Source organism: Muscardinus avellanarius (assembly GCF_963383645.1).
Source record: "Muscardinus avellanarius genome assembly, chromosome: 1".
In the NCBI taxonomy this organism is placed as follows: Eukaryota; Metazoa; Chordata; class Mammalia; order Rodentia; family Gliridae; genus Muscardinus; species Muscardinus avellanarius.
Window position 1 is genome coordinate 151,018,241 of NC_137786.1, and position 144,179 is coordinate 151,162,419.

The following is a 144,179-nucleotide window of genomic DNA, read 5'->3' on the forward strand; positions in this document are numbered from 1 at the left end:
GGAGGCTGAGGATCATAGGTTCGTGGACATCCTCAGCAATTTGTGAGGCTCTCTGTAATTATGTGAGATCCTGTTTCAAAATAAAGAATAAAATGGGCTTGGAGTGTAGCTCAGAGGCACAGTGCCCCTAAGTTGCATCCTAGGTACCACATAATAATAATAATAATAATAATAATAATAATAATAATAACAATTCCCTTCCCATTTATGTATGTCTTTTTTAAAGAATTACTAAGCTATAGGAACATACAAACTTAATAATTTATTGGGACCTATCTACTTAATAAACAGGACTGTTTATTAAGGGGCACCATGAAAAAAAAATCACTAAGACGCTGGAAACCAGAGATAACAGAGTTCTAGAATGTTCCTTCATGTTGACTTTTTTTTTTTTTTTTTTTTTGGTGGTGGTACTGGGGTTCCTGGAAGCCCTTCTACCTCCGGGCTACACTCCCAGACCTATTTTACACTTTTTTTATTTTTGGAAACAAAGTCTCTTAAGCCAGCGTGGCTGGCTCCGAACCAGAGTGATCCTCTTGTCTCCGCCTCCCAAGTGCGGGTTTACAAGCCTGCACCACCACGCCCGGGCCATGTTGACATTTTAAAGATGAGAATTTAGGCCCAAGGAAGTTAACTAACCCACCCAACTGATAAATAAGAAATTTAAATCTAGCTGTACCCAATGTCAAAGTCCATGCTCTTATAGCTACTCTATACTGCCTCCTGCAGGTCAGTCAACACAAAACAGGGTCAGACCTGGTCACTGTCTCAAAAGACTTATACCTGCAGCTCCATCTATCACAGGCACTACCTCAACCCTCCCAGCAGCATGTTGCTCAGACATATGATTTACTACCTACCAGAAATTCAGTCCTCTTTCTCCAAACACAGGTCTCTAAGGAAAAAGACTATCCCTCGTTCAAAATAACTCTGCTAGTTATGTTGGAAGACCATAACATTTCAGACCAGTCTCTGATGAGGATTTGATACGGGGTTAGGGGAAATTCAGTCAATAAAATGAATAAAATCGTTCTCAGGAAAGGAGAACTTGTAAAGTTTCATATTTACCAAGGGGAACTCTTCAGATTATACAGGTTCATATCTTGGAAAATCCTTAGCCAAGAACAGCCAATATAAGACACAATATTATTCTTACATCCAAGATGTATATTAAATATTAGATAAGTCTTTCTTATAATTTCTTTAAAACAAAAAAGCAGACAGAAGAAACTCTATTGAATCTATTATTAAATGCCAAGCCAAAACATGACAATGAAAATGTTGATACTAGCTTAATCATGATTTACATCAAGAGAAAAAAACAAAAATTGTCAAATGCAAATTATGAAAAAAAAACACCAGCTATTACATTTTTTTAAAAGTTAGAGTATTTTTCACATATAGCTTGATTCTACTAAGGCCTTCGCCTGGTTAAGTGCTTAGTTATTATGAGTGAGTTTAACTGAATTAATTTATTTGATACTAAGGCAAGTACTAGAGTAAATTTAAAAAATCTATGAGCTAAAGCAAAACTCTAAACTCTTCTTTCAAAAACAAAACACCATTGGTGGGTGAATTTTATAATATATAAGGTATATTTCAATAAAACTGCTTTATAAAACTATTAATATCTACTAGGCTTTCTTTTTTAATTTTTAATTGGTGCATTATATTCATACATCATATTGGGGTAAAAAACTTTTGTGTACATACATGTACACATCACTGATTTAACCCCTACCCAATTCCCACCCCATTCCCTCCCCGTCCCTCCTTCCCTTGCTTGGCTTAGTGATTGACTTCAATATGTTTAAGTACATTGTGTGCTTTAGAGATTTTCCTTCTTCCCCCCTCCTTTCTCCTCCTTTGCGTTGTCTTGTTTGCTCCTCTATAGGATTTCCTTTTTCATCTAGAGTTCCTCCTTATGACCCATTTCACCTTAGCTCTCACATATTAGGGAAAGCATCTGATTTCTTATTTTTTGTGACTAATCTCACTTAGCATAATGTCCTCCAGTTCCATCATTTCCCTGAAAATGATGTAATTAGAAATTCTATCTAATAGAAAATTAGTTTTGTTCACATTTTTCATTTCTCAAAAATATGTAATTAGTCAGATATGGTGGTGCAAACCTATAATCCCAGCATTTGGGAGGCTGAGACAGGGAGGTTCAAGGTCAGCTACAGCAGCTCAGTGAGACCCTAAATCAAAATCAATGATGATGATGATGGTGATATTAATAGTAATAAAACAAGAGCTGGGTTATAGCTAGGATGCAAAATAATAAAGAGCTGGGATGTAGCAAGGAGGCTCAATCCCCAGTACGTGTGTGTCTGTTTATTTGTATGTAAGTAACATATATATTTATAGGAGAGGAAAAATAATTTTCTTTCCAGCTTTCTTAGCTCTTAATTAGGACAGACCCCTATAACAAAAGACAGATTAACAATATAAAAATAAACAAGTTGAATAACAGTATACCTCATGTGTATATGAAAAACAACCAGGGAAAAATAAGTAAACCTCAGAGAGGTGGTTTTGAACTCAGACCTAAACTTTTAAGTAAAACAAAGAAAGGCGCTTGAGGAGTCACTGGGAAATGCCCAGGGAAAGCAGATTTAAAAGGGTAAGTTTTGTTAGGCAGATTTGTCAGTGCTTCCCCATTGATAAGAATCTCTAGTTATTTAAAGTCATTCTCTTCTTCCAGAGAGAGAAAGTGATCTTTACAAATAAAGATTTCTTCTTGGGAGGCTAAGAGGGGGATTGCAGGTTAATGGCTAGCCTCAGCAATTTAATAAGGCCCTCAGCAACCAAGTGAAACCCTGTTTCAAAATTTAAAAAAATAGACCAATGTGGTGGCATAAGCTTGTAATACTAATACTTGGAAGACCGAGACGGGAGGATCACAGATTGGCGTCCAGCCTCAGCAACTTAGTAAGGCCTCCTGCATCTTATTTAGACTCTGTTTCAAACCAAACAGTAAAAAGGTCTGGGGGTGTAGTTCAGAAGTAGAACCCCCCCTGGATTCAATCCCCGGTAACACACACACACACACACACACACACACACACACACACACACCACACACACACACCACACACACACACCACACACACACACACACACACACACACACACACACACTTCTTTTGTAGATGTTAATTATTCCTACGAAACATTACTCTGTTTTAGAGTTTTTCTTATGTCTGCAGTTTCCCTAAATAATCAGCTTGAGATAATCCTTAACACTAATAAGACCTATTGGTTGTGACATCTTCTGGTTCTCCTACAGTCACATATTGGGGCGATATTTCCTGAGCCCCATCATATTCAGATCCTTATTTGCCAAAAACATTAATAAAGCAAAAGAATTGAACAGGCAGTCTAAGTCAACCTGGCATCAGACTGGATTTAAAACCTGGCTCCACCACTTTCTACCACATTAGTTAGAACACTGATAGCTCCCCTCCCTTGCCTTTAAAGTCATGATGATGGTGATGATCGCTATTTTGCGAGTGTTTTTCACGTGTCAAAGGGATTATAATAAGTACACACGTATATCTCAACCAATCCTCATGATACTGAGCCAGGGCTTGCTGCCAGACACACATGGAAACCAGTACCATGGCACAGAGTTTTTATAAAAAGAAAAGCCATTGTTGCTGGCTGACCAGCAGGGAGGCCAGGAGCTGGAAAATAGACAAGAACTCAAATCTGCCTTCCCATATGTTGGCTGGGAGAGGTCCAGGCAGGGAGGGGAGAAGCTACTTGTTGACTGATGGAGAGAGGAGTTTCAAGGTTCTTTTATGCACATACAGTTGATCATCACATCTCTTTGCAGGTTGTATGTTTCTTTGGGAGGGAAGTTATCATGTTGGGGATGATTTTGAGGTGGTCATGTCAAAATATGTGGATTCCATTTGTGTGTCTTAAGGCTGATAAGGGTCTAGAGTTGTCTTTGAGATTCTTTGCCATCCTTTCTGGTAGAGAGGGGAGGGAGCTACCTTGACAACTATGTCACATTTTTTGGCACATAGTGGGAGGGCAGAGAGCTTTTCTCGGATCTCCTTCTTCTCAGTTGCCTTCAGCTCCAAATAATCCTCCTGCTAAAGTGGCATAATTTGGGTGGCATATCCTGCTGCCTTTCACCAGGTGACCTCACTAAGTGGGGACTAAAATGCTTGCCTGGCTGGCTGAAAACAATGGACTGCTATTGCACTTCAGCCTCACACAGGCAACTCTTAAAGACAATAGGGAGGAGTAATGCTCCCAGGTCACAGAACATCAAGAGCACTTGGTACTGATGTTGATGATAAGCAGCCACCACCTCACTCTGGAGAGAAAATGATCACTGGGAAGAATACACACAGATGCCTGAGTGATTACAAGTCACTTGACTGGTTTGTCATGATCGGGAAGGGGTATGAGCAAAATTATAAGATCAGAGGCCATTTCTGGGAAAGTAGCACCTGAATGAACAGATGCAAGTAAGTACAAAATGTGTAAATCTTTACTTCTCACATCAATGCCCAAAAGAGAAAATCTACTGAGGAGGAAGCTCTGGATACCTGTGTGGAAAGGACGATGCATTCAGTGGGACTCGGTCAACCTCTGTCCTCAGCCACCTCCTGAGCACAAGGGGCCCATGAACAACACAGCCATGGTAATGGGCATGGAGGCTATGCATGGCTGTCCACAGTCCATCTACCAGCTGCTGCTGCTGAAGGTCTGACTTTCCAACACTAAAGACTGAATCTAAGCCCTCAATGTGGTATTGTTTTAGTCCACTTTTCCACAGATGAGGTAAAGGTTATTTGGTTCATGGTTTCAGGGGGACGGTCCATAGTCAGCCTACTCCAAGGCAGACATTATGGTGGCTTGGTGAGGTGAAGGAAAGCTGAGCTCTACTCAGTGGAGGCAGGAAAGAGATGAGATAGAGATAGAGAGATAGAGAGATAGAGAGATAGAGAGAGAGAGAGAGAGAGAGAGAGAGAGAGAGAGAAAGACAACAAGGGACAGATATACTCTCCAAGGCCACATCCCCAGTGACCTACCTCCCCCAGCCATATCCTACTTGCCTGTTAGCACCCAATAAATACATTTAAATTATTAATTCATCAATAAATTTATTCACTGATGAAACTAGAGCCCTGATTCAATTATTTGGGACACGGTGAACTAGGGAAGACCCAGAAGTGCTAGAATCTAGATTCCTAGACTCAGGGATCAGGTTTTATCTGGGGTCAAATCCTGGATTCCATATTCAGTACCCCATACAACCTTGAGCAAGACACTAAAACCCTCTGTGGGCAATTCTAACAAAAGTGATCTACAGACTCATGCAGTCTCTATCAAAATCCTAAAGTCATTCATCACAGACTGAGAAAAATCAGTCCTAAATTTTGTATGGAGAAACAAAAGACGTAGAATAGCCAAAGCAATTCTCAGCAGTAAAAACCATGCAGAAGGCATCACAATTCCTGATATCAAGTTATACAACAGAGCTCTAGTAATAAAAACATAATGGTATCTGCACAAAAACAGACACATACACCAAAGGAACAGAACAGAAGATACAGAAACAAATCTATACACTTAGAGTCAATGATTTCCAACAAAAGTGCCAAATACATATGGTGAAGAAAAGATAACCTTTTAAACAAATGGTATTGGAAAAGCTGGTTTTCCATTTGTAGAAAAATGAAAATAAATCCCTACCTCTCACCCTGCATAAGAGTCAAGAGACCTGGAAATGAGATCAGAGATTCTGAAATTACTAGAGGAGGCCATAGGTACCTCCAATATATAGTCACAGGTAAAAACTTCCTCAATAAGACCCCCAAAGCTCAGGAAATTAAAAAAAGAATTAATTAATGGGATGGCATTAAACTGAAAAGATTCTGCTCATCAAAGTAAACCATCAAAAATCTAAAGAGAACGCCGGGCATGGTGGCACACACTTGTAATCCCCGCGCTTGGGAGGCAGAGACAGGAGGATCACACTGGTTCGGAGCCAGCCACGCTGGCTTAAGAGATCCTGTTTCCAAATTTTAAAAAAAGTTAAAAAATAGGTCTGGGAGTGTAGCCGATGGGAGTGTATCCCGGAGGTAGAAGGGCTTCCAGGAACCCCAGTACCACCAAAAAAAAAAAAAAATCTAAAGAGAAGGCCTACAGAATGGGAGAAGATCTTTGCAAGCTATTCCTCTGATAGAGGACTAATATCTTGAACATATAAAGTACTTAAAAGACTTAAGACAAAAAACAAATAACCCAATCAAGAAATGGGCAATTGAACTAAATAAATACTTCACAAAAGAATAAATACAAATGGCTAATAAATACATGAAAAAAAAAATGTTCAACAGCATTAGCAATTAAGGAGATGCAAATCAGAACTATACTGAGACTACCTAATTTCAATCAGAATGGTAATCATCAAGAAGTCAAGCAACAATAAATGCTGGTGAAGATGTGGGATAATGGGGATTTTTTTTATTTTGAAACAGGGTCTCATTAAGTTGCTGAGGGCTGAAGTTGCTGAGGCTGGCTGCAAACCTGTGATCCTCCTGTCTCAGCCTGGGATGTGGTATGTGCTGGGATTACAAGCACATACCACAATGCCCAGCTCAAATAAGAATTCTTATACACTTTTGGTGGGATTGCAAATCATTGCAGCCACTATAGAGATCAGTGTGGCTATTCCCCAGAAAATTGGGAATGGATCCACCATATGTTCCAACTATATCACTTTTGGGGATCTTTCTAAAGGAACTGAAATCAGAATATCATCATATATGCATATTCATGTTTATAGCCGCACAATTTATAATGGCCAGATTATTGAAGCAAAAACCTAGGTGTTCGTCAGAAAATGAATGGATCACAAAATTATGGAATATATACACAATGAAATCCTACTCATCAATAAAGAACAAAATTATGTCATTTGCAGAAAAATGGATGGACCTGGAGAACATTGTGTTAAGTGAGATTAGCCAGTCACAGAAAGTGAAGGGTCATATGTTTCCTCTCATATGTGGAAGCTAGGGAGTAATGGGGATATAAGAGGAACTTTAGATAATGAAGGAGAAACCTCAGTGGAGTGAGGGAGGGGATCCAGGAAAGATGAGGGTGGAGAGAAAAAGAATCAATGAGGAAATGTCACTTCCACTGACATTATGGACATGTGAGAATACCAATGTCAATCTCAACATCCTGTATGGGGAAGGGAAGAGTAGGGAGAGAGCCAGGGCGAAGCCCACCAAGTGCTATGTGCATGTATGTCAATATCACCACATACTACATATGACAAGAGACTCTACTGCACCAATAAAAGTGTAAAAAAACTGTGCCTCAGTTTCTTCATCTACAAAATGAAGTGAACAACAGTACACTACTTCATGATATTATAAAGATTAAATACACATAAAGCATTAGAATAGGGACTCTGAAAAAAAGTTAGCAATATTCCCAAATTATTAATTTGTTAATTCCATTATTGCCTTTCTACTTATCACTAAAGGAAACCTTTTTTATTAAAGATATACTACTAATTAAAATTCATAATTTGGCTGGGCATAGTAAAACATGCTTGTAATACCATTACTTGAGAGGCTGAGACAGGAAGATCACAAGTCCATGCCCAACCATAACAACTTTCAAGACCTTTGGCAAATTAGAAAGTCTTCAAAAATAAAAATAAAAAGGATGAACTGTCTGATTTTCCCTGTTTCAATCTCTGTGACTTCTTCCCCCATGGGTATGTTCTGTTGTTCATACTATATACCCAAGATTTTATTGGTAGACTTGTGTGTTCCTTGTTTAAAAAGTTAATAGATTCTATGATAAGGCGATTCCTTTGGCTCATTCTTATAATATCATATTGTAATATTTATCTTACTTCCTTGTATCTCAGAACACACTGGCGCCAATAGTTTCAACAGAGCTGCAACAAAACCATTTATATCTTCAATTACTCTTCTACATTTCTCTGATTTCTGTGCTAGGTTCATAGATGTGGAGGAAAAAGAATATTACAATGCATAAAAACATCCATCATGATAATGACAACTAATAATTAATAAGCATGATTATTGATTTATGAACATTATTAATTAATAATAAAACAATGATATAACAATCGATGCTCATTAGAATTTACTGACCTCTTACTATGCTCCAAAAACACTATGTCTTTATACATTCAATCTTCTTACTATAAGAAAAAAGTACTATCCCCATTTTATAGATTAGTAAGTCAAATTTCAGAAAGCTTAAACCTTTTGTCACTGTGCCACAGAAGAAAACTGACAAGGGTTTAATGACTCCCCTTTAACATGGTAACAAGATGAGTCAGGCTGATCAAATTTCAGAGCAGAAAATTACAAAGGAAATAAAGGAAAATCAAAAATAAAATGAAAAGCTATCATACATAAAATGAATCAATGGCCTAAATATAAGAATTAATACCCTAAAATTCTTAGAAGAAAACATAGAAATAAATCTTCATGGCCTTTACTTAAACAGATGACTTTTAGATATTACACCAAAGTAATACATTACATAAACAACCAAAGGAGGGAAAAATAGAATACCAACAAAATTAGAAACTATTGTGCATCAAAGAACATCAAAATAGCTAAAGGGCAACCTACAAAATGGGAGAAAATGTTTGCTTATTATGTATATGGCAAGTTTTTTTTGTTTTTGTTTTTGTTTTTTTGCGGGTCTGGGGATGGAGCCAAGGGGCATTTGACCTCCGACCTATACCCCCTGCCCTATTTTTTATTCTTTATTTTGAAACCGGGTCTCACTGCGTCGCAGAGGGCTTCACTAAGTAGCTGAGGCTGTCAGCAAACCACGATCCTCTGGTCTCAGCCTCCCGAATGCTGGGATTACAAGCGTGCGCCACCACACCTGGCTATGGAAAGGTTTAATATTCAGAGAATAGAGGAGTTCTAGAACTCTTACAAATCAAGAACTAAAAGACAAACAACCCAATGAAAAATATAAGCCAAGAATTTGAATAGACATAACTCCAAAGATATACAAATTATCAACAAACACATGAAAATATGTCATTAGTCATAAATCTTTAAGAAAAACAAATCGGCCAGGCGTGGTGGTGCACGCTTGTAATCCCAGCATTCGGGAGGATGAGACAGGAGGAATGCGGTTCCCGGACAGCCTCAGCTACTTAGTGAGGGAGGCCCTCTGTAATTCAGTGAGACCTGGTTTCAAAATAAAGAATAAAAAATAGGGCAGGGGGTGTAGCTCGGAGGTAGAATGCCCCTGGGTTCCATCCCCAGACCCGCAAAAAAAAGAAAAAAGAAAAACAAATCAAAATCACAATGAAATACTATTTTATGCCTTCTTGTATGTTCATCCATAATTATCATAATTTTAAAAAACAATTTAGCCAGGCGTGGTGGCACATGCTTGTAATCCCTGCACTTGGTATGCTGAGACAGGAGGATCACGCAGGTTCGAAGCCAGCCTTGCTGGTTTAAGAGACCGTTTCCAAATAAAAATATAAAATAGGTCTGGGAGTGTAGCCTGGAGGTAGAAGGGTTTCCAGGAACCCCAGTACCACCAAAAAAATTAGAAAATAATGAGGATTCAGAGAAATTTAAATCTTTGTACATTGCTGATAGGACTGTAAAATAGTAAGATTGTGTAGAAAACAGTTTGGTGGTTCCTTAAAAAGTACTCTTTGTTGCGAGGGGGAAGAGGAAGTGGAGGGGGGAAGAGGGCACCAAGCACAGTCTGAATGTATGCCATTTTTAATATGTTCCACATAAAAATAAAAAATAAATTTACAAAGTTAAACCTAGGATTTCCATATGACCTGACAAATTCTCTAAGCATATACCCAAAACAAATGGAACATAAATTCAAATATCTTCACATCAGTGATCAGTGTACAATTATTCTAAACAGCCCCAAACTGGAAACTACCCAAATGCCCATTGATGGGTGAATATACAAAATATGCTATATCCATACACTAAATACTATTTGGGCCTAAAAAATGAATGAAGTTCTAGCCAGGCACAGAGACACACGCCTATAATCCTGATCCTTGGGAGGCTGAGACAAGAAGATAGCAGGTTCAAGACCAGTAGTAATTTAGCAAGACCCTGTTTCAAAGTAAAAAATAAAATAAAATAAAATGGGACTGGGGATGCAACTCAGTGATAGATTACCACTGGGTTCAATTCCCACTTCCATGAATAAAAGAAGTTCTGCTACATGCTATTCTGATTAAGCATGTTCTAATACATGCTTAAAATATCATTCCAGGTAAAGTAACTCATACACAAGGAATATTTATTGTATAATTATACTTACATGAAGTACCTAGGATAGCCAAATTTATGGAGAGGGAAAGGAGACTATTTCTATAAATTCATTGTTAGGCAGCTCAAGTACTCTATAATTTGTTTATCCAACAAACATTTCTTGTACACCTGATATATACACTAAGAATAACAAGAAAGAGGTTCCTGAATAATTAAATTTTTAAGCTCCAGCATATTTGAGGTACCTCCCATGATGTATTCTAATTATATGCCATGGTGTTCACCCAAGCAATATAACACAATAAATAAGACAGACCTATTACAAAATAAATTGACTGATATAAAAAAGAACTGAACGAGGAGTCATGATGACTATTAACTAGCTGTGTGACCTTGGAAAAGTAAGTTACTCTGGCCTCAATCTTGGCCTGAATTTTATCTTTGGGGAAATAAAGTAGATTGCTTAGAATCTCTAGATGATACATCTTTAATTGCTATAGTTAGAATAAGTTTTATGTATATAAGAGTGGGGTGGAGGAAGACTTAGGTTCATTAATAGAATATTACCAGAGACTATATGTATACATGTGAATACATACAATGTCAACCTGGGTACTCTGTATTGGGAGGGAGGGAAATGGGGGTGGGGCACCAAGAGCATGAGCATGAATGTCATTGTCAATACGACTTACAATATGATGTGAGACTACAATGCACCAATGAAAGCACAAAAAAGAAGAAAAGATGTAAAAAAGATTTTCTAATTATGTAAAAAATATCAAATAAACTTTGGAGGCAAATAGCTGAAAGTAAACCAAAACTACACACCCAAAATAGCAATTGTTGACATTAAGTATTTTTTAAAAGCTTTGATTTTAAATGCAGCTTTAAAAATCATGATTATTTTGACGCTTCAATTATTAGCTAATAACTAAACATTTTACCCATTTTCCTAAAAATTATTTCTTCTGAATTACTTTTAGGATGCACAGTATGTTGTTTGTTAAATACCATATTTTAATTCATTTAAAATAAACTTTGTAAAAATTTAAAAAAACCTTTATGTGCTTCGAGGTCTTACCCAGCCTACCCTGTAACTGGATTGCAGTTGGAGTCAGAGTGATTGAGAGAAAAAGACTGGATGCAGTGATTTCCAAGTGGAAGGTCTAGCTTTAGAGAAACCTGGTTCTATAGAATGAGGAGCCAGATAAGTAGGGCAGATGAACAAGTCAAGCCCATCCTTGGAGATTTTTGTTTAGTGTTTTCTTCGTGTAATTCAAGAAAAGTTAGGGGTAGTGTTTGGCCATTAAGGAAAGAAATAACCTGCTTAAAAGGACATTAAAAATAAAAACTGTCACTGCAGGGCCAAGGTATCCAGAAGGGAAGGGGATGGAGCACAACTTCACAGCCCCCACACAGTGCTTCCATCTTTCACTGCAAACATCTCCCTCCTCCATGAAGAACTATGAGGTGTTAACCATGTCCTACATCCTGGATTGGGTGGCTGTTACAATATTTGCTTAATTGTGTTTATTATCTCTAACTTTTTGTATTTTCTCATTTCAATTTTTAGAAAAGTCTTTTTAAGATACATAATGCAGCCAGGGTATCACATGAACATATAACCATCATAACGAGATGAGGGTTTCACGGTGCACTTACGGCAGTACCTGGAGCACTGCTCAGCCACGTGTGGTGGCACACTCCTGTCATCCCAGTACTTGGGGGTTTGAGACAGGAGAATAACCGTTTCAAGTCCAGCCTCAGCAACTTAGTGAGACCATCAGCAACTTAGCAAGATCCTCAGTGACTTAGCAAAACCATTTCAAAATAAAAATTAAAAAATAAAGGTCTGAGCCAGGCGTGGTGGCGCACGCTTGTAATCCCAGCATTTGGGAGGCTGAACCAAGGAGGATCATGGTTCGCAGACAGCCTCAGCTACTTAGTGAGGCCCTCCGCAACTCAGTGAGGCCCTGTTTTAAAATAAAAAATAAAAAATAATTGGGCAGGGTGCGTAGCTCAGAGGTCGAATGCCCCTGGGTTCCATCCCCAGATCCGCAAATAAATAAATAAATAAATAAATAAATAAATAAATAAATAAATACATAAATCAATGTCTGGGGTATAGCTTATAGGTAACTCTGAGACTTACCCCTGGATTCAATCCCCAGTGCCAAAAAAAAAATACAGGACATAATACAATAATGTCCTGAATGATGTACCCCAAAATTTTTAAAATTAGAGGACTCATGTAATTATTTGATTCTGGCAAATAAAATGAGTTTTCTCATGGATTCTATTTATACAGGAGACAGAAAAAAAAATGCCCGTGAAAAATAAACATATTGTGTACTTCCTGCCAATAAAGACACAATACTTCCTCATTGTCATTAATGAAAAATAACACATACTTTCTAAAAAGAGAAAACATTCAAATGAGTCACCTATTCCCACATCCAGGCCTGTAGAGCTCTATAAATTTCTCTTGCCTCTAGCAGAAAACATCAAACCAACTGTAGGGCCGAGGACCATCGTCTCTGGATGGCAGCTATGCAGCTGGCCCTGCTGTGGGCCCTGTGGCTGCTGCCCGGCCACCTGGCCCTGCCGCTGCCCCAGGAGGCCGCAGGGGTGAGTGAGCCCCAGAGGGAACACGCGCAGGTAAGTCACAGTCCACTCACCTGTGCTCGATGATCTCACCAGCAGCCAGACTAGGATTGCAATGAATATTCTTATTATATTTCTGATTATAAAGGCAATGAATATTCTTATTGTAATATTTCTGATTATAAAGGCAGCATGTGTTTTTTTTTCTCAAGTAGGAATTCAGAACAGGTTTTCTAGCCTATCCAAACTGGGTTTGAATGTGCCGACTCCCTTTGTAGATGACCTAGGAGATGCCACTGAACTTTGTCGATCTTCAGTTTTTCAATTTGAAAATATATCAGCGGATGATTGATAAAATGCTATCAGCGGATGAGGGTGTTGCAGTGCACTTCAGGCAGTACCTGGAGCATTGCTCAGACTCAACAAGTTGAAGGTTTATTAACGCTTATTATAATCTGAAATTATTTTCATAAAGTGCATATAGTGTTGCCTCTTAAGATGAAGGTTACTTGTGATGGGGAGATATGAGGTCAGAAAGTGTGGCTAGAGCTTACAGCTTTGCCTCAAGCCAATGCAGATAGGCAGGGCATTAACTTTTGAACTTGTTTTCTCATGTGTGTAATGGAAATAATTATGCCTTTGTTTTATACCTCACAGGATTATGATAATACTAACTAGCACATCTGTAACAATTATAGATTATAAAGTCCCTCCGTGTGCACCATGACACTTAATCCTTTGCTCCATCCTGAGGAAAAGAAGAAACTAAAGTTAAGGTGATTCATACTCTTGTTAGTGGTAGAGACAAAGAGCAAGGACAAGTTTTTCTAGGTCAGAGATCATGAATCATGTTCTTTCTGATATACTACTTCATAAGCAGCCTAATAAGTATAAAAATCATTTGGCAAAATAATAGGATGATTACATCTAAGTATTGTTTCTCAATTTAAGCTTTAGTCATAAGAAAAATGGAATTTTACTTCACATGAACTTGGTCTTTTAAAAAGTTCCAATCATATACTAGACTGAACTATATGAAGCTACCATTATTAAACTGTATTTTTACCTCCAAACTGGCAATTTTATAGAAACTTTTATTCACCTAACATGTTATCCAGCAATCATCTTAACAAGTTATTACACATTTGTAAAAGCATTTAGTCCTTTTACTTAACTGCAGGTTGCCAAAATTAAGTGGTTAGCTATGTTTAATGGAAAACAGAGGGTCATCTCAAAAACAGAGACATTTCTTCCAGAGAGATCTTCGTAAAGTCCTGGAAGGGATAAGATAGGCCTTTCTCCTCCTCCTCCTCTTCCTCTTCTTCCTCCTCCTCCTCCTCCTCTTCCTTCTCCTATTCTCCTCATTCTCCTTCTTCTGTCTTCTTATTTTGTATTTTTGTGTTGTTGTTTTATACTGGAAATGGAACTCTGGGGCATTTTACTTCCAAACTATAGCCCATTTATCTATCTATCTATCTATCTATCTATCTATTCATTTTGAACTAGGCTCTCTCCAAGTTGCTAAGACTGGCCTCAAACCTGCAATCCTCCAGTCTCTGGCTCCCAAGTACTGAGATTACAGGCATACACCAGCATACTCACAGCTATTTGTTTTTAAATATTTTGCTATTGTCATGGATGAAAAATTAGTTATTTATTGTATTGAATGACATGCAACCATTGGTCACAGATAGAGAGGATATAAAATCATTACTGTTATTTAAGTAAAATTTAAACTCATTGAGACATTCTCAAACAAGGATACATCACCATCCACTCCAATATTGACTGTATATTAATGAGCCAGTGTTTAAATCACTTCAACAACTATATTATCATATACTATATAAGACTATATATTTTCTAATTAAATGGGTTTGGAATCAAAACACATGCTTATGCAGGTTATTTCACTCTTCTTAACTATGTTACTACATGGTTACTACATATAAAATAGACATGGCTGTGCCATACCTGCTTCAGAACATGGGTATAAGGTTTAATTGAAATAAATGTGTATCTGGCACTAGTACCTGTCATTCATTTATTTATTCACTTATTTATTTATAGTACTGAGGATTGAAGCTAGAGTCATTCTGCTTATATGGCCATCCTGTTGCTGTTGTTGTTGTTGTTGTTGTTGTTGTTGTTGTTGTTGTTGTTTGTTAATTTTGAAACAAGGTCTTACTAAGTTCCTGAGGCCTCGCTAAATTGCTGAGGCTGAGGCTGGCCTCTAACCTGAGACCCTTCTGTTTCAGCCTCCCAAATACTGAGATTACAGGTGTGTGCCACCCTCCCTGTCTAGTTCTTGGGAATATTTAAATGTTCTTGTGAACCAAATGCTGTGTGCATGTATGTCCATATCACTCCGAACTACTTTATGATGTGAAGGCATAAAGCTGCAATAAAAGTCTATTTTTAAAAAAGAAGAGACTTTAAGAAGTTCTTAGGAATCCACCTGCTCATGGAATAGATCTGGGGGACTTACTTTATCCTGCAACTTTATACAAGGGTTTTATTAGGGATTTGACAGTGGGAAAGGGGGCTTTTTATGGAAAGAGTGAAGAGAAGAAAAAGAGAAGCTGAAAGTCAGGAAACTCAGGCCCAGCTCTGCTACTAACTTGTAAACCCAAGATGTTATGAGCTTTGGTTTCTTTACATGGACAGTTAATTTAAATGAAATTAATAATCTCCTAAAATCCTTTCCCGGACGGGATCCTCAAGACCCTTTCACTTTTAGCTGTGACCAGGCCTCAGCAGGGTCTTAGATGGGCTGGTGGGCTTCAGCCCCCCACAGCCCGGAGAGCCAGGTCATGGTGTGCCTCTTGAGGGCAGGCTGGGATATTCTTCCTGATTGCTCTAAAAACAAGCCCAGGCTTTATAAAGTGTGTGGTATGCTTCTCCTCAAAACATTTAGTGGGATAAAAGAGAAACTGGAGGATATTTCCCAGTAGCTCACGAAACAGCATGCCAGTGCTTTTTCTAAATATTAAATCTTCTCATCAGTACATACTTATTTTACTCAGTGCCCATGTTATTATTATGTCTTCAAGTCCTTATCTGAATTGACAAGAACCAAAGGCAAAACGTGTGCAGATTTCTGAAATAAAATAAAAGCATAAACAAGAACTACAGACTGTTTTCTTTCTTTTCAATAGGACTATCTCCAGAGATTTTACTTTCAGGATTCAAAAGCAAAGAATGCCAACAGCATAGAAATTAAACTCAAGGAGATGCAAAAGTTCTTCAGCCTGCCCGTCACTGGAATACTAAACTCTCACATCCTGGAAATCATGCAGAAGCCCAGATGTGGAGTGCCAGATGTCGCAGACTCACTATTTCAAAAAAAGTGGACTTCCAACATTGTCACCTATAGGTTAGTCTAGCTCATGTTGACTAAATAAATAAAGCCCACGTCCTAAGAGGTCAAATACTGTTTTCTTGTTCGCCACCAGGGTCGTATCATATACTTTGGACTTAGCACCTGCCAAGGTGGAAGAAATAGTAGCAAAGGCTTTCGACACATGGAGTGAGCACATCCCAGTGCGCTTCAGGAGGATCACCAAAGGAATCGCCGATATCATGATTGGCTTTGTAAGAGGAGGTGAGGATGAGTTTTGCAGGCTCTGCCTGGGTGCTAGTTCATTTGTATCTCGTTTATATCAGTGTTCTCTTTTCATGATTTGACCCTTTCATAAAGCTCAACGTGGTGCCACACGCCTATAGTCCGGGAGACTGAGACAGGAGAATTTCAGGTTCGAGACCAGCTTCAGTAACTTAGAGAGATACTCAGCAACTTAGTGAGACCCTGTTTCAAATTTTAGAAAAGGGGCCCTGGGTTTGATCCCCAGCACCACATTCCAAAAAAATTTTTAAATTAAAACACCATTAAGAAGACATTATCACAAATTTTCTAGTTTGTAAAATTAGAGCCCACTTTTTTAGCAGGAATTGGCAAGTGATGACTCATGAACTAAATCCAGCCCAGTATGTGGTTTTGTAAATAAAGTTTTATTAAAACACTGCCATGTTCCTTTACTTACCTATTATCCTATGATCACTCTCAGACAGACTACCACGGTGACAGGGTCCATCAAATCCACAAAGCTTAAATTGCTTGTTATTTGACCCTTCATAGAAAAAAGTTACCAATCCCTGTTTTGTAGCATGCATTGTTACATTCATAATCATTTTGTAGTATAAATAACCTTTTGTAAATACACATGATACTTACATCACTTTAAAAATGGCAGACATGACATTAAATCAAAAGAAGCAGGGTTAGGGGCTCCATAAACATCCCCGTGAGCTGGAACAGCCTCTACAGCCTATAACTGGTGCCTTTCATGGAGCAAGAAAGCAGAAATGGAGACTTTCATATTAAAGGGTTTTCTGAGATATGGCACATATACAGCAAATTGTGCTTAATTGCTGGAGTTTTGTGGTGCAGACTTGGAGCGGAAAATGTTGCACATTTTGGTCTATTCCCATACTGAACTGCCTGAGCACTAAGAATTTAGTTGAAACTTGAGCTTAAGCCCACATATTAGCAACCCCAGCAAAAATATTATGGAAAGCACAAATAATAGTACTATAAATATTTAAAGGACTGTATGAACTAGATATACCCTGATACTAATCTGAAGGTAACTAGTTCTGCATTGCAAATAAAAGAACCATCAAATTTTATTTTAAGAGGCTTTGAACATGGTCTCCCAAGAGGATATCTACTATACTCACAAATAATAAACTAGATTTTGTGTGTTTGTAGAACTAGGTGTTGAACTCAGGATCATTCTATCTCTGAGCTACACCCCCAGCCCGATTTTTATTCTTTATGTTGAAATGGGGGTCTCATTAAGTTGTAGAGAGTCTCACTAAGTAGATGAGACTGGCTACGAACCTGCAATCCTTCTGTCTCGGCCTCCCAAGTATTAGGATTACAAGTGTGCGCCACCATGCCCAGCTATAAGCTAGATTTTTGAGAAAAGGTCTATGAATGGTCCACAGATTACTCATCCAGTACTGTCCTCTACACACTCTTCCATCACCATCTGGCCAAGTGAAGCAATCAGATCTAACAAATACTTATATGCAACCATAAGTTAGATATAACTGTGTCTCAAGCCCCAAGTCTGGCAGGTCTTCAATCCAAGATGGTTATCAGTAAAGGGCAGTGGTTCTGCACAGCTGGCTGAGGTACCAGTAATGTCAACTGCCTGGACTAGGTTGTTCTTTCCAGCCTCAATTATCATATAAACTGAAATGATGAGGTAACTAAAGAAAAATTCAGTCACTAAGGGAAGCTGCTCGATTTTCTTTCAGCTCACGGGGACGCCTACCCATTTGATGGCCCAGGATACATACTGGCTCATGCCTTTTTGCCTGGGCCAGGCCTAGGAGGAGATGTTCACTTCGACAATGATGAACAGTGGACCGATGGAAGCAGTTTAGGTACAGAACCCCGTGTCTGCTATTCCACACCCTTCCTAAAACCCCAAAATGAGGCTAATTTTTTTAACAATTTTTTTATTGAACATAAATAGTATATACATTTAAACTATATTTGGTGCCCTCTCCCCCCGCCCCCGTTTTCCCTTCCCCCCTCCCACCAATGGTTGTCTAGGTTAACCATGTCTTATTCATAATTTTACACATGTTCAGGTGTAGACCCAAATGAGGCTAATTTTAATGTGACAATTCGTTTATAATAATGATCAAGACCTAAGTGCCAACCACTATGCTATATGCTTTAAATGCCGTATCTCATTTAATATCCACTGGATGTTATGTATACAGAAGATGCAAACTTGGGCTATGGAGTCAAGCAGCATTCTATTTGCTGGGCCTCAGTCTTACTTGTCATGTGTCCTTGAGCAAGTTATTTTAACTTCTATGGGTCTCGGCTTCCTCATCGTGAAGGGGAAATATTAATAATTTCCACCTGGAGAATTGTTTGTATTAAATAAAATAATTAGTACACAGTGTTTAGCACAGTGTTCTGAATACACTAATAATTCAATAAGTTATATAATAATTCAATAAATTTTAGTGTTTCTCAAAAATTAGCATCTGAAATAGAGAATCCAGAAGAGCAGAGGCTATAACATTTAAGAATGAGATACAGTTCTGGGATTATTCACTACTGTTTAGAGAGAACAAACTCCATGACCCAACCCGCGATTTCATCACATGACACAGTAGAAGATTATGTATGCATCAGGGAAAAAATAGAGTGAAGTTCTGGCATGAATAATCTTAATCAGAGACTACTCTTTAACAAAATGGCTACTAGCTGGCACTGACACTGAAATTAACAATGTTTATCGTCCCTCAACTTAATGCAATACAGTGGAAGCTCTGGTAACTGCTCGAACTCACAGGCTCACACTTTCTCTCTTATTTGCAAAACCTTTCTATGAGTATGAAAGAAAGAATAAAATATTATGTGTATATATACAAAGTATAAAGGAGTCAAAACCAAGAGCAAAGGCCTTCGTTTCATGGAGAAACTACCTACCTTTCAGCCTTGGCTTTCTCAAAGATAACTTCCTCTCTCCTAACATACAAAGTTATAATCATTTATTGAATAGCCATTATTTTCTAGATACTTGCAAATTCTAATTGTCATAATAAACCTGTAGGGTAGAAATTATTATCTCCATTTGTTTATTTATTTAGTTAGCTAGTCAGTTAGTTAGTTATTGTGCTACTGAGGATTGAACCCAGGAAATTCTACCTCCAAGCTATACCCCCCAGCCCTATTTTATTTTATTTTTTCTTAATTTTGAAATAGTGTCTCATTAAGTTACTGAGAGCTTCTCTGAGTAGTTGAGGCTGACTTTGAACTTGTGATCCTTCTGTCTCAGCCTCCCAAGTGCTGGGATTATAAGTGTGTGCCACCACACCCAGCTTCTTATCTTTGTATAATAGATAATGAGCATCTACTAATTTGTCTAGCACTGTCCAGCTAGTTACGTAGTGGAGCCATGGTATCAACCCAAGCCTCAAGACTTTTAAAGACTTTCCTTTCCATTCTAGAATAGTGTTGCCTGAGTGACTATGTAAGAATCAAATAAGCAGGAAAAACTTTTGTTGTTGTTTTTATCAAAGCACTATCATTTTGATTCTCCTTGTTGTTATTATATATTGTAATTATGCCATAGGTATTTATGCAGTGGTTTTAGTAGTCGCTGAATGTCACCTCTTCGGTTGTAGGGATTGACTTCCTGTACGCTGCAACTCATGAACTTGGCCATTCTTTGGGTCTGCATCACTCCTCTGACCCTACTGCCATTATGTATCCCACCTATGAAAATAGGAAGAACGAAGATGCCAAACTCGCATGGGATGATATTAGAAGAATTCAGAGTTTATATGGTAACATTTATGGTTCCAAATGGGATTGAAAACTTTAAAATTTAAATTTAAAATTTAACCGGAGCCGGGCGTGGTGGCACACACTTGTAATCCCCGCGCCTGGGAGGCAGAGACTTGAGGATCGCGCAGGTTCGAAGCCACCCTTGCTGGCTTAAGAGACCCTGTTTCCAAATAAGAAAGTATAAAAATAGGTCTGGGAGTATAGCCCGGAAGCAGGAGGGTTTCCATGAACCCCAATACCACAAAAAATAAAAAAATAAAAATAAAATAAAATAATAAAATTTACCCAGGCTCGTTTATTTTATGGATATAAAGTGATACTCATTCTAGTTTTGTTTATAGTTTCTGGGTTTTTTTTTTTTTCTCTCTTTTTGTGGTGCTGGGAATGGAACCCAGGAGCATTCTGTTTCTGAGCGACACCCCCAGCTCTATTTTATTTCTTAGTTTAGGATCTCTAAGTTTCTGAGGACCTCATTAAGTTATAAGGCTGGGCTCCAACCTATGATCCTCCCATCTCGGCCTCCAGGATTACAGCTGTGTGCGGCCGTGCCTGGCTTCGTTTTACTTTGAAGCTTCGGTAATATGGTATCAAATGGTGAAATTATGAAAGCGTTATTAGCAAGCTGCTCTTCAAGCTGCTGCCCACCGCTCTACCTTTTTCTGTGGGGGGAGTGGGTGCTGGGAATCGAACTCAAGGGCTTTCTATCTCTAAGCTACACCTCAGCTCTTTTAGATTCTGTTTTGAAGCAAGGTCTTGCTAGGTTGCTTCGGCATTCTCTATCTTAGCCTCCCAAGTACTGGGATTTGAGGCGTTCTCCATTATGCCCAATGCCACTCCTCTGGCTTACTGTGTTTAAATACCTTAGAAATACTTTGGGGGAGTCTCCCCCTGGAGGAGTAGGCGGAGGGAGCATAAGAACGTCCTCCATGGATGCCCCTTGCCAAAGACTTGGCCCTAGGTGACCAACAATGACCCACATATACATGCAGGGAAAGGGATTAACAACAGACAGCAACTGCTAATGATGATTGCTGAGGCTGGCTTAAATCCCTGATCCTCTTACTCAGCCTCCCAAGTACTGGGATTACAGATGTGCATTACCACGCCCAGCTCCCGGTAAGCTTTTAAAGCAACTAAAGAATACAGAATTATGTGTGTTATTTGTTGTATTTGTTTGCTTGTTTGTTTAGTATTGGGGACTGAACCCACAGGTGTTCTACCTTCAAGCTATGCCCCAGCTTTTTTCATTTTTATCTTTTTTTATTTCAAAACAAAATCTTGCTGAGTTGCTGAAGTTCTCGCTGAGTTTTGTTTTGCTTTGTTTTGTTTGTTTTGTTTGGTGGTACTGGAGTTCCTGGAAGCCCTTCTACCTCAGGGCTACACTCCCAGACCTATTTTTACATTTTTATTTGGAAACAGGGTCTCCTAAGCCAGCGCGCGCAGCTGGCTTCGAACCTGCATGATCCTCCTGTCTCTGCCTCCCAAGCGCGGGGATTACAAGCGTGCGCCACCACGCCCGGCGTCGCTGAGTTTTTGAGGTTGGCTCGAACCTGTCCTCGCCTCTAAATACTGGTATTACAAGTATGTGCCACCATGCCTAGATCAGAATTAAATCTTTAAGTCAACAGATCTAATCAAAATTATCCACAAATATCAGGATGAATATTATACATATGGATATAAATTAGAATGATAAGAATATACTGTGGAAAGATCAGTAGAAGTCTTTGAATGATCAAAAGAGCAATGAAAGTACTTCATAGAACAGAGTGCCATAGGGGGAAGTTACTCCCCCTAATAAAAGGAGATTCCCCCCAGAGAAAAGTGGATACATGCTATCAGCTGAACTTCGAGTTTACTATAAATCATTGTGGCCCAAATTGCATTCCTAGAATGCCACTCTCACAAGACAATTTCAAAAGAAAAAAGAATGCCATGGAAAAATAATTCCAACAAACACTATCTCCTGTATTTCAAAGGCAGAAGATATTGAGGGATCCCAAACAAACATTGTTTAGAGCTGAGTGTGATGGGGCACACCTGTAATTCCAGTACTTGGGAGGCTGAAACAGGAAGATTACAAGTTCAAGACCAGCCTCAGCGACTTAAGAGACTCTCAGGAACCTAGCAAGACCCTATTTCAAAACAAAAAATAAAAAGGGCTGGAAGTGTAGCTTAGACATAATATGCCCCTGTGTTGAATCCCCAGTAAAACACACACACACACACACACACACACACACACACACATACACACACACAGCATTTAACTCAGCGTTTCCTAAACTAATCATCTTTTTTTGTTTAGTGGTACTGTGGATTGAATCCAGAGGCATTCTATACCCAAGCTACACCACCAGTCCTATTATATATATATATATATATATATATATATATATATATATATATATTTTTTTTTTTTTTTAATGTGGATCACATTGAAAATGGCATACAATCAGACTGCTTGGTGCCCCACCTCGCTTCTCCTTTTTCCCCCTCCCAACAATGAGTGACCAGGTTGACCATGCTACATTCATACTTTTACACGTATTCAAATGTGGCTCCTCCATTAATCAACCTCAGCCTTCTTCCTCTCCTACCCTTCCTTTCTGGCTTCACGGAGGTTTCCCCTCCATTATCTGGAGTCCCTCTGGTATCCCCAATGCTCCCTAGTTTGGGCTAATATATTTTTTATTTTTGAAACAGGGTCTTACTTTCTTTTGAAACTGTTTTCGATCTGTGATCCTCTTGTCTCAGCCTTCCAAGTACTGGGGTTACAAGCGTGCACCACCACACCCAGTTTAATAATCATCTTTATGGAATAACTATTGAGATCTCACAAAATAACACTTCAGAAAACACACTTTGTATGGTGCTATGTAACTAGACCCTAAAGATCGGACATAAAGAGTTGCTGTTGTTAGAAGAATTCATAAAAATTGACAGAAATACGATCTCTTCCTTATATAACCCTGCAAAACTCTTAGGATATTCTCTCCAGCATTCTATAGCTATTACAGAACTTTAAGAAATGCAAGGTTATTTTTAAAAGATCTTAGGCAGATTGATTAAATCTAGCAGAAGAAAACTGGGGTATTAAATTTTGAAGTATTAGACAAAATGTTACACCTACTGAAAGTGGAAAGAAGAAACTTCCAGGAACATGAAAGTAGGGTTTAATAATGCATGTTATAAATTTAGAGCCAGACATAGTGGTATACACATATAATCCCATTACTTAGAAGACTGAGATGGGAGGATTGCAGCTTCATGGCCTGCCTCAGCAATTTAGTAAGGCTGTCAGCAACTTAGTGAGACCCTGTTGCCAAATAAAAATTAAAACAGGTCTAGGGGTATAGCCTGAAGGTAAACGGCCCCTTGGTTCCATCCACAATTCCACAAAAATAAATAAATAAATAAATAAATAAATAAATAAATAATTTAGGAATTTTATTAAATGCAAAAAGTAATGTGACACTTGCCTAGTATGTGCAAAACCCTGGGTTCAACTCTCAGCAAGCACAAAAAATAAATTATTTTTAAAAAAGAAAAATATAGGTTCAAAAAATGTGATTAAGCTCATGTATGCAAGACTCCCCATGTTATTCTTCAGAATAACAGAAGTAGTAGCTAAAACACATTGAGTACTTAAGAGTTTACCGCACACTTTGCATGAATTACCTCACTTAATCCAACAGGTCAATAAGCATCGTTATTCCCATTCTATAGATTGGTAAACCAATGCTAAGAAAGGTTAAGTAATAAAATTTACTCAAGGTCACAGAGCCAGTCACATGGTAGACTCAGGATGCAAAGACAGCTGGTCCCCACACCCTGTACTCTCTACACGCTGCTTTCTTAGCATCTGGAGATTTTTCTTTAGGATTTTTGTCCCAGGCACAGAAAACTGAGCCAGATAAACAATAAATCATACATGATGTGACATTTCCTGTGTTTTTACAACCTTAGGATGGCTTTTACATATTTGAGACCATGTTGGAATGTTCTTATTTTCTTTTCTCGGCAGGAAAGAGAAGATACTCAAGAAGATAGCCACTCATTGTTGGGTCCTGTATCCGTAGTCCCCAGCTGGAGTTAACACTCTTCCTGTGCTCTATTTTGTGTGTACTTTACACTCCCTAGTAGGGCGGTTGGTGTTTGCACAACCCTCCCTCTGAGGACAAACCTCTTTGTGACATGACATTGTCTCACTTCTCTATACACGTTATATGCACAAATAAATACATTTTTATTACATGATGAAATTACTTATTCATGGGAAAATAAAAAACTAAGACAAAAAAAAAAAGTCCCACAACATTATGGTGGGGTCTTCGGGTACACCTCACCCTATCACCTGCACCTCTTTTTTCTTCATTAGTGTAGCCTGAAGTTATACTAACTTCCTTTGTACTTTTGGCCCAAGCTCTCACTGAGCCTTCTGTAAGTGAGGAGTCTTCCCATCAAATGTCTGTGAACTACCAGGATCTACAGTCTCAGGGTCACTTCCCCTCCAAGTTCCTGCCCCTGCATCTCTCCTGCCACAGACTCTCTGAGTTCTCTTTTCTCTGGCCTGTACCAAACCCAAACGTCAGCCTCATTGTCTTTCCTTTTTCTCCAAACTGGTTCTACTAGAGAGATTGTAGATGTCACTGAAGGTTCACATCGACAGAGAGATTTTACAAGGGACCCACAGAGAGGGCATCAGCCTCCAGGGTTTGGGGGAGAGAGTGTCTGATAGGCCAAGTTTGGGACCTGTCTTCCCCCCTCAGCCTGGACAGCTCGTGAACATTGTCCACAAAGGGTAAAGGCAGTTTCCTGTCCCCCAAAGTAAGGTGGAGAAATGCTGGACATGTAAAGACAATAGGTGGCCATGTCAGCTGCAAAGAAGATACCACTTCCTGCTACTGAAAGCAAGATACAACAGCTAAACAAACACAAATATGCTTAGGTCAATGACTATATTTGCTTACTGTGAACCTTATAGTCTGTTTTGTTATCTACAAAATGAAAAACTTGAATTCAATAACTTATTTCCTTTCTTTCTTCCTTCCTTTCTTTTTTTCTTTCTTCTTTTGGTAAAATTGGAGATTGAAGCCAGGAGCATTCTAACACTGAGCTACATCTCTACCCCCATTTTATGGGGTGTGTGTGTGTGTGTGTGTGTCTGTGTTTTACTGGGGATTGACCCAGAGCCATTTTACCTCTGAGCTATACCCCCAGCCCTATTTTATTCTTTATTTTGAAACGAGGCCTCACAAGTTGCCGAGGCTGTCTGTGAACCTGTGATCCTCCTGTCTCCGTTTCCCAAGTACTGAAATTACAAGTGTACACCACACTTGGCCCATTTTATGTTTTCTTTTGAGACAGGGCCTTCCTAGGTTCTGAGGCTGGCCTTGAACCTGGGATTCTTCTGTCTCAGCCTCCTAAGTACTAGGAATACAAGCATGCAACACTTACGCTCAACTGTGAATTTCTTTTATTCTAAAATCAAAACATATTCCTTTATGTTTTAAAAGGGTTTCTGAAATCCTGTTCATATGCACTTCATGTTTTGCCTGGATTAATGGATTTTCCTTTCACCTGATCTACTCTTGAGGGGCTTCCTAACAGCTGTGGTGGTAATTCTGAGTTTTGGAATATTGATCTGTTTTGGGTGGAAAAAAGTGAAAATTTAAAAAAATCAAAGTGAGCTGGGCAGGTGTTGCATGCCTGTAATTCCAGTATTTGGGAGGCTTAGACAGGAGGATTGCAGGTTCCATGCCAGCCTTAACAATTTAGTGAGGCCTTCGTCAATTTAGGAAGACCTTGTTTCAACAGAAAAAATAAAGAGGGGTGGAGATATATGAGCTTGAAAGTAGAATGTGTCTGAGTTTAATCTCCAGTATACCCCTTTCCAAGAAGAAGAAAGGAAGGAAAGAAAAAAAGAAAGAAAAATGTAATCATCTTTTTGGGATATGTGGTGCATAATTTATATTAATATAAAAGTGAATTTAATTTTTTGTTTTATAGAAAAAAACAAATAAGGAGAGTGGAGGGGGAGGAAGAAGAAAAGGAGAGGCTAAAATAGCAATGCCTTTACCAGTCACACGTCCCACTCTGGGGTAGAGATGCTTCACCCAGAGAGATACACTGAGCAACATACAATCCTGCACCCTATAGGCTCCCTGAAGTCAGCTGGGCCCTATCTTCCTCATAGCTTAGGTTTAGGCTTCTCTTCCAGATTTCACAGCTGACTTCATGGCCTTCCAGTACATTTCGTCTAAGGATTAAATTACCCAGAGTCCATTTAAATCTTATGTTTGCAAATCCCTGGCACAGTAGCTTGCCCGGCTGGCCTATGGTATTAATGCAAGTGGGAGCTCTGTGATGTCTTTCACCAATTAACTTCAAATTCAACAGTGATGTTAAGCTCTCAACAGAGAAGTAAAATTTTCTTATCTTGGTCAAAACAGCCTAAAACTACTTGGGAATAGAAAAAATTTTTTAACAAATAAGGACCCATGTTCTTCATTATTATTGCTATTATGTTATTATTATTGTGGTAAAATACATGACATGAGATTTATTTATGTTACTTATTTTTAAGTTTACAGTGTAATGTTGTTAAGTATATTCATTGTGGTGCAAGAGGAAAGATTCTTAGCCTTATCATGCTTGGCATTTGGACTGGGTAATTCCTTGCTGTGAGGCTGGCCTATGTGTGATAGTATGCTTAGCAGTCATCCCTAGCCTCTACCCACAGGACACCAGTAGATTATCCTTAGCTGTGGTCACAAATGTCCTCAACATTGTCATATGCTCCAAAGGGGGAAATAGCTGTCAGTTGAGAACCATTAAGCTAAAGAAAAAGACATTCTTATTTTCTTGAATTCTACTTAGTGCCCCTTCTATCTTTTTTCACCAAGGACCCTACCATTTTCTAATCCTGCATTCCATGGGAAATGAATGACAACCAGTTAAAGATTAAGGTGAAATTAGGTGTGGTGGCACATGCTTATAATCCCAGTACTTAAGAGGCTGAGGATGGAAGCATCCAAGCTTAATGCCAGCCTCAGCAAATTAGTGAGACCCTCAGCAATTTAGGGATATGCTGCTTCAAAATAAAAAGGAGGGTTGGGGTATAGCTCTGAGATAAAACATCCCTGGGTTCAATCCCCAACACTACAAAAATCAAGTCAAATATTATTATGACAGTGTTTTTAACACTATTTGAGGAAAAGATTGTCACATATTAAGGAATAAACTCACCTGTATGCCAAAGCCAAGATACGATGTATATGTAGAAATTCATAAGATTTGTTTGTATTGTATGAATGAGTTTTATTGATTTAAAAAAAAATAAATCAATAAACTCCAATTTAAGAAAGAAGTCTGAGCACATGACTTTGTCTATCCAATAAATGGAACATGATCAGCCTCAGCCTGGATGTGCAGAGGTGAAAGGGTAACTCAGTGCACAACTCCAAAGGTTCCGAAAGCCCAACAGGAAGTGTAATGAAGACCAGGTAAAAAACAAGATCAGAAGATCACCTGTGAGGGTGTACGTAACACTTGGCTTCATCTCCTCCTTCTAGAAAAATAGTAGAAAGCCGGGTAGTTATTTCCCAGAAAAATATCAAAGGGTTCTTTTCTAAGTGAATTGTAAAACATTTTGAGAGAGAATAGAACATTTAAAGTGGAATGTGTATACCTCTAAACAAAACATCCATGTTTTGGCTTTGAGGTTGGGGTAGGGAAGACTCCACCCATGATCTTCCTGAATTACATGTACCAGCAAACATCAGAGTTCTAGTCACACTAGAATTAACTCATTATTAAAATTAAGTGGAGCCAGACATAGTGACATATGCCTGTAATCCCAGTATTTGGGAGGCTAAGACAGGAGGACTACAGGTTCAGGAGCAGCCTCAACCACTTTGTGAGGTCCTTAGCAACTTAGACAGACCCTGTCTCCAAATAAAAGATAAAATAGGGCTTGGAGTATCGCTCAAAGGTAGAAGGTCACTGAATTCAATCCTCAGTATCACACACACACACACACACACACACACACACACACACGAGGAATCAAAGGCTGGGTCTTAGAGAAAACTTTGTAGGAACAATATAATTTTCTCCAGAAATAATGCAGAAGCCAAACATGGTGTCATATACCTGTAATCTCAGTACTTAGGAGACTAAGACAGGAAGATTGCAGGCTTGAGGACAGCCTCTGCAAGTAGTGGGACTCTCATCAAACTAGTGAGACTATGTTTCAAAATAAGAGTAAAGCTGGGATGTAGCTCAGAGATATATGATACCCCTAGGTACTAAAGCTCCAGTACCAGAAATAAATTTAAAAAATGGGAAGGTAGGGAAAGATACCCAGAATGAAATATCAAAAGACAAAAAATTAGAAAATAAGAAAGAAAAAAGAAAGATACATTCAGGAGGTCTAACATCAGTGACTTTGGATTATGTCAATTTGGCTAAGCTGTATCTTGTTTTCTGAAATTTCTTTCTCCATATTTCCCCCCAGTACTCCAGGTTTTTGTTCTTCTCCCCACCACCCTTAAGGGCCTCATGCATGCTAGGTAAGAGCTCAACCACCAAGCTACATCCCAAACCTTTTTATTTTTTATTTGGAGACAGAGTCTTGCTAAGTTGCGGAGGCTAGCCTGAAACTTGGGATCCTCCTACCTCAGGCTTCTGACTGGCTGGGATCGCAGGCTTGCTCTGCCCTGTCTTCTCTTGCTGTCCATGTTTCTGTTAGGGCTGGTCAGGAGAGAACCCTGCGTGGGATGTGTGGGACTCAGAAGGTGAAGGCAAAGTAAGAGCCAGGTTTGCTTCTCAAGGTCGATGTGTATCTTGTGTTATTGCACCTCCATTTTGCATATCTGAGCACAAAACACTGCAGGGGCCTCCAGCTTCAGCTCCTACAGGATCTCCTCTTTGAATTTTTCCAAATCCTTAGCCAGGTGCAAGCGTGCCTCCACAGCAAGAGGCTGTGAAAATATAGGAAGCTGGGAGGCAAAAGGGAAAGAGAGAACCGGGTGTGGTGGCGCATGCTTGTAATCCTAGCTTTCGAGACGCTAAGACTGAGGATCGTGGTTTGCAGACAGCCTCAGCTACTTAGTGAGGCCCTCCACAACTTAGTGAGATCCTGTTTCAAAATAAAGAGCAAAAAAATAGCACTGGGGGTGTAGCTCGGAGGTAGAATGCTTCAAGGTTCCATCCCCAGACCAATAACAACAACAACAACAACAACAACAACAGCAGCAGCAGCAGCAGCAGCAGAGCAGAAGCATTGAGATCTTCATATTACCAAGCAGGGCGTAAAGAGATGCTCCCAAAAACTGACCGAAGAAAGGGAGATTTAAATAGATCATTTAGAGTGGCCAAACCAGCAATGATACAACTCTGAACATTGAGAGAAAAAGGAAGAGCAGCAGAGGATAGTGTGAGTGACTAAATTCTTTTTTTTCCCATTTCATTTTTTATTTTTATTTATTTATTTTTTATTGGTGCAATGTATTCATACATCATAATGGTATAAAGAAAATATTTTTGTAGACATACATGCACACATTGCCCAGTTAGCCCCTACCCGATCCCCACCCCGTTCCCTCCCCATCCCTCCTTCCCATGCTTGACTTAGTGGTTGACATCTAGTTTTATAGCAATTTATCCAATATTAACGATGATAATCTCACAAAACAGTTTCATTTGTCTGATACCAAGCTTTTGATGACTAAAAGATAACAGTTCAATATTTCTTTTTGCTTTCTTTCTTAACAGAGAATATTTTTTCTTTTCTTTTTTTTTTTTTAGGTGAAGCTATCATACATTTATTTATTTATTTTTCAGAAAAAATTTATCCTGATATGGAATAAGGACTCTAGATACCCAAAACAATCTCGAAGAAGAACAAAGCTAGAAGATGTATATTTTCTGATTTCAAACCATATAAAGCTACAATAATTGAAACAGTGTAGTACTGTTCCAGAGGCAGATATATAAACCATTGGAGTTAAATAAAAGCCTAGAGATAAATTCTTCCATATATTGTCAAGTTATTTTTGACAAGGTTTCCACGAACATTTGGTGAAGGAAATAATAATCTTTTAACTAAATATTGTTGAAAAATAATAATTACATGAAAAATAATAAAATTGGACCCTTACCTAACACATATACAAATATTAACTCAAAATAGATAAAAGACCTAAGTATAAATCTTAATACTATAAATTTTTAGAAGAAAATCTGGGTCATAAAACCTCACAATATTTCTTGGATATGATTTCAATGGCACAGGCAAGAAAAGGGTAAATAAACTCCCTAAAAAATAAAAAAAATATTGTATATCCAAAGACAATGTAAACAGAATTAAAAGTTACTGATAGAATGGGATAAAATATTTCCAAATGCTATATCTGAAGGTATATTAATATTCCAAATAGAAATCCTAAAAATTAGCAACAATAAAAGCAAACAATACAATTTAGAGATAGGTAAAAGACTAACATAAATAATGAATCTCCACAGATAACCAATCTTAGTTGTCTGTTGGATGGAAAATCTTGTTTCTCTGGTTCTGGTGTATGTTACCTAATTCTTCTTTGTAGTTAATCTCTTTGAGTATTTTCTCTAGCGCTGGTTTTGAAGACATAAATTCCTTCAGTTTCTGTTTGTGGTGGAAGCTTTTTATTTCCCCATCTAATTTAATAGAAAGTTTTGCTGGGTAGGAAATTTTTGGCTGGAAGTTGTTTTCTTTCAGAGTTTGGAATATGTTACTCCAAGCCCTTCTGGCTCTCATGACTTGGTTTGGGAAGTCTGGAGTGATTCTAATTGGTTTGCCTCTGAATGTCACTTGGCCCTTTGTTTTTGTTGCCTTTAAGATTCTCTGCTTGGCTTCCACAGTGGTCATTTTGACAATTATGTGGCGTGGGGATCCTCTTCTCTGATCCTAACGGGAGTTCTGTAAGTTTCCTGGACCTGTGTATCGACCTCTTGCTCTATGTTTGGAAAATTTTCTGCTATTATTTCCTTGAAAAGATTGTTAATCCCTTTGGTTTCACCTTCTTTTCTCTCCTCTATTCCAATTATTCTTAGGTTAGCTCTCTTAAAATGGGCCCATATTTCTTCAATGTCAGATTCCTGCTGTCGGATTTTTTTTTCTAAATTAGAAACTATGCGTTCATTTTTTGAATGATCATCTTCTAGGAGTGAGATTCTATTCTCCATGTGGTCTAATCGGTTGTTTGTGCTTTGAATTGAGGCCTTTACTTCATTAATCGCATCCTTTATCTCTCTTTGGCTCTCTCTGAATTCTTTTCGAAACACCTCTATTATTTCTACAGTTATTTTCCTGAATTGATCTTCTATAAATCTCTGAATTTCTGTTTTATCAGGTTCTGATGTTGTGGGGTTGTGGGCATTCATTGCTCCATTGTTATTCCTCTTTCCCATGATTTCGGAAGTTTGTGCCTTCTCTGGGTTCTTCCCTGGGTCACTACGACTTCACTTAAGGTGCTCTGGATCTCGAGTCTATGGTATCTCAGTTCCCACTACTCCTTTACTGGGTTGTATCGCAGAGTCTCAGACCTTGGGAATCAATCGAGGCTGCTTTAGACCATGGGGGGTGCCAGGTTGGGCGTTCTCCTATGGTGTGATATCTCTGCCACCGCCACTCCCCCACTGGGTCAAGTCCCTGCGAGTACAGTACTGGGATTTCTCCTCTAGGGGCCCCAATTTGACTCACTGTTGAGTGCGCAGATGGAGCTGTCGTGGATCAGTGAATTTGCTGCTGCTGCCGCCGGTAGCAATATGGCACCGCTGCCGCGCCCTCGGCCGTGAGGCTGGCGTATTTCTTTTCTGTTTTTGAACTCCACTTGAGTCCCTGCAGGGTGTGCTGAGCCCATCCCCTGGGAGCTTTAGATGCTCCCTGTGCCGAGAAATCTGCCGAATCCCGCCCGGCTGTTTCGCAGTGGCTCACCTGGCTCGCTGTCCGCCGCTCCTCTCTGGAGCTTGGTGGGCTGTTGAGTGCGTTGGTCTGGTGCCGTCCGGTGAACTCGCCGCTGCCGCCAGCAGTAAGGAGCTGCTGCTGCGTTCTCGGGCGTGAGGCCGGCGTATCTCCTCTCTGGTTTCTGAGCTCCGTTATGAGTTCCCTTCCAATCTGGAGCCTGGTGGTGCAAGGCAAAATGGCACCTGCCGCTTCACGCCGCAGCTCTGGCTGCAGCACTGCGGTCTGGTTTCTGGTGTCTCGTTTTTCCAGCCCTCTTTTTCTCTGTCCCTTAAAATTACATTTTTTGTTTCTCTGCTGATGGTGTTTTCTGGCTGTGAAAGGCGCTGATTTTGTGGTAATAGAGATTGGTTGTTAGCGGGGCTTGTAAGCCCCGTTTTGCTCCATCGCCATCTTCCCGGAAGTCTGGCTAAATTCTCTGAATAAAAAATACCTAAAACCACCAGGCATGGTGGTGCACGTCTATAATCCCAGCATTCGGAAGGCTGAAACGGGAAGATCACAGGGTAGTGGCCAACCTCAGTAACTTAAGCGAGACCCTCTACAATTTAGCAAGACCCTGTTCACAAATAAAAAATGAAATTGAACTTGGGGTGTATCTCTGAGGCAGAATGGCCCTGAGTTCAATCACTAGTTCCACAAAAAAGTGTAAAAAGCTTAAAACTGATAGTGATATTAAATGTTTGCGGTGGTGCAGATCTGTAATCCCAGTACGTGGTAGGTTGAGAGAGGAGAAACACAGGTTCGAGAACAGCCTCAGCAATTTAGTGAAACTCGCAGCAACCTAACAAGACCCTATTTCAATACAAAAAATAAAATTGGGCTGGGGGTATAGCTCAGAGACAGAACATTCCTGGTTTTACTACCCCCCAAGCACACACACAGAAATAGTGATATAAGAATCTTATTTGGTAATATGAAGTTAATTACTATTAGACAACCAGAAATGAAAGAAACCTTACTAGTTTCAGTAAGAGAAGGAAGAACAGAAGTTGCTCTCTGTTATAAGCCCTCTGTGGGTTCTATTGTCTAATTTATGTATATGCAATACTTTCTCTAAAAACTCTGTATGTGCAGAACATGTTCCTAGTGGATTTCTTTCTTTCCTTCTTTCTGTCTCTCTTTCTTTCTCTATTTTTTTCTTTTCCTTCTTATTTTTTTCTTTTTTTTTTATGCTGGGGATTGAACCCAGAAGTATTCTACCTCTGAGCTATATTGCTGATGGTCTTAAGTTTGCTACATAGTGGAAATTTTTGAAAACAGACATACCTATAAAGATAAAAAATAAAGTGATACAAGTTAAACAGAATAATCAAAGTTATTATTTGATGATGTTATTTTTATTTATAAGAAACTCAAAAAAAAAAAAGAAAGGAAGACAAGAAATTTGTTTATGTGGTATAACTTCAGATGTGCCAAGGAGGGCCTTTAGAACTCCAAAGCTCCCAAGATCAGAATAACAAATTTTTGAAAAAAAATAAAAAAGAAAGGTGGCAATATATGACAGAAATTTATAATAAAAAGAAAATAACTAATGCTGATCCCGTGTGTGTGTGTGTGTGTGTGTGTGTGTGTGTGTGTATGTGTGTGTGTGTAGTAGTACTGGAGATTAAATCCAGGGGCATGTGGTGTATGGTGGTGCACACTTGTAATCCCAGTACTTGAGAGGCTGAGAAAGGAAGATCACAGGTTCATGGCCAGCCTCAGCAACTTAGTGAGACCCTGTTTCAAAATAAAATAAAAATAGGACTGGGGGTATAGCTCAGAGGTAGAATGTCCCTGGGTTTTAAAAATTAAAATTAAAAACTAAAAAGAAACCCAGGGGCATTCTGCTTCTTTGCTATACCCCAAACCCTATTTTAGTTTTTATTTTGAAACAGAGTCTCAATAAGTCGCAGAGGATCTCACTAAGTTGCCGAGGCTGGCCTCAAACCTGTAATCTTCCAGCCTCAGCCTCCCAAGTACTAGGATTATAGGCATGTACCACCATGCCTAGTTGCTGATCCCTGTCTTTGAGGGCACATGAATTGGATGAAAGGATAACTATCTCAGAAATCTCTTATATGGAGATGAAGAAGATAACTGTAATTTAACTCATGGATTGTCTTTTTTATTTTTTATTTATTTATTTTTTTTTTTTTTTGCGGTACTGAGGATGGAACCATCTGAGCTACATCCCCAGCCCTATTTTTATTCTTGATTTTGAAACAGGGTCTCACTGAGTTTCAAATGGCTCACTAAGTAGCTGAGGCTGTCCATGATCCACAATCCTCCTGTCTCGCCTCCCAAATGCTGGGATTACAAGCATGTGCCACCACACCTGGCCTTCTCATGAATTGTCTTAAGGCAAATATATAAAATTATAATTTGAAAATGTAAAATGACAAATAATGTCTTTCTCTGAGTGCTATTTCATTACATTGAATGATTACTGATGCGTCAAGAAACTAAATTATTTCTGATTTCCAAATGTTTCCCATTTTATGATTGCCTATCTAAACTTTTCCTCACTCTCAAAGCCCACATAAAACAAAACTTTTATGTGATTTATCTGTGATCCCAGGACACAGGAGAACTGGATGAATTCCCCCAACTCTTTTCAAATCAGTTACATTGCCAGTTCCACAGATTGTAAAGCTTACATTTTTTAAGTATTTGCTAAAATAAGATTGCATCTTCCAATTGTTTCTGGAAAGTTCTCCTGGAAAGAATCTAGGTCTGTTTCTGCCAGTCATGTGGGGCCCTATCATCTGGAGATCACGTTATACTAAATTATTTGCTTAAGATTGTTTAAAGGTGCACTGAGGTCCCACTAAGGATTCATCTATTCTGAGAGCATGGCTTTCTCCACCCAGTGTTATAATTGTGATGGTCTTATGTCCTTGCTGTATTTTTTATATAGCAGGACATTATGTCCCGTCGATCCTTTTACCAAAGGACAGACCATTTGGTGCCCAAGTTTTATGTCAGAGTTTCTTTTCTATTAGACCCGACTTCTTGTGTAGCTTTTCTTTTTTAGTGGAACATGGAGAGATAGCTCATCCTACAGTGGGTGAAATCTTAATTCACTTAACTGTGCAAATTTGGAACTCCAGTTTAGATACAGAACACAAAAAGAGACCAAATGTTAAACAGTAATCTTTCCTTGATTTGAATGTCAATTTTTTTTACTGTTGATTGCTGTCAGACTTTTAGGGAGGAATATAAGTGATTCACTTTCTTTTTTTTTTTTTTTTTTTTTTTTGGTGATACTGGGCTTCCTGGAAGCCCATCTACCTCCAGGGCTACACTCCCAGACCTATTTTATACTTTTTGTTTGGAAACAGGGTCTCTTAAGCCAGCGCGGCTGGCTTCGAACCTGTGCGATCCTCCTATCTCTGCCTCCCAAGCGCAGGGATTACAAGCGTGCGCCACCACGCCCAGCTAAGTGATTCACTTTCATGGCATCAGCCCTCTCCTCCCTTTTCTCTCTGAGAAGCACCCTGACCCACAGCAGGCCTTGGTGCCAAGTGTGTAGTCTGCCACCTTCTGCCACCAGGGTTTGGAGCAAGTGTAAATGCCTGTCCCAGGCAGAGCCAACCAGGGACCTTTTCCAAGAAATTGTAGAAATTTAGCCACTTGTTAAATATTTATTGTTGACCTGTTCCAGGCACTGTTTGAATGTTGAGGATACGATCCCAAATAAAGAAAGCCCATTTACACATGGACACCAGAAACTCACCATAAACAATGATCAGGGCGACCTAGAGACTGGGAGCTCTGAGCTGTCTGTTTATGGTGAGATTCAGCAGGAAAGATCCTTGAGTCTTGGCTGATGAAGATGCTACAAGTGCTATAGGATTTCCTTTTCACAAAGCCTGGTTGCTCAACAGGTTTTTGGTTGTTTGTTTGTTTTCTTGGATTCTACAATGCATGTAAAGTCCTTCTAGGAAATTCTCTTTGGGGCAATATTAAAACCAAGATAAATTATTTCAGCTATAGAAGGGGAAAACAAAATATAGTCATTTTCTTTTTCTTGCTATCTTTATTCTTCAATCTTGCCATGAAACTTTCCAGAAATGTAGAGTCCAACAATGCAGATCATGAGTGGCTGAAGTAATATAGAGAGGTAAACCAGTTGTTCTTCCTATCCCAGCATAAAGCTAACTAGACAGCAGAAAGTTGCCCTGACATCATTCTTGCTAATGTAAAATTAATAAGAAGTAACAGAAAGCATTGTGTTTGAATCCTAATGCTATTCTATCCAGAAAGGAAGACTTGGCTTTCCCTATTTTGTCTTGACTATGGACCATCCTTTGTCTTACTTTATGCAGGGACTTATGATCTTTTTAGTGCTATCATTCAATAACCAACTAATCATAAAATATTTTTGGTAATGTATTATGATTCTGTGATCTTTTAAAAATCAAAATATATGCTTTTACCTTTGATTAAATTTACCCACTCTCTCAAATGCATCATGAAAAACAAGATGAGCCAGGTACAGTCATGTACACCTGTCATCCCAGTACTTGTGAGGCTGAGACGGAAGAATTAAAAGTTCAAGGCCAACCTCAGCATTTAGTGAGACCCTTCTTCAAAATAAAAGAATAAAAATGGCTGGGGTGCAGGTGAAAGGCAGTACACTCCTGGATTCAACCCCAGGAAAAGGAGAGGAGGAGGAGGAGGTGGAGGAGGAGGAGGAGGAGGAGGAGGAGGAGGAGGAGGAGGAGGAGGAGGAGGAGGAGGAGGAAAGAAAGAAAGAAAGAAAGAAAGAAAGAAAGAAAGAAAGAAAGAAAGAAAGAAAGAAAGAAAGGAGTAGACGGAGGAAAATTGTTGCTGTCAGAACCACTCATTGAGGCTCTACCAGAGAAACAACCACAGATTATAGAGCTCAAGGTAGATACAAAAATAGAATGATACTGGGATATCACTCGGTGCTAGAATACATGCTTAGCATGCATGAGGCCTGGGTTTGATCCCCAGCACTTGGCCACTTCTGCAGTTCTTTAAGGTTTGGTGTCTTTATATTAAGAAAACCTTCACTGGCCTCATTCTCCTGGCACCTGCTTGATTGCCACTCATAAGAGCTTCCTTGGTATTTCATACTATAGTTTGCTTTATATTTAGTACAGAATTAGTACACGAAATATAGAATATACCATGTTCATATTATATTATGTATAATACATTATATATCCTATAATTATATCATTCTAACAATTTATTATTAGTTGTTATTGATAACCCCTTTCTATGCCTAATTTATAAATTAAGTTTTATCATAGGTTTCTACATACAGGATATGGTATATATACGAGTCAGGACTATCCATGGTTTCAAGCATTCACTAGAGATAACAGAATGTATACCCCACAGATAAGACAGTATATATATTTACTATACATTTATAGTATATATATATAGATAGATAGATAACATATATCAGGTTATATTAGTGCATAATTATAATATATATTTACATATATATTTACTGTACATTTACAGTATATATACATATATATTACATATATCAGGTTATATTAGCACATAATTAATGCCCTATATGTTAGAAAAAAACTTTAAGAAGAACCACAGAAGATGATTCTAGAAAGATGGTTAGAGTAGAAAGCACCAGAAATCTGTCTTCCTCCCCAGACAACAATTGCATTGCAAGAATCTTCATCCAACTACTTCAGAACTCCAGAGTCTACTGGAGACTTCAACCTTCCAAGGGAAGACTTGGAGGATAAAATGCAGAGATAGCTACCTTATCTCCCACCCCTTGGCACCTTTGTACCTGCTCCTAGAGCAGCTGGTCCACAGTTTACACACACTTTGAGAAAGCCCCTTTGACACCTCATGGAGAAGACGGCACATGCCCTGGGATCCTGGACTTTGAGATGGATGCAGCACCCGGACAGGACTTTGGGTTACCAGTAGGCGGTATCTCACTATGTATGAGTGAGAAGAAAGGGTGGTGTGGCTACCTGGGGGGCCAGAGGAGTGAACCATGAAGGATGATATTTTCATCACCAACAATAAATTCCTTATTAATAAATCCAGAGAATTACAGTTTATTCTCTTTTTTCTTTGGTGGTACTGGGGTTCCTGGAAGCCCTTCTCCCTCCAGTCTACACTCCCAGACCTATTTTTATATTTTTTATTTGGAAACAGGGTCTCTTAAGCCAGCGAGGCTGGCGCCGAACCAGCGCGATCCTCCTGTCTCTGCCTCCCAAGCGCATGGATTACAAGCGTGTACCACCACACCCGGCTGGTTTATTCTGAAAACTATACAGGAAACACAATTTAAATGTTATTCTCAGTCAGTCATTCAACAAACAACCATTAAACCCAGGAATTTGAGAAGTGAAGAAGGATACAAAGATGAAAATGCATGGGGCCTTCTTTGAAGAATTGCAAAATCTGATGAAGAACAAAGTTATGAAAGAAATAATTATAATGTGTGTGTATGTGTGTGTGTGTGTGTGTGTGTGTGTGTGTGTGTGTGTGTGTGTGTTACCAATGATTGAACCCAGGGGCATTCTACCTTTGAATTACACTACCAGCCCAATTTTATTTCTTATTTTGAAACAGAGTCTTGCTAAGTTCCCATGCACTGGCCTTCAATCTCTGATCCTCCTGCCTCAGCCTCCCAAATACTGGGATGGCAGACATATGCCACTGTGTCCAGCTTATAATAGACTTTAAGAGTTATAATAGGTGATTGCACAATGTGAGAGGGAGACGGTCCTACTGCTGAGATTCTATACCTGATTTTAATAAGTTTCTGATGAATGTTCTACCCATTCTAGTATGTCACAAATAACATGAAAATGTAAAACTCCAGTTAAACATGAAGTGTTTTGTACAAGCAGAATCTTTCTAAGAAATTTGGAAACTTCCCACCAGCCTAGCCAAACCCTTATTAGAAATGTGATATATCCTAAGATTTCTGCTTAATTCTCCTTCCTTCACCGACTCCAAGCCTGCATCATGTTCTGACGGCTATCTCCCCCTACTCTGCTCCTTCTCCCTTTATCCTTAATAGCTTCCTCTACCCCAAAAATTATCTCTCTCTCTACCTCTGAGTTATACCCAACACCGTGTGTGTATGTGTGTGTGTGTGTGTGTGTGTGTGTGTGTGTGTGTGCGTGTGTGTGTTACTAGGGAATGAACCCAGAGCCTTTGAAAAAAAAATTTTTAATTTTTTAACTGAGCTGGGCATGGTGGCACACGTTTGTAATCCCAGCAATTACGTTTGTAATTTGGGAGGTAGAGACCAGAGGATCGCAGTTCACAGCCTCAGCTACTTAGCGAGGCCCTTCACAACTCAATGAGACCCTGTTTCAAAAAAAAATTTAAAAGACTAAAACATAAGACTGGGGGTATAGCTTGGAGGTATAATGCCTCTGGGTTCTATTCCCAGTACCATAAAAAAATTTAGCTAAATAGATATAGCCTTATTCATCTTTCAGAGATTGTCCTTTAGTCTGAGAAAGTTATGTAAAAGAAAAAAAGAATAATTATGATTTATTTTGCTTGAAAAATTCTTTCCCGCTGACTTTTTAACACAGCTTTATTAACTGCAGTACATAGAAGTCCTAGGATACAACATTTAAACACATACCTTTTGCATGTGCTTGAGTAACAATGAAGAGTCTTTGCTGGCCTTCCCAGTTATCTTAAAGCTAGTTTTTAAAGTTAGGCACTTGGAGAATACAGCACAAAAAGCTGCCTGGCCTCTTTTTCTTTTAAATATCGACTTATCCCTTCAAAACTCCCTTTGTGGCAACGTGTATTTCGGGGTGACTCTCCCTTGCTGAAGGCTGCCTTTTCTAAGTAGAGACAGCTTGCCCCTCACTTTCTACCGTGGGCTCCCTTGAGCTTCTGTTCACAATCCTCTGATTTCCTCCTCTTCTTTGTTTTTTGTTCCAGGCTAAACTGAACAATCTCCTCATTTTTATTTTCTGTGATGTACTCTAACAGTGAATTACTTCTCCTGGCTAAGAGCCTCAAACGTCAGTGTTGTTTGTGGTTCTTTATGCATGTCTCCCAAACATTTCAAGATCTTTGGTAAAATTTCCTGTTGATAAGTAAATCGCTGCTGCTCATCAGCCTCCAACTCCACCTCCTCCTCCATCACGGGGACCAACCCCAGATGGTGAACAAGAGCAGAAATAATTGATTTTATTTTGAAACAGGGTCTCACTATATTGCTGAGGCTAGCCTCAAACCTGCAATTCTCCTTTTTCAGTTCCTCAAATACTAAGATTACAGACATGTACCACTCCCCCCACACACACACACACAGACACATACACACACCTTGCATGTCTAATCCTGTTTTAGTATCTGCTTTTGGAGGACCTGAACTAACACAAGGAACGTCCAATTTTCAGTCATTGCAAAAATGTTACCTAAATAGTGGCCAAGAAAACACCACTTTATTCTATCTCCTGATTCTGTGAGTTAGGAGCCAGGCAACGCTCCCTGGGTGAGTCTTTTGTTCAACAGGGCTGATGGGCTGGTTTGGAGGGTCACAATGGATTCATGCATGGGTCTCTTACATTAATGTAGATGGCTGGGAAACTTTGCTCAACCATATTCCCTACACATGACATCTCCAGCATGCAGACCTTACGTTGCATGTTCTTTTGGATGCAGCCTTAGGAATCATATAGCATCACTCTGCCATACTCTGCTGGTGAAAGTAATCACAAATACTCCCAGAGTTAAGATGAGGTGATATAAACCCCCATCTTCAAGCCAGAATGTCAAAGAATCTGTAGTTATGTTTCTAAATTGCCACATGGGGTCACCCTTCCTCTTATGAAAACATCTGTCGTGTAAATCAGAAGAATTTAAAAGTCTATGCTGTATGGGGGCCCAGTCAACACAAAAGAAATTTGGTTCTGGTGCTAATGTCCAGATGACATGAATCTATAGATCATAACCCCGGTGAACAAAGAAATAACAGTTTCTTTGGGAAGTGTATGTATGTGTTCCTGAGGATTGAACCCAGTGAGGTTCTACCACAGCCACACCCCCAGCCCTTTTCTCTTTGTCTTTTTTTTTTTTTTAACAGGTTTTGGCTAAGTTACCTCACAAGTTATTCACAGACCTCGAGACTGTGAATCCTCCTGTCTCTGCCTCACAAGTACTGGGATTATAGGCATGCACCACCATGCCTAGCTTGTTTGGGAATAAATTTTATATTATCTACAAGCATAAATTGTTGTCAGTGCAACATTCCTGGCCACTAATCTACTGGCCATTCCAAGTATGTGAAGCAGTTACTCCTTGGATTACCAACAAGCACAAAAAGGATAGTGAATTGTGCTTGGGCCTCCATTTAAGGTTCCTGGGATCTACAGTTGTTGTCATTTAGAACTTTAAGTGGTGAGATCAAAACAAGGAGTTAGAATTGCCAAGGGATAATGAGTTCAATGTGAAAGGAACAACACAGACTTTCATCCCTTTTGTCCTTTGCTGAGGCATCTTCATAGGGATTAAGCATTGTAGGACAGAAGAGTGGTCACATCTAGGTAACAAAGGAAGGGAGACTCACCATCGTTACAACTGATGAGTGAATATCGAGTGTGTTGGTGTGCATGTGTAGGTACTAAACGTTCGCGTGAGAGAAACCTTGAGAGCTACCTGGGCATCACATAAATGCATTTGTCAGGCTTCTTCCTCCTGCCTCTCAAGTTACAAGTTCACCTATCCCTAAATGAAAACACAGAAAGGTTGGAAAACTTAAATGATAGATTGGAATTCCATTCAAATTTTAAAATACCAAAGTGTGCTTTTTTTAAGTTGTCAATAACTAGACCACGCCATTCAGGGAACACTGTATCTCAGATTAAAGTCTGTTAATCTAAGGCAATCATTTTATTATAGAATTTATAATTAAGCCAATGTATTTTCTTCAAATTTTACCTCTTACTCCATACATTGATACGACAGATAGAATTCTTGACAAACAACAAAAAAGCAGAATCTGTATCTGAATTGTTCAGAGTTAGAAACTTAATGCTTAACACATACCAATTATCCAATAAATATTTGTTAGAGGGTTGGTCAGATAAATGAACAAATGCATGAGTGAACGTATATTTGAGTTAACACAATTAAAATTTTCATTTTACATGTCTTCCAGAAGATGGCAGTTATACATAAAAGATAGGTAAAATAGAAGCTAATTTATTTTTTACGCTTTTATTGGTGCAATGTACATCAGAGCAAAAATATACGTCATAGTGAAATTCGAAGTGATACAAAAACACATGCACGCATCACTTGGTGTACGTCCTTCGGTTCACGCCCCACTCCCACCTCCGCCCCCCCCATACATGTTAGTGACATTGGTAACAAAACCTTTTATGGAGAGAACCTTATTTGAACTGTTCCCTTCCTCAGTCCTCATTTTTCTTCTCCCCACTTCCCTCTTTCAACCCACTTCCACTATTCTACTGATCTCTCCTTTTTGAGAAGTTAATTTAAACTTGAAATAGCTAAATGGTTTCTATTCAGTTTGTTAAGGATTAATACTTAGAAAGATGTTAATTACAATTTAGAACAGATTTGTTTATTTATTTATTTATTTATTTATTTACTTATTTATTTATTTTGCACGACTAGGAACTGAACCCAGGGGTGCTCTGCCACTGAGCTACAAATCTGGCCTTTCTTCTTATTTTATTTTCAGACAGGGTCTCACTAATACACCAGGCTGGCCTGGAACTTGCAATACTCCTGCCTCAGCCACTGAGCACCCAGGATTACAGGTGTGTACCGCCAAGCTGGCTTAAACTTAATTTCTTACGTGTCTAGATCAGATAATTAGTTCTTTTTAATTAGACCCTAGCAGTGTTATCTTAATAACCATGACATCACTAATGATGATCAAAAGGTCTCATCTTAATTACATTCAGGCAAGGAGTTGATCTGTTTTATTCTAGAACAGCATGTCACACAGACTCAGCACCCACCAAAATAAACTCCCCTTCTCAATGGGAATGCATGACAAATTATTTATATCCACTTTATATATTTACATTTCAATCACTATACTATAGCAACTCTGAAAGTTTGATATTGTTTCGTGTGTGTGTGTGTGTGTGTGTGTGTACGCACGCGTACACATGCCAGAGATTGAAGGTAGCTTCTACCTTTAAGCTATATTCCCAGCTCTTTTTGTTTGTTTGTTTTAAAACAGAGTCTCCCCAGGTTCCTGAGACTCTCCCTAAGTTGCTGAGGCTCCTGTCTCAGCCTTCCAAGTACTGGGATGACCGGTGTGCCCCGTAGCACCTGCTGTAATCTACTTTTGTTGCACTACTCTTACCAAGTTTTGACATTAGGGTTACATTGGCTTCATAAAAGGAGGTGATAGCCTATCTCTATCTTATCTGTCCGAAAGGAAGGAAATAATAAAACTAAGTTTATAAATCAGCAAAATGGAATATTTCAAAGTAGAAATGAGAACCAAAATTATAATTTGTTCTTTAAAAATTTAATAAAAATAGCCAGGCGTGGTGGTGCACGCTTGTAATCCCCGTGCTTGGGAGGTGGAGACAGGAGGATCGCTCAAGTTCGAAGCCAGCCGTGCTGGCTTAAGAGACCCTGTTTCCAAATAAAAAATATATAAAATAGGTCTGGGAGTGTAGCCTGGAGGTAGAAGGGTTTCCAGGAACCTCAGTACCACCAAAAAAAAGATTAATAAAAATAAAAGGCTAAGGTGTAACTCAATGGTAGAGCACTTGCTTAGCATGAGGCCCTGGGTTCAATCCCTTGCACCAAAAATTAATAAGTAAAAATTAAAATGAACATAATTACAGCCCTAGATATCAGAAATAAAAAATAAAAGTTAATAAAAATAAATACCAAGTTGACCACCCAAGAGAACTCCAGTTTTCACTTATAGTCCTGTTATTAATAGTAGCCCCTTTCATTCTTCAAATGTCACTGTTGGCCAGGTTTGGTGGTACAAGCTTGTAATCTCAGTACTTGAAAGGCAGAGATAGGATTGTGCGTTCACGGCCAGTCTCAGCAACATAGGCTTTCTGCAACTTAGTTAGACCCTGTTTCAAAAATAAAAGAGTAAGCTGGGCATGGTGGTGCATGCTTGTAATCCCAGCATTTGGGAGGCTGAGACAGAAGGGTCCAGGTTCATGAATAGCCTCAGCTACTTAGAAAGACCCTTTGCAACTCAGTGACACCCTGTTTCAAAATAAAGAATAAAAAATAGGCCTAGGGTGCAGCTCGAAGGTAGAATGTCCCTGGATTCTATCCCCGGTACTGCATAATAAATAAATAAATAAATAAATAAATAAATAAATAAATAAATAAATAAGCCAGTCATGGTAGTACATGCTTGTAATGCCAGTACTTGGGAGGCTGAGACAGGAGACCTGGGGTTCACAGCCAGCCTCAGCTACTTAGTGAGGCCCTCTGCAACTTAGTGAGGCCCTATTTCAAAATAAAGAAGAAAAAATGGGGCTGGAGCTGGAGCTTGGAGGTAGAATGCCCCTGGGTTTAATCTCCAGTACCATAAGAAAAGAAATAAAAGAGTAAAATAGGGCTAGGGGTAGCTTACAGGTAAAATTCAACTGGGTTCCATCCTCAGTACCAACAAAAAAATAAATAGATAAATGTTACTGTTGAACAATAAACAATTCTCTTGGATAAATGTACACAACTGACATGCACTGATGCTGCTCATTAGCTGTATGACTGTGGTCAATTCACTTGGCCTCTCTGAGCTACAGGCTTCCCACCAGCAGAAGGAAAATTGTAGCATCCACCTCTGAGCAGTTTGAAGAGCAAGTGAAATTAAGAAATAAACTGTTAAATTCTTTTAAAAATAAGATAAAATTAGTTGAATACAGCACTCACAAACTAAAGCAAAGAGTCCAGCATTCAGATGCAATTCCAGCAGAATCCCAAAGCCTCCTTAACAAGAGGCAAGAAAGCATGTGAGGCTGCACCACAAATCCCCAGCCCCCGGCCCCCTCAGCTACCCGCACCACCGTCAGTCCTCTCTTCTAGGTAACAAGGGATCTGCTAGCTTTGATTTGTGGACCCTAAGTACAGGCTCTGTATAAATATCAGGGAAGCCCAAATCCAAAGATGAGACCTTCCACCACTCTTTGTCCCCCAGGTTTGTCCCAACTGTGGTCTCATTCATTCAGTCCTTCAGATACCCAAGTTCTTCCTGGCTCTTGCCAATCCTCCTCTACATAGCAAGGAATAAATACACTGCTTCTATGCATAATATTAACTGTTTTTCGTTTTCCTTCACTTCTTTGATGCACTGGAAAATGAAATGCAATTATCTTCCCTTGTCTTCAAAGAAGTCCTCCCTTCCCTGGAGCAAAGAGGAACATGTTTTTCAAGTTACAGGTCTGATAAACCATGAAATCATGTGGTGAAAGAACTAGAGGAAGAAGCAGCCACCCAGACATGAGGGGGTGGGAAAAGAGGCCTGGCGTTCTGGCAGCCTCAAGGACCCAGGCTCAGCTATTGGCCAGCATCCAGAAGCAATCAGACTCCACACAAGAAGTACCTGGTTCATCCAGGGAACAAGAGGCCTGGGCACTAGGTTTCAAAACTTTGCCAAATATTTCAGTGTCCTAAACGTCTGCCAGTGAAACTGCTGGGAGCTGCCAGACTCGACAGGATTGTGCACACGTAGACACTGGGCAGATCGGTAGTAACTGGGGCAGAGAGATGACTAAGAAGTCAATCAGGCCTCTGCCACCTGGGTGCAGCTAGGGAAGGCTACTGAGGTGAGGTTGCAAAACGCTGGATCAGAATGATTCACACTCGCACTCTTCCCAGCCCCAGAAGATGGTGGTGACTGGAAGGCTCAATGAGATTGATTTGTGGGTTGTGAAGAAATGTGGGGTTTCCTTTGTACTTAAGCTTCTGGACTGAGATCTTGGTCTGTTGCAATATGGTGTATTCCTGACTCAGGGTTTAAATCCAGTGGCTGAGGGGTTACTCCTGGAGGGAAGCCCTCCCCATTGACCGTGCCTCAGACACCTTTCAGACTGATTACTGCCTCGCTCCTACGATGCCTGTTTCTAATGCACACTGCCCACCAGCCTCGGCTCTGCTGTCAGCCCATCTTGCCATGACTAATCTCAGGAGAGAAATACTTGTAGGATGCAAGAGTTTTTTGTTTGTTTGTTTGTTTGTGCTTTGGTACTGGAGATTAATCCTAAAGCCATTCTACCTCCAAGCTATACCCTCAGCCCAATTTTATTTCTTTATTTAGAAGCAGAGTCTCACTAGGCTTCTGGGAGCCTTGCTTTGTTGTCAAGGCTGGCTTCGAACCTGCAATCCTACTATTTCAGCCTCCCAGCTATTGGGATTACAAGCGTGTGCCACCATGCCCAGCTCAGATGGGTGCAAGGGATTTCTCCTCTTCACCTCCACTTTACAACTGTTCTGGGGGTAACCATCTTTCAGTTGCATCTCTCCAGCCTAAGCCTCACTATGGAATAGCAATGTGCATGTATGATAGCTTCCTGGACATCCTTTTGAATGTTCTACATACAACTCAAGGTCCAGGTGCTAAAAACAAAACCCATTAGCTTGTGACACCCTGCCCTGCAATGCCCCTACCTCAGCGACAAGAACCAATACCTAGTGACCTCTGTCAGAAACCCAGAGCTAAGGAACTTCTGGGAAGATAGCCACCAAGGGAAGCCACACATACCAGTCTTGTTGACACTTGATCTCCATTGCCTTGAAAACAGCATTTTTACAAAAGCCAGAAAACACCACAACTTTAAAAAGAACAAAGGTGGTAGGGAAAGAAAAAGGCCAGAAGACTGATCAGAGAGCAGAAAAGAAACCTGCCGGCCTCACGGCCACCAGCACCACAACACCATCTTGCTTCACTGTACCTGACTCCAGAGTTGAACAGGAAAACAACCAAGGACCTGAAATAAGTAGCTGCAGATCATCAAAATTGTAAGCCATCAATTCCTCCTGCAGAAACACTGGCTATAACTTTCAGCACTGATGGCCAAGCTCACCACGCCCTCCAGAGATCCAGAGTGGCCCTCAACAACTCCAGAAAAGAAACCTTCCCGCCTCGCAGCCATGGGCACCACAACAATGCCATTTTGTCTCACTGCACTCGACTACAGAGACGAACAGAAAACAACCAGGACTTGTAGTAAGCAGCTGCAGATCATCAGAATTGTAAGCCATCAGTTCTTCCTGAGCAAACACCAGCTACAACTTGAAGCCATGGCAGCCAAGCTCACAACACCCTCCAGAGATCCAGACCAGTGCTCAACAACACCTTAAGGGAAGCCGCCGTCCCCACACCCAACGTGGCACCCCCAGGGACTTGCACAGCCAAACTCCCTGGGTCTGAGACTTTGTAGTTCAACCCAGTGAAGTGGGTGAGAAATCTGCTGCTGGACATAGCAGAGGCTCGGACAGACTCAGGCTCTGCATCAGTAGAAAGTGTGGAGGGAGACCTACGTTCAACACTAGACCCAACTAGTAAGATCTTCAGGATAACCACAGACCACGCAATGTAGTGAAAGGGGAGAAGCTAGACTAGAACAGCCCAAGCATGCAGAAAAGAGACTCTTACATTGAGTTTGATCTCAGAGGCTTTTGCCACTTACTGAAGTAAAGAGAGACCAGATCTCTCAGATGATCAGTATCAACAGATCCAGCTCTGTTGATACTGATCATCTGCATAGATTTAGAAAGACTCAGAGAACCAGGCTTGCAACAGAAAAAGTGCTGGTGGCACTCAGTGTCTGCACAAAGAGAGACTGCAGAGGCCCAGTCTGCTGAATATCCATATATTTGTAGGATTGCATTATTTTGTTTTTGTTTTGTTTGTTTTTTGTGTGTATGCTTGTTTGATTGCTCTAATCCCAACTCCTTTCCCAAGCTTCTTCCCTTATATATACCTACTCTCTTCTCTCTATCCCTTTTATTTTTTCTTTTTTCTCTCTTCTTTTCTATTCTTTGTCTTGTATTAAATCCACTTCATACCACTATACTAAAAACTCTACATTAGTTCCTAAAATACTACTAAAAATTCACTCTCTCTAGTCTCTACTACATACTACTTTACCAAACTCACACTCTCATTCTATTCAAGCCTATCTGTGGCTTTATCCTATTCCTGCATTTATGACTTCACTTCCCTCCTCACTCAACCTTCACTGGTGAATACAACACAACTTGCCCTTGGATATACCAGCTGACACCTACAGACTGAGAGAAATCTATCAATAGCAACAGATACAAACTTCTGAAATCATGAGAAGGAGGAATAACAAGGAAGCAATGAGTTCCCACAACCCCACAATAACAGAACCTGACAACACAGAACTGCAGAGATCTTCAGAAGGTCAAATAAGAAAATAATACAGGACTTCCAAAGAGAATTTAGAGAGAGTCTAAAAGAAATAAAGAATGCAATAATTGTAGTGAAGGCATCAATTCAAACTATAAACAATCTATGATTTATTAAATATCTAACACCCTTCCCTGAAGTCTGTTAAAGACTTTTTCTGTTCTTGAAGCTTTTGCTTGCATAATTGTGGCTTTGCTTAGTATGCAAAAAAAAGTATAAAAATTATAACAAATCCTAAATAAAGTTGGAGAAGCTGCCATCTGGTCTCGTGTGTCAGAGTCTTCTCTCACTTGACCTCGACTCTTCTCTCACCAACACACAACCCCTGACTCCTGCTAGGGCTGGACCCCAGCAAAACAGTATGAAGGATCCTCAGAAGAATGGGAACAAACTTACCATAAGATCCAGCAATACCATTTATGGGTATCTACCCAAAAGAAAGGAAACCAAACTACCAAACTAATGCATGCATATCTATGTTCATAGCTGGACAATTCACAATTGCCAAACTCTGGATCCAGCCAAGATATCCATCAACAGATAAATGTATTACAAAACTATGGAATATGTACACAATGGAATTTTACTCAGCCATAAAGAAAAATACAATTACATCATTTACAGAGAAATGGATGGAACTGGAGAACATTATGCTAAGTGAGATTAGTCAGTCACAAAAACTGAGAAATCGGATGCTCTTTCTAATATGCAAAAGCTAGGGAGAAAATGGGGTCATTGGAGGAACTCTAGATGAAGAAGATACTATAGATGAGCAGATAAGGTGACCTGAAAAATGAGAGGCAGGAAGAGGGAAATTCTCTAATATTCATGTTGTACATTAACAAACAAATCAAAGTCAACACTAAACCAAATATGAGAAAGAAGGAGTAGGAGAGAATGGGGCAGGAATTGGGTAAGGGCTAATTGGGTGATGTGTGCATGTATGCCTCCACCATCTTGTACTCCATTAAGATATATGACTACAATGCACCAATAAAAAGTTAAAAAAAGAAGATGGCGATGGAGAAAAGCGGGGCTTACAAGCCCCGCTAACAACCAATCTCTATTACCACAAAATCAGTGCCTTTCATAGACAGAAAACACCATCAGCAGAGAAACAAAAAATGTAAATACAAGGAACAGAGAAAAAGAGGGCTGGAAAAACGAGACACCAGAAAGAAACCAGACTGCAGTGCTGCGGCCGAAGCCATGGCGCGGAGTGACGCAGACGCCATCTTCACTCGCAGCACTAGACTCCAGAGAGGAGGGGGACTCAGAACGGAGCTCAGAGCCACAGAGAAGATACACCGACCTCACAGCCGAGGACGCAGCAGCAGATCCTTACTTCTGGCTGCAGCGGCGAGTTCACCGGACTGCTCCAGACCAACGCACTCAACAACCCACCAGGCTCCAGAGAGGAGAAGAGGACAGTGAGCTGAGCACACCCTGCAGGGACTCAGAGTGGAGCTCAAAACCAGAGAGGAGATATGCCGGCCTCACAGCCAAGGACAAGGCAGCAGCGCCTTACTGCTGGTGGCAGCAGTGAGTTCACCAGAGGGCTCTAGACCAACATACTCAACAGCCCACCAGGCTCCAGAGAGGAGGGGCGGACAGCGAGCCGAGGTGAGCTGCTGCAGATCAGCCAGGCGGAATTTGGCAGATTTTTCGTCGCAGGGAGCGTCTTAAGCTCCCAGGGGCCGGGCTCAGCACATCCTGCAGGGACTCAGAGCAGAGCTCAAAAATAGAGAAGAAATACGCCAGCCTCATGGCCGAGGGCGTGACAGTGGTGCCATATTGCCACCGGTGGCAGCAGCAGCGAATTCACCAAGTCCACTACAGCTTCATCAGCGTACTCAACAACAGTGAGTCAAATTGTGGCCCCTAGGGGAGAAATCCCAGTATGGCACTCCCAAGGACTTGACCCAGTGGGGGAGTGGTGGTGGTAGAGATATCACACCATAGTCACAACTCCCCACAGGAGAATGCCCAACCTGGCACCCCCCTCCATGGTCTAAAGCAGCCTCGACTGACTCCCTGGGTCTGAGACTCTGAGATACAACCCAGTAAAGGAGCAAGCAATGGGGACTGAGATACCACAGACTCTAGATCCAGAGCACCTTAAGTGAAGTTGTAGTGACCCAGGGAAGAACCCAGAGAAGGCACAAACTTCCGAAATCATGGGAAAGAGGAGTAACAATGGAGCAATGAATGCCCACAACCCCACAACATCAGAACCTGATAAAATAGAAATTCAGAGATTTCTAGAAGATCAATTCAGGAAAATAACTGTAGAAATAATAGAGGTGTTTTGAAAAGAATTCAGAGAGAGCCAAAAAGAGATAAAGGATGCAATTAATGAAGTAAAGTCCTCAATTCAAAGTGCAAATAACTGATTAGACCACATGGAGAATAGAATCTCACTCTTAGAAGATGATCACTCCAAAAATGAATGCATAGTTTCTAATCTAGAAAAAAAAATCTGACAGCAGGAATCTGACATTGAAGAAATATGGGCCCATTTTAAGAGAGCTAACCTAAGAATCATTGGAATAGAGGAGGGAAAAGAAAGTGAAACCAAAGGGATCAACAATCTCTTCAAGGAAGGAATAGCAGAAAATTTTCCAAACATAGAGCAAGAGGTTGATACACAGGTCCAGGAAACTTACAGAACTCCCTTTAGACAGGATCGGAGAAGAGGTTCCCCATGCCACATAATGTCAAAATGACCAATGTGGAAGCCAAGCAGAGAATCTTAAAGGCAACAAAAACAAAGGGCCAAGTGACATTCAGAGGCAAACCAATTAGAATCACTCCAGACTTCCCAAACCAAGTCATGAGAGCCAGAAGGGCTTGGAGTAACATATTCCAAACTCTGAAAGAAAACAACTTCCAGCCAAAAATTTCCTACCCAGCAAAACTTTCTATTAAATTAGATGGAGAAATAAGAAGCTTCCATGACAAACAGAAACTGAAGGAATTTATGTCTTCAAAACCAGCACTAGAGAAAATACTCAAAGAGATTAACTACAAAGAAGAAATAGGTAACACACACCAGAACCAGAGAAACAAGATTTTCCATCCAACAGACAACTAAGATTGGTTATCTGTGGAGATTCATTATTTATGGAGATTCATTATTCATTATTTATTAGTCTTTTACCTATTTCTAAATTGTATTGTTTGCTTTTATTGTTGCTAATTTTTAGGATTTCTATTTGGAATATTAATATACCTTCAGATATAGCATTTGGAAATATTTTATCCCATTCTATCAGTAACTTTTAACCCTGTTTACATTGTCTTTGGATATACAATATTTTTTTTATTTTTTAGGATGTTTGTTTACCCTTCTGTTGCCTGTGCCATTGAAATCATATCCAAGAAATCACTGCCAATTTCAATGTTGTGAGGTTTTATGACCCAGAATTTCTTCTAAAAGTTTATAGTCTTAAGATTTATATATATGTGTTTATTTATTTTGAGTTAATATTTGTATATGGTCTTAGGTAAAGGTCCAATTTTATTATTTTTCATGTAATTATTATTTTTCAACAATATTTAGTTAAAAGATTATTATTTCCTCCACCAAATGTTCGTGGAAACCTTGTCAAAAATAACTTGATAATATATGAAGAATTTATCTCTAGGCTTTTATTTAACTCTAATGGTTTATATATCTGCCTTTAGAACAGTACTACACTGTTTCAATTATTGTAGCTTTATAACATTTGAAATCAGAAAATATACATCTTCTAGCTTTGTTCTTTTTTGAGATCGTTTTGGGTATCTAGAGTTCATATTCCATGATAGGATAGATTTTTTCTTTTTTTTTTTTCCCCTTATATTTTTTTATTTTTTTTTTAATTTATTTTTTAAGTTGGTGCATTGTAGTCATATATCAATAACATTGGAGTACAAGACTTGAGAGAATATACAAGCACACATCATCCGATTAGCCCTCCTCCAGCCCCCATCCCATTCCCTCCCCCTCCCTCCATCCCATGCTTCTTTGGTACATTTGTTTATGTACCTCCTGCGTTTTAAAGAGGCTCCATCCTCCAGTATTGCATACCCTCTGATTGGTCACGTTAGTTACTTCACTATAGGGCCCTTTCTATAGCTCAACCTCTTCCTGTTGCCCTTTTCCTCCTAGTTATTGCTGATTAAGAGAAGCGTCTGATTTATATTTTCTGCGGTATTTCTCTGTGCATGCTGTGTTGCAAGTACCGATCCCACTCTTGATGGTCCCAGTAGCGGCCTGGCTACTCAGTGGACTGATCCATACCTCGCTGGCTCAAGCTGCGGCCTTGCCTCATGGGAGGCCCCAGTTCTGGTCTCGCTGGCCCCTGCACCGGTCTAACCCCTAAGCTGCCTTTGGTCCCGGCCTAGGAGGCTGCAGGAGTGAACTTGCCTCACGCCAGGCTCCGATGCTGGCCATTGGCCCCTGCACCGGCCTAACCCCTTGGCAGGATTCCAATCCCGTCCTTGGAGGCCCCAGCACCAGCCTAGCCTCACGGCAGGCTCCAATGCCAGCCTCGTTGGCCCCAGCACCGGCCTAACCCCTAGGCAGGTTCCGTTCCCGGGTTAGGAGGCCCCAGCACTGGCCATGTCTCACGGCAGGCTCTGATGCTGGCCTCTCCTCACGACAGGGTCCGATGCCGGCCTTGCTGGCCCCAGCACCGGTCTAGACCTTTGTCAGGTTGTTATCCTGGCCTCGGAGGCCCCAGTAACGGCCTTGCCTCACAGCAGGCTCCGATGCCGGCCTCACTGGCCCCAGCACCGGCCTAAACCCTCGGCAGGCTCTTATCCTGGCCTCGGAGGCCCCAGTACCGGCCTTGCCTCAAGGCAGGCTCCAATCCCGGGTTTGGAGGCCTCAGCACCGGCCTTGCCTCACGGCAGGCTCCAATGCCGGCCTTGCTGGCCCCAGCATCGGCCTCACCCCTCGGCAGGCTCCAATCCTGGCCTCGGAGGCCCCAGTACCGGCCTTGCCTCATGGCAGGCTCTGGTGCCGGCCTCACTGGCCCCAGCACCGGCCTAAACCCTCGGCAGGCTCCGATCCCGGCCTTGGAAGCCCCAGCACTGGTCATGCCTCACGGCAGGCTCCGATGCCGGACTCGCTGGCCCCAGCACCGGCCTAACCCCTCGGCAGGCTCTTATCTTGGCCTTGAAGGCCCCAGTACCGGCCTTGCCTCACGGCAGGCTCCAATGCCGACCTCACTGGCCCCAGCACCGGCCTAACCCCTCGGCAGGCTCCGATCCTGGCCTCGGAGGCCCCATCACTGGTCATGCCTCATGGCAGGCTCCGATGCTGGCCTCGCTGGCCCCAGCACTGGCCTAACCCCTCGGCAGGCTCTTGTCTTGGCCTCGGAGGCCCCAGTACCGGCCTTGCCTCAAGGCAGGCTCCGATGCTGGCCTCGCTGGCCCCAGCACTGGCCTAACCCCTCGGCAGGCTCCGATCCCGGCCTCGGAGGCCCTAGCACTGGTCATGCCTCATTGCAGGCTCCGATGCCGGCCTCGCTGGCCCCAGCACCGGCCTAAACCCTCGGCAGGCTCTTATCTTGGCCTCAGAGGCCCCAGTACCGGCCTTGCCTCACGGCAGGCTCCGATGCCGGCCTCGCTGGCCCCAGCAATGGCCTAACCCCTCGGCAGGCTCCGATCCCGGCCTCGGAGGCCCCAGCACTGGTCATGCCTCATGGCAGGCTCCGATGCCGGCCTCGCTGGCCCCAGCACCGGCCTAACCCCTCGGAGGGCTCTTATCCTGGCCTCGAGGCCCCAGTACCGGCCTTGCCTCAAGGCAGGCTCCGATGCCGGCCTCACTGGCCCCAGCAATGGCCTAACCCCTCGGCAGGCTCCGATCCCGGCCTCGGAGGCCCCAGCACTGGTCATGCCTCATGGCAGGCTCCGATGCCGGCCTCGCTGGCCCCAGCACCGGCCTAACCCCTCGGAGGGCTCTTATCCTGGCCTCGAGGCCCCAGTACCGGCCTTGCCTCAAGGCAGGCTCCGATGCCGGCCTCACTGGCCCCAGCACCGGCCTAACCCCTCAGCAGGCTCCGATCCCGGCCTCGGAGGCCCCAGCACTGGTCATGCCTCATGGCAGGCTCCGATGCCGGCCTCGCTGGCCCCAGCACCGGCCTAACCCCTCGGCAGGCTCTTATCTTGGCCTCGGAGGCCCCAGTACCGGCCTTGCCTCACGGCAGGCTCCGATGCCGGCCTCGCTGGCCCCAGCACCGGCCTAACCCCTCGGCAGGCTCCGATCCCGGCCTTGGAGGCCCCAGCACTGGTCATGCCTCACAGCAGGCTCTGATGCCGGCCTCGCTGGCCCCAGTACCGGCCTAACCCCTCGGCAGGCTCTTATCCTGGCCTCGAGGCCCCAGTACCGGCCCTGCCTCAAGGCAGGCTCCGATGCCGGCCTCACTGGCCCCAGCACCAGCCTAACCCCTCGGCAGGCTCCGATCCCGGCCTCGGAGGCCCCAGCACTGGTCATGCCTCATGGCAGGCTCCGATGCCGGCCTCGCTGGCCCCAGCACCGGCCTAACCCCTCGGCGGGCTCTTATCCTGGCCTCGAGGCCCCAGTACCGGCCTTGCCTCAAGGCAGGCTCCGATGCCGGCCTCACTGGCCCCAGCACCGGCCTAACCCCTCGGCAGGCTCTTATCCTGGCCTCGAGGCCCCAGTACCGGCCTTGCCTCAAGGCAGGCTCCGATGCCGGCCTCACTGGCCCCAGCACCAGCCTAATCCCTCAGCAGGCTCCGATCCTGGCCTCGGAGGCCCCAGCACTGGTCATGCCTCATGGCAGGCTCCGATGCTGGCCTCGCTGGCCCCAGCACCGGCCTAACCCCTCGGCAGGCTCTTATCTTGGCCTCGGAGGCCCCAGTACCGGCCTTGCCTCACGGCAGGCTCCGATGCCGGCCTCACTGGCCCCAGCACCAGCCTAACCCCTCGGCAGGCTCTTATCTTGGCCTCAGAGGCCCTAGTACCGGCCTTGCCTCACGGCAGGCTCCGATGCCGGCCTCACTGGCCCCAGCACCAGCCTAACCCCTCGGCAGGCTCCAATCCTGGCCTCGGCGGCCCCAGCACTGGTCATGCCTCATGGCAGGCTCCGATGCCGGCCTCGCTGGCCCTAGCACTGGCCTAACCCCTCGGCAGGCTCCGATCCCGGCCTCGGAGGCCCTAGCACTGGTCATGCCTCATGGCAGGCTCCGGTGCCGGCCTCGCTGGCCCCAGCACCGGCCTAACCCCTCGGCAGGCTCTTATCTTGGCCTCAGAGGCCCCAATACCGGCCTTGCCTCACGGCAGGCTCCGATGCCGGCCTCGCTGGCCCCAGCACCGGCCTAACCCCTCGGCAGGCTCCGATCCCGGCCTCGGAGGCCCCAGCACTGGTCATGCCTCATGGCAGGCTCCGATGCCGGCCTCGCTGGCCCCAGTACCGGCCTAACCCCTCGGCAGGCTCTTGTCTTGGCCTCGGAGGCCCCAGTACCGGCCTTGCCTCACGGCAGGCTCCGATGCCGGCCTCGCTGGCCCCAGCACCGGCCTAACCCCTCGGCAGGCTCTTATCCTGGCCTCGAGGCCCCAGCACCGGTCTAACCCCTCGGCAGGTTCCAATCCCGACCACGGAGGCCTAAGTAGTGGCCTTGCCTCACAGCAAGCTCCAATGTCGGCCACTGGCCCCTGCGCCCGCCTAACCCCTCAGCAGGTTCCGATCACTGTCTCTGTGGTTATTATTTCAAAGGTTCCAGGTGTAATGTATCAGATCTCTGCCTCCCCTGAGTATTGGCCACTGGCATTGCCACTGCCTCCACCGTTTCAAATCCTTCCCAGGCTCTTTTTCCACTCTGAATGTTGTCCAGTGTTCCTAAGCATGCGTGATGGTAGCATTCGACATTTGGTGCAATTTCTCCAAAAAAATAAAGTTGGTAAGATCCGGTTTCTGCTTCTCCTGAATATAAGTCTCCACCACCATCGCGGAGAACTCTTTCAACTCCGCATTTCTCCTTGGTCTCCGCTAAACTCTCTCCTTACAGGTGATGTCTGAGATTCTTAACAATATAGAGAAATAGCAGTCCTCTTTCACGGTGAATTTTTCCATAAGTTCCAGTGCATTTAGATAAGTTTTGTCTGCATCTCCAGTGTCCTGGCATCCATAACGGCTTTCTTACCTCCTCTCCGATATTTTTCTTTATCTTTTTCTGTTCTGGGTCCGGTTTCTCCAGGGGTCTGGCGTGCTACGTGCAGTTCTGCCCGGGGCCCAGAGTCCCGCAACCCGGGCCCCGCCTGGCGTGCGCTGCGCGCGACCCCCGCCCAGATCCCAGCGTCTTACTGGGCCCGGTTTCTCCAGGGGTCTGGCATGCTATGCGCAGTTCGGCCTGGGGCCCAGAGTCCCGCGACCCGGGCCCCATCTGGCGTGCCCCGCGCGCGACCCCCGCCCAGATCCCAGCGTCTTACTGGGTCCGGTTTCTCCAGGGGTCTGGCATCTAGATTTTTTCTGAAAAATAAATAAATAAATGTATGATAGTTTCACCTAAAAAAAAAGAAAAAATATTCTCTGGTAAGAAAGAAAGCAAAAAGAAATATTGAAATGTTATCTTTAAGTCACCAAAAGCTTGGTATCAGACAAATGAAACTGTTATATGAGATTATCATTGTTAATTTTGGATAAATTGCTATAATACTAGATGTCAACCACTAAGCCAAGCATGGGAAGGAGGAATGGGGAGGGAACGGGGTGGGGATCGGGTAGGGGCTAACTGGGCAATGTGTGCATGTATGTCTACAAAAGTTTCTCTTTCCATCACACTATGATGTATGAATTACAGTGCACTAAAAAAAGTTAAAAAAATAAAAAATGTGAAATATGCTCTTTTATATGAGATTAAAAATGAATATTACAATTAAAAAATAGTACTGACTTGAGTGAAATATCAAAATATGTAGGATATTAAATTGTTACATTCTTTCAGAAAAGAAAAAGAAAGAAACCCAGAGCAAATAATTCCTTTAAAGTGTTACACATTCTCCACTCCAGCACCATGGATGCTGATTGCCTTCAGGCATTCTCATCTCCTGCTTGCATTACCATAAACTGCCTCCTTAGGTGTCCACCTTCAATTTAACCTCCAGAAAGCCAGGCACATCCAAAGTGACTGTCCCTTTCAATGCTTGACTGTGACACTTCCAATGCTTTTTAGTGCAGTCTCTACTCCCCTCACACCTTATATAAAAGTTCTGCAAACTAGAACCCCTGGCCAAGTCCAGCCTACAGCCTAATCATTTATGGTTGTTGAGCTGTGAATACATTTTTAAACAGTGTGAACAAAACAAAGAATATCTGACAGTGACAATGTGTGACCGTTGAATCCTAAATTATTTACTGTCTTTACAGAAAAAGTTTGCTACCTCCTTGAAAGTTTAGAGCGGCCACTCTGGTCCTCCTCCAACCACTCCTTTCTCACTCAGGATGAGGAGTATTTGTGTCTCGAGGTGATTTCCACACAGAACCTGTGATTACCCAGCTTCTAGATAACACTCCTTAAATTCCCAGCCCAAAGGGCCTGCCTCCACTTCTAGAACCATGCAGCCACCAGGCTGCCAAGGCTCACCCTTAAGCCATAGATGCAGCCAATGTAAATGTTTCCAGAAAAATAGGACAGGGCTCAGGTGTGCAGTCTGGGCTGTTCACACAGGTATGTGATGTCATTTGAACCAGCCAGGAACCCGTGCTTGTGATCATGCCCTGGGCTTCACACATGTGACAAGTCCCCTCACTCTGGAGACTTGAAAATTCTGCAGTGGGTAAATAACTAAAGTTCTTCATGATATGGTTTCTGGACCATGCGTTCAAAGCCAGCACAAAGCAGGCTGACCGTCAAGCATCCTGCTGCTTCACCAGAGCCCAAGACTGACCTTATTTTACTGCCCATCCTCTAGTTAGAACACTCCCATCCTCAAAACTCAACTATATTCTCTCTTCTCTCATCTTGAATAGGTAAATGTGTCTGATCCTTCCACCTTCTCATAGTCTGGGCTCCATCCTTCAAGGGCATGATACTCATATATCCCAAGTGACTGTGGTCCCCACTGTGTTGTTATCCATTAAGACTTAGAATCAGCCGGGCGTGGTGGGGCATGCTTGTAATCCCCGCTCTTGGGAGGCGGAGACAGGAGGATCGCCCAGGTTCAAAGCCAGCCTCTCTGGTTTAAGAGACCCTGTTTCCAAATAAAATATAAAAATAGGTCTGGAAGTGTAGGCCAGACATAGAAAGCCCCTGGGTTCCATTCCCAGTAACACACACACACATACACACACACACACACACACACACACACACACACACGAATTAGAATCAAAGAAAGAACCATAAGAACTATAGAGGAGGCAAAAATTTATTTCTATCCTCTTGGGATCTTTTATCTGGGCCTGAAAATTAAATTGACATATATTATGTATTGTAGAAATGAGAAAATGCTCAAAGTATGATTTCATGAATCACATAGTTTATTGTCAAAGAGAATTTTTCTGACACAATGCTTTAAAAGGGTGAAAGTAAAGCTGGGCATGGTGATATATGCTTACAATCCCAGTACTTAAGAGGCTGAGACAGGAGAATCATGGGTTCAAGGACAGCCTCAGCAAGTACTGAGACTTATCAACCTATCATGACCCTTTTTCAAAATGAAAAAATTATTTTTAAAAGGCTGGGGGTGCGATCCCGGCCTCGGAGTCCCCAGTATAGTCCTTGCCTCCTGGCAGGCCCTGATCCCAGCCACACTGCCCCCAACATCAGCCTAACCCCTTGGCAGGCTCCGATCCCGGCCTCGGAGGCCCCAGCACCGGCCTTGCCTCACGGCAGGCTCCAATGCCGGCCATTGGCCCCGGCACTGGCCTAACCCCTCTGCAGGCTCTTCAGAGCCTGCCGTGAGGCTAGGCCGGTGCTGGGGCCTCCGAAGCCGGGATAGGAGCCTGCCGAGGGGTTAGACCAGTGCTGGGGCCAGCGTGGCCAGGATCGGAACCTGTCGTGAGGCGAGGCCAGTGCTGGGGCCTCCAAGGCCAGATCGGAGCCTGCCGAGGGGTTAGGCTGATGCCAGGGCCAGAGGCCAGCATTGGAGCCTACCACGAGGCAAGGCTGGTGCCGGGGCCTCCAAGGCTGGGATCAGAGCCTGCCGAAGGGTTAGGCCGGTGCTGGAGTCAGCGAGGCCAGCATCGGAGCCTGCCGTGAGACAAGGCCGATGCTGGGGCCTTCAAGACCGGGATCGGAGCCTGCTGAGGGGTTAGGCCGGTGTCGGGGCCAGCGAGACCAGAATCGGGGCCTCCCATGAGGTAAAGCTGCTGCTTGAGCCAGCGAGGTCTGAATCAGTCCACCAGGTAGCCAGGCCACTACTGGGGACATCAAGAGTGAGATCGGTACTTGCAACGCAGCATGCACAGAGAAATATCGCAGAAAAAAAAACCCAGATGCTTCCCCTAATCAGCAATAACTAGGAGGAAAGGGGCAACAGGAAGAGGTCGAGCTATAGAAAGAGCCCTGTAGTGAAGCAATTAAGGTGACCAATCAGAGGGTATAGAATAGGGGAGGATGGAGCCTCTTTAAAACGCAGGAGGTACATAAACAAATGTATCAAAGTTTATCACCAAACAAACATGGAATCGAGGGAGGGGGAGGGAATGGGATGGGGCCTGGGTGAGGGCTAATTGGATGATGTGTGCTTGTATGTCCTCTCAAGTCTTGTATTCCAATGTGATATATGATTACAATGCACCAATAAAAATAAAAAGGCTGGGGGTGTAGCTCAGAGGTAGAATGCCCCTGGGCTTGACCCCTAGTACAATAAATAAATAAATGTAATGTGAACAAACCTCACAGAGAATACACTTGATCAATGAAGTACCTTAACTACATAGTGAGTTCAAAAATTATTGAAGTCCAGTTGAGCACAGTGATGCTTGCCTATAATCCCAGTATTTGAGAGACTCAGACAAGAGAATTGCAGGTGGAAGGCAGTCTTTACAATCTAGTAAGAAAGACCTTGTTACAAAATAAAAACTAAAAAAATCTGGGAGTATAGCTCAGAAGTAGAATTCCCCTGTGTTCAATCCCCAGTGCCCAGAAAATTAAAGTTATTAAAGTCCAATTGCTCAATTAGGATGGAAGCAGGCATCTGTGGGAAATAAAATCTCATTAAAGCTTGAAGTATGGTTTTATGAGCAGTTCTCAGGGGAAGCTGGCCTGACCACTACAGGGGAGATCCTCTACAGCACAGGAGGCCCTTCCTTGCCAAAGGGTGGTGCCAGTATTGACTGGCAAAGCTTCATAGCTCCAAGCTAACAGGGCGTCACCCGACTGCAGCCTCAGCTCTGAGTGTTCCAAGAAACAGCTGACAGAATGTGGCCCTGTCGTAGCCTAAACTCTCAAAGCACTGGCCAAACCCTTGAGTTTGATGTTGCATTAATGAGAGGGACAGTCCATTGCAAGTTCTCACATATAAGCTCTGACAAGATGTATTCTGCATTCTCAGTGTGATGGGGAGGGATTACCCCAAATTCTCACCAATAGGATCTGATGAGATATCTTACTTTCAAAAGAAAAACATCCAGCCGGGCGTGGTGGCACACGCTTGTAATCCCTGCGCTTGGGAGGCAGAGACAGGAGGATCGCTCAGGTTCGAAGCTAGCCCCGGGCGCTAGCTTAGGAGACCCTGTTTCCAAATAAAAATGCAAAAATAGGTCTGGGAGTGTAGCCCAGAGGTAGAAGGGCTTCCAGGAACCCCAGTACCACCAAAAAAAAAAAAAGAAAAGAAAAGAAAGAAAAACATCCAGGCATCTTACTCCAAAACAAAGACATCACATAGCAAACGAGGGACGTATTTGAAACCATTACAAAGCTGCATAACAACCTAAAGCTGATCGACAAAAGCAAAACATGCAAATATATTTATTGCAAGCTTTACTTAACCTAGGAGCCCCCATCAGGAAATGAAGACCCAGAGACAGAGATGAAACCTCGTAGCAACTTGTGAGTGGGACGAAGCAAGAGGGCTTGGGCTAGGAGGGTTAGTAGGGTAGAGAAGGGACTAGGAAGAATTTAGTTTAGCAAACTTTGTTCAGACAAACCTTTGTTTCCCTCCCTATATTTTGCCTCAACTTCCCCTCCTTGATGATAAGAATGATACTTTCCTTCTGGTATAAAGAAGACAACTTCTACATGGGAATTTCATCTGTTGCATTTAAGAAGCAGTAGAAGAGTTGGAATGATCCTTCTGCATCTGCTGCTTAAGTACCTTAACTTAACTCTAAATAATCAATGTGGGACAGTATCCGATTTTTTTCTGTCAAGCTGAAGATTTGTGCTTTATTTTTTAATTTTTTATTTGTGCATTGTAGTCATATATCTTAATGGAGTACAAGATGGTGGAGGCATGCATGCACACATCACTCATTTAACCCTTCCCCAATTCCCACCCCATTCCTTCCCCCTCCCTCCTTCTCATGTTTGTCTTAGTGATTGACTTTGATATGTTTGTTGAATGTGCATCATGTCCATTAGGGCAGTATCAGATTTTGATGGTACTGGGGTTCCTGGAAGCCCTTCTGCCTCCAGTCTACACTCCCAGAACTATTTTTGTATTTTTATTTGGAAACAGGGTCTCTTCAGCCAGCGAGTCTGGCTTGGAACCTGCACCATCCTCCTGTCTCCGCCTCCCAAGCAAGGTGATTACAAGCATGTGCCACCACGCCTGGCCAAGGGCAGTATCAGATTTTAAAGTCACTTCCCCCCCCCCCTGGTGCTGGGGAATCAAAATCAGGGTCTCCTGCATCCTGGGCAAGTATCCTACCACCGAGCTACATTCCCAGGCCCAGAGTCACATCATCTTAACTCCAGAGTTTTCCTCATCTGAAACTTCCCTAGTCTTATACATTACAAGCTGACTTGGAACCTCACACAGTGGCATATGCCTGTAATCCCAGCACTTGGGAGGCTAAGATAGGAAGGTAGCAGTTTCAAGGCCAGCCTCAGCAACTCAGCAAGGCCCTTGGGAACATAGAAAGACCCTTTTCAAAATGAAAAATAAAAAGGTATGAGGGATGTAAGCTTGGAGGTAGAAAAACCCTGGGTTGATTGTCCAGTACCAAAAAAAAGAAAAAGAATAAAAAAAGTAAATTGGTGGCTATAGAGAGAAAAATCAGATCAGTAGCTGAGTAGGTAGAGTCTGCAAAGGGAGAGAATAGATTAGGACAAGTATGAATAAACAGAAAAAGCAAACCTGAACATATTTCCCTATATCTTGTTAAACCAGTTTCCCGTTCCTGGGAATAGGTCACTCTGGTAAAATGGTGAGCCTCAATTATCTGATGGAAAGAGTTCACCATGTCATTTAAGTGGCACAAGTTATAAACCATTTGTCCTCAGCACTTTACCTAGAAGCAGGCTTGTTTTGTTTTGTTTGTTTTGTTTTGTTTTGTTTTGTTGACACTGAGGATTGAACCCAAGGACATTCTACCTCTGAGGTATACCCCCAACTCTATTTTATTTATTTATTTTTCAAAAGAGGGTCTCACTAAGTTGCTGAAGGTCTTGCTAAACTTCTGAGGCTGGCCTTGAATCTGCAGTACTCCTGTCTCAGCCTCTCAAGTACTGGAATTAAAGGCTTGGACCACCAGGCCTGGCCACATTTCCATGTTCTATGTGCCCCTGACATTCTGTAGGAGCAGAATCAACTATAACATATCTGAGATTTAGGAGGCCACAGTTTGGCTTTGACATCTCTAAGGTTTTGTCACCTGACCAAGTTAGTCCAGAGTTTTGGACCATTCACATATAACCTTTGGTTTTTTGAAACTGGGCTACTCCTGGTTGTACAGGGCTAGCTTATGTCGCATCTGGTGATTTGGCAAGTCTTCACACCACAATAGTGCCAGAATCACCTAAAACCTCATGAAAGGCTCAAGGATGCTACCTTGGGGAGTCAAACCACAGGCAATTCGGTTGCAATATTGCATTGGTGTAACATTTAGAAAGAGTCTAGCACCATGCCTATTTTCAATACAAAGGAAAATAATTCCCCTCTAATGTCATTACCTGAGTGAAGGATAGACTTTGAGTTTTTATAGAGGTTTTTCCATGTCCAACTAATTCACCAAAATAAGAAGCAGAGTGGCACTGTTTTAGGTCATATACGCCATACCCTGCCATACACTCTATTTTCTAGAGTTGGTCCACCAGATACTCACATTGATAGAAACAAAAGTTAATACAGGTTAATTGAGCTTTGTGGCACAAGCCTGTAATCCCAGTATGTGGAAGCCTGAGAGAGGATGATGGAAGATTCAAGGCCAATTTTAGCAATTTAGAAGACTTTCAGCAACTTCATGAAACCTTGTTTCAAAATAAAAAAATAAAAGGAGCTGACAGTGTAACTCAGAGGTAGAACACCCTTGGGTTCAATCCCCCATACCAAAAAATTAAAAAGTACAAATTCTTTTACATGTCCTAGATTCTGACATAAACAGCCACCAGGTTGATTACTTAATATGGCTGGAGTTCGGGAAACTGTTGTAAGGGATGTCAGGTGTGTGCTCAACTTGTTGAGAAAAAATAACAAAGGTTAAGAAGAAGAAGACACAATCTTAAAGAAAGTGGAGAATCAGAGAGAACAGGGCAGATTGCAACAAGCAATCTACAATCAGCCTTTAAATAAAGTCAGTAAGTAGAGCAGGGTTGTTAAAAAAGAGTTTGTTGTGTTTTATTTTGTTGTTTTCTTGTGTTTCCTGCACCTCACCTCCAAAGAGAGAGGCTTAAGAAGAAAAGAGGGAATTTTGTATAGCTCAGTGGTAGAACCCTTTCCTCGCCCTGGGATTCATCCTCAGAATCACAAAAAGTGGGAAGGGAGACAAACAGAAGTGAAGGGCCTGGAATCGTGATCTGAGGGAAAGCTGCCTCCTGATGTCATGTGCTCAAGGCCTGGGCGCTGCCCCCGGCAAGCCTACCTTTAAGATCACCTGTACGGTGGTCTTCCAGTTCTCCTGGCAGTGCTAATCAGGTGGAGTTTGGCATGGCTGTCATGAATCCAGGAGGGTTTTTCTTTTACTTTGATGTTAGAAAATGCCTAGCAGGAGTGTGTAAGGTCCTTCCTAGAGAACTGATGGTGCTATTTTCTTCTAAAAACCTTGATATGCACTAATTACCTGATGAAAGGGATAGTAAAGCTTGTCAGTTGGCAGAGACTATGTCTTTTTTTTTTTTTTTTTACCTATTGGTTAATATTCTCCAAACTTACTCTCGGTTCCTGTGTGCAGTTAGTCATACTGTCACATTGATCATTTAAGTCTCCATCATGGAATCATGGTCATTCAGTCGAGAAATGAAAGGTTTAGAGATGAGGTCAGTATGGAGTGACCAGACACTATTTTAAAAGGGATGAGTCCATGTCTTCTATTTGGAACATTTCAGATTTTTATAAGAGCCACAAGTAACACTTTCAGACAGTAAGTCCAATTTCTAGACAGATATTTCCCAACATCCCTTTATGTCTTAATTTTTATGATTCACTTACCTTAAAGGTTGGGGCTGTTATAGGGTATTAATTTTTTTTGTGTGTGGTACCAGGGATGAAACCCAGGGGCATTGTACCTCCAAGCTAAACCCCCAGCCCTTTTTAAAGTCTATTTATTTATTTATTTATTGCAGTACTGGGTATGGAACCCAGGGTCATTCTACCTCCGAGCTATACCCCTAGCCCTATTTTTTATTCTTTATTTTAAAACAGGGTCTCACTAAGTTGAAGAGGGCCTCACTAAGTAGCTAAGGCTGTCAGTGAACTGCCATCCTTCTGTCTCAGCCTCCCAAATGCTGGGATTACAAGCCACTAGGGCCCGGCAAGAGTGTTCGATTTTAATGGAGTTGGGCCTGGTGAAGAACGCCTGAATTCCAGTATTTGGGAAGCTGAGACAGGAGGATCACAAGTTCTCAGCCACCTCAGCAACATAGTGAAGCCTTCTACAACTTAGCAAGACACAGTTTCAAAATGAAAAGGCTGGTGATACAGCTTATAGGCAGAATGCCCCTGAGTTCAGTCTCCAGTAACACACACACACACACACACACACACACACACACACACACATTAATGGGTATCTCAGAAGGGTTTTCTGCATGAAAATGATTTATTTATGCTGTATAATGAATTCCTTGGTCTGATTATCCCCATAAAGAAATGCCAAAATGAGGAATGATTTCCCTTACTGGTCTCTTTACCATTGTTATGGTGTCAGCATACAGTAGTGAGATAGCATAAATTCTCTTCACTAGATATGCAGACAATGAGTTAACAGTGTGAACAGTCTGAAGATAGAGATAAATCTATTAAATCCATCTGAGGTGCCAAAAGGTACAGCATAGAGGCTGGAGAATTCCCAGAGCCAGTCTGCTGGAATGCCAGAATTCCCCTCGGTTCAATCTCCAGCACCACAAAAAATAATAAAAATAGAAATCAAACATTTTCAACTCAAAAGAGTCAATATGCCAACTGGCATATTTTGGGATGGATGTTCACAACCCTTTGGGCACTGTCTGTAGTTCTCTGCGTGCACTGCTTTGTTTCTTCCTCTGGTACCCTTGTTCAAGTGGTGTCTTCTGTCTAGTGCAGTCCCTGTCATTTACAATTTACCCCAGGTGCCCCCTCTCTCAGAACTCCTCTCCAGAGACCTCAGGTTGAGTTTACCGTCCTCCCTCAGTGTGCTCTGATTCCATAGCAAACATCCACATTGCTTACATCTTTCTCCTTGACAAGTGTGAGAACTCTTTTCTTTTTTCTTCTTTTTTTAAATGGTACTGAGGATGAAACCCAGGGGCCTTCTACCTCCAGGCTATACCCTAGCCTTATTTTATTTTATTCTTTATTTAGAAACAGGGTCTAAGTTGCTGAAAGTCTCACTAAGTTGCTAAGGCTAACTTTTATTTTTCTGGGCACTGGGGGTAGATGGAACCCAGGGGTATTCTACCTCCAAGCTACACCCCAGACCTATTTTCGATTCTTCATTTGAAGCAGAGTCTCACTGAGTTGCAAAGAGCCTCACTAAGTAGTAGCTGAGGTTGTCCATGAACCGCGATCCTCCTGTCTCAGCCTCCCAAATGCTGGGATTACAAGCATGCGCCACCATGCTCAGCTGCTAAGGCTAACTTTGAACCTGCGATCGTCTGGTCTCAGCCTCCCAAGTACTGGGATTACAGGTATATGCCACCATGCCTAGCCACATGAGAGCTCTTTGAAGGCCAAACCTGTCTGTGCATTTTTACATTTCCAGTGACCAGGCTAGACCTGACACTTCAAAGCTGAGTAAATGTTTGTTGACTGATTAGATGTATGAACAACTTAAGAGACTGTGGAAGCTTTCCAGCCTGAAACAGGAATCCCAGTGTAATATTTTTAGTCTGCTTCCATATTGTAAACACTTGGAATCTCTGGAGTGAGGTGGTAAAGGCTGTCTTTTGTATGCTAATCCCATGGCTAATGAATAGCGGCCCCCATGAGCTTTAGGATGGGGATGGTCACCAGAAAAACCAGGGCACAATAATTAGAAGGTTGCAACTTTCAACCCCAGCCCCAACCTCTGAGGAGCAGAGAGAAGGGAGGGACTTAAATTAAGGTGATCACTAATGGCCCCTGATTGAACCAACCAGGCCTGCATAAGTAAGCTTTCATTAAAAACGCTAAAGGAGTTGGAAGACATAGTACAGGCCTCTAATTCCAGTACTTGGGAGGACGAGGCAGGAAGATCGCAGGTTCAAGGCTAGCCTCAACAACTTAGTGAGACCCTGTTTTAAAATTAAAAATGGGCCGGGATGAGAGTATAAAGGATGCTATGCCCCTGGGTTCAATCCTTAGTACCAAAAGAAAACAAAAGCAAAAACAAAAACAGAAACAAAACAACCTCAAAAGGATTGGGTTCTTGGGGCTTCCAGATGGCTAAACATTTAGAAGTTCCTGGAGATGGCACACCTTGACAGGGCATGGACTCTGTGCCCTTCTTCAGACTTCATCCACACATCTCTTCTACCTAAAAATGTCAGTGTTTCCCTGAGTTCTGAGAGCTGTTCCAGCAAAACAATTAAACCCAAGGAGGAGATTATGGGAATCCTGACTTATAGCCAGGAGCAATATATAGTCAGGAGCACAGATAAAACAATCTGGGACATGGGCGTGTCATCTGAAGGAGGGTGGGTCACGTGTGAGAGCCCTCACCCCATGGGTCTGGCACTGGGACTCTGCCCTCAACTTATGGGTTTGCTGTCTCCAAGTAGACACTGTCAGAACTGACTCCGACTGAACTGGAGGAACCCCAGCTGATGCCCACTGGAGTATCCACTGAAGGATTAATTGGGTGCTGGCTGGAAAATATCCCCACACAGTTTGGAGATTTTTTAAATAAAAGAAGTGTTTGTTTGGTGTGAGAATAGTAAAAACACTTTTTTCCCCATCTATATCTCATTCCTGAGTACAGCAGATCCTTTGGTAAATCCATCTCCCTTGAAAATCCTCCAGTGATGGGGAAGGGGGAGGCTTTACACAAAAGGCTGCTCAATGCAATGTGCCCCTTGCTAGGCAAGAGGGGTTTTTTTTTTTTCTGTCTTATTCAGAATCTAGATTAGTGTCTGGCACGTAGTACATGCTAAACAAATATTTGGTAATGTTTAAATGAATAGATGGAAAGTTTTTCCTGACATCAAACCATAATGTATCTCCTTGCAATTGGCAGTTTCCACCCATTTGTCTTGGAATACGAGTTTGCCTTCCTTACATGACAGATTCCATGCATTATTCAGAGTCCTCGTTTTTCTCCCACGATGAACCTCCTCTTTTCCAGCCAAGCTCAATGTTCTCAGCTCTTCCACCCTCATTTGTTTTTGTTTTGTTGTTTTTTGTTCTCTGTTTTTGTTTTGTTTTGGTGGTGCAGGGGTTGAACTCAGGTGCATTCTACCTCTGAGCTATACCCCCACCCCCTTGGCCATATTATTATTATTATTATTTTAGTGGTACTGGGGTTCCTGGAAACCCTTCTACCTCTGGCTACACTCCAAGACCTATTTTTATATTTTTATTTGGAAACAGGGTCTCTTAAGCCAGCGAGGCTGGTTTCAAACCTGAGCGATCCTCCTGTCTCTGCCTACCAAGCGCAGGGATTACAAGCGTGTGCCACCACGCCCAGCCTTATTTTATTTTACTTTTTTTAGAAACATGGCTTTAGAATATGCAATCCTTCTGTCTTAGCCTCCCAAGTCCTGAGATCACATACATGCGCCACCACTCCTGCCTCCTTCTCCACTCTTTCTAAAATGTCTGCAGACATTTTTACCAACTCCATATATGCCCTTTTTCAACAGCCTTCTGGTATTGAAAGAAAAATGAGAGCTAAAAAACACACAAATTACAACATCATTGAAACAGTCCTAGTATAACAGCCTGAACATATAAGAGCTCAGAGATTCCCTAGAGGTTACCCCACCCAAGTGCCCCACTTCACAAATGAAAAAACTATAGTTAAATTTCTCATCAAAGCAACACCTGCTCCAGATCCTGTAGCTTCTCAAGGGCGGGTCCACACGAGAATCCCAAATCAATCATCTTATTTTGAGTTCTTATTCTGATGCAAAGCTGTATTAGTTGTATAAGATGTAGCTCCTTGCCAAGTCTGTTCTTTATAGAGAGATGATGAAACTATTTTAGAAACAAGGCCAAGTGTCCTACTTCTTCAGCAATAATTTATAGCAATTTGGTCTGTTTCTCATTTTCTCATGAATTACTAGATTCTTGGTAGTCATTGATTGGTTGGTTGATTGATTAGGGATGTAATGGAGATCTAACCGTGAGATACACCCTTGCCCTTTCTATTTATTTTTATATTTTTATTTTGAAGCAGAGTCTCACTAAGTCACTACATGTTGGCTTTAAACCTGTGATCATCTTGTCTCAGCCTATCAAGTGCTTGGATTATAGGCATGGGCCAGCACACCACACTTTTTGATAGCCTTTTTAAAAGGCTGTTAATAAAGCAATGTGCAGCTTGTTAACGGAGCCATATAAACCCATATTAATAAGTTTTTATATAGACTTCTGGTATGATACTTAACTTTTTTAAGAAAAGAATAAAGTGAATCTCAGTATAAGTTATTAGACAGAGGCAGTCTAGCTGAACCACTGAATTTCCTGGAATTCACATTTCTTTTCCCTGACACACAGACGAGTTCCAAGAAACATAAAATTGAAACTAATTTTTTACAAACAAGGATCACCTAATTTCACCCTTTTTTACCTTTTCTTTCCACCATGTATCCCAGAAAGAAAATAAATAAATTCAGTCAAAATATCAAGTTATTAGAAAAGACATTTAAACGTTTCAAAAGAATGAATAGTTACATTGCCTTTAAAGAATTTTCTTAACATTAGTGAGGGGAAATTGGGCTATTTATTTACTTATTTTTGGTGGCATTGGGCATTGAATCCAGGGGCATTCTACCTCGAAGCTACACCCTCAGCCCTATTTGATTTTTATTTGGGAACAGGCTCTCACTAGATTGATGAGAGTCTCACTACTTGCTGAGACTATCCTCAAAACCTGCAACCCTCCTGTCTCAGCCTCCCAAGTACTGGGATTACAAGTGTAAGCCACCATGCCCTGCTCGTCTTTTACATTTAATAGGTACTGTGTCCATTTGCAAATAAGCCAATTTGAAAAAAAAAATAGCCAGTGAGGGGAGAATGGTTTCCTAACTCATTTTCCTAAAATGGATTTGTCTACTAGCAATTGAGGATTTCCCAGAAAATGAGCCACAAATTCAATATGCTTTAGTTTTATGTGATTTATAAACTTCAATAGTCAATAGTTTGCCCACATTATTTTGAAAAGAATCTTCCTACATGACCCTGCCCCTTAAAGAGTGGTAATTTAAGATAAGAAAATACACAGTAGCAGTGTCCTATGATGCTATGCAGTTGTTGGTACACCATTTTACATTTTTACTGTGGCTCACTCATTAGGCTACCTTTTTGTTTGACACTTCCTTTTACTTCATTCTTTTCTTTTATTTTTTATACTAGGGATGATTGACCCAAGGGTCTCACACATAACTAGGCAAGTGGTCTACCTCTAAGCCACAATCCTGACCCTTTATATGTATTTTTTATTTTATTTTCTTTTTTATTATTGGTACTGGGTATTGAACTCAGGGGCATTTTTCTTTATAGCTATACCCAAAATCCTTTTTATTTTTATTTGACACATAGTCTCACTAAGTTGCTGAGGATGGCCTCAAACCTATGATCCTCTTGTCTTAGCCTCCCAAGTACTGGGATTACAGGTGTGTGCCATCATGCCCAGCCCTTTTAATATATTTATTTTATTTATTTTAATTTTTGTAGTACTCGGGGTTGAACCCAAGAGTATTCTACCTCTGAGTTACAGCCCCAGCCCTATTTTATTTTTTAGTTTGAAACAGGGTCTCACTAAGTTGAGGAAGGCCTTGCTAAATTGCTAAGGCTGACCATGAACCTGAGATTCTCCCATCTCAGCCTCCCAGGTACTAGAATTTTTTTTAATTGTTAAGACAATTTTAATAGTTGCCAGACTAGCCTCGGACTTTGAGTTCTCCTGCTTGAGCCACCCAAGACCTGGGATTACAGGTGTGCACCACCACACTAGCTTCAGTGGTTTTTAAAAGATGGTCTGGCAACATTATCAACACCTGGGGCAGGATTTATTCCTGCCCCCTTTCAGTAAGATTTATTAAGATACCCAATAATTAAATTGCCCCTGCTTCCTGATCCAATCCTGGGCAAAGCCCTACTTCTTTCTTAGTATTACCAGATACAAGCCCACATCCTAAAATAAGTCCTTTCTAACTCCTATTAAGATATTCCAGGTGGAGGCCCCTTGCCCTACACCCAACTTCAAGCCCAGATGTGCTCTTGGAGGCCTTTTACCAAAGGGCATTAATGGAGGGCTTACTATAGCACCTCCCAACCAGGGCGACTGTGGCAGTGCTCTTCAGTGAACAGCTGGTTCCTAGTCCAAGAGATGGACAGAAATTAGGAGCTATTTGGAAAAGTTTACAACAATTTGACAGATTGTCTGCTGAATTTAAAAATAGATTTGGGACTTCCGGGAAGATGGCGACCGAGAAAAGCGGGGATAAGAGCCCCGCTAACAACTAATCACCATTACCACAAAATCAGCGCCTTTCATAGCCAGAAAACACCATCACCAGAGAAACAAAAAAATCACCAGGCTCCAGAGAGGAAGGGGACTCAGAACAAAGCTCAGAGCCGCAGAGGAGATACACCGGCCTCACGCCCGAGGATGCGGCAGCAACGCCTTACTGCCGGCGGCAGCGGCGACTTCACTAGATGGCTACAGCGAGCCAAGATGAGCCTCTGTGGAACAGCTGGGCGGGATTTTTCGGCGCAGGGAGCATCTAAAGCTCCCAGTGGCTAGGCTCAGCACACGCTGCAGGGACTCAGAGCAGAGCTCAAAACCAGAGAACAAATACGCCAGCCTCACGGCCAAGGGTGGGGCAGCGGCGCCATATTGCCACCGGCGGCACCAGCAGCAAATTCACCGAGTCCGCTACAGCTTGATCTGCGTACTCAACAACAGTGAGTCAAATTGCAGGCCCCAGAGGAGAAATCCCAGTACTGCACTCCCAGGGACTTGACCCAGTGGGGGAGTGGTGGTGGCAGAGATATCACACAATAGGAGAACGCCCAACCTGGCACCCCCCATGGTCTAAAGCAGCCTCGACTGACTCCCTGGGTCTGAGACTCTGCAATACAACCCAGTAAAGGAGTAGTGGGGTCTGAGATACCACAGACTCGAGATCCAGAGCACCTTAAGTGAAGTCATAGTGACCCAAGGGAAGAACCCAGAGAAGGCACAAACTTCCGAAATCATGGGAAAGAGGAATAACAATGGAGCAATGAATGCCCACAACCCCACAACATCAGAACCTGATAAAATAGAAATTCAGAGATTTCTAGAAGATCAATTCAGGAAAATAACTGTAGAAATAATAGAGGTGTTTTGAAAAGAATTCAGAGAGAGCCAAAAAGAGATAAAGGATGCAATTAATGAAGTAAAGTCCTCAATTCAAAGTGCAAATAACTGATTAGACCACATGGAGAATAGAATCTCACTCCTAGAAGATGATCACTCCAAAAATGAATGCATAGTTTCTAATCTAGAAAAAAATATCCGACAGCAGGAATCTGACATTGAAGAAATATGGGCCCATTTCAAGAGAGCTAACCTAAGAATAATTGGAATAGAGGAGGGAAAAGAAGGTGAAACCAAAGAGATCAACAATCTCTTCAAGGAAGTAATAGCAGAAAATTTTCCAAACATAGAGCAAGAGGTTGATACACAGGTCCAGGAAACTTACAGAACTCCCTTTAGACAGGATCGAATAAGAGGATCCCCATGCCACATAATGTCAAAATGACCAATGTGGAAGCCAAGCAGAGAATCTTAAAGGCAACAAAAACAAAGGGCCAAGTGACATTCAGAGGCAAGCCAATTAGAATCACTCCAGACTTCCCAAACCAAGTCATGAGAGCCAGAAGGGCTTGGAGTAACATATTCCAAACTCTGAAAGAAAACAACTTCCAGCCAAAAATTTCCTACCCAGTAAAACTTTCTATCAAATTAGATGGAGAAATAAGAAGCTTCCATGACAAACAGAAACTGAAGGAATTTATGTCTTCAAAACCAGCGCTAGAGAAAATACTCAAAGAGATTAACTACAAAGAAGAAATAGGTAACACACACAAGAACCAGAGAAACAAGATTTTCCATCCAACAGACAACTAAGATTGGTTATCTGTGGAGATTCATTACTTATGTTAGTCTTTTACCTATCTCTAAACTGTATTGTATGCTTTTATTGTTGTTAATTTTTAGGATTTCTATTTAGAATATTAATATACCTTCAGATATAGCATTTAGAAATATTTTATCCCATTCTATCAGTAACTTTTAACTCTGTTTACATTGTCTTTGGATATACAATATTTTTTTAGGGAGTTTGTATACTCTTCTGTTGCCTGTGCCATTGAAATCATATCCAAGAAATCACTGCCAATTTCAATGTTGTGAGGTTTTATGACCCAGATTTTCTCCTAAAAGTTTATAGTCTTAAGATTTATATTTAGGTCTTTTATCTATTTTGAGTTAATATTTGTATATGGTGTTAGGTAAGGGTCCAATTTTATTCTTTTTCATGTAATTATTATTTTTCAACAATATTTAGTTAAAAGATTATTATTTCCCGCACCAAATGTTTGTGGAAACCTTGTCAAAAATAACTTGACAATATCTGAAAGAATTTAGCTGTAGGCTTTTATTTAACTCCAATGATTTATATATCTGCCTTTAGAACAGTACTACACTGTTTCAATTATTGTAGCTTTATATGATTTGAAATATATATCTTCTAGCTTTGGTCTTTTTCGAGATCGTTTTGGGTACCTAGAGTCCATATTCTATATTAGGATAGATTTTTTTTCTGAAAAATAAATATATAAATATATGATAGTTTCACCTAAAAAAAAGAAAAGAAAAAAATATTCTCTGTTAAGAAAGAAAGCAAAAAGAAATATTGAAATGTTATCTTTAATTTATCAAAAGCTTGGTATCAGACAAATGAAACTGTTATGTGAGATTATCATTGTTAATTTTGGATAAATTGCTATAATACTAGATGTCAACCACTAAGCCAAGCATGGGAAGGAGGGATGGGGAGGGAATGGGGTGGGGATGGGGTGGAGGCTGACTGGGCGATATGTCCATGTATGTCTACAAAAGTTTGTATCCCACTATGATGTATGAATACAGTGCACCAATAAAAAATTTAAAAAAAATAGATTTGTGTTTTGTATGTCAGTTAAGTATCATTTTTCTAGCAATTTGTAATTGTATCTTACAAATGATCTGCAATAGTAAAGAAAAGAAAGGAGGGAGGGGGGTGAACTAGTTTTTCATCACAGTTTGAGAAACTGCCCTAAAGTGCTACACTTCTCTAATACTTTTTGGTTGTTGTTTTACAGGAGGCTGAAACCAGGGCCATTCTATCTCTGAGCTACACCCCCAGCCCTATTTTATTATTTATTCAGAACAGTTTTCACTAAGTTTCTGAGATCCTGTGATCACAGAAAACCTGTGATCCTCCTGTCTCTGGTTTCCACGTACTGGGATTCCAGGTGTGTGCCACTGCTCCTGGCTCAAGCCCCAATGGTTTTATAGGTGACTTTTGTTTGTCAATTAGCATGTGCGCATGCACCTGTGTGTGCACACACATGCAAAACACACAATACATAGATAGCTATTTAGAGAAGGACAAACTCCCTAATCAATTTTTTCATGGACAGAAAACAAACCTGATCAATATAGTATTTGAAAGTGAGAGTATAACCTCTCTGGTAAATACGCTGTCCTCAATCCTTGTAGAATTTGTTCTTCCTCTCACATTAATCATATACTTCCTATGTGGTAGGCATCCTGTGTGGTCCTTCAGTGGGCACATTTGAGTTTCTTTTCTTTCATTTGCAACCCAAGAACCTTCCTGATGCAAATCTTAAATTAAGTGGTCTAAACTGGACCTGGTGACGCACGCTTGTAATCCCAGCACTTGGGAGGCTGAGACAGAAGGATCGCGGTTTGAGAACAGCTCAGCTACTACTTAGCGATGCCCTTTGCAACTCATTAAGACTGTTTCAAAATAAAGAATAAAAATAGGGCTGGGGTTGTAGCTCAGAGGTAGAATGCCCCCCTCCATCCAGGGGGGCAAAAAAAAGTGCTAGAAAGAACAAGGGTAAACTATTGAAACAAATGTAGTGTTCTCCACTTATGAATTATGTGACCATCAGTTATTGGCCTCTGATTCTCCTTTGCCTTGTTTGGAAATGGGAAATAAAAACATCCTTCTCCTATGAGCTTTGGGAGGACAGGAAGTATGTCTCTCATTATGTCCCCAGCATTTAAACATTTGTCACAACTTAGGCGCCTAATAATTATTTATTGAATAAAATGACATGTGAAAGAATAAACTGGGAGAATTAAATAAAACCATTCCATAGCTCTTAATACAGTGGATGGCACATGCAGTGTTTGGTGTATGTCTGTTCTCTTCCATAGGAAAGGAGAGGAATCAATCAGCTCTACCTGGCTCTAGTAGGTACCACAACTATAAAGATAACAGGGGTCCACTTCTTGGATTATGACCTTGCAACTCAGACAGCAAGTGGCTTGTTTTTAAAATGAAATTTTGCCAGGTGTGGTGGCACACACCTGCAATCCCAGAACTTGGGAAGATGAAATAGGAGGATCACAGGTTTGAGCAAGCCTACGCAATTTACTGAGATCCTATTTCAAAGTGAAAAATGTTTTAAAGGGTTGAGGGCATAGCTAGGAGGTAGAATGAACCTAGGTTCCATCACCAGTACCAAAAGGAAAGGAATTTTTTCCCTTCTCCTTCTCCTCTTGTTAGCAAGTAACATTTTCTTGTCAGTTTACTTATCCAGGAATGAAGAGCTGGTACCAGAAAATCCAGGGAACTCCTCTCAAGGAAAATGTGGTCATGAATTGTTTTTGTATCTAATGAGCACGTCAGCATTATCCTGCGGTCCTAGCTTATTTAAAAGGAAGATTCTTGTTGTGTTGGTGTACGCCTGTAGTCCTAGTAATTGGGAAGCTGAGTCAAGAGTATCACAGATTCAAAGCTAGCCTCAACAACTTAGGAAGACCCCCAGAAACTTAATGAGACCCAATTTTAAAAAACATAATAGGGCTGTGGATAAAGATTGGAAGTGGAATACCCATGGGTTCAGACTCCAGTATCAGAGGGTGGGGAAAGAAAATAAGGGAGGGAGGAAAGATCTTTTCTTTGCGATCATTCATTGAAAAATAATGCCATGTTCACTGACTTTTCGCATTTGCTAACAAATCAGGAACTTTTCCTTCTTATTTCCAAAGGTTTGTCCCAATTATTTGATTAAGGGATTTGGAACAAGTACCAAATTTTCAGTTACAGAAACTTTGTCTTACCATTTTTTGTACAGTGCCTAGAATGGAGATGCTTAATAAATGGAGGATTAATTAATTCAGTGGAGATATAATAGCAGAGAAGACATTTGAGCTCAACTTGAAGGTTGAAGTAGTCTAATCAGCTGGGCCTGGTGATGCATGCCTATAATCTCGGTAGCTGGGAAGCTAAGACAAGGATTACAGTTTTGTGGCCAGCCTCAGCAATTTAGCAAAGTTCTAAGAAATTTAGGGAGACTCTGTTTCCAAATAAAAATAAAATAGGGCTGGGGATGTAGTATGCCTCTGGGTTTCATCCCCAATATCACAGAGAGGGAGGGAGGGAGGGAGGGAGGGAGGGAGGGAGGGAGGGAGGGAGGGAGGGAGGGAGAGATTATCATCATAGGCAGAAGGCACACACAGTAGAACAGTAGAAACAAAGTCAAAGAGTCCTGGAAGAACCAGGCACTTGCAGGGTCCATGATGGTTGGGGAGATAGAAGAGCAGGCTGCACAGCTCAGAGGATGGACCTGGAAGCTGAGAGTCATTGCTTAGACGAGGAGAGACCTTAGACTGGAAGAAAATTCAAGTGACTATTGATTACTAACAACAAAGTAAATGACTGAAGGGTCAAAGACCAGGAGCCACAGTTGGGAAATAATTGGCTTCCAGAAGAGTAGGGAAAGGAAAAAAAAAAAAAGAAAGAAAAGAAAAAACAAGCAGACACAAACATTTCCAGCTGTCAGGTTACACAGGCATTTGCTTTCAACCCTTTATCTTAGGTACACCCCACACCTGGTCACCCAGGCCTCCAGGGACTTAAAAACCAGAGGTTGGTTTGGCAAAGATCCCCAACAGTGAGAGCCAAGCTTATTGACTTTTTTGTGTTTCTAGTTTCATTTACTGTTTAGCCTCTACAGAATCCCAACATCCTCATCAGTGTTGCTGAGAAGCCGTGCCTCCTAAATGTTCTTGTACATTTTATTCAGCATTTTTTGTGTTTTCCCTGCGAGTCCTCCAAGATACCTGAGTTCACACACTGCCAGGAACGAGAGTTCTATTTACCATTCTATGACATTCCACTTTTTTCAATGTTTAAATGTTTCCTTTGTTGGGCTGGGATGTAGCTCAGTGGCAAGGCACTTGCCTTTAAGTGCAAAGCTCTAGGTTTGATCCCCAGTACCAAAACAAATGACCCAAAAAACAAATAAGCTAAGAACCAAAAAAAATAAGCATTTAAATGTTTCATTTGTTTAGTGCCTCTCTCTCTCTCTCTCTCTCTCTCTCTCTCTCTCTCTCTCTCTCTCTCTCTTTCTCTCTCTCTCTCTGGCAGTACTGGGGATTTAAGCCAGTAGCACTTAAGCTATACCTCCATTCCTCTTTATTTTTATTTATTTTTTGTTTTGTTTTCAGACAGAGTCTCACTAAGTTTCCCAGGCTAGTCTCAAACTTGTAATCCTTCTGCCTCAGTTTCCTGAGTAGCTGGAGTTACAGATGTATGCCACTGTGTCTGACTTTTATAGAATATTATAGTGTTATAATATATTTGATCTTTCTTCATAAATTCCATAGTTAATTTTTCTGAAGTCTCCCAGTTTTTAAAACATTCAAACTTTTAGTTAAGGTAAATAAGTTCTCAGGAGCATATGAGATTCTTAAAATTAGTAGGACAGAGTAGTTAACAGCATGAATTTTGTGCCAGGTATGCTGGAACACATTGTAATCCCAGTACTTGGGAGGCCGTGACCAGAAATTCACAGGTTTGATGCCAACCTCAGCAACTTAGGGAGATTCTCAGTAACTTAGTGAGAGACTTTGTTTCAAAATAAAATAGGTCTGGGAGTTTAGCTCTGAGAAAGAATGCCCCCTGGGTTCAATTGCCAATATTGGAGAGAGAGAGAGAGAGAGAGAGAGAGAGAGAGAGAGAGACAGAGAGAACATGAATTTTGAGCCCAACTCTGGGCTCAAATATTGATTGCTCATTCTTCCTCCTCTGTGAAATGGAATGATACTAACAGTACCTTTGTGTTAGGGACTGAATTAGTAAATATATGCTATGCTCTGATAACATGGCATATTATATAAGTGCTATATAATGCTCCAATTATTAAATTATGAGTAAGTTATTAAATTATTTTTATTACCTGCCACCTGTCAATGACATTTATAAATAAGCAGTTGCTTCTCACATGATCCCAGATGTTCATTTTTCAATGGCTGAAGAGATCCCATGAAAACCACATCCATAGGAACCTGAGGGAAACTAGACCTAAGTATTTCATTCAAAGAACTAATGTAGTAGGCATGGTGGTACACACTTTGTAGCCTCAACTTAGAAGATCCTGTTTCAAAATAAAAACTAAGCCGGGCGTGGTGGCGCACACTTGTAATCCCAGTGCTTGGAAGGCTGAGACAGGAGGATCGCACAGGTTCAAAGCCAGCCTCAGTTATATTGTGAGGCTTTCAGCAACTTAGTGAACCCTGTTTCCAAATAAATTATTTAAAAAAATATCCCAGAGTTAGAAAGCCCCTGGGTTCCACCCCCTCAGAACCACAAAATATAAATAAATAAATAAATAAATAAATAAATAAATAAAACTAAAATAGGGCTGGAGGGCAGCAGAATGTCCCTAGGGTCAATCCCCAGTACAGAAAAGAACCAAAATTTACTAAAAACCCATTATGCCAAACACAACAAATAATATTCCCTACCTATTATCGTATTTTTTTTCTTTTTATCACCCATAATGACATAGAAACTGCATTATTATCCTCATATTCCAGTTGAAGAGGTTCTAAGATGCTAAGGGACTCCAGCTTGTAGATGGAAGACGAAGCTGACGGAGTTGGACCGGCAGGTGACATGATAGGTATGCTTAACTAGGAAGGCGGGTATGCATCTCTGGGGTAGGTGTGCATCTCTGGGGTCAGCACGCACCCGTGTCCCTTGAATTCATGGTTTGGGTCTGGGTTTACTGGTGGTGATTTTGGCGATGATATGAGACATAAAAGATTCCCCTATTATATGAAGCTACTTGGGTCTTATAAACTGTGTCTTATGCTCCACAATTAGAAGGAGCAGAAAGGAGGTCAGGAGCTTTACCTGCTAACACTAACCAAAATGTTCATTCACTGTGCTACAGGGCTTCTTCAGTCCTGAAGAAGAATTTCTTATTAGTGTCTTACAAATAAACCAAGGAAAATACAGATTATTTGCTTTATGTAGAAATCCAGCAAGTTGAAAACTTCTCACCCCAGTCAGTTTCTTATTGTTGCTTTTACAAGTTTATAGGAAGCAATAAAAAATGACGCAAAACAAAGCAATTCGAATAATACGAACCTTCAAACAAGTAATGGGTTGTTCACAAGATTAAATTATTACCACTATCATTATAGCCACAATCCCTTTCTAACATGCCAGAGGGTCATGTGAGCTGGTTTGGCAATTAAAAAGTACAAAAAGGTGAAGAAGGAAGAGGAGGAGGAGGAGGAGGAGGAGGAGAAGGAAGAGGAGGAGGAGGAAGAGGGGGAAGAGGTAAAAAGACACATCATCGAAAATGGCTCAGCAAGAGGATTTTACTTTTTGCAAAAAAGTCATGCCCCCAGTGAAGCCAGGTATGCAAGCACACTATACCCAAAGCCCGCCAGGTCTTTTATTTCTTTTTATTTTATTTTATTTTATTTATTAGCTTCTCTTTCCTTTTATTTTTTTAATTTATTTTATTGAAAGTAAATGCTATACATTTAATCTGTATTTGGTGCCCTCTCCCCCACTCGTTTCCCTTCCCCCCTCCCGATACTTAATATCCAGGCTAACCTTGCTATATCCGTACTTTTACACCTATTTGGAAATAGCCGCTCATCAATCAAGTTCAGCCTCCCTCCTCTCTTAGTTTTCCATTCAAACTTTGCTGAGATTTCCCTTCCACTATCTGGAGTCCCTCTGGTATCCCCAATGGTCACTCGTTTGGGCATATTAGAGGAAATATATGTCCCATCTCTTTCTGTGTTTGGCTGATCTCACTTAACCTAATGCTTTCCAGCCCTTTCCATCTTCTTACAAATGACGTGATTTTGTTCTTCTTTATAGCTGAATAGAATTCCATTGTGTGTATTTCCCATAACTTTGCAAACCATTCATCTGTTGATGGGGGCCTAGGTTGTTTCCAAATTTTGGCTATTACAAATTGTGCTGCTATGAACATAGGTAAGCATATGTTGCTGTAATTCTAACGGGGAGCTCCAGCTCTGTACTCCTATTGGTGGGAGGGCACCTTCACAATGCCAGGGGAGGAGTTGTCATTTGCAATTTTTAAGAAATGCTAACTTGACAAAAGAATGTGAGCTTACACAAGGTTACAAAATGCTAGTTCAAATTAAGCTATTCCTTTGATAGAAAAGATCTAATTATATTCTCACAGGAGTATTAGGGATTGAACCCAGGGATGTTCTACTTGTGAATTACATCACCAGACTTTTTATTTTTTACTTAGAAACAGGTCTCCCTAAATTGCTGAGGCTGGTCTTCAACCTGCAACCATCCTGTCGCAGCCTCCCAACTCCTGGGTTTATAGGTATGTGCCACTACACCTTAACGTGGTGATACACTTTAAGTTTCATAAAAAAGGAGATTCACCCTGCCCATCTCTTGGTTCCTTCCCACCTAGTACAGCCCTAATGCATAGTGCATGGGCAACCTAACTTTGGAATGTTTTAATGCAAACAAAGGAATCAAACCAGGTGTGGTGGCTTGTAATCTCAGCACTTGGGAGGCTGAGACTGGAGGATCACAGGTTCAAGACCAGCCTCTGCACTCTCAAACCTAGTGAGATCCTGTTTCAAAAAAATAAGAAAAAGGCTGGGAGTATAGCTCCGAGGTAAAATGCTCCTGGGTTCAACCGAAAGAGAGAGAGAGAGAGAGAGAGAGAGAGAGAGAGAGAGAGAGAGAGAGAAGAAGAAGAAGAAGAAGAAGAAGAAGGAGGAGGAGGAGGAGGAGGAGGAGGAGGAGGAGGAAAAAAGGGAGGAAAGAGAGAAAAAGAGAGAAAGAGAGAAAGGAAAAAAGGGGGAAAGAAAGAAAGAAGAAAGAAAGAAAGAAAGAAAGAAAGAAAGAAAGAAAGAAAGAAAGAAAGAAATCATGAGTTAATGGATGTCACCATGACTAAAAATCAGGGACAGTATTGTGCAGATATACCAGTGACCTTCTATCTTTGATTTACACCTTTGATTTATCCTCACACTGCAGCCTTAGTTATCTTATTCTTTTTATTTTGAAACAAGGTCCCACTTAGTTGCAGAGGGCCTGGAATCTGTGATTCTCTGTCTCCGCCTCCCTGGTCCTGGGATTACGGACAGGCCTGCACACCGCGTCTGGCAGGACTATTCACTTCTACGATCACTTTTAAGCATTCCAAGCACAATCTAATAGGATATGGCCTTTCTTTCCAAGACAACGCACCCCTTTGTCCTACCTCTTCACACCATTTTCTTCCACCCACAAGAAGCCTGTCCACCCCTCCTCAACTGTGCTGTCTCTCTTGGAGTTTCTCCAGTTCCACAGTCTAGACCCTATGCACCATTTATTTCTATTTCCCCCTGGTCCCCAGTTACGGTCCTTTTTTTACCTAAAATATTCATATTTAGTGTGCAAGTTTTCTTTCTCAAAATAATTTAAACTGCAAGGCACAGCTCAGAGGCGAGTGACTGCTGCTCCCACAAGTATTTCCTATCTATTACCCCTCTGCATCATCAGGTTGTGATCTTCTGAGGGCTCCAAGTGACCTCTGCATCTAGTTACATGACACACTGCCCCAGCTAGTTGCTCTGGGCAAAGAACAGGTGTTGTGGATCTGATGGTTGGCTCAGGTATCTACAAGCCACAACAAAGGAACATCCTCACTAGAAAGAAACAAAAACATACACTTAACCCAGAAGTAACGTTTTGAAACATTCCTGACTATGTAAACACACAGAGATATCTAGATATCTGTGTGGGAGCTCTTACACCAAACAATGTAAGAAGAGTTCAGCAACTGAGGGCATAAACATAATTCCTAGAACAGGAAATACGAATGGCTATTAACATAGGCACCGATGTGCCACCTCAGTCAGCAAGGAGGGAAATGTCAGTTAAACAAAATGAGACACTGTCATTTGCCTATCACATTGGAAAAAACTAGAGACATAATGTGCAATGCCAACAAGAGTGGGGTGTGCATTTTTAAGGGGACTTTCTCAGCTGAGCATGGTGGTACACGCCTATAATCCCAGTACTTAGGAGGTTGAGACAGGAGGATCACAGTTTCAAGACCAGCCTCAGCAATTTAGTGAGATCCTGTCTCAAAATAAGGAATAAAACCAGCCACGTGTGGTGGCGCACACTTGTAATCCCAGTACTTGGGAGGCTGAGACAGGAGGATCACGCAGATTCAAAGCCAGCTTCAGCTACTTAGTGAGGCTCAGCAACTTAGTGAGATCCTGTTTCCAAACAAAATATAAAAAAAATAGGTCTGGGATATAGACCAGAGGTAGAAAGCCCCTGGGTTCCATCCTCAGTACCACAAGAAAGAAAGAAAGAAAGAAAGAAAGAAAGAAAGAAAGAAAGAAAGAAAGAAAGAAAGAATAAAAAAGGCTGAGGATGTAGCTCAGATGTGGAATGACACTGGTATAGGCTGCAAAAACAAAAGAAAAAATAAAAAAGGCACTTTTTAATAAAACACATATTCCCTAAATAGTCCATTCTATTCCTCAGAACTACTTTTTACTCATTGTCAAGATGCTGACCCAAGGATTTCCACAATGTCATTGAATTTCTCTCTCTCTCTCTCTCTCTCTCTCTCTCTCTCTCTCTCATGTGTGTGTGTGTGTGTGTGTGTGTGTGTGTGTGTGTGTGTGTGTGTTGCTTGTGACTGAACCCAAGGGCATTCTGCCTCTAAGTTATACCCCCAACCTTATTTTAGCTATTTATTTATTTATTTATTTATTTATTTATTTATTGTGCAGTGCTGGGGATAGAACCCAGGGGCATTCTACCTCCAAGCTACACCCCCAGCTCTATTTTTTATTCTTTATTTTGAAAGAGGGTCTCGCTGAGTTGCAAAGAGCCTCACTAAGTAGTAGCTGAGGCTGTCTGCAAACCGCAATCCTCCTGTCTCACCCTCCCAAATACTGGGATTACAAGTGTACGCCACCATACCCAGCTAGTTTTTATTTTAAAACAGGGTCCCACTAAATTGTGGAGGGCCTTGTTAAGTTGCTGAGGCTAGCCTCAAACCTGCAATCTTCCTGTCTTAGCTTCCCAAGTACTAGGATTATAGGCATGAACCACCATGACCAGCTTGTCATTGCATTTATATTAGTAGAAATCGTGGTGGTGGCACATGCCTGTCATCCCAATATTTGAGTGACTGAAAAAAGAGGATCGTAGGTTCAAGGTCAGCCTCAGCAACATAGTGACACCTTCTTTCAAAATACAAATTAAAAGGGCTAAGAGTATAACTCAGAATGTTCCTGGGTTCAAGTTCCAGCACCAAAAGTAATAATAGAGTTGAGCATGGTGGCACATGCCTATAATCTCAGTTCTAGGGGGGTTGAGAAAGTTGGATCACAGGTCAGCCTCAGCAACTTGCTGAGACCCTCAGCAACTTAGCAAGACTCTGTTTCAATTTTTTTTTTAAATCTCAGAGGTATAATATCTTTGGGCTCAATCCCCAGTACCTCAAATAATAATAATCCATAAATAAATAAGTAGAATTCAGAGATAATCTAAATATGTCAAAAGTAGGGTATTTAAATAAATTACATCCAACATACTATGTAGCCATCACAATGACACATATCTATTTGTATATACATAGACAATGTCCATGGTATTTTTCAAATAAAAAGTTTGCAAAGCAGTAATCTCAGTACTAGAGAGGCTGAAATGAGAGGAACACAGGTCAGTCTCAACATATGCATAGAATATAATTTCTTACTTGGGATCATGCTCTCTAAGGTTTAATCTCCTAAAGAATTTCTGATATGAAGCCAGCCCATTATGATTTAAAGATATGGGTCTGGCTTTTTAATAATAACCAAGCTCTGGTAACATGAAACCAAAGATTATGAAATTTAAAAAAAATTTAAGACCATATTTTTCTTTCCTTTCCAATGTGTCTCCTCTCTATCTAAATTTTTATTTCTTTTATTCTACCTCATCGTTTCCACCTGGGAGATAAAGCAGGTAGAACTTTCCCCTTTTTACTTTGTGTACTTCTGTGTATTCTTTAAGTTTTTCAATACCAGTGAAATACCTTTGACTCTTTTCAAATAAAAAGTAAAGCCAATACAATTAAGGGTCTTAAAAATTATAAAATGTTTAGCCGGGCGTGGTGGCGCACGCTTGTAATCCCCGCGCTTGGGAGGCAGAGACAGGAGGATCGCGCAGGTTCGAAGCCAGCCGCGCGCGCTGGCTTAGGAGACCCTGTTTCCAAATAAAAATGTAAAAATAGGTCTGGGAGTGTAGCCCGGAGATAGAAGGGCTTCCAGGAACCCCAGTACCACCAAAAAAAAAAATTATAAAATGTTTAAATAGTGTAGGAAACAGTGACCCAACTTCAGAAACTACAGGCATGAAAAATATGTTCTTAAGTATTCCTTAGAACTCTACACTCACAAAATTATTTACATATATGTGTCAGTTACAGAAATCTGAAACCTTATGCAGTAGCATAGAACAATTGCTTTCATATTGCAGGGAGAGTAAGAAAAGAATTGAAAGAAAAATATTCTTTAACACTTTAAAGAAATTGACAACCCAAGTATAGGGCTCTCAGAAACAATCAGATCATTTTCTATGTTAGGAGCCACAAATCCAAACGCAAGCCCCAAGAATTAATGAGGCCAGCTGGGAATAAGACAAGGAGGATGAGAGGGGCCACAGGGAGCATGCAGGTACTGCCTGAAGGAAGCAGCTCTTTCATAACTCCAGCTCACAAGGTAAGCCTGGTATGACCTGATGTTTCAACATTTCAAAAGAAACAGAAACCAGAATTTTCATGTTAATACTTCCAGGTCTTAAGCTTTAGCAACTATTTTTTCCCGGGTAGTAGTACTAGGGATTGAATCTAAAGACATTCTACTTCTGAGTAACATACTCCAGCCAAACCTATCTATCTATCTATCTATCTATCTATCTATCTATCTATCTATCTATCATCTATCTATCGATCATCTATCTTTAAAAAGGGTCTCATTAAGTTGCTGAGGGACACACTAAGTTGTTGAGGCTGGCCTTGAACTTGTGATCCTCCTGTCTCAACCTCCCGAGTACTGGGATTACAGGTGTGCACTGCCACACCCAATTGCAGCTAATTTTTTAAAATCCAAAATGCTGTGTTGGCAAACACTGCAAAAGCCACACAATACACAGTTCTCTGCTGCCCTGGGCCTGGGAGTCCCCACAGTCATCTCTGGGTTTTACCTTCGCTGTGGAGTCCTAGGAGAGGAATTCATTGTGGCCTTCAGACTAGGTCAGCGCTCCCTTCTTCCATCAGCCCTGACAATGGTATTGCAGACTATTTGAGTTCAGGGATATTTTAGAAATATCAAAATGAATCTCTTATTTTTCCTACACACACACACACAGACACACACACACACACACACACACTTTGCCATTGTAACCAATTCTAAGTGTACAGTGCAGTATCATTAATTACAGTTACAATGTTATGTAACCATCTCCACCAGCCATTTCCAAATTTTTCATCATACATTAAGCTATACCTTCTGTATACCTCTGTACCACAAAGAAAAATAACTTCTCACTTCTAAATCCCCCAGTCCTTGGTAAACTTTCTTTCTTTTTTTTTTTTTTTTTTTTTTTGGTCTCTATGACCTTGCCTATTCCATGTACCTTACATAAATGCAATGATTCAATATTTTTTATTATGTCTGTCTTATTCACGTATCATGATATTTTCAAGGCTCATACTCTTATAGCATGTATTGGAACTCCGTTCTCCTTTGTGGCTTTTCATTGTATATGAATACTACATCTTGTTTACCTGTTCACTTGTTGATGGACACTTGGCTTGTGTCCACCCTGGTTATTGTAGATATTGGTATGAGAATTTGTGTACTAGAATTGATTTGAGTCCCTGGTTTCTGTTTTTTATTCTTATAGGGATATATCTAGGAGTAGAACTTCTGGGTAATATGGTAATTCTTTCTTTATAGCCATGTGCGTGTGTGTGTGTGTGTGTGTGTGTGTGTGTGTGTGTGTGTGTATTACTGGAAATTGAACCCAATGTTGTTCTTCCTCTGTACTATACCTCCAGCCCTATTTTATTTTTTTTTATTTTGAAACAGGGCCTCACTAAGTTGCTATGGCTGGTTGCAAACCTGTGGTCCTCCTGTTTTAGCCTCCCAAGTACTGGGATTACAGGCATGTCCCACCACACCTGGCTGAACCATCGACTTGATTTCCACAGTGGCCGTATCATTTTACACTCCCATTTACATTCCCATTTTACATTCCCATTTCAATCTTCAATACCACACACACACACACACACATGCAAATTCCTCATTTTTCAGATGAAGAGCCCAAGGCTGAGACCGGTTAGATAACTTGGCCATATACAAATAAAGTCAGCTATATAGCTGACATCAGAATCCAGGTACTCTTTGTAATCCCAGTGCCTGGGAGACTTAGACAGGAGGACCGCAGGCTCAAGGACAGCCACAATAACAGAAGATTCTCCACAACCTAATGAGACCCTGTTTCAAACTAAAAAGTAAAATATGGCTGGGGTGTGGCTCAGAGGTAAAAATTCCCTGATTTCAACTCCGAATACCACAAAAAAAAAAAAAAGAGAGAAACCAGGTACCTTGACTCCCAGTACAGTCTTCTTTCCAAAATTAACTCCACCAAGATGTAAATCAGATGACCAGGTGAATGGCAGCAATATCTATACAAAGACAGGACCATTGGAAATAGATTACTTGATATATTTTAGAGAAATAATATGAATAATTTTTGGAATTTATTCTCTATCATAGAGAAATTTTTGTTTTCTTTGTTCTTCTTTAAACTGAAGCTCTAAGAGAAAATTAAATCATACTTGTCTTTAGCCTAGTACTTAATTTTAGAATAGTTTTGGAAACATATTTTAATCATTATTGGATGTACAATTCCAAAATAAAACTTTAAAAAAATTCTGTGAAGTTGGCCATGGTGGCATACACTTATAATCCCAGTATTTTGGGAGGCTAAGACAGGAGGATCACAGAATCTTGATGAGTCTCTGCAACTGAATGAGACCCTCTGGAACTTAATAAAGACACTGTTTCAACATAAGAAATAAAATATGACTAGGGGTATAGCTCAGAGACAGAATGCCCTAGGTTCAATCCTCAATACCACATACAAAAACAATTCATTGAAATGTTATACATACTCATTGTAGAAAAAAATGGAAAAACCATAAAATCAGGGAAAATTCATCCCGAAAACAATCAACTGGAAAAAAATGTCTATTAGCTTTTGAGTACATTTTTTCCAGTCTTCCTTCCTACTTTCTTTCTCTCTCACTCTCTTTTTTTGTTTGTTTGTTTGCTTTTGAGAAATACTAGTTTTGTTTGGTATATATGGTTAGAATTATAGAAACTTAAAATAAGCTTAAGAAAATGTTGACAATACATATAAGAATAGAATAAGAAAACGTGAATATTAAGCTCTAAGAAAGCGTCCAAATTCATTTAATTAGTGCTCCCTCCTGCCAATTTATAGCCCTCATTATCTTGGACATCTCTTTGATGTTCTGTTATTACTGCCTGTCTGCATGAAGTTAATCGTTTATCTAAGAGCTTCAAGGACATGCCCACACATTAGACTATCTCGTTTCTCCTTTTATGCCATATATAATGCTGCAAATACAGTTGGTGCTCGGTATAGAACTTTTGGATGATTTTTAATGATTCCATATCACCTTCAAGGTTAACATACCCCAAGATCTCCACAAGTGGTAACTCAACCCCACCTCGTGCAGCCCAGTACTGATGTTCATTTCTTCCATTTTCACTACTACTACCCTAGTTCAAGCCACCAAACAACAGCTCCTAATTACTCTCCCTGTTTCAATTTATGTTCCTTTCTAAAGTGTTTTGAGCAATGGCCACAAGGTCCTAAGACCAAAAAGTCATGTCACACGTGATTTGTGTCTTTCTACAATGTCACAATATTCAATCAACACCCATAGGTTATAACACACAGGAAATTATAGGAAATTCTCTAGGTAAAGTCAAGCTAGTTTCTGATGCTGGGTGGCCACTTTGCCAAAAACCAATTACCTATGAATGAATATCAAACAATACACTTCACACTGACACTTCTAATTAATAATTCTAAAAGCATACTAACACTTCTACAATTTATGTCAAACAAGTATAGTACAGAATACACAAATCCTATATTCAAGCACCTCAAATAATTAGCAAATAACAGGCTACAAATAAGAAGAGGAAAAGGAATAAAGAACCCAGTCCAGAAGTGGAAGAGGAGAAGTTGGTCCAAGCTCAAGAAGGTTGAAGAGTCACGCCGATTCTTGGTCAGTGAAGAGCAGGGCCACAACAATTCATTGGGTGAGAGTTGTAAGCATGGTAGAATTGTCGTGGTATAAACAGTAGCTCAGTGTGCTGCATGTTGAAGAGACCTCTCTTTTATAGGGTTGCTCAAGGCTGTTGAGTGTCCTTGGCAGGTTTACTGACCCTTGCCAGACACTTGTCAGTAACCACAAATATATGATCATGTAAATCCATCAGATGCAGGAAGAATTGGTGACCCAAGGATTCACTAACAAATCGGCACAGTCATGTTGGTCAAAGCCATAGGCTGGCATATCCAAACGAGTTGCTTTATGAGTTTCTAAGGTTGTTTATGTCCAATGCTCTATAAAATTGGCATGTCCAAAAAAGTTGTTTATAAGTTCCTGACGTTGTTTTATGTCCAATGCTCTACACATAGAGCAGCTGGTATCATTTTTAAAAACATAAATAATAAAAAAATAAATAAAAAATAAAAACATCAATAATGACAGGAATGTTAGTGCACATCTATAATCCCAGTGACCTGGGAGGCTGAGGAAGGAGGAGCAAGGCCAGCTTGGATAACTTAGACTCTGGCTAAAAATAAAATTTTAAAAGGATCAAGGGTATAACAGAACACTTGCCTAGCATGGGTTCAATCCCCAATCCCCAGTAAAACACACACACATCATATATATATATATATATATATATATATATATATATATATATATAATCATATATATGATAATTATATATATATATAGAGAGAGAGAGAGAGAGACAGAGACAGAGACAGAGACAGAGACAGAGACAGGGACCATCATAGAGACAACATAAAGACAAGAGGAAAATGAACTCCTGGGCCTCTACTCATAACTTGTTAGCTAATCAAAACTTGTTATATGCTTATCAGCTTCAAAGACCAGTTATCTTTAGGTCCAGAACACTAGAATTTCACAAACAACATAAGAATAAAACTCTTGAGGCATCAGCAAAACCTCAGGGCCTTGACTTGTTGATCGCCATGATCTGTGTTTTCTTCTACTCCACACCTCTGTGCTCTCTTAGCCACAAAACTCATCTTTCCACAAAGCAAAAATGCATATACAGGATGTGGCATCGATGCGAAAAACTTATTTCCCAGGCTCACAGACTGACTTTGCCTTCCTCAGAAGCTAAGTTGACCTCACAGAAAAAGAAAAAAAAAAAAAAAACTATGCTTTAGGTATACCTAAACTCTTCCCCCCAAAATAAAAAAAGACAGCCCTTCTCATATGAATAAAAACTTGTTCTGTCCTTGTCCAGGGCACCAAACCAACCTTCTCTCTCCATCAGTGGTGCCTCCCTTCAAGCTCACCCTTCTGCTCCAGTAAGAAGCCCCAACACAGTTTCCTCCTGTCTCAGGTGTGCCTCTGTGGGATTCTTCTGTGCAGAGCACAAGAACACCCATCTGTCACTAATAACATCATTTCCTAACTCTCAAATTGTTGCTTTCAGTGCTTAGGTATGGGACCCAAGGCCTCTTCACACATGCTAAACTGGTACTCTAGCACTGAGCCTGCCCATCATGTTTTTAAAAATTATCTCGGCTCCCCAGCTGAGAATCCTAGGTGCTCTGCCCATACTTACTAAACATCAGGTACAGAGTTGCCTCCGGGTCCCTCAACACTCCCAACCACCTGAAGTGGACTTCCCTCTGGTTTGTCACATGACTCATTTTACAGACTCAGTTTAACTCTTACTTGTTATATAGGACTTCCCTAACCCCTTATCCTAAAGTGGCACCCAAATGTTCTCCCACATGTTTTCTTGGCACAACACGTATTTACAGCTGTGTGTGTTTGTTTTCAGGTGCTCAAACTTTTGTGAATGAATGAATGAATGAATGAAGTAAGCCCTACTCCTCCACTTCCCAGATAAGACACCAGAAATATTGAGTAGGGACTAAGACCCCAATAACTTTCATTTTCTTTTCTTTTCCTTTACTTTGTTTCCTCCTCCTCCTCTTCCTCCTTCTTCATTTTTTCCCACAATAGCTAGCTTATTTTTTTCACAATTTCCTTGTCCTGGGTAGGAATGAAGCCCTTGTTTGAGCTGAGGTCATGTACAGAGGCAGCAAGAACAATGATCTGAGAGCTGAGAGCTTACAATTAACTCCGTATGTAGGCCAAAGAAATAAAACACCAAAGGATGAGATAGGTGGCAGTTACTTTAAACAGGGAAATATATATATATAGAGAGAGATAGACTGAATTCCTTTAGCTTCCTATAGAGAAGAAACAACAACAAAAAGTCAAAGTAATGTCATGGGTTCACAGGAAAACTGTGGGTTCTTGGCTTCCGTGGTAAACAGAATCTCAACACATGACAGTCAGAGGAAAAAGCAAAGGTTTTAAAATATGTCTGTACCCACAACATTCTCTTCTGGTCTCATTTCAAAAGGAAAATTCAAAATGTAGGAGTTTACTGCTCTTTGCTTAGTTTTTGTTCACTCAATTTTTACCTTTTTTTTTGTTTTTTGCTTCCTTTTACATTTATTGTTGTATCGATCTAGAATCCTACACAGTGTTGAACACAAAACAGATATGCAATAAATTCTTTTTAATTAATTAACTAGATTTACACTCTGAATATAGTTTGCACTCTAGGCCGGGTGTGGTTGCGCACGCTTGTAATCCCCGCGCTTGGGAGGCTGAGGCAGGAGGATTGCATGGGTTTTAAGCCAGCCTCAGCTACTTAGTGAGGCTCTGAGCAACTTAGTGAGACCCTGTTTCCAAATAAAATATAAAATAGGTCTTGAAGTATAGCCCAGAGGTAGAAAGCCCCTGGGTTCCACCCCCAGTACCAAAAAAAAAAAAAAAAAAAAGGAGAAAGTTATAAGAGGAGAGGTTATAATAGAGTAGACTAGAAGGTGCAGAAACAAATACATACACTTGTAGCTAGTTGTTTTTTTCTTTTTTTACACAGGAGTAAAAAAACATACACTGTATAAAAGACAGCCTTTAAAAAAATGGTGCTGGGAAAACTAGATATTCATATATAGAAGAATGAAATTGGACTCCTACCTCTCACCTTGTATAAAAATCAACTCAAGACGAATCAAGGAACTAGAAGTTAGACCAGAAACTTCACAATTACCAGAAGAAAACCTAGGACAACTACAACCACTATGGAAATCAGTATAAAGTTTCCTCAAAAGAAGAGGAATGAGCCGGGCATAGTGGCTCACACTTGTTATCTCAACTTTCTGGAGGCTGAGACAGGAGGGTTGAGTTCACGGCCAGCCTCAGCTACTTAGTGAGGTCCTTTGCAACTCGGTGATACCATTTCAAAATAAAGAATCAAAAATAGGGCTGGGGGTGTAACTCAGAGGTAGAATGCCCCTGGGTTCCATCCTCAATATATATAAAAAAAAAAAAGACTAGGAATGAACCAGGAGTAGTGGCATACACCTGTAAGTCTAGTACTTGGGAGGCAGAGACAAAAGGACATAAGGTTTGAATTCAGCCTCAGAAACTTAGTGAGACTCTCAGAAACCTAGCAAGACCTTGTTTCCAAACAAAAGAGTTCAAAGTGCTGAAAGTGCAGTTCAGAGGTAGAATGCCCCTGGGTTCAATCCCCAGTAACACTAACACACACACATATACACATGAAATGGAGCCACCATATAACACAGCTGTACCATTCCTCAGCATCATTCCAAAAGCATCAAAATCGGAATACTCTAGTGATAAATGCATATCCATATTTATAGCAGCACAATTTACAATATCCAAATTATGGAACCAACCTAGGTGTGGGACAATAGATGAGTGGGTAAAAAATTTGAAATATTCACATATTGGAATTTTACTCAGCCATGAAGAAGGACAAAATTATCTCCTTTGTGAGAAAATAGATGGAACTAGAGAATATTATGCTAAGTGAGATCATAAAGTCTCAAAAAGTCAAAGGTGAAAGGTGAAAGGTAGAGATTAAATAGAAACATTTAGATAAATGAAACCAGTAGAATGGTGGAAGGAGATTGAGGGAGGGATGTGGGGAGGATGAAAAGGAGAAACGAAGAAGTAAACAGCTCAAATAATGCTATGTCCATATATGAAGGCGTCACTTCCTATCTGACCAAAAAAGCCTGGGGAGGAGGAGGGACGTGAGGGAGGGAGGGGAAAGACATGGAAGGAAATACACCAAGTGCTTCATGCACGTAGGTTTGTATCACTTTGAACCTCACTATGCCGTATAACTACAATGCACTAATAAAAGGAGACACACACACACACACACACACACACACACACACACACACCTAGGTTTTAGAATATGGAGGAAAGAAAACAGAGGCACTGGAAGGGGGGAAAAAACCAATAAATCAGCTTACATTGTGAAGACTTAATAACAGTTTATAATGTGTTGTCAATCTGCTAAGATGGCAGCTGACAGAAAATTGGCAGAAATAGAGAAATGGACACAGGCCAATTTACATGCTTTTGTTAAATCTTTCCACAGCCTTGCCTAATTTGCAGCTATCTCAGCCAGATTCTGATTCTTTCCTCATGCAAATACTGATTTATCAAAAACCTGATTTATACAAAGCTAGAAGGGAATTATCTGTAGACATCCAACCACCTGAATTTTCCCTCCTCCTCCTCCTCCTCCTCCTCCTCCTCTTCTTTTTCCTTCTCCTCTCTTTCTCCTCCTTCTCTGTCCTCCTCCTCCTCCTCTTCTTCCTCTTTTTCTTTCTCTCTTCCTTCTTCCTCTTTCTCCTTCTCCTTTCTCTTTTTCCTTTTCCTCTTCTCTTTCTCCTCCTTCTCCTCTTTCCTCCTCCTCCTCTTCTTCCTCTTTTTCCTCCTCTTCCTCCTCCTCCTTCTTCTTCAGGATGAACTCAGGGATAATCTACCTCTGAGATATTCCCAGCCCCATTCTTTTTATTCTTTATTTTGAAACAGGGTCTCACTAAGTTGCAGAGGTCCTCACTAAGTAGCTGAGGCTGTCCGTGAACCGCGATCCTCGTCTCAACCTCCTGAATGCTGGGATTACAAGTGTGCGCCACCACGCCCGGTTTCCTGTTTTATTTTTTATTTTGAAACAGGGTCTCCCTGTTTTGGAGACTTCACTAAGTTGTTGAGGTCAGCCACAAACCTGTGATCCTGTTGTCTCAGCTTCCCAAGTACTGAGATTCCAGGTGTGCACCACCACACCTGGCTTTATACTCTTTTAATCTTGCAAAATTAAAACTCTAAACACATTAAATAATTCCCATTCTCCTCTCTGGTAACCTCTGGCAGCCACTATTCTACCTTCTATCTCTACAAATGAAAACAACTAACTCTGTGTGGGGTGGGGGTACTGGGAATTGAACTCAGGGTATTCTGCCTCTAAGCTACACTCCCAGCCTGATTTTGTATTTTTTGTTTTGAAACAGGTTCTCACTAGGTTGCTGAGAGTCTCACTATACTCGGGCTGTTCTCGAACCTTCAATCCTCCTGTCTTAGCCTCCCAAGTATGCACTACCACACCCACCAAATCACTTGTGTGTGTGTGTGTGTGGTACTGAGGATGGAACCCAGGGGCATTCTACTTCTGAGCTACACCCCGAGCCCTATTTTTTTTTTATTATTCTTTGTTTTGAAATAGGGTCTACATTGCATAGGGTCTCACAAGTAGTTGAGGATAGCTGCCAAATGTGTGATCCTCCTGTCTCAGCCTCCCAAGTACTGGGATAACAAGCATGTGCCACTATGCCTGCCTCCAACTTACATTTGTGTGTGTGTGGTACTTGGGGTAGAACCCATGGTCTTTCTACCTCCAGGCTATATTCCCAGACCTATTTTTATATTTTATTTGGAAATAGGGTCTCACTAAGTTGCTGAGAGCCTAAGTAGCTGAGGCTGGCTTCGAACCTGTGCGATCTTCCTGTCTCAGGCTCCCAAGCACGGGGATTACAAGCAAGCGACCAGCTCACTTTTAAACCACTCACTGGGGTCTGTCTTTTCATGAGCCAGGTGGATCTGTGTTATTCATTGCTGTTTCTCAGCCCCTAGCATAATGCCTGGTACATGTCATGTATTCTATAAATGTTTAATTATTAACTGGTTGAATGAATGATGGTTCCAACTTTTAGGCTAGATGACTTTAAGTCAAAGGCACAAACATACACAAAATACAAGACAGACGAAAAAAAAGCACATCACTGGGGGGGGGCATGGTGTTTTTCTGCTCTTTTTATCTCTACCCATGTATCTATTTATATTCCATAAATATAAGTTGAATGCCTTCTACCTAAGGGGAAGTTTGTTAGGCCCCCAGGGACAAAGATGAAGACAACATGTACTTTCCCACAATTACACTATAGCACTCATCACACTCTTCTGTAACTGCCTATGAATCTGTCTTCTCACCAAACACAGTCAGTCACACAGAAAGCACAGAACAAATCGTTGGTAAAGCATCTCATGGAGATTATAGCCTGCCAGAGGGAAAAGACTCACAGTCATACATCGTCAGGATCGTTGGCTGTGAGGTAGAAAAGCTGCTAATTCCAATGTAGCAGAAAGGGAGTATCCTATCGATACTGGGCAGCTCTTAGGGTTGTTGGAAGGGGCAGAGGTTCAGGAAGTGAAGCCAAGAGTCCAGGAATAAGAAGTGAAATCACTGCAGGACTAGCCCAGTAAGGAGACGGTCTCTGTTGCAGTGCTCCACTAAGGCCTCCTCTGCATCAAAAAATCAATCCTGCAACCACTGAGAAACCAACAGAGACAGCTGCCCCTACCTCTACTTATACCAGCAAAAGTGGAAACTCCATTCAAAGCCTGCATCTTCTGGTTGTTCATATCTGGATTTAGGCTTGACATGGATTAGCCTGATGAGTACAACCCTAGTTTTGTCTTTCTTCCTTCCTTCCTTCCTTCCTTCCTTCCTTCCTTCCTTCCTTTCCTTCTTTCCTTCTTTCTGTTTTATATTTCTGGTACTGAAGACTGAACTCAGGGGCATTTTACCTATTCTACCTCTGAGCTACATTCCCAGCCCTTTATATCCCTTATTTTGAATTAGGATCTTGCTAGATTGCTGAAAGTCTTGCTAAATTGTTTAATCTGAAACCTGCAATCCTCCTTATCTCATCTTCCCAGGTATTGGGATTCGAGCTTCCCACATAGCATTCTTGAATATAGTTTCAAGGGAGGCTGGGAATTTTGAGTTCCAAATAAAGAACAACTATTCCAAAGATGATGGGCAACCATAAATATGACAAGTGTCCACTGAACTGTAGCAGTATGTGATAGAAACTAGATTTGAAAAGATGCATTCCAAGTCTTTTGCTCACCTGGAACTTATATCCTAGAGGAGAGACACACAATGATCAAATAATTGAGCATAATGATAGATAGTGCTGGATGCTGCAAAGACAAGTAAAGTTGCAAACTTTACTTGTATTCCAAAAGGGTTTGCTAAGATAAGATGAACAGGGATCTGAGTGAACTGAGAGAGCAGCAAGCTCACAGGCTCTGTATGGGAACTAACTTAGTGCCTGGAGCACTGCAAGGAGGCTGGAGCTGAGTGAGGGGAAGAGAGTAGAAAATGAGGTAGGAAGGGCAGCTAAGGACCACATCGCATAGGCCTCATGAGCCATTGGGTTTGGATTCTAGTCAGGTAGTAGGAAAATGGCATGATGTAATATATTTTAGAAGGATTGTGGAGGCTGCTGTGGGGTCATGTGCCCTTTTATGGGGAACAAGGATAGAAGTGGGGAAACCAAGCTGATGAAAGTATGAGTACACTAAGATCTGCCCAGGTGGTTGGGGACAAGATAAAATGTGATGGGAATGTTGAGAGAAGAATGAAAACTGCCCAGGAAAAAAGGTAAGAAATCTTGGATAACGGGAATATCAACTCAAAACAAAACAAAAACTCACCAGTTAGATATTCTCCAAAGAAGAATATTTGCAAATCATACTGCAATACGAATAGCAGAGCATTGCAACATGAATATATGTGCCATAGTTATAGTAAAAGAAGCTGAGGCAAAGGCAGACTTTTGTTTGTTTGCTCTAATACCAGAGATTGAACTCAGCGGCATTCTTCCCCTGAGCTATATCTCCAGTCATTTTTATTTGTATTATTTTATTTTATTTATTTTTGCAGCACTGGGGATGGAACCCAGGGCCATTCTACCTCCAAGCTACACTCCCAACCCAATTTTTTATTCTTTATTTTGAAACAGGGCCTCACTGAGTTGCAAAGGGCCTCACCAAGTAGCTGAGGCCATCCGTGAACCTCAATTCTCCTGTCTCAGTTTCCCAAATGCTGGGATTATAAGCGTGCCCCACCACACTGGGCTCTTTTTATTTATTTTTATTTTGAAACAGGGTCTCACTATGTTTTTGAAGGTATCTGTAAGGTACCAAGGCTGGCCTAGGACCTATAATCTCTCACTTCATCTCCCCTTACTGAGCATGGTGGCACACATGTATAATCCCAAAAATCCAGTCTCAGCAAGAGGAGATTTCTTAAAGACAAAAATGAGGAGGATTACATTGGATATTGTGAAAAAATAATGCTTGGCTATAATGATTAATAACAAGAGTGGTATCAGTCTGAGGGTGAACAGATAATTGCTAGGCAGATGTCCTTGTAGAAGTACATTTGTGTAAAGCTGGGGCCTAAGCTTGTGTTTCTGGCAATCTTTTGTGATACTTACTATCAGGTAATCATTAGGTAAGAGTCCTTCATTTATAACATTCCAGCTTTAGTTACTTTTTTTTTTCTTTTTTACTTAGTAGGGTTGACATAACTGTCTTCATTTTGATTCTGACAACTTTTGCATTCCTTTCACAAGAAGAACAGGAGCAAAAACACACAGGCAGGTTGCTGAGAGTTATCAAAGCAAAGCTGGTGCACCCACTCACTATGATGTGGAAATCAGACAACAGGAAAGATCCAAGGGTGTCTCCATCAAGGTCAGTCCCAGGAAAAATTGTCACGTAGACATCTTCTCTGCATGCTGTCTTTGTCCATTCCTGCTGCTATAACAAAATGTCTTAGCCTGGGCGAGTGTGTGTGTGTGTGTGTGTGTGTGTGTGTGTCTAGGGATTGAACCCAGGGACATTCTACCTCTGAGCTACACCCCTGGTGCTATTTTATTTCTATTTTGAAGCTAGGTTGATGAGAACCTGTAATCCTCCTATCTCAGCCTCCCAAGTACTGAGATTACAAGGGCGTACAACCACACCTAGCCTAGGTAATTTTTTTTTTCCAGTACTGGGGATTGAACCCAGGGGCATTCTACTCTCTGAGCTACAGCCTAGTCAGAATAATTTTTAAACAAAAAAAAAGTTTGTCATAGTTCTGGCGGCTCTGAAGTACAAGATTAAGACAGCAACTGATTGGGTGTTTGGTGAAGGCTTCTGTTTCCTAGATTATGTCTTCTTACTATGTCTTCATATGGGAGAAGGAGCAAACAAATTCCGAGTCCTTTTTCATAAGGGCACTAATCCTTTTCCTGAAGGTAGAGGCCTCAGGACCCAGTCACCTTCCAAAGGCTGCACCTATTTATTTTTTTTTTTTCTTGGGATTGAACCCAAAGCATTCTACCTCTGAGCTACACCTCCAGCGCTTTTTATTTCTTGTTTTGAAAAAGGGTTTTGCTAGGTCTCTGGGTCTCATTAAATTTCTGGGATCCTCCAGTCTCAGCCTCCCAAGAACTGGGGTTACAGGTGTGCACCACCACATCCATCTCCTAGCTGGCTCCTGTTAACCATCGCCTTGAGGGTTAGGTTTCAACATCTGAATTTGGGGGTGGGGAAAAACATTCTGACTACTGCACACACTGCCCCAATTCACACCTAGAAGCACCTCTTATTCCACCCCAGCATCTCAGTTTGCATGGATACTGAGCCTCCAGGTTTCTCAGTAAATAGGACACCCAAACCTAAATGTTCAGTGCTTGTTTTGGTTTTTGCCCATGGAAGATGCTGGGAAGCATTTCAGATTGGCCAATTGAATCCACAGATGGAAACCTTTGTAAATTTAGAACAGATTGTCTTGGTTAATCTCTGTGATCAGAAAGATTAACGTATATATTGCTAAGACTTGCCTGAGATAAAAATGTACTATCTCCCCATAATAACATTTTGGGAATGTACATGCAATGCCTTACAATCTGGGCCAGGTGCCAAGGATCTACAACATTTAGAGCTTTATGGGCTTTTAAATGCCCTGAATCTTTCTATCTTCCACCCCAGCTGAGGGTTTCCACCCACTCCAGGACTTTGCCTTTTCCTTCTCCTACAGTAGCCACAGGTCCTTCAGAGTTCTGAACAGGATCAAAAGGCAGACTTCAGGAGCCCTAAGGTCAAGACAAAGTCACTAGCAACAAAGGCTTCAGAGGGGATTTCACCAAAATTGTTAGCAGGATACTCTGTGAGTACCAGACATCAGACACAGAGGATATGGGGTTAGCTTAGACTCCTGCATAAACTTCTACCCGCTCCTCTGCTGCCCCCCCCCCCCCGCGATCTCTTTCTTTCTGCAGGAACTTTGTCTTCGGTGACTAAGATGGGCTACAACTGGGGTGTGGCCATCTTAGAGGTTTCACATTTGAACCTAGTCACGAATCTATCAAACTGATTTTTCCTCTGTTCACGTTAGGCTGGGTCACCCGCGGGGAACGCTTTGGCAGTCCAGGACGCCTCAAAGGGAATTCCATCCAGTAGGTTTTTCTCCTTGGCTCCCCTCTTATAGGTCACCCTGCTGCAACTTTCTCCTATCTCTGCAATGTACGCACCCCAAGCCCCATCCGAAAACTACTCTTCAAAGACTTCCCTCTAGCTGGGCACGGTGTGCATACCTATAATCCTAGTACTTGGGAGGCGGAAGCAGGAGGATGGCAGGTTCAAGACCAGCCTCAGCAATTTAGCAGCATCTCAGCAATCTAGCGAAGATCCTGTTTCAACATAAAACATAAAGAGGGTTGGAGGTGTAGGTCGGAGGTAGAACGCCCAACCCCCATGCTTTCGATCCCCAGCACCAGCGCAGGCGGGCAAGCTCAACACCCGGAGAAGAACTTGCGGTCATTTCCACGCAGAACCACAGAGCCCTTTTAGAGAAGAAAAGCAGGCGGCCAGGGGTCCGGGATGGTAGGCGGCGCGAGGGGAGCGGTCCCGCCCGGAGCCCCGCCCACCTCCTGCCCCGCCCACCACCTGTACCCGGCCCGCCCAGCTATTGGCCCCGCCTCCACCGCGTGCCACATCGTGTCCGCCCCGCCCCTTCCAGATACCACGCCCCTCCCCGCCTCCCACACGCCCCGCCCTTCTGATGGCCCCGCCTATCGCGTGCCACGCCGCGTCTCGGCCCCGCCCTTCAGAGGGCACCTCCCAGGCCCCGCCCCTCCACAGCCACGCCCAGCCCATCGCGTGCCGCGCCGCTCCCCGGCCCCGCCCCTTCGCACGCCCCGCCCCCGGCCCCGCCCCGCGCGGCGCCCCCTCCAGCCCCGGCGCGGCGCCCCGTTCGGTCGCTCTGGGCGCGGGCGGCGGAAGGGGACGCGGAGGCCGGCGCGCACAGACTCGCCGCCGCCGCTCGCAGCTCGGCCGGGACCGCGAGGCCGCCGCGCCCGCCCTGGGAACAATGGGAGTCGGCGCGCGAGGCGCCTGGGCCGCGCTGCTGCTGGGCGCGCTGGGCGCGCTGCCGGCGCTGAGGGCCGCGGGCGGTGAGTCCCGGGAGGGAGGCGGGAGTTCTGGGAGGCTCTGGTCCGACGCACTTTGGGGAAACTGAGGCCGGGCGGGCCGGAGACTTCGTGCGGCCGCGCTCTGCTCCTGCCGGCGGCGGGGCGCGGATAACCTGTTGCGGGCCTGGAGCGGAGGGCACAGTTCGCTTTTTATAGCCTTTCCTGAAGTTAGTGTCCACTGCGGGTGGGCGTCGATCCGTGGCTTGCGTTCATGCACAAGGGTCGGGGGGCTGGAAACATGTCTACCGTGCCGGCAGGAGCACGTCCACCAGCGGCTTCCCGGTCTAGTCGCGCAGGACCCTGAGGCTCGCAGCCCCGAGGCTCCGGGTGGTGGGCGCCGGGGCGCAGGTGAGGCCCTGGGCGGGGGCGCAGGCGCGGGGGGCTGCGGGGCCCTCTGTGAAGTTGTAACAAAATGACGTTGACATTTCTCTTCTGTGGACGGGATTTTGATCCCCTTTCGGGCCGGGCCTTGTCTCTTTAGAAACTTTGAAAAGTCCTTTTTTGGATGAAGCCCGGAAACTGGGCTTTGCTATGTAAATCCTGTTTTCCATTGTCAACTATTACAGAGAAGTGCAGTCCCTGGGTAATGGTCAGACAAACTAGGAGAGTTTTCTTAAGTGACTGAAGTTTTTCATGGCTTTAAATTCTGGCCACCCGCTGTATATTTGGCCCTACATTAGTGTATTAAGCGAGATAAGGAATTCAGTTTGCATAACCAGCCCTTCAGGCACAACACCTGCTTTTGTTGGATTAGTATAGGTTAGTTAAATATTTTTTGTTTTGCTGAATTTTTATGTTTGCTTAATCATACCTGTGATAGACGGCAGACCTGGTTTTGAGATAATTTAAGAAAAGAAAGATAAGTAAAATCATGTTCTGTAGTGTATCTTGTTGCTAATTTTATACTGATGATTGACAGGTCTTCATTTTTAAAAGTTTGTTGCTTTGTATGTGAAAGCAAACCTTTTTACGATTTCTCTAACGAATTACTGATTAGAGAAACTAGGAATGCCCTTGCTTTTTTCTTTTGCCCTCATAACACAGATTTTTTTTTCTGCCCTATTTTAACACAGTGTTCTGTTTGTTAATGTCTCACTAGAGGTTAGTGCTATTTGGAAAACTTTAAATGCTCTACTGTTGGAAAATCCCAAGTTCATAAACTAGAATAACTGCCCTGGGCCGGAATTCATTTCTGCAGACTATAATATTACCTTGAAACTGACTAAAAGAAGATTCAGTAGATTTCTCAAAAAAGAATCAGCTGTTCTAGTCTTAATATATATAGGATGTAATTGATAATAAAATATCATTACAAGGTGTAGTGATTTTTAACAATCATACAGAAACTTACACGGCTAGTATTTACTGTACACATTTTCTCGTCACTGTGTAATCAACAAAGTGTCATTACAAAGCATAGCGATTTTTAACATCCTACAAACATATTGCTGATATTTGCTGTGTACCCTACACTGTGATAATTTAAGCCACAAATCATCCCATTGGATCATCACTGTCTCACACTATCATCTCCATTTCATAGATGAGTAAGCTGAGGCTTAAAAGCTAATATATTTAGAGTAAAACAGTGAATACAAGTTTAATTTTAGGCCAGAATTCAAGCTTTCAGCTGTTTCACTGCAAAGCCACCTTAAGTGATGTTGGCTCTTAGAGTGGGTAATACTTTTATTCCACAGTACTGCCATTGTCTAGAATCTTGAGGGAGAAAAGAAAAGCATCATTAAATTCTGTTCTTAAGACATCCAGTCTACTGCATAGTTTTATGTCTTGAGTTGGAGAAAGGGGAGACTAAGAACATATTAGCAAATCAGCAGACAGGATAGATTGTAGTAGTCCAATGAAGGCCATTAACAGAATGGAAAGGAAGGTTGTTAGTCATTTTCTTGGTGGCAAGTGAAAGAAACCATCTTTAACAACCTTAAGGGAAAGAAGGTACTTTATTAACTCTTAGCTGAAAATTTTAAGGGTTAAGGTGGCTTGGAAATGGCTGTATTCAGAGTTCAAATAAATTGCCAAGAAATCATCTTGCAAGACAAAACAGAAGGGAGATGAACGCAGGAGGCATATGCAGTAGTCCAGAAAGAAGATGCTAGTGAGAGGTAATAAAGATAAGTAGGGGGGCGGAGGCTGATCATTTGTTAATGGATTGAACCGTGCGGCAAGGAAGAGGAAGGAATGAACGATGGCCTCTAGATTAGGGGCAGAGCAGCGGTTGGTAGTGCAGCAACTGGGAAGGAGGGGAGGAGCCAGTTTACAGTAGAAAGTCAGCAGTTTCATTCTGGCACTCTCTGGTAGGCTTTGGGATCAAATCCTCCTGGTTCAGATTCAGACTGTGTCACTTAGCTAGCTGGGTGGCTTTCTCTGGGCCTCAATTCCTGTCACTCCAAAACAATGCTCCTGTCTCAGAATTTTGGGGGGAATGTTAGTGAGCTAATGCAGGTCACATGCTCCCTCACAAGACCTGGTGTGTAAGAGGCATGTCAACATTTTGGCAATTATTTGATGCGTGCTGCTAAATATATCTGTATATTCACAATGCATCCTTTGGTGATAAATAGATTATAGTCCCAAAGGAAGAAGGCATTTGCATGAGGAAGATATTTCCACAGTGGTAAAAGACTACAAAGTTGTTGTTGCATAGTTTTCTTTGTACTTTGAGAGGTTTTTGTGTTAGTGGGGGAGGGTTCATCTTTGCAAACATTAAACAGTACACTTGATATCTTGTAGCATATTACTTAATCTTCCATTATACAAAGATTCAAGGTGCATAAGCCACTCTGAAAAGTTGCTTAACTGAGGCATAGAATTAATTTTTTTCCAGACTTTAAGGTATTAGTAAAATTTTTTTAAAGAATACTGAGCAGATTTGCAGTTAAAAAAAAATGAAAATGCTACCTACTGCCACCGTCTCCATTGTATGAAGTGTGAAGTGTGGGTGGTGGAAGGCCTGGAGGCACCCATGAATAGAAAGGGGCTCTCCTGAGATGGCCCACTCCACTCCGAAGAGCAGAGTTATCTGTAACAGAAATTGGTTCATCTGTCACCACCTCTCTATCTTCAGGTAGGTGATAGACTTTGGCAAAGCTTTTTGGCTACACATAGTAAGTGCCATGTAAGTGTTATATAAGCTGGATGTTTTCTGCCTTGAAAGATCTGATAATACAGTCTTAAATTTACTGACAGCTTCAAGGTATGTTTCATAGCAACAGTGGAAAAGTCGAACTTCCTGTGGAATCATCTACCCTCCCCCACACTACCACCAGCACCACCCCAGGGGCAGAAAGGAACATATTGCCAGAATTCTTAGTTAAATATGAAATGTTCTTTCATAACCACATGTCTCTTTATTTTTGTAGGATCTCCAGAAATGACAAATTCTCTACAAAACTCCACTGCTAACTCCCCAGCAGGTGAGTTTTAAAAGATTCAAGAAATGCATTTTTTCTGTCTAGGGTACGTAAAGTAACAAGAGCCAGGGAGATACACCTAAGCTGGTGCACTGACCTGTCTAAACCACTAGTTATTGAACAATGAATTTCTAGAGCTTACTAAAGCACTGCTCATTTTAGACATTAATAAATGAAATGTCACTGGATTAATAGTCTTTCTCAGTCTAGCAAAGATGTAAATAAGTTCTAAAACAAAAAGCGTATCAGAATTTCATACTTTCAGGGTTTTTTGTTTTTTTGTTAGTGTGTATGTATGCGTTTGTATATTAACTGAAGATTGAACCCAGAGGTGTTCTATATCTCAGCGATATCCCAGCCCTATTTTATTTTTATTTTGAAATGGTCTGGCTAGGATGATGAGAGTCTCACTACTGCTCACTACAGTTGATCTTGTTTCTGCTTCCCAAATACTGGGATTACAGGTTTGTGCCACCATGCTCAATTAATATGTTGACTTTTAAAACACATTTTTTAGATGTGAAAGATCTTACTCTGCCAATGGATATGAAATATGAAAATGTAATTCTCACGGTCTTGCTAATGAAACAAGTCACTGTAAGCTGGTCAGCCGTAACAACTTTATACCTTGGCTGCCACTGCTTATATTTTACTCATTAGTCAGACCTGAACCCACCATCTTCTCTGTTAAAATAATTGATAAGTCTCTTTCCTGCAGTTTTAGTTTGTGACAAATAGATTCCCTTTTTGGGACTCTAAAGTTCACTTGCATGGAAAGTTACAGGAACTAGGCTAATATCAAGATCAGTAATGAACCATCAAAGCATGTTTCTGATAAGCAGTATTTGGATTAGCCTTTCCCTACCCTTATTTTTCATAGTTGACTCAGGTGGAATATATCACGTTAAAAAGCCCATTTTCTCTAATCTGCAATGAGTATTTATTGTCTCTTGTGTGTGTGTGTGTGGGGGGGGGGGTACTGGGGATGGAACCCAGGGGCATTCTACCTCTGAGCTACACCTCCAGCCCTATTTTTTATTCTTTATTTTGAAACAGGGTCTCACTAAGTAGATGAGGCTGTCTATGAACCATGATCCTCTCGTCTCAGTCTCCCAAATGCTGAGATTACAAGTGTGTGCCACCATGCCTGGCTTATTGTCTCTTAACATACTAAGATATTCTAAATGGTAAATGGACCAAGCCTTTTCTCTGTGGCATTCTGAGTTTTTTGTTTTATTTTGTGGTAATGTATATAACATAAAAATTATGATTTTTAACCATTTTTAAGTTTTAAGCTTATAGCTTATGATTTTTAAGTTTAGAGTTCAGTGGCATTAAATGAATTCACATTATTGTGCAATTTCATGGAATTTTTGTCTCTGTGGGTACCAGTGTTCTGTGTATTTCATGTTCTTTGTTTCCCTCTGTGCTTTCTTTTAATTAGCTCTGATTTTCCTGATGATTTCTGGAATTTCTGGGGGAACTTAGTCAAGTATATGCTTTTAGCCTAGATTAGTAATTCTATACAAAAATTTTTATTGAGGCAGAAAAGACTAAATGTATCATGCCCAAATGTAATAGTGATTCTCATTGGGTGGTTATGAGAGGGTTTAAAAAAATACTTTATTAGCCTATTAGTTCTTTTTGTCCCATTTATCCATTATTGAATCTGATTCTGCACTACAGAACTTTTAACTTTTAGATAAAGCAAGAAGGTTGAAGAAAAGTAAATATAAGAGTAGTGTTAACAATAGCCACCCTTTCGTCTCAAGTTTAGAAAACACTTCTCAAGCAGTAGTGAGGTAGGATCCTCTCTATTCATGGACAAATTGAATTTAGAGTAGTGAAGGCCACATGGCAACAAATGCTACATTCAGAGTTTGGAACCTAGTTTCTTACATTTCAAAACCCATGAGCCGGGCATGGTGGTGTATGCTTATAATTCCAGCATTTGGGAAGCTTAGACGGGAGGATCACAGTTCGAGGACAGCCTCAGTTACTACTTAGTGATGCCCTTGGCAACTCAATGAGACCCTGTTTCAAAATAAAGAATAAAAAATAGGGCTAGGGGTGTGGCTTGGAGGTAGAACACCCCTATATTACATCCCTAGTACTGCCAAAAAAAAAAAAAATGATCCTTCACTAATACTTGCTAAAATTATCATGTGGCTTTACCTTAAAAAAAAAAAATGCTTTTCACTGAAGAAATGCCACTGCTGACTTCAGCTGTAAATGATGACTAAAAGTTATTGCTGACTAGGTATGATGGCACATCTTTGTAGTGTCAATGCTTGGGAGGCTAGGACAGGAGGATCACAGGTTCAAGGCCAGTAGCAAGAGAAAAAATAATGAAATAGGACTAGGGTATAGCTCAGAGGTAGAATGCCCATGGGTTCAATCTCTAGTATCAAAAAAAAAGTTGTTGCTGTACTTTGAGCACCACTCCAGAATCTGTGGAATGATTTTAAATGCCCGTTTTAGACAAGAGAAATTTTTTGAGGGAGGAATAAAGCCGCCCCCTTTTAAGAAAGATCAGATAATGCAACTATTAAAAATGCTTTTTGGTGAGCCAGGTGTGGTGGCACACAATTGTAATCCTAGCATTTGGGAGGCTGAGACAAGAGGATTGAGGTTCGCAGGCAGTCTCAGCTACTTAGTGAGGCCCTTTGCAACTCAGTGAGACCCTGTTGTTTCAAAAAAAAAAAAAAATAGGGCTGGAGTGTAGCTCAGAGGTAGAATTTCCCCTGGGTTCCATCCAAAACAACAAAAAAATGCTTTTTGGTAAATGTATAACATTCCTTATAACCACTATATTCTTATGTTCTCTTTAATCTTGTAAAAACCTTATAAAATATGTTGAATTTGTATATTTTACAGAACATGAGTTTTAATCTTTTATAGTAACAGACCCTTCTAATTAGAGAAATTTTGCCAATTTATTTGGTGCTATTTTATTGAGCATGGATTATTTGGCTCTAATCCAAGCGAGAAAATAGCATTTTGGGCAAAGTCTGTTAGGATTTATAATCTAGGAACTTATTATTGGAAAAAAAAATGGAGATTCTAATACTACTCAGGAGAGTAGGCATCTATCAATTATATAGAGCTCACTGCATTTGAGCCAGTAAATCTTTTTTTGTCTTGTTAAAGTCTCCTAAATTCAGAGAGTGAAATCTGTTGGGGTAGTTGTTGTTGTCTTGGTTCTAGGGATTGAATCCAGGGACATTGTACCTCTGAGCTAAATACTCAGCCCTATTTTATTTTTTGAAGCAGGGTCTTGCTAAGTTGCTGAGGCTGGCCTTGAACCTGCAATACCCCTGTCTCAATCTTCCAAGTACTGGAATTACAGGCATGTGCCACCATGTCCTGCTGAGATCTATGTTTTATTCATCCTAATGCTAATGCACCTGGTATATACAAGGTGTTTTAGTTAGATTTTTTGTCTCCATGACCAAAATACCTGACAAATACAACTTAGAGGAAAAAAAGTTTATTTAGGGCTCACAGTTTCAGAGGTCAGTACATGATTGACTGGCTTTAAGGCAGAAACTCATCAGCAGGGACTGTTATAGGAAAAGTTGTGCTCAGCTCATGGTAATCAGAAGCAGAACATTAGAGAGAAGAAGTGGCCAGGGACCCATACAGTCCCTGGACATGTCCCTAGGCCTCCACCTGCTCCAGCCATGTCCTGCTTCAAACCTGGCTTCATTGCCAACACATGAGGTTTTAGGGGACATTTTAATTTGCAAACCATAACAGTAGGTATGAAAATAAGTACGTATGTGTGGTTGATGTGAATTGCAGAATCAAATACATATTTTATGATTGCTGACTTACCCAAAGCACTGCTATGTGTATTCTGCAGACATGTATTTGTTTGTTGTCCATCTAACTATTGTTCTTGTATATAGGATAATATTATTTGAAGACAGAGAAGCAGGAACAGAAGTTACTTTCCATTTGATCCACTGAATAATATGTAAAAGTTTTTTTATTTTTTTGGTAGTACTAGGAATTGAACCCAGGGGCAGTCTATATCCGAGATATACCCTTAGCCCTATTTCATTTTTTGTTTTGAAACAGGGTCTTGCTGGGTTACAGAGAATCTTGCTACATTGCTGAGGCTGTCCTTGAACCAGCAGCAATCCTCCTGTCTCAGCCTCCTGATTGCTGGGATTATGGGTGTGTGCCACCATGTACAGCTCTATTTTTTATTATTTAAAGAAAACCCTACTTTTAACACTTGTCTAAGTGGGTATTCATTTGTACTTTGAGCTTACGGGGAAAATTCCCTTCATTTCATACATTTAGTAAGAGGATTTATGATTTAGGGTCTAATGGGCAGATGAGTTTACTCTTCATGGTGCAAGAAAGACACATGTCCAGGTTATTTTGCATAATAGGTATCTGGGCAAAGAGAGAAGAGAATGGGATATGGTCCTGAATGAAGAGCAGCTCTCATGAGAGCAAGAGCAACTGCTTAGTATAATCTAAGATACAGCCTCTGTCTTATCACCCATCATTGATACTTTTCAAACAAGGAATCTGAGAGTGTCAGGTTATCCATCTAGTTTAAAGCACTTTTGGGGGCACAGTTTACACTACTTCAGTTCCAAAGCAGGGAATCTCCTCCTAATCAAGTATGTTGCCCCACACATGGCTGCCTTTGGCTTAGTTACCCATGCTTGGTCCAATCACTTGGGCTGCTCAAGTAGGATTGATTTATCCACAGACATGGCAGGGGGACCACAGTCCAGAACTCTAGGTCTGGGTTTGGCCTAGAGTTCTTCAGAAGAGAGCAGTGGACATTTGAGAACACAGATAACTCTATATTCTAGTTGAATACTGGAAATCTTGCGTGGAAAGAATTTGTCAGGTACAATAATCCCATACTCCATACTACTGTCTTCTATGTATTTTAGATAAAATGTTTTATGTATGAAAACTCTTGTATGTAGATGGAAACTTCTTGTAAGTGGCCCTTGAGAAGGAAACTAGTTACCCTAACAGGTTGCTTTGGATGCAGATAGTGTCAGAAAAATCATCATAGATACAAATATTGATTGTTTCTGAACTAGAGAAATTAGATGTAGTAAATACTTTTGCTAAGTACTATAAAGAATGTGTTCATTCTTAAACCACTTCAGTTCCTTAGAGACTGTCAATTGTGTTCAGCTCATGTTTTTGAGATAACATTTAATGTCATCAGATTTTGTCTTAAAGAGTATAGAGTGGAATAATCATTCAATATTATGTTCACTTACTCAGAGAATAGATGTTTGGAGTGCCCACTTTGCTAGTTGCTGTTTAGTTATAAGACAGATAAGTTCCATCCTCAGTAACCCCCCCCCCACACACACACACTGTAGCATCAGTCATCCTTGTTTTGAGTTTCTTCAACCATAGTCAAGTCAAAAGTACTTTCATACTGACATTTGGGTTTGTCCTCACTCATATGGCAACTTTGTAAGCAGTCTTATTGAAATATAACTTGAATACCATGTGCTGTGGTTTGGTGTAGTTAGAGTGTTTCCCCCAAAGGTTCATGTATAGTGGCAGTGTTGAGAAGCAGTGGAATCTTGATTGGGCCAGGTCTATTGGAAGGTGGTAAGATCCTTGAGGCACCACCTCTGGAAGGAATCATGCCTATCTCAAGGGAGTGGTTATAAAGTAAGGCCTCCCCATGAGTCTGGCTCCTTCTGTACTCTACTAGTTCTCTTTTCCATTTCTCCAGCATGTAGGAGTGCAGCCAAGGGGCCTTCTCTAGAGCCCAGTACATGCTAGCGCCATGCTCTTGGATTTCCAGAACTATGAGCTAAAGATCCCTCTTTTCCACCCAAATTCAGGTATTTAATTAACAGCAACAGAAAAGGGACTATTATACCATTAACACATTTCAAGTGACAGTCCAGTGGTTTTTAGTGTATTTACAACCATCACCACACTCAATTTTGGGATCTTTTTATCACCTCAAAAAAAAGCTGTGCCCAGCCCTACCTCTCAGCCCTAAGCGACTGCCAATCTACTTCCTGTCTAGAGTTGCCTATTCTGAACTTTCATGCATATGAATGAATCATGGTAGTAAGTGGCCCTTTATCACTGGCTTCTATCACCTGCTGTAATATTTATATTTTTTATCCAAGTTGTAGTGTTTATCATTAATTCCCCATTATGGCCAAATATTATTCCATAGAGTGGACAAATTGTTAATTCCTTCATCTGTCAGAGAACATCTGAGTTTCCATCTCTTGATATTATGAATAATACTGCTATAAACATTTATATACAAATGTTTGTGTAGACATATTTTTATTCTTCCAGATATATTCCTAGGGTGGAATTGCTGGGTCATATGGTATCTGTATATTTTTTTAGTAAATTGCCAGACTGTCTTTCAGAGCAACTACACCACTTTACATTCCCATTGGCGGTGTGTAAAGGTTCTGATTTCTCTACTTTCTCTCCAACAGTTACTGGCCAGCTTACTGGATGTATCTCATGGTTTTGATTTGCATTTCTTTGATGACTAATGATACTGAGCATTTTTATGTGTTAATTGGTAATTTGCATATAATCTTCGGAAAATGTCAGTTGAAGTTCTGTCTGCCTCCTTCCACTGCTTTACCACTGAGCCATATCCTCACAGCTCCCTGCCCCTGTTAATTATTTTTCTTAATTTTGAGATAGTGTCTCACAGAGTTGTGGAGGCTAGCCTTGAACTTGCGATCCACCTGCCTCAGCTTCCTGAGTCAATAGGATTACAGGCATGCACCACTCTATCCTGCCTTTGCCCACTTTTAATTTTTTTTGTTAGTTTGTATTTTTATTTTTTCTAATTGTAAAAATAATATTCTTTTGGAAATTCTGTAAAGTATAGAAAAAGACTTCCACCAGAGATTTATTGTCACAGTAACTATAGTTTATAACAATGTATAGTATACTTAAAAAATTGCCAAGAGAGTAGATTGAGTTCTCACCATAAAAAAAAAATATGTGAGCTAGTGTAGGTTTGTTTGATTTAGCCATTCTACAGTGTATAACATATATCAAAACATGTTGTGGATCATAGATATGTCTAAGATTATTATTAAGAAAAGAGAAAGTTATTTTCAGCAAGTATTTTTAGTTTAGTTTCCCCTACCACCACCGCCACCCCAACAGAAACTTAACCACACAGGCATAATTTCTTAAAATGGGAACCAACCCTCTTCTACAAAACATTTCATTATGGTTACATCTTTATGACTTGAAAGCAGCTGGTTGTTTATTGAGAACTGGTTTGGTTACGTGTGTGTGTGTGTGTGTGTGTGTGTGTGTGTGTCTGTGTGTGTCTGTGTGTGTCTGTGTCTCCCCTACCCTTTCTTGATTTTTGGTTTTTGTCTCTCCTGGCTCCACCACTCTGCCTCTGGCCTTTGCACATACTGTTCTTGATACTTGAAAAGTCCTCCCCCAATCTTTGCTTTTGCCTGGCTAATACCCAGTCAGCCTTCAGGCTTCAGGTTCTACCAGGAACAGCCCTGACCTCAGGCCTGAATGGAGTTGCAGAGGTGCCTGTGGTTTACTGGCTGCATCTGCTTTCTCCAGGTGCCTTCCTGACTGGAAAGTTGGTCCTTCTGGGCAGTGCTGATTGCACTCCCACCACCTCCCCAGTGCCCGCAGAGGATCTGGCACCCATCTCTGTTGGAATAGTAAAGACTAAATGAGTACTCTGGGAGGAGAGCAGTACTCAGGCATGTGGCCCCAGCCTTCGCCACAACATGCGTGGGGAGTGCCTGGGCCAGAACAGACCCTTCACACTCGGACCTTTGGCTTTACAGGTAGGGAGAATAGGGCTGCGGATGTGTTAATGGGTGAGTTGTCAGCATTGGGTTCCGTGTGCCTAGGCAACTTGCTTATCTCTCTGGAGTAAAGACCCTGTAAAGCCCTGGGGGGAGCAGCACTCCAGAAGTGGGTTGACAAGGTGATTCAGAAAGTCAGGTGTGCAGGGGTCACTTCTGCTGAGGAGTGCCCTTGCTGGAAGGCTGCCTCAGGAGATAGATGTGTAAGTGGTCAGCTCCTGTGGCCTCAGGCAGGAGCCGCTGGTTCTGAGTTTGTGGCAGGAGGCAGGGAAAGTGACAAGTAAAGACTGGCTGAGAGGCAAGGAGTCCCTGGAGTCTTTCTGGGAATTTGGAGTTGATTGTAATGCAGAGCTTTGCCAGGCTTGAAGGTGGGTCATCACATGATTTAGTGGACATTTTAGGAAGCAAGGACTAGAAGTAGAGCCTGTGGATTCCTACTGGCTGATCGGCCAGGAGAGTGTGGTGGGAATGAAGAGAGGAATTTGCTGATGGATTGGTGTGGCAGGTGAGGGGAAAGGCTGGCTGGCTGGGTACTTTGAGTGTAGCTCCATTGTTCAGTTGTCCAAATCAAAATTAGACACCTGGCCACCCCTTATGTGGGGATCATTTCAAGGGAACGGTTAAAAAAGAACAGCACAGTGGAGGAGGGCCACTGTGGTCGGCAGAGCGGCATCAAAAGTGGGAAAGCCTGGTGACTAGAGGAGAAAGAAGTAGGGGTTAGAATCAAGAGAATCCCACTTTTATTGCTTTCTTATCTTTGAAAAAATTTGAGGTAGGATGGGGCCATGACATCACTAAAATTAGGAAGTTTAACTTTTCTGCATGACCTAGTTTTTAAAGAGGTTTTATAGCCAGGCATGTTGGGTCACACCTGTAATCCTAGTACCTGGGAGGCTGAGACAGAAGGATCATAGGTTTGAGGCCAGCCTTAGCAACTTAGAGAGTAGTATGCCCCTTGGTTCAGTCCCCTGTACACACACACACACACACACACACACACACACACACACACACACGAGGTTTTGTGCAGGTAAATGGTTGCTGGAATCCTGGAATGTAACATTGAGCAGGTATGTTATTTATCATATTTTAATCTTTTTTTCTTGTGGTACTGGGGATTAAACCCAGGGTCATTCTATCTCTAAGCAATGTCTCTATCCATATATATATATATATATATATATATATATATATATATATATATAGTTTGAAATATGGTGTTGCTAAGTTGCTGAGTCTGTCTTCAGACCTGTGATCCTTCTGTCTCAGTTTCCCAAGTACTGGGATTACCGGGGTAGGCCACCAAAACTGGCTAGTTTTAATTTTTAACATTAAATTTATAACTGGACACTCCAGAGGTATTAGAACAATGTTTCTCTATTAATTTGGCAGCACATTAGGATTACCTGGAGGTTTAAAACACTGGTGTGGGCCCCGATTAAGACCAGTTGGATATGGGCAGGAGGAACAGCAGAGAAACATGTCCTGGGTAGAACTTGAAAGTTGCATTGCAGTGTGCTGCTGAAGTCAAGTCACTGATGCCCAGAGTGGCTCTGGGGCCACCTCAGGCTAATGTGCTCTGTGTGGGTGTGTGGAATCCACAGCTGTTAATAAGTAGGGGGAGAAAGACTTTTTTGGGTGGAGGAGGTAAAAAACTATAAAATCCTAACTGATGGAATGGTACAGAAAATAACAGTTGCCTATATCTGAAGGTTTTACTTTTCTGGTGAGCGTCTATGGATCTGGCAAAGTTAGTAACTTCTTGCTTTCTCAGTGGGTTTTAAAACCTATCGCTACCTCATGAAAGCACAATCCTCCCCCCCAAAAAAGGCATTGTAGTAGTCCAGAGAACTGAATTTTTTGGGGGGAGGCGCAGAGGGATGGAAACAAAATAATAATAGTTGTATTAGTAGTATTAATAGTTTTGGTTTTGTGTTTAATATTTAAGCTTTCTAAAATGCCCAGTAGCTACCAAGAAAGAATAACTCTCCAAAAATATAGTTTCCTTAAAAGGTTTTAAAACCAAAGACATACAAGAAGAGATACAAAGAATAGTTGAGAATCCTATTCAATTCATAAGTCCTTTATTATTCTTAGGTCAACTTAATACATATATTTTTCCTTTTTTCCTTTTTTTTCTTCTTCTTTGTGGTACTGGGAATTTAATCCAGGGACATTCTACCAAGCTACATCCCCAGCCCTATTTTATTTTTATTTTGAAATAGGATCTCGTTAGACTGTCCTAGAACCTGCTATACCCCTAGCTCAGGCCTATGCCAACACACCTGGCTTAATACATGTATTCTTAATATTTGTTCTTGGATTATTTATAAAAATGTCTTGAGATGTTAACATTCCAAATTAGCTCATCCCCATTAATTCTTTTTACATCACAATGTAAAAAATGTGAGTAGTACTAGGCATGGTGGCACGTGCTTATAATCTCAGCATTTTGGGAGGCTGAGACAAGAGGATCGAGGTTCGTGGACAGCCTCAGCTAGAGAGGCCCTTTGCAACTCAGTGAGACCCTGTTTCAAAATAAAGAATAAAAAATAGGGTTGGGAGTACAGCTCGGGGGTTGAATGCCCCTCAGTTCCATCCCCAGTGCTGCCAAAAAAAAAAAAAAAAAAAAAACCAGATAGCAGCAGCTCTACAAATAATGGAATATTAATCATTTTTGGCTTTTTCCAGCATAAATTGAATTAAAACTTAGTCTTAAGGGCTACCTCTATAGCCCTTGTTATAAAGGTGTGTATATTGATTTTGGGTATTTTCAAATATATATATGGACTTTTAAACAGTGGTATCATAATACCACTGTTACACTAAAAATATCAAGTCATTTCAGCCAGGCATAATGTCATACACCTATAATACTTGGGAGACTAAGACAGGAGTATCACAAGTTTGCAACAAACCTTAGCAACTTAGATCCTGCTTTAAAAAAAATTGCTGGAGTCCAGCTCAGAGGTAGAATGCCACTGGATTCAATCCCCAGTAATGCAAAAATAAATCAAGTCATTTTTAAAAACAGATATTCTTACATTGCTATTTTTAATTATTTTCATCAAGATACTCTGCTTTAAACTTTATTTATTTATTTATTTATTTATTTATTTATTTATTTATTTATTTATTTTTGGTACTGGGAATTGAGCCCACGGGCATTCTGCCTCAGGGCTACTCCCAAAGCCCTTTTATTTCTCATTTTGAAACATAGTCTTGCTAAGCCGCTGAGAGTTTCATCAAGTTGTGGAAGCTGACTTCAAACCTTTGATCCGCTTGTCTCCACCTTCAAAATATTGGAATTATAGGCATGCCCCACTTGCTTATGATATTTTTTAAAAAAGAGAAATATAAGCTGGGTGTGGTGGTACACGCTTTATTTCCAGCATTCGGGAGGCTGAGACAAGAGGATCGTGGTTCACAGACAGCCTCAGCTACTTAGGCCCTCCACAGCTAAGTGGGACCCTGTCTCAAACTGAAGAATAAAAAATAGGGCTGGGGGTGTAGCTGGAGGTAGAATGCCCCTGGGTTCCATCCCCAGTACGGCAGGGAGGGAGGGAGGGAAGGAGGGAGGGAGGGAAGGAAAGGAAAACTTAAGTACAAGGAAGGGTGAATTTTTAAGTTCTAAAACGTGAATCTGGGAATGCTGGGATTACAAGCACGCATCACCATGCCCGGCCAATACACTCTTTTATAAATAAAAAAATATGATTTTCTACATTTAGTAAACAATGCATGTCTTATAATAAATGGCCTTTATTACATTTAATATGTTGCCTCTATGCCAAATTTGTTGAGTATCTTATGAATGGATGATGAACTTATTGACACCTTTTCTGTATCTATTGAGTTGGCCATGTGATTTTTGTCCTTCATCTTGATACGGTATATCACATTCATTAGAGTATATGGAGCCACCATCCCTGCATCTCTGGGAAGAGTCTTACTTGATCATGGTGAATGTTTCTCTTTTTGTGGTACTGGGGATTGAGGCCAGAGACTTCCTGCCTCTGAGCTATATATACCCCTAGACAATTTAATTTCTTATTTGGAAACAGGGTCTCAATAGGTTGCTGAGTCTTACTAAATTGGTAGAGGCTGTCCTCAAATCTGCAATCCTCCTGTCTCAGCCTCAAAGTACTGGGATTACAAGCATGCCACCACAACCAGATTATATATGTGTTTATTTCTTTTCTCCTACTAATTTGGAGTTTGGATCTTTTAGATTTTTTTTTTTTTTTGTGGTACTAGGGATTGAACTCAAAGGCATTCTATTTCTAAACTATACCCCAAGACCTATTTTCTTTTTCTTTTTTTTTTTTTTAGCAGTGTCCTGCTAGTTTGATGAGAGTCTCACTACTCAGATTGTCCTTGAACCTTTGATCCTCCTGTCTCAGCTTACCAAGTATTGGGATTACAAGTGTATGCTACCATGCCTGGCTCTACTTTTTTTATTGAAAGTTTCTCTCAGTACTGCTTTTGCTGTATCATGTAGCTTTTGGTATGTTTTGTCATTATTTTCACTTGTTTCAAGATTTTTTAAATTTCCTTCTTGATTCCTTTTTGAATTCATTGGTTGTTTAAAAGCAATTTGTTTAATTTCCATGTATTTGTATAGTTTCTAATATTTTTCTTATTACTAATTTTTTAATTTTATTGTCTGGTCATAAAGTATACCTGATATGACTTTAATTATTAAAAATTTGTTGCCGGGTGTGGTGGCGTACACTTGTAATCCCCGCGCTTGGGAGGCGGAGACAGGAGGATCGCGCAGGTTTGAAGCCAGCCAGCCTTGCTGGCTTAAGAGACCCTGTTTCCAAATAAAAATATAAAATAGGTCTGGGAGTGTAGCCCGGAGGTAGAAGGGCTTCCAGGAACCCCAGTACCACTAAAACAAACAAACAAACAAACAAATAAAACTGTCTCAGTAGATTGATATTGCTTACAGAGGACACACAATCCAGACCCCTTTTATCTTTTTTGGGCAATAAACATAGTATCCATTAAAATGTGAATAGGAGAGAATGGGAGATAAAAGCTACAATGGATTCTAATACCACAGAGGTTTTAGAAAGATTCATTGAAATATCTAAATAAGCTTTGTAAACTAAAAAGTGTTTCAGTTATTAATAAAGTCCATTATAGCTTTTTTAAATTGTTGTCTCCTGTTTTTTTATACAGCTTTTTTTTTTTTCAACTTTTCTGTAATTGGGGATTGAATAATCCAGGGCTTCAAGCATAAGATAAAGCTTTCTCTACCATTGAGCCATACCCCCAGTCTTTTCCTTTTATAGTTAAAAGGAAAGGAATTATGATATAGTCTTAAATTCTTCTAGTGCACCTCATAGCACCACACCATAGGGTCATTTAATTAGTTAATATAGGAAAAGCATTTATAACAGTGCCTGGCACATAATTGCTCTGTATATGTTAACTGTCAGTATTGTTAGGGATGGTCCAAATACAGCAGTCAGGACCAAAGAAGTCAGAATTACGGTTAGGATGTTGTAGTTGATGATACTCCTAAGCAAAGCTACAAAAATCTTGCTGACCTTGTTATAGATGTTTGGCAGTAATTTTGCTATGTAAGCATCTAATGTTTCTTTGTTATAGCCACTCAACAAATGTTCATAGGACAATGTCCCAAGGACTGTGGGAACTACAGAGACTTAAGTGGACATAGATGCCACTTTAGGATACTTAAATTTTAATTGGGAAGGTAATAGGAATAAAAATAGCTCTAATAAATGTGAATACAGTAAAAAAAAAGTGCAAATAACTTGTGAGTACTCAGAAGAGATTAATTTCAGGTTGGAACATCATAGAGAAAATAGCCCTTGAAGTAGGATGAGACAGGTGGAGAAGATCAGATATGTAGTTGAAAGACACAGCCTGTAAACACATGTGAGGGGGAGGAAGCGGCTGTACTCCAAAGGTCTAGGCAAGTACCTGTCGTGAGCAATGGTGATAGTGGTAACAAGGTTGTTCCTTGAACAGAGTGCTGTGGCCAAGCATGTGCACTCTTGTCCTTTGCATTCCACACAACAACTATATAGATTAAGTGTTGTTTTCTTTTTTCAGAGGTGAGAAAAAAGTTAGGCAGGAAGTGGCTGTGCCATAATTGAAGTGCAGGACTAATTGACACAAAAGTCTTCCTAACATGCGTGGCAGCCTCTGGAGAAACTCAGGTGATTGACAGATAATGAGATGCTTGCGCTATATCCTGCCACTTTGAGAATAAAAATTGGTACAAATTAGTTTATTCTTCATCGCTACTTCTAAATTTTAGCACATTTTCTGCCTCCAGTGTTTCCCAGAAACCCATGATGAAAACAGGTTTTTGTCTCCCAACCAGGCCTTGTGAGAAGTGTTGGGGGTGAAATGTGCATGGTGTGTGTGTAAAGTAATTCCCCACCACCACCACCATACAAACAAACAGAAAAACCGTAGATTCTTGTCCTAAGCTAAGAATAAATATTCATCGCTTGGACAGCTGTTGAAGATTTAAAGAAGTTTATTAAAAAGATAGAAATATAGAGATAGTTACAGCCCTGTGCCGGAGCAGGGCACGGGGGCAATTCGAATGAAAATGCCATAGAACTCCAGTTTACTGAGTGTTTTTATTCCACCCAAGTCCCAGGCAGGTCCTTTGATCTGGAGATATGCTACCCCTTATCTCCAACCCTGGTTCTGCTGTCTCCAGCCGGATTTGGGCCGGGAGGGAGAGCCATCCTATCTCCAAACACAGGCCCATACCTTTTGTTTCATCCCCCAAGATGTGTGAACTTGTTTCTCCAGGATCTGGGATTTCCTCCCTTCTCTGGCTCCACCCTTCATTCTCTTTTAAAATGTAAATTACAAGTCTCTGCTAGCTAGCCCTGGCTTTCTTAGTATAAAAGATATATTTTTAAAATTGGAAATCTTTCCCAATACTAATACATTAATACATTTTGAAACCTCTTCCCAATACTAGTACAAGCAGGTTGCTTGGTGAGCTGTCAGTGCAGGCTCTGCTGGTCCTGAGGGAGTCTCAGCCTGGCTGTGGTGGTGTGAGGACCCACATCTACAAGCTCTGACCCTCGCCCCTCAGAGTCAGATAAGCAGTACCCTCCGTATTAATCAAGTGTGAACTTTTAGAATGGAACTCTGGGTCTTTTGTGCCCAGTCTGTAGAAGACAGTAAAAAATCCTTCTCCAGGAGACCACAGAATTGTTGTAGGAGATAACCCTATGTATGTAATACTTCATGGTATTCACTGCTTTATAAACATTGTTTTTATAACCATAGCCACGTGCAGCAGTTACACCCTCAGAGGCCTCTAGACACAGAGGGGTCTTTGTTCCCACTTGCAAGTGGCCTCAGATGGGTTATTATAGCTTTGTCTTCCTTTTTGACAGACTCAACTGTCATGTCTTCATGTTGGCATTATGCCTCCCTCGAGTAGCCCACTCCTCCCTCAATTTGCTGTTTTAATCAGCAGTCAACTAGGAAACCACATAATAGAACTTATTAGCAATGTGCCTAAAATTAAAGCAATTTTGTTCTTTTATAAAAGAGATGAGATTTTCTTTTAAAATCCCAGTTGACTTAAGCTTTTCATATTTACTTTTTAAATCTTTATAGGCCTTTACAAAATTATAGAACTAAATAATGCAGGCACTTAATCTTTCAAGTAATGCAGAACGCATCTAAAACAAAGATTACTCTCCCCTCCCTCCCTCCTGCCCTCCCTCCCTCCCTCTCTCTTCCCAGTGACTCTCTAGCAGCAACCACTGTTAGCTGGTATAAATATACAAAATAGGCTTACACTTAATGTTCTGCAACTCACCTTTTTGACTGAATTATTAATTCTAGGATGTTTTGCTTTGTTCTTTGGTTTTATAATAGCACATAATTGGTTTTCTGTTGTTAAATAACAGAACACCAGAACTTAGAGGCTTAAAACTTTTATTTCTTACCTCCTGGTTCTTGAGCATCAGGAGTCTGGTAGTGGCTCAGCTAGGGTCCGATTTGAGGTTGCAGTCATGAGATTATGAGATCATGACAGATATAGCCAGCTGTTAGCAGGAGACCTCAGTTCTTCCCCACAGGAGGTTCTCCCCAGGAGTCTGCACAGCACAGGGCCAGGCTTCAAGAGAGCTGGCGAGATGTGCCTTTTACAACTAGCTCAGAAGTCAGGTAGCATCACTTCTGCCAAATTCTTATTAGAAGATAATCTATATAAATTAGGCCCATCTATAGAGCATGTGGAATTAGGCTTTACCTTTTGAAGTGAAGCATAGCAAAGAATTTGTGGATGTATTTTTAAAACCACGATAGTATGTATAGTTCTTCCTTTTTATATTTGTGTTTTGTTCCATCATATGGCTATATGATTTCCTTAACTACTTCCCATTAGTATTTTTACTCTCCTAAATGGTGCTAATGTGAACATACATATACATCTTTAATAGCTTGAGCTAGTATCTCAAAACATAGCTCTTAGAATAAAAAATTAAATACTTTGAAAAATAAATGAATTGTATTGACTGCAAAAGCAAATAACAAATATATTTTGCATTCTTATTATATAAACTTAAACTATGAAAAGTATTATGTTACTTAGAAATAGTGTGATGTAAAAATATGAAGTAATGTATATAAGAATGATAAAATTCAAGATAGTGGTTATTCTGAGAATTCAGCTAGAAAGGGAACACCTTTTGGGGATTTCTCAGTTAGTAAAGTTTTTACATTTTAAGATGAAGACACATGCTGGGCATGGTGGCCCACGCTTGTAATCCCCGTGCTTGGGAGGCGGAGACAGGAGGATCGCACTGGTTTGGACCCAGCCTTGCTGGCTTAAGAGACCCTGTTTCCAAATTAAAAAAATATAAAATAGGTCTGGGAGTGTAGTCCGGAGGTAGAAAGGCTTCCAGGAACCCCAGTACCACCAAAAAAAAAAAAAAAAAAGATGAGGACACAGATGTTTATTTTTTTACCTTCTTGAATACCTTCAGTATTGCTTAATAAAATTCTCGGGTGGGTAGGGATGTAGCTCAGTGGTAGAGTACCATTTTGCATGCACAAAGCCCAGCACTAAAACCAAAACAAAACTCTAGAATTAAAAACTCTAAAAAAAAAAAAAAAGAGAGAGAGATTCTTTTTAAATTTAAAATTTTAAAAATCTGAAAAGCTTTTCTTTTACCCTCAACATTTGTGTTTGTATACATCGATTTATTGATGTTGGTTCTAATGCAGTGAAGGTAGTGAATGGACAGTTAATACCTAATCAATATCTGCAGTTAATACCAGATAGCATAGACTAGAATTCAAGTGAATTTTGATCAGAAAACAATGGCAGAGCTGGTGACAAGAGCCATCAGGCTTAGAGGAGTCCAAAACCCTGTGTTAAGGTTTCTTTACCATCATTCACCAGCAGTGAGGGGTGTCTGCTTGCCCTTATAGGTCAGTTATGTCCTCTGTAAAATGTGGGGAGCAACTCTCAATGCTTTTATACAGTTCACGTGAAATTTAAAAATTAAAAATAAAAAAGCACCTAGCACAGTGAGACCAAATGTTCAGTATTTTCCCGCTTCCAAAGATAATTGCCATTTTGAATTGGGTACCATTTTTAACATTAAACATGCACAGGTTTTAGTAATTTTTGTATTTTTTTCCTCTGTCTTGTATGATAAAAGTTTGCTATTAAATATTAGACTTTCATTGCTTTTTACCCAATGAATTAAAATCATTTACTCGTGGACACTAAGCTGTACAGTTGTCATCTCTAGGGATTTCTTTTGTGCTGACATTTGAGCAGTTTTTCTTGCTGACTGAATATCTCTTTGTTGTTGTGTGTTGAGCTTGTTAATGACCAAATTCTTATGTGGCAGCTGCACATTACCCATGCTTATTTTCCATAAATCTCTGGTTACTGAGTGACAGCACCACCTGCACAGCCACTCAGAGTTGCAAAGAATGGTCTAATAGTGTTAGTGCAAAGATACTTTAGACATGCTTTCTCACACACGTTAGCCCTGTCGTAACAGTAAAATTGTAGGAGGTGGAAGGAGCTGTCATTGCTTTATGTGGATCTTATAGTGGAAGCAGGTCAAGTAGTGTTTCTTATGCAGATTTATAGAACATGGGACATCAGGAGTATTTATTACATACCCAGGTAGAGTTTTCATTTTATACTCAGAGTAATTCTGGGCATGTTTGTTGGGTTTTTTTGTTTTTGTTTTTGTTTTTTTCTGAAATCTCTTCACTACTTTTATCATTCTTACCCAGCAGTATGTCAAAGCTGGAGCAATGACATAGTCACCCAAACCAACCTAAGATTTTCTTTTTAATATTTTTATTGGATATTTATAATTATATATAATAGTAGGCTTCATCCTGACATATGTGTACATGCATGTAGCATAACTTGATCCATTTCATTCCCATTACCTTCCCTTTCCCTCCCCTTAATCTCCATCTTCTCCATTCTATTTTGATTAAATCTGCTTTTTTGATTTTGTTGTGCTTTATTTTTTGCTCTTTTCTCTCTGGCTTTCACATGTGAGAGAAAACATAAGACCTTTGACTTTTTTTTTTTTTTTTTTTTTTTTTTGGTACTGGGGATTGAACCCAGGGGAGGTTCTGCCTTTGAGCTACACCCCCTCAGCCCTATTTTTTTTTTTTTTTTGAAACAGGGTCTCAGTAAGTTGCTAAATCTAGCCTCAAACCCATACTCCTCCTGTCTTAGCTTACAAATATTGAGAGTACTGACAAGTACCACCACATCCTGCTGTCCCTTGACTTTGAATCTGGCTTATTTCACTTAGCATGATATACTCTGGTTCTCTTCATTTCCTGCAACTGACATAATTTTGTTGTTTATGTCTGAGTGAAATTCCATTGTGTATTTGTATGACATTTTCTTTAGCCATTCATTTGTTGATAGACACCTGGGTTGGTTTGAGGTTGGCTCACAGAACTCAGGGAAGCACTGTACTTAGGCTTCGTGGTTTATCATAAAGGAACAGACTCAGGCAGCTGTAAGGAGGGCTTGTGAGGCTGAGGGAGCTGCAGAGGCCCCATCACATAAGCACCAAGATGTGTGAGCCAACCCAGAAACTTATCCAGTCTCAGTTTAAAAGTTTTAGAGAGCTTAATTTCCAGCGCTTTCACCAAACTCAGAGTACAGGGCTCAGAATTCCAACCATCTAATAATTGCTTAGCCTTTGTGGCGAGGAGCCCCATCCTGAGGCTGTCTAGGAGACTTGCCCTAAGTCACTCCATTGGCATAAACTCAGGCGTGATCAAAAGAGAGGCATTATAAATAGCAAAAGATACTCATAGCACTTAGGAAATTCCAAGGGTGTTAGGAGCTTTGTGCCAGGAACTAGGGATAAAAAGCAAATATAGTTCACTTTATACCACATAATATATATGTTAATTTTTAAAGTAATAGCAAAAAACATGATTAAGCGTTCAGAAAAAGAAAAACAGGAGCTTAATAAAAGGGAGCTGGGGATGCCTAGGGAGGAGGTGAAAACTTAGCCGGCCGGGCTGCTCTGCTCTGTGCGTTTTGTCTTTTCACTAGACCACAGACTGAGGTCAGGATCTTTCCTCCTGCAGCAGCAGAGCCTCCTAGCATACTTCTTGGCAAGGAGTAGGATCAAAATAGGCATTGAGTGAGGTGAATGATACCGGCTGCCAGCCTAACGGGACTCACCTTCCCTGGGCAGTGAGGGTGGCAGCAGAGGCTTGGAGGGTTTTGAGCAGGAACAGGGAATCTTGCTTGGTGCCTTTGGACTGATTCATCCTCTTTCATAATTAGCTGAGGTTACTAACTGTGGGTAGAGCCTGAGACAATGGAATCGAATGGGCTGGATAAAATCAAGCACACCAGGGCCTGGACACTGCCTGCTCTTGGCAGTCTTCCTCTCCTGAGAAGTGAGACTGCTTTCCTACCTTTTGTGCTCAGCTTTCTATTCAGCTAGCTGAAAGAATAAACAGGATCATCCTGGAGACAGAATTTCCCCAGAACAGACCTAGGTGGCATCTCAGCTGTTAGTGCTCATGGCTAGGGCTGGAGCCTAGGGCCTTGGGCTTGCTAGGCAAGCGCTCTACTAGAGTTACACTCTCTTGTCTTTAAGGCAAATAACTACTTTGACTGAAGATGTTCTTGCCAGAGTAAACTCGCATCGTGTTTATGTTAATAGAATATTTAAGTAGAGCTAATAATATTATAATATGTGGGAATGAATATATTATACATATATAGTGCTTGTTTAAGATACCCTCTTTTTCTGTGATCATATATAAACAATTGTTTTTCCTACTTGAAATTTTAATTTTTCAGTTTAGAAATTTATGCCGGGCGTGGTGGCGCATGCTTGTAATTCCCGCACTTGGGAGGCTGAGACAGGAGGATCACATGGGTTCGAAGCCAGCCTCAGCTACTTAGTGAGGCTCTCAGCAACTTAGTGAGACCCTGTTTCCAAATAAAATATATATATTTAAAAAAATGGTCTGGGAGTATAGCCCGGAGGTAGAAAGCCTCTGGGTTCCACCCCCAGTACCACAAAAAAAAAAAAAAAGAAAAAAGAAATTTAGGAATTCATAATCATTTTATTTTGATAAAATGAGCATTTCTTTATGATGATACTCAGAAAAGGCCAAGTTTTCTCTTATATTAATTTTTAAAATCTTCATTTTCATAAGTTCTTTAAAAATACATTTTCTTAAATCTAGATTTTCAGTTCTGTGCACTGTTTTTTACCCTCAAGTAATATGAATTCAAAAGAATTTTTAGAATGAGTCTGCTAAGTATGAAATGAGAAAAGCCTCTTTGCTTTCTAAATAATGGAATTACACTGATATTTAGTTGATAGAGTAAGGTAGTAAAATGTTACTCTGTAAGAAATTCTTAGGGTTTTCATGTATAAAAAAGAAATTTCCAGAACTCTACACAAGAGTATTTTTAAATTCACTTAAGCTCCAAAACATGCTCAGAATCATAGACTTCTCAAAATAACATTGTGGCACCAGAAATTTATGGTCCATGCCTGAAATAGCTTTGTAATTTTTACGACTATAGTAGGAAATGAAAGTTACTACTGTCACATTTAAAAATAGCTGAAAATTTCTTAAAATTTTAATGTGTATTTTCAACTCTGGTTTTAAGTGTATACTTTATGCCCTGAGGAAAAAAATTGTCACCCTTAACTTTAAAATATTTAGGTTAAAGGAAAAATGGCACTTAGATATTTTGGGATTCAAGGTTATAGGAATAAGGAAAGTTATTTCAATACAGCAGAGTTATACTAAGGTAGTTGGAATAGATCCAGACTTTGAGAAGGACTTTAATTTGGTTGTAAGGAGAGAAAAAAAACAGTCTGCTTAGAGTATCCTTGGCCTTGCTGCAATAGAAAGGTGGCTGGCTAGGTTAATAGAAAAGTCCTAGGGGATCACTTTTTTTTTAATCTGTTCAGATTCTTAAACTGAAAACACTGCCAATAACTTGCTCTTCTGTAGGATATTATTCAGATGGTAATTATGGTGACTATGGGAAATGTAGATCTGACTGTGTCTAAATCCGGGAAAGTGGCATTAATGGAAGTAATGGCTTAAAAAAAGACACTTTCATTACAGCAAGCACTATGCTAAATGCTGGGCACGTTATGTCGGTTAATTCTCACAGCCTAATGACCAGTATTTTATAGACAGGGGTAGTAATCTCAGAGAGGTCAAGTAACTTGTCTAAGATACTCCAGAAAGTCAGTAGCTAAACTGAACCAGAGCTTGAGCCCTTCCCACTAGGCCTGGAAACCCTTAGTAGGCCTGGGGAAAAGGAAAGCTTAGTCTATGGAAGTCCTAATCCTGTCATAGAATAATTGGGCTTTGTTTTACCACAGAATAGGAACTGAGATTGGATATTTTTGTTTGAATATTTTTACAGTAGTCCCAAACATTATCACATCCCTGTGCATGTTCTTTTCCTTCTTTTCCTTTTACTGTGGGGTGAACACTGCGGCTGCTGAGAGGATGGTGCAGGGATACCATTATTACAGCCCTTTGCCTCAGCCTTCCTGTAATCCTGTGTTGAAACCTGAGAGTTAAGATCAAGACATCCTTATGTCTGATTGAAACCTGTAGATGATCTCACAAGTTATTTGACAAGTATTTACTGACTTAATTCATCTTGCAGTGGATTCGTTTCAGAGATCTGTAAAAGGAATCAGCCCAGTACAAAGAGTAGTACCAGTTGTATAGAGGCTTTGTCCTAAGTGCAGATGGCTTTGACATTGAGCACCTCACCATGCTAGGACCGCAGTAACACAGCACTGTGCACCACAGAAGTGTATCATCCTGCAGGCCTGAGTAGGACAGCAGGTGTCAGCAGGGCTGCTTTGAGGGCTGGGAGAATTGGTTGCATGGCTCTTGCCCAGTTGCTGGTGGTTTGCTGGCAGTCTTCAGTGTTTGTGAGTGCAACAGTGTTGCACTTTGCCTTCATGTTCGTGTGTGTGTGTGTGTGTGTGTGTGTGTGTGTTGTCCAGGTCCAAATTTTTATAAGGACACCATAATGGATTACAGCTTTACCCTGATGACTTAATATTTTAACTTGATCTCTGAAAAGACCCTGTCTCCAAGGTTATATTCTGAGGTACTAGAGGTTAACATATGAATCTGGGGGGCATGGTTCAACCCTTACCATTGAACAGGGACAACCTTGTCACTTACACCCTTTCCCTGGTGACTTCAACCTCCACCCACACTAGCTGAAACATTTATTATACTATGTCCAGTGTGTTGAATAAGTTCTGTTTAGTAGGATGCAGTTCCCCTTCAGAATATCAAAAGAATGAAGCTACAGTGATTGGAAATTGGAACTCTCCTTTGCCCATGCAGGCCTGCTTCAGCCATAGAAGCTGACACTGTTGCCTTCTTGCTCTGCCTCTCCTTCCCCTAGCTTGTGCCTTTGTGGCCCTTACCGGGTCTGGCTGAGGGAGGCTTAAGGGGGAAAGCCAGTTGGTCAATGGCTAGGGTGTTTTCATCTGATATAGGTGCCTGTGTATGGTGCTCTGTGGTTCTTCTTGGCAGGTTCCTGGAAGATTGCCCTGCTGAGGCCCCCAGAGCTCCCCCACTGCCGCAGGACCCACCTCTCCTGCCAGTGGCCCTTTCTACACTCAGGCCCCTTGCTTTTGGTGTCTAGACTGCTGGGTTTTCTCCACCTCTTTAGCTGTACACTCTTGGGAAGCTACCTTTTCAGACAACCACAACAAAACTTCTTTTGGGGTATTTTGTCAATTGATAGAAAATTGCACCTACTCAGTTGCTTTAGCACATCCTGATTTTCTTAATGGAGGATTAAGCTGTAACAGCTTCCCATTTGTGCCCATATGACTTTGCACAGCCTCACTAATGAAGGTCTTATTATACTCAGAGGTAGGGTAGTCTGTGTTTTGTTCTGAATCCAGAAGCAGTATTGTGTTTAGTGTTTTATCCCTGCAAAGATCATCCTGTTTAAAGATAGGACATAAATGCTAGCTCTTTGCTGTTTTTAACTTCACAATAGAATTGATTCCACAGTTTAAAACGAATGCTATTGCTAAAGTATATTACTTACATCTTAGAGCATTCAGAATTGAATAATAAAAGAATATGAGCTGGGCGTGGTGGTGCACACTTGTAATCCCACTTGTACTTGGGAGGTTGAGACCAGAGGATCATGGGTTCACAGTCAGCCTCAGTTACTCAGTGAGCCCCTTTTCAACTTAGTGAGAACATGTTTCAAAATAAAGAATAAACAATAAGGCTGTGGAGGTGTACCTTGGAGGAAGAATGCCCCTGGGTTGAATCCCCGATACCGAAAAAGAAAAAAGTAGTATAGTAGTTCGTGGGATAATTATAGTTTATGTAGTAAAAAAAATATTAATTCCCTTGGCCTTAAAAAAAAAAAAAAAGATACTGCTCAATGGAAGAGACCACTGCAGAGACCCAAAGTTGAAATCATCAAGTATGGATTTGATGCAGCTGATTTTTCTCTTGTGAAGGATAAGGTGCATGTGCTCATATCTAGAGACATGGCAGCTACTGAGTATGCAGAAACTTAAGCGTTAAAAACCCTTGCTATACTCACAATTTATCTAATCAACAAATACATGTTGAAAACCTGTAATGTGATATGAAGTTTGGTAAGATGTTCAAACACAGATGATTGATAATGTCCTTGTATTGAAGGAATTCAATCTTTTGAGTTTTATCTGTTTGATATCTCCACAAATATTCCTGCCTTTATTATAAGTCTAGGCCTGGTTTCTGTTGCATATATTACTAGTTTGAGATATTTTATTAAAGTATAATACAGATTATCAGTAGACTAAACATCTTCCTCTGAGTTACACCCCCAGCCTATTGCTGCTGTGTGTCTTAGACCTCTTGCTGCAGGAGACAGGAGAGTGGGGTCTTCTTACCTAAATTATACCACCATTTTTCATGTTTCTTGACTTTCTTGCAGTACCTGTACAAAATGTGTCTTCTAATGATACAACTGAATTTAACAACAGCACTGTGGCAGCTGTGACAAGCAGTGTAACAGCTATCACACTCAAACCCACAGCAACTTCCAAAACAGCAACACCAGGGGCCACGGTAAATATTACTTCCACCACTTTAAAGTCTACAACCAAAGCAGCAAGTGTTCCACAGAATACCTCCCAGATGTCAACCTCTGTTATGACCACAGTTCATAACAGTCTAGTGACATCATTGACAGGTATGTATGAAAATTCACCTGTTTTTCTCTACTGCAAATAAGGGATTTTTAATTTTTATATTCCCTTCCCTCCATCCTTCTCATGTTTGGAATTTGATGTTTGTTAAAGTACATCATATGCATTAGAGAATTTCCCTCTCCCCCCTCATCTCCTCAGTTAGGTCGTCTTATTTGCTCATCTATAGAATCTCCTCCTTTGTCTTATTAGAGTTCCTCCTATGACCCATTGCTCCCTAGCTTTTGCGTATTAGGGAGAGCATTCAATTTCTTATTTTTTTCTGACTGACTAATCTCACTTAGCATGATGTCCTCCAATTCCATCCATTTCCCTGTAAATGACGTGATTGTGTTTTTCTTATGGCTGAGTAAAATTCCAGTGTGTACATATCCCAGTTTTGTAATCCATTCATCTGTTGATGGACATCTTGGCTGGATCCAGAGTTTGGCAATTGTGAATTGTGCAGCTATGAACATAGATACACATGCATTAGTTTGATAATTTGATTCCCATTTTTGAGGGGTAGATACCAAGAAGTGGTATTGCTGGATGGAATGGTAAGTTTATTCCCATTCTTCTGAGGATCTTCCGTACAGTTTTCCAAATTGGTTGCACTAATTTGCAATCCCACCAACAATATTTTAGAGTTCCCACTTCTCCGCATCCTCACCAGCATTTGTTATTGTTTGTGTCTTGAACGATTGCCATTTTAGTTGGAGGTAGGTGAAATCTCAGGGTAGTTTTGATTTGCATCTCTGATTGCTAATGATGTTGAGCATTTTTTCATGCATTTATTGGTGCAAATACGTTTTTAAATGCCACATTCAGATCATCATTCCATTTTACAAAAATATAAAAACTTTCTGCACCCAAATTTTGTTTCCTCCCCATTTCGGTATTCTTACATTGAAATTTAATTTTTAATTGCAGTGTTAAAAAAGCACTAATGCCTGTTTTGTTTTCTTTAGTCACAGCAACTATTCATTCTAAGAAAAACGAAGGATCAAAATTTGACACTGGCAGCTTTGTTGGTGGTATTGTGTTAACACTGGCAGTTTTATCTATTCTTTACATTGTTTGCAAAATGTATTATTCAAGAAGAGGCATTCAGTACAGAACCATGTAAGTTTTGATTGGCCATTTCTGCATTTCTTTGTTACAATAAAATACCAGTCATCTCAAGGATAGATTTATAAGTTACATTTTCATTTCTCATCTCTGCTGTTGCATACAAGTTTGTGGTTGTATTTGCAGATGAAAACACATATACCTATAAAATGCCTGTGTTTATATTTTATTAGTGTCAGAGATTTTTTTTATCAAAGTTTAGCTAATACTTTTTACTTACTAGGAATCATAAGAAAATACCATATTTGACCTCAACAGCCTATTGTCCTATTATGTCTTTTGACTCCTGGTGGTACTGGAAAGCATTTTTTATAAAATCATGGGTTTTGCTTTTTATGACAAAGACACAGAAGCTAAATTCCTCTGAGAGCCTCATTTTCCCCTGGTAATTTAAATGAATGGTTAGTATTAGTAACATACTTCTGGGAAGCAGAATTATTTTAGATGAGCTTTAGCAAGTTTCAGTCAACAAACCCTGTTTACTCCACATATATTTCTTCAGGTCTATGGATACAGGTGTGTCATCTCCCAGCCCTTGTTGCTGTGGTAGGCTGTGTGTGTGTGTGTGTGTGTGTGTGTGTGTGTGTGTGTGTGTGCGCGCGCGCGCACAGTCCTGGGAACAGACCCAAGGCCTTGTGGTCCACCACTGAGCTACATCCCAGCCCAGCAGGTCCTTTGGGTTTTTGCCTTTTGAGTTCTATATGTTGTTTTAATTAGTTTGAGCTACTAAAGCAAATCACCATAAACTGGGTGCCTTACACAACAGTCATTTTTCACAGTTGTGGAGGTGGGAAGCCCAGGGCTGGATTCTGGTGAGGCTGTCTTCTAGATTGCAGACTGCTGACTTCTCATCGTATCCTCTCATGCACTCGCTGTCTGGTCTTTTCTGAGGGCATTAGTCTTCCATGAAGGCTCCACCCTCATGATCTAATAACCTCCCAGTGTCCCCACCTCCAGAAATCACATGGGGATTAGTGTTTCAACATACAGGTTTGGGGCAGACACATTCATCACTTGTATGTGTATGAGAGTCAGTTCATTCTTTTAAGAACGTATTTGGATATCATAAACAACCACTCTCCAAAATTTGCTCTGTGGGTTAACAATTGTCATTCACATATGCATTCCACACAGAGCTCTTGCACCAAAGATTTTAGGAAAATGCTGGATTGAGTAAAGCAAAATAAAATGGATACTGCAGGACTCCCCTGAGCCTTTAATATGCTGATATGCATTATAAATTTACAAGAGGGAATATAGTATGAAGTGTTCCTCACACTTTTAAAGTTTGTTGAATGAATAAATCCCCCTTTGTTCAAGTGAAGCTAATACTTAACACCTACTGGAAAATGTTGGAATAAGCTATTGGAGTGATCTTCTGTTTTGTTTTTTGACACTAGATATGTTTTTGTGTTTTGTTTTGTTTTTTGCTATACTGTAGATTGAACCCGGGAACATTCTATTGAGATATACCTCCAGCCCTACTTTTTATTCTTTATTTTGAAACAGGGTCTCACTAAGTTGCAGAAGGGCCTAAGTAGTTGAGGCTGCCCTCACACCTGCAATCCTCCTGACTCAGTCTCCCCAGTACAGGGATTACAAGTGTGCATCACCACACTCAGCTACTAGATATGATTTAATACATAGAAAAATAAAAATCTGAGCTGGACATGGTGCTCACACCTATAATCCCAGTAATTGAGAGGCTGAGAGAGAGGATGAGTGATTGTAGCTTTGAGTCCAGTGCACAGTAACTTAGTGAGATGCTGTTTCAAAATTCAAAAAAAAGGTTGAAGGTATGGCTCAGTTGAAAGCCTCTAGGTTCAATCCTTAGTACCACCACCAAAAAAAAAAAAGGCAAATCAAATTTCTTGGTACACTAAAAAGGTATGATTTATAACAAATATTAAATGAGAACATGAGAATTTTCTGAAAATTTAAATTCATTGATAAAAGCTTCTGAAACAAGACAATTCAGAAAATTCCTTTTAAAGGTCACATAGGAGAATTCATAATTAGTTAACTTAAAAATAACTTTAAAATTTGAAATATTTTTAAAACCACCGTGTTTCTACAGGTATTTATCTGTTTTCTTGGTAATTTTCATCAATTAGCCAGTACACATATATCATAATAAATTAAATGCCACTGTACATCAATTTTATTGATTGGTTGAGGATTTTAAATAGTGAAGCAGTTGAAATGTGCTAATTTTTTTGTTTTAAAACTGCCTAACTTCAAGTATATAATTTTATGATTTATGGGCTAATTTTTTTCTCACGTATGCATGACCACATAACGGTATATGCCCTAGAGAAGAATCCAGAGTCCAGAATGTCCATATTCTGTTAGGGAGACTATGCTGGCAGAAGGAGACTCCAGATGCTTCACTTTAATAAATCATACTTAAGACTTTAAGTGTAGCCTGTTTGCTTTTTGTCACATTTGGACATCTCTAAAATTAGGATGCATCTTACAGTTTACTAGATAAAAAAGCATTATATTTTAATTTAATGGCTGTTTTTTGGTGCTGCTTAAAAAAAAAAAAAAACCCAGCTGGGCCCTGAAGGGTCCGAGAATCGCCCACCAACCCAAATAACGAAGGACTCACAAGAGATGTAAAACCAAGCAGGGTTTATTGTGCTGCAGCTCTTACTGGCAAGCCAGGGTCAAGTCTCCTTCACAACCCTAACTGTCATTCAGAGGAATTGTCCAGCAGCTACCAGAGGAATGATTCCTTCTGGCCGGGCTAACATTCAGCCTCTTAGACAGTAAGCAAGTGTAGGCGCTCGACCACGAGCCCAAAACAGACCTTACTTTTATAGTCCCAGAAGGGGCGTTCACATTGGGATACAGCCAATAGGTTTACAAGTGCAGCCATCTTGCTCTTTGCAGCCAGCCAATAGATTTACAGAGTAAACAAGTACAGCCATCTTGTTCAACAGAAACACACTTTGAAAACATTCTTAACAAGTTCCAGACACTTTGGAAACATTCTTATCAGGAAAACAAGTTCCAGACACTTTAACTTACTTCTATATTTTAATTTTATAAGGGGAATGGGATGGCCCTCTCAATACTCTTATATTAATTTAATAAGGGGAATGGGATGGCCCTCTCAATACTCTTACAGAACCGTGGTGACATGCAATTGTAATCCCAGCTTTTAGGAGGCTGAGAAAGGAGGATCGCAGTTCGCAGACAACCTCAGCTACTACTTCGTGAGGCCTTTTGCAACTCAGACCCTGTTTCAAAATAATGAGAAATAGGACTAAGGGTGTAGCTAAGAGGTAGAATGCCCCTGGGTTCCATCCCAATTATGGCAAAAAAAAAAAAAATTAAATAAAACTAGCAATTCCTTTAAAGCTATAAAAAAAAAAAAATGCCATGTCGCCAAGCGTGGTGGTGCACACTTGTAATCCCAACATTCAGGAGGCTAAGACCAGAGGATCACGGTTTGCGGACAGCCTCAGCTATTTACTGAGGCCCTCTGCAACTTAGTGAGACCCTGTTTCAAAATAAAGAATAAAAAAGAGGGCAGGGGGGTGTAGCTCAGAGGTCAAATGCCCCTGGGTTCCATCCCCAGACCTGCCAAAAAAAAAAGAAATGCCATGTCATATTAATAAGGACATCATATTTGTCCCATTAAAGAAGTAGCCCTTGAATATTCTAGTATTAATAAGCATTTTTAGTTTTTATTTATGAGCTAGTAACACTAAAATTTTAGCCCCTCTTGTTTCTTAAGAGTTACATGGACAGTGGAATGAAATGGTTAAAAATTGGAGCTTAAGTAAGACAAAAATTTAGTTGTGTATCTGTGACTTTTAAATTATGGTAATAACATTTAACACGAGATCAACCTCTTGGCAAATTTTTAAGTATACAGTATCATACTGTTTTGTGTTGTATAGTGGACTAGAACTTCAGTCATCTTGCCTAACTGAAATGTTAGGCTCATTGAATAGCAACTTCATTTCCCCCGACTTGAGTCTAGTTTTGCTGTTGACCTAGCCGGGTGCATTCCTATCCTGCTATAAACAGGCAGCATGGTGGTCAAGCTCTGATTTGAAGAGCATTCACATTCATCAACAGCTTCTGATTCCCTGCAAGCGAAGTAACGAATAAAAGTGCCTTCTGCATAGTTACTGTAGTGACTACCTGATATATGGATGTAAAGTCTCTAATGGTTGTTTCATTTTAAAGAGGGATATACTAGCTTTAAAGTGGTTATGTTAACTGGTAAAAATTCAGTGTAGCCTTTAAGAAGCAGAGTAGAGATCTGAGATCTCTTTGACAGCTTAAACATTATCTAGTAAACTAGTTACTTATGAAATTTATGCAAAGCAATGACATTTTGGTAGGAAAGCTAGAAATTGTCTTAATATTACTTTTATCACAAATATGAACATATTTATAGTTTTAATAAAAGTACAAAATAAAGTAATTTTAACTTTGCTTTATTACAGTGATGAACACGATGCCATCATTTAAGGGAAACCAAGGACCAAAGAAAAAAGAAATATTGGTGCAACCCTGTCAATTTTGGTTTATTAGTTTGAAACAATATTCTTTTATTGAAAATAATGAAAGTGGGCCATGCATATAATATACAATACATTATAAATAATGTGAAAATTCTTCATCACTAAAGGTAAAAAGACTTTGGTTTGAGTACACACAGGACCAGTGAGGGAAAGATATCACTGAAAGGCAGGATCCATCTGGGTGAGTAATTAAGGAGCCTGCTGCAACACTCAGGAATTTGAGTATCTTTGTTGCTCACCCAGAGAAACACAGTGCTTTCCAGAGCTGGATATATCCTAATTACTAGTGCCACACAACAGAAATTGTACAATTGAATAAACCAGTTCTGAAGCATAACTTAAGAAAGCATCGACATTTGATGATGTTCTATAGCAGTTGGCCTAAAAACAAACATAATTCTCTGAAATAAAATCTTCAAATAAACCCCAAATATATGTGCTTCACCCTATTAGAGACTCACTGAACAGCATATATTTTTATTAATAACTTTTGAGTTTTCAGTGTTAGTTTATACAGTCTTTTTTTCTGTGTATAATTTAGGTAAACTGCAGTGTTTAACATGTTCTAAAGGCTTAGTTTTAAGACTGGCATAGAAAAAAACCTAGAAACTAAGATTACTTGCTACTGTAAGAATATTGTCACCACTGGAAATTGCTTTTATTTTATATCCACTTAATTTTATATCTAGTGACTATTTTGAAGAATTGTAGAGCTGCTTTTAATATCTAGAAATTTTTAATGTAGTAGAAGAACATCTTGTAAAAGGAAAAGCCTCGTGTATGATTTCCAAAATAATATTTAGGATTTTCATATTGTCAAAACTCTAGATTAATGCTGTGTTTATAAAATGGGGATAATGAGGCTCTCCCCAGGCAACTAAACCTGCAAGTGAAATGCTGCATTTTCATACACTGTTGACTTTACAAAGAGATTTGGGGAAATAACATTTTTATACTTAAATAATTGTTGAGTAAATTCTTATTTTAGATGGGAAATTTCCTGCTTCCTCATTTGGGTATTCCCCTTTCTCCACTGCTACAGGGGAATTACTTTTAGGTGCACTATGTTAATGGAGAGAAAAAGCACAGTGTTGTAGAGGAATCACTACTAGCCAATATATTTTGGAGTGTTTTTAGTTTTACAGTGTATATTCCAGTGCTCAAACTCAGGGTCAAGTTTTAACAAAAGGTATTTAGTCACTAAATACTAAGACACATTTCTATCTTAAAGGGCCAAAGTAAATCACACCAATTTCTGAAAAGTCTAAAATTAGTGAGATTGCCCTAATGCATGAACATTTAACAGAAATAAAATATAACCTTTGTGACGAGCTTTTGGTTTGCAGAGAATATCAGATATCAAGAATTTTGATATAAAAAGATCATTTCTAGCTGGGTATGATGGTTCACACTTGTAATCCCAGTACTTGGGAAGCTGAGACAGGAGGATTACAATGGTTTGCAGCCAGCTTCAGCTACTTAGGCCCTCCACAACTTAGTGAGACCCTGTTTAAAAATAAAGAATAAAAAATAGGGCTGGAGGTGTAGCTTGGAGGTAGAATGCCCCTGGGCTCATTCCCCAGTTCGTAAAAACAAAAAGATCATTTTTACTAGCTGTGTGTTACAGCCAAGTATATGTGATGAATATAAGAATTATCCAAAATACAGACATAGTTGGATCTATGGGACATGTGAAGTATGGAGGAAATTTTATGGAACAGGTATGGTTAGTTTGAAAAGACATATGGGCTGATGTATAAGTGTATGTTATAACATGCAACTATTTCTTTGCAAATTACAGCTAAAATATATTTTATAGTGGTGAGGGCTTTGAAATTTTAATTTTTCTCCTACATTCTTGGTATTTCGGTATTGGCCTGAATTTTTTTCTTGAATACTTGTTTCCTTAGCACTTTGAATGTAGAAAACCACTTTTAAAATACTGTCATTATTTGCCTTGAAAGTTTCTTCTGCTTTTTGGGTTGGAAATAATGTACTTATATCTTTTCTCTGTATGTAAGTAGTATAATTTGTTATTTTCAAATATCAGTACTTTCAGTGAAGGTTTTTATCTGCAGAAATATAAGACAGTAATAAAAAATATTACTTTTGGATACATATCCTAAGCACACATTTATCTTGCTAATTGTTTGTTTCTGCATTCCTTGAAAAAGGTATTTACTTGAAGATAAAATAATCCAGATTTGTCTCTTAAGTATCAAGTAGAAGCCACTCTACTTAAAAAATTTCCTTGCATAATTCATAAAAGGAACAATTAGAATAAAAATAAATGAGTATGAACAGAATATTATAGTGATAACTGTATTTTTAGAGGAAAAAGCAAATTCTTCTTACCTTTTTTTTCTATTATATTGACCAGCCTTGGGTATTTCATTGTTACTGAGATCTATTTTTAGAATAAAATTTGTTCTCCATTTAAAATTTTTTGTGTTTGGTTTTGCTTCATTTTGTTAAATCCAAAAGTAGTTAACAGAATAAAAAACCCAAGATACAAAGGCAGATTGCAGGTGTTAAGCTGACATTTATAAAGCAGTGGCCTTACCAGAAACTTTGGCCCCAACCAGACCTATTGAATAATAAATTCTAGGTGGAACAGTCCATTGTTTAATAACTCCACCAGGTGATTGTGATATATACCATAGTTTGAGAACCACTGCTCAAAAGATTTTCATGTGACAGCTATTTTATTCTGCAGGGCAGAAGTTCTAAAATAGAGTATTCCATCGCCTAGATTAACTGGCTACAGATAAGTGTTTCTTAATATAGGGTAATAAAAATGGTGCCATTTTAATAATCCTTATAACTAAGTGCCTTCGTACAAGTAAGCTCTAAAGTCAGATTTCTTGGGTTTAAATCTTGCTCTAGTACTTACTAGCTTTATGGTGATCCTGGAGAAGTTACTTACAGGGTTAAGAGTATTAAGGAATGTGTAGGCTTAGGGTTCTAGAGGCTGGAAAGATTTAAGATCAAGGGACAGCCTCTGGTGAGGGACTTTTATAAAAGCATGGTCACATGGTTAAAGAACAGAAATCAAGAGGGAAGAACTGAGCTGGGTGTGGTGGCACATGAGGCTAAGACCGAAGGATCGCGGTTCGTGGACAGCCTCAGCTACTTAGGCCCTTTAAAACTCAACCCTGTTTCGCCGGGCGTGGTGGCGCACGCTTGTAATCCCCGTGCTTGGGAGGCTGAGACAGGAGGATCGCGCAGGTTCGAAGCCAGCCACGCGCGCTGGCTTAGGAGACCCTGTTTCCAAATAAAAATGTAAAAATAGGTCTGGGAGTGTAGCCCAGAAGTAGAAGGGCTTCCAGGAACCCCAGTACCACCAAAATAAATAAATAAATAAATAAAAACTCAACCCTGTTTCAAAATAAAGAATCAAAAATAGGGCTGGGGGTGTAGCCTGGAGGTAGAATGCCCCTGGGTTTCATCCTTAGTACAGCAAAAAAAAAAAAAAAAGGAAGGAAGGAAAAATAGATGTTAAAAATAAAGGAAAAATAGGGCTGAGGGTTTAGCTCAGAGGTAGAATGTCCCTGGGTTCCACCCCTCGTACTGCAAGAAAAGGATAAAAAAGTATGTTATACATGCCATAAGCCTGCATAAATCAGAAATAGAAATGTTGGCTAGTGACATCATACAAATGGCAGAGTAGAAGATACCAACTTTCACTCCACCCCACACTCCATCCAAGAGAACATCACAGACCTCTGTCCACAGACCAAAATAGCCTTTGGAGAACTCAAAGGCCTGTTTAAAAAATCCACAGCAACAAGGTGAAGCAAAACAACAAAGAATATCCACAAAAAGGAGTGCTGGTAAGATCAGCACAACTGACATGCAAGAGCTAAAAACAAGGAAGAAAAGCAGAGGCTGTGGTTGTCAGCCACTTGGGCTGCTCAGAAGAAGACACCAGTATCTTTTGCCACCAAGGTAATAATGGCCATTCCCACAAGAGACCAAGAAGGACTTGCAAGTCCCCACGAAGCAGCCACCGTTCTGCTACTCCAGGACAAGAGCTACCATCTCTCCCAGCCTCCACACAAGTTCCATACTCCAAGAGTGGGCTGTGGGCTGTAGTACCCACCTGTACCTCAGACAACGGGAGCCATTTCAACAGCAAGCTAGTCCATACCATGGTCCCCAGAGCCAGGTCTGTACTATCATGCTCAATGCTCTTCAGCTGCCATGAGAGCTAGACCATACTCCAGATCTTGGCCCCAAGGCTATGCCTATACTTCAAACACTGAAGCCAGTACTCCAGCAAGGGAGGGCACCACTTCTGTGACCTTGGAGCCAAGGCCCCCTGGTATATGCTAATACTCCAGACACCAGCTCAAAGACAACAGAAGGCTAGCCTCACCTTGGCCTGGTAGCCACTGTCACCCTGTATATGCAAATGCTCTTATCCCTGGCTCCCTTACAATCATCCATGCCTTACATTACTGTTAACTCACCAGCATGAGTGTAGGAACCTGTGCTATTATCACCCCAGAGCCACGGTTCCCCCACACTTAATGCTTTAGCCTTTGGAGCCATAGCTGCTCCTTCAGGCATCATTAATCAGACACGGGATACAGGATGAATCTCCTTAGCTACAACTTCCCTAGTGGAAGATAGACATCAGGAGGACACAAGATAAAAGCCCTGGCACAGACAATGACAGTATTAACTGCTAAGGATCCCTTCAATGTTTGTCAAGCCCAACCTCAACTGACAACTACATGGAGACTAAGCTGTTACACACTTAACTGGTGCCAGAACCACTACACCTCACTCAGCAATAAGAAACATGAAAAACCAAGGAGACTTATGAGCACTAAATAACCAATACAATTTCCCAGCAGCTGATTCCTCCAAAGAATTAGAGATCTACAAACTATGTGACAAAATAGTTGAAATAATCATTTTTCCTTTAAGCATTGGGGATTGAACCCAGGAGCATTTTACCTCTAAGCAATACTTCTAGACCCTCATTCTTGTTTATGTTTTGAAATAGGGGCTCATTTGGTTGATAAGAGTCTTATTTAAATGTTGCTGAGGCTGGTCTTGAACCTGTGATCCTCCTGCTTCAGCCTCATGTAATCCCATGCCTGGAATTCCAGGCATGAGCCACAGCACCTGACTGAAGATAATTTTAAGGAACATCAGAAATGTCAAGAAAATACAAAGAATTCAACAAAAATCTGAAAAAAAAAAAACATGACAAAGTGATAAATTTAACAGAAAAGTTTAAATCAAAAACTTTGTAGCTAAAACAGTAAATAAAAAATGCAATAAAGCATGTATCTTCCTGCTTTACAAAAGTGAAATAAAGGAATTGGTATAATAAAATTTACAAGGATAAGAGGTTTACTTTGCCTCATTTTTCGAGGCTCCATCCATGAGCGATTAGCTAGTTGATTTGGGGCCTGTTGTGTAGCAGTATATTATGGTGGGAGCATGTGAGTAGAGGAATCTGGTCACCTCTCACTGCAGCTAAAAAGCAAGAGATAAGAAGGGTCTGGGGTAGCCAGACAACTCCCTTGAAAGCATACCCCACTGACCATATGTCCTCTACTAGGTCCCAATTTAAAGGTTCTACCAGGTCTCAAAAGCATCATGAGTTGGAACCAAGCCTTTAACACCTTTGGTTGACACTTATCCAAACCATACCAGCATGTCAGCAAGCAGAACTGACCAACCAGAAGAAATGCAAACTTGAAGACAAGCAGTCGGCCATGGTGGACATACCTCTAGTCCCAGTACTTGGGAGGCTGAGATAGGAGGATCACAAGTTTAAAGCCAGCAACTTAGACCATTTCAAAATTAAAAAATAAAACATGCTGAGGGATAGCTAGAAGCAGAACACCCTTGGTTTCAATCCCTAGTACCAAAAGGGAAAAAAAAGCTTTTTTAAAGGATACATGGAAGTGTTCAAAATCTGGATAAAGGTATAAACAGGTATAGAAAGAACAAAAGTTACAAATCAGATTTTATCCAACCAAGAGTCTAAGACATAATCAAAATGTCAAGGACAAACTATCTAGAAAGTAACAAGAGAAATAACATACATAAAAGAACTCTAGTATGACATCGAGATGTTTCTCAGCAAAACCTTGAGTCATCTTCAAAATTCAAAAGGATAAAACCTCTGCCAAACAAAATACTTTACCTGGCAAAGTTGTTCTCAGAAATGGAAAGATAAAAACTTTCCCAAAGAGAAGCTGTGGGCACTAAACCTGCCTTAGGAGAATGCTAAAGGAGCTGGGCACAGTGGCACACATCTGTAACTCCCGCTACTTGGGAGGCTCAGGCTAAAGGATCACAAATTCAAGGCCAGACTTGGCAAGTTAGCAATATACCCTGTCACAAAAAAATTTAAAAGGATAGGGATATAGCTCAGTGGTAAGGCACCCCTAAATTAAATTCCTGGTACCAAAAAGTAAAAACATGCCAATGGATGGAGTTCTTCCAATGGAAAGAAAATACTAGTAATATGAAAACATAAAACTCATTAGTAAGCCAGATATGGTGACACACACTTGTAATCCCAGCATTTGGGAGGCTAAGACAGGAGGATCTAGGTTCTCGGTCAGCCTCAGCTATTTGGTGAGGCCTTTTGCAACTCAGTGAAACCCTATTTCAAAATAAAGAATAAAAAAAAAAATAGGGTTGGGGATGTAGCTCAGAGATAGAATGCCCCTAGGTTCCATTCCCAGTACCTTAAAAAAAAAAAAAAAATTGGTAGAACTAGAGAGTCAAATTCATAATGTGTGAATACTTTAATGGAGGTGATATAAATCACTATCTTTAATATGAATACTAAAGATAAAACTGAAAAATGATAGTTATAGCCAGGTATGATGGCACATGCTTGTAATCCCAGCATTTAGGAGGCTAAGACAGGAGGATCACGGTTCGTGGACAGCCTCAGCTAAACTTAGGCCCTTTGAAATGCAGTGAGAAACCTGTTTCAAAAATAAAGAATAAAGGCAGGGGTGGTAGCACACACTTGTAATCCCCGCGCTTGGGAGGCTGAGACAGGAGGATCACACAGGTTTGAAGCCAGCCTCAACTACTTAGTGAGGCTCTCAGCAACTTAGACCCTGTTTCCAAATAAAATATAAAAATTGGTCTGGGAGTATAACCCGGAAGTAGAAAAGTCCCTGGGTTCCACCCCCAGCACTACATGTACACACAAAAAAAATGAGGTATGGTATAATTATTTTACATAAGATATTATGATTTTAAAGGATCTACAAAACATCCATATAACAATTGTCTTACCTGTCAATGTAGGTTGAGTATTCCTACCTGAAATGCTTAAAAATAGAAGTGTCTCAGATTCTGAAATATTTGCATATATGAGATCACTTGGGAATGGAACCGAAATCTAAACAAGAAATCCCATTTTTGTCTCCTATACATTTTATACACATAGCCTGACCGTAATTATATACATTTCTAGTGTGCCTGCATTTTAACCACAACATGTATATGAGGTCAAATATGGAATTTTTCATTTGTGGTGTCACATGTACAAGCATATAAACACTCAGTTTCACATTTTGAAGCATTTCAGGTTCCAGATTTTTTTTTTTAATTGGTGCACTGTATTCATACATCATAGTGGGATACAAACTTTTGTAGACATACATGCACACATCGCCCAGTCAGCCCCCACCCGATCCCCACCCCATTCCCTCCCCATCCTTCCTTCCCATGCTTGGCTTAGTGGTTGACATCTAGTATTATAGCAATTTATCCAAAATTAAAAATGATAATCTCACATAACAGTTTCATTTGTCTGATACCAAGCTTTTGATGACTTAAAGATAACATTTCAATATTTCTTTTTGCTTTCTTTCTTACCAGAGAATATTTTTTTCTATTTTTTTAGGTGAGACTATCATATATTTATATATTTATTTTTCAGAAAAAAAATCTAACCTAATATGGAAAATGGACTCTAGATACCCAAAATGATCTTGAAAAAGAACAAAGCTAGAAGATATATATTTTCTGATTTCAAACCATATAAAGCTACAATAATTGAAACAGTGTAGTACTATTCTAAAGGCAGATATATAAACCATTGGAGTTAAATAAAAGCCTAGAGCTAAATTCTTCCCTATATTGTCAAATTATTATTATTATTATTTTTTTTTTTTTTTTTTTTTTTGGTGGTACTGGGGTTCCTGGAAGCCCTTCTACCTCCGGGCTACACTCCCAGACCTATTTTTTATACTTTTTTATTTGGAAACAGGGTCTCATAAGCCAGCGCGCGCGGCTGGCTTTGAACCTGCGCGATCCTCCTGTCTCTGCCTCCCAAGCGCGGGGATTACAAGCGTGCGCCACCACGCCCGGCTGTCAAATTATTTTTGACAAGGTTTCCATGAACATTTGGTGGTAGAAATAATAATCTTTTAACTAAATATTGCTGAAAAATAATAATTACATGGAAAAGAATAAAATTGGACCCTTACCTAATCCCATATACAAATATTAACTCAAAATAGATAAAAGACCTAAATATAAATCTTAAGACTATAAACTTTTAGGAGAAAATCTGGGTCATAAAACCTCACAACACTGAAATTGACAGTGATTTCTTGGATATGATTTCAATGGCACAGGCAACAGAAGAGTATACAAACTCCCTAAAAAATAAAAAAAAATTGTATATCCAAAGACAATGTAAAGAGAGTTAAGAGTTACTAATATAGCATGGGATAAAATATTTCCAAACGCTATATCTGAAGGTATATTAATATTCCAACTAGAAATCCTAAAAATTAACAACAATAAAGGCAAACAATACCCTTTACAGATAGGTAAAAGACTAACATAAATAATGAATCTCCACAGATAACCAATCTTAGTTGTCTGTTGGATGGAAAATCTTGTTTCTCTGGTTCTGGTGTGTGTTACCTATTTCTTCTTTGTAGTTAATCTCTTTGAGTATTTTCTCTAGTGCTAGTTTTGAAGACATAAATTCCTTCAGTTTCTGTTTGTCATGGAAGCTTGTTATTTCCCCATCTAATTTGATAGAAAGTTTTGCTGGGTAGGAAATTTTTGGCTGGAAGTTGTTTTCTTTCAGAGTTTGGAATATGTTACTCCAAGCCCTTCTGGCTCTCATGACTTGGTTTGGGAAGTCTGGAGTGATTCTAATTGGTTTGCCTCTGAATGTCACTTGGTCCTTTGTTTTTGTTGCCTTTAAGATTCTCTGCTTGGCTTCCACATTGGTCATTTTGACAATTATGTGGCGTGGGGAACCTCTTCTCCGATCCTGTCTAAAGGCAGTTCTGTAAGTTTCCTGGACCTGTGTACCAACCTCTTGCTCTATATTTGGAAAATTTTCTGCTATTCCTTCCTTGAAGAGATTGTTGATCCCTTTGGTTTCACTTTCTTTTCCCTCCTCTATTCCAATTATTCTTAGGTTAGCTCTCTTAAAATGGGCCCATATTTCTTCAAT

At 40.8% G+C, this 144,179-nt stretch overlaps 1 protein-coding gene across 1 annotated transcript; it reads left to right on the forward strand.

The window, feature by feature from the left end:
* Positions 1-12,851: 12,851 nt before the first annotated feature.
* On the forward strand, positions 12,852-100,005 carry MMP7 (matrix metallopeptidase 7; the record flags this gene model as incomplete). Its single annotated transcript, XM_080688871.1, has 6 exons — positions 12,852-12,959; positions 16,064-16,281; positions 16,361-16,509; positions 18,231-18,359; positions 20,124-20,285; positions 99,941-100,005. 6 exons carry the CDS (start codon positions 12,852-12,854, stop codon positions 100,003-100,005), a joined length of 831 nt encoding a protein of 276 aa, XP_080544997.1.
* Between the last annotated feature and the right edge of the window lie 44,174 nt (positions 100,006-144,179).